General features: G+C 39.1%; 1 protein-coding gene and 1 pseudogene across 3 annotated transcripts; both read right to left on the bottom strand.

Moving 5' to 3' along the window:
* Positions 1-6,312: 6,312 nt before the first annotated feature.
* On the bottom strand, positions 6,313-14,815 carry Magec2 (MAGE family member C2). 2 transcript variants are annotated; one of them, NM_001446724.1, is made up of 4 exons: positions 14,761-14,815; positions 8,929-9,017; positions 8,163-8,234; positions 6,313-8,026 (listed from the first exon to the last, which is right to left on the bottom strand). In NM_001446724.1, exon 4 carries the CDS (start codon positions 8,013-8,015, stop codon positions 6,726-6,728), a length of 1,290 nt encoding a protein of 429 aa, NP_001433653.1. In that variant the 5' UTR covers positions 8,016-8,026; positions 8,163-8,234; positions 8,929-9,017; positions 14,761-14,815; the 3' UTR covers positions 6,313-6,725. The 2 variants fall into 2 exon arrangements, with proteins under 2 accessions (NP_001433653.1, NP_001020884.1); NM_001025713.2 differs by lacking the exon at positions 14,761-14,815 and adding an exon at positions 11,149-11,205.
* A 46,111-nt stretch (positions 14,816-60,926) lies between these two features.
* On the bottom strand, positions 60,927-120,278 carry LOC147998385 (uncharacterized; annotated as a pseudogene). Its single transcript, XR_015646809.1, has 5 exons — positions 120,192-120,278; positions 117,476-117,508; positions 63,479-63,538; positions 63,031-63,091; positions 60,927-62,952 (listed from the first exon to the last, which is right to left on the bottom strand). The product of XR_015646809.1 is annotated as an uncharacterized LOC147998385 (transcript).
* Positions 120,279-144,179: the final 23,901 nt, after the last annotated feature.

The following is a 144,179-nucleotide window of genomic DNA, read 5'->3' as shown; positions in this document are numbered from 1 at the left end:
AGGTTTGAACTTCTATTTGAGTCCTGGATTTCCTGTATGTTTTGGACCAGTAGCTTTTTCTGCTTTACATTATCTTTGACAGTTGAGTCAATAATTTCTATGGCTCCTGAGATTCCCTCTTCCATCTCTTGTATTCTGTTGGTGAAGCTTGTGTCTACAGCTCCTTGTCTCTTCTTTTGGTTTTCTATATCCAGGGTTGTTTCCATGTGTTCTTTCTTGATTGCTTCTATTTCCATTTTTAATTCCTTCAACTGTTTGATTGTGTTTTCCTGGAATTCTTTCAGGGATTTTTGTGTCTCCTCTCTATGGGCTTCTACTTGTTTATTTATGTTTTCATGGAATTCTTTCAGGGATTTTTGTGTCTCCTCTCTATGGGCTTCTACTTGTTTATTTATGTTTTCCTGGAATTCTTTCAGGCATTTTTGCGATTCCTCTCTGTAGGCTTCTACTTGTTCTCTAAGGGAGTTCTTCACGTCTTTCTTGAAGTCCTCCAGCATCATGATCAAACATAATTTTGAAACTAGATATTGCTTTTCTGGTGTGTTTGGATATTCCATGTTTGTTTTGATGGGAGAATTGGGCTCCGATGGTGCCATGTAGTCTTGGTTTCTGTTGCTTGGGTTCGTGCGCTTGCCTCTTGCCATCAGATTATCTCTAGTGTTACTTTGTTCTGCTATTTCTGACAGTGGCTAGACTGTCCTATAAGCCTGTGTGTCAGGAGTGCTGTAGACCTGTTTTCCTCTCTTTCAGTCAGTTATGGGGACAGAGTGTTCTGCTTTCGGGCGTGTAGTTTTTCCTCTCTACAGGTCTTCAGCTGTTCTTGTGGGCCTGTGTCTTGAGTTCACCAGGCAGCTTTCTTGCAGCAGAAAATTTGGTCTTACCTGTGGTCCCGAGGCTCAAGTTCGCTCGTGGGGTGCTGCCCAGGGGCTCTCTGCAGAGGCAGCAACCAGGAAGACCTGTGCCGCCCTTTCCGGGAGCTTCAGTGCACCAGGGTTCCAGATGGTCTTTGGCTTTATCCTCTGGCATCTGAGATGTGTGTGCAGAGAGCAGTCTCTTCTGGTTTCCCAGGCTTGTCTGCCTCTCTGAAAGTTTAGCTCTCCCTCCCACGGGGTTTGGGTGCAGAGTACTTTTTATCTGGTCTGTTTCCTTCAGGTTCCGGCGGTGTCTCAGGCAGGGGTCCTGTTGCTCCTGGGCCCTCGTGCACGGGAGCCCAGAGGCCTTATACAGTTTCCTCTTGGGCCAGGGATGTGGGCAGGGGTGAGCAGTGTTGGTGGTCTCTTCTGCTCTGCAGCCTCAGGAGTGCCCACCTGACCAGGCGGTTGGGTCTCTCTCTCACGGGGTCTGGGAGCAGAGAGCTGCTGTGGGCTGGGATCCGCGGGTGTGGGACTTCCGGTAAACACAGAATGTGCCCAGTCCTAGAGGAATTCTGCTTCTGTGTGTCCCAAGCTCACCAGTCAGCTTTCTTGCAGCAGAAAAGTTGGTCTTACCTGTGGTCCCAAGGCTCAAGTTCGCTCATGGGGTGCTGTCCACGGGCTCTCTGCAGCGGCAGCAACCAGGAAGACCTGTGCCGCTGCTGATTTCTTTTACACTGGTGACTTTCCTCCTCAAGCCCAGCATTGAATTTATATTTGAAATATTTTTGAAGTTATTTCTCATTTTGACTAGTGAACTTCATCTGCATTTTCAATTTTTTAAACTTTTTTATTGATTCTTTGTGTATTTTACATCATTTATATCAATCCTCCCCATCTCCCCATCCCTTCCTATCTGCCCTCCACCCTTGCCATCTCCTCTTTCAAAACTAAAAGAGACAAAAGAATAAAAAATGTTATGGAAACTGTAATATGACACAGTGTGTCCTTCAGTACACGCTTTCATCCATGCTTCATTAGTCTGGTTCAAGGTCTCTGGCTTCTGCTACAGTAACAATGCTAGACCCTCACTGGGACTCTTTTTTGACAGGCTGTTGTCCTGTGTTATGGCAATCCTATAGCTTTGGGTCTGCAGGACCAGCAGGCAGGTGTTGGGGAGGCCAAATCAAAGCACTGGGATTGGGCCTGGGTGGTAGCTGAGCTGGTTGTCCTGCCAACTATCCTGCACCCACACCACCAGGGCAAGCTCACCAGCACTGCCTCAGTTAGCTAAGTCAATGCTACAGCAACAAAGGGGCAGAACCGTCACCCCCACCCTCATGCTCTTGTGGCCATGTCACCCATACCCATACCAGTAGGGCCATTTCTATTTTGCTGACCCCGAGAGGTGCATGCCATGTTCTCCCAAGTGATGCAGTAGGCAAGGGACTGGGCCAGCTCCCTGGTTCTAATGAAGCCCTGGGTCAGCTCTCATGACTGCTGCTGTGGACAGAAGCCAGGGGAGTACGTGTTTGCATTTTACCCCTCTAGACTCAGTAGGCGAAGAGTGGTTTTTATTACTTTTGTTTTGTTTTGTTTCAGAAGGTTTTAGGTATTGCCTATGGTTTTTAACATGTGTTGCACTTTTTGATGCATGGAAAAACACAGGGTACATAAACTAAGAAGAACAATAAAGAATAAAAAAGGAAAAAGTTTACTGAATAAAATTAAATTTATTTCTTATTCTCCCAGATAATGCTAGTAAAAGCATAAAATGTAAAAATATTGGGGTGGGAGGAGGTATCTCTGAATTGTGTTGGGAAACTGAAAAGAAGCCATAGCAATTAAGTCTACCTAGGTGGAAAAGTCTGTCTTTGTAAGTCCATGATCTGGTACTGTACGTGTGTTGAATATGATTCAAAAGCTTCCAAGTTTTCAGACTCAAGAGCAGTGACTGGCTAGTAGGATGGTTGCAGGCTCAATGCCATCCAACTTCAGTGTCAGTCTCAGTGGAGGTCTACTTCCAAAAACCAAAAACAAACTTCCTTTTCCTAAACAAGCTACTTCTGCACAGAGTCTACTAGGCCATTTTACGAGCTTGCCAGTGTCTGTTCCCACAGTTGCCTTCCTGGGCTGTCTCTTAGCCTAGGGCTGTGGCAGATTAGATAGAGTCTTGCTAGCTGACTGTAGCTGCTACTCCTGGAGCTGAGGGTAGGTCAGTTCCCAAGGATGAGTCATCTCTCTCTCAAGATAGCATGCTGTCCCTTATCACAGTTACAGAGAGTAATATAATGGAATTTCTCTCTACTTCTGGCCAGCCTGTAGACTATTACTTTCTCACCGAATCCTGTACCTGCTTTTGAATCTTGTAAACACTATGGGTTGGGCTGGAAGATAGGAATGAGTGCAAGATCCTCAGGACTGCCTGGCTTATGACTTGGAGGAGTCTTTAATTGAGAAGCCAAGAATCTGGAGCTGTATTCTGTTTAGGTTCTGTTTTCATGAGTCATCACCGTCTTTCTACACAAGTTTCAGATATCCTGAAGAGGCTTTTCCTCTCTTTCTTTAGAATATATTCTGTTTGTTTGTTTGCTTGCTCTCATACCCTGACTCTTTCTACTTTACCAGGTCCAAGGGAGGCACTTTGTAGTCCATCACATTTCCAACTAAATCATGTAACTACTTTACATTAGTTTGTATGAGGTTAATACATTATTCTGTGAGGTGATAATCATTCTTAGAATAAATTTTCCTTACACTGGATCATCTGTTAATTATGATAGTGGCTAAAGTTTAATAGTATTTGTTGAGAACGTTTTTTTTTAATTTGAGGGAATAGTTGGTGGCAAGTACAATCTATTATCACTTCAACCCTCTGAATTTTCTCAAATTTTCCAGAACTGACTTTTTTTGTTATTTTTGTGTGCTTTTATAGTCATATACCTAGTTATAATCCTATGCTGTCTTTGGGTATTTTCTCCACATTTGTTTAATAGTCTTTAATCAGAAAAAAGGATGGATGAGTGAATGAATGCATGAAATTACAGAAAGCAGCATGTGCTAAATCAAAAAGGAAAGTCAGGGCTCTACCTGGGCCTTTGCTTCCAAGGCAGAAAATACTATCAATAGTCCATTCACCCAGCATTTCGATGAGCATCAAGAGCGTGGCATTGTTTTGCATGCTTCCTCCTCACACCTAAATGTTTTCTCAATATGGGGACATTTTTGAAAGTATGATCCATGGAACTTCCTGTCTTCAAAGCCACATATTTCTGTTACTATAACAAGGAGCTGTTCCAGATACACTTTTTCCCTCTAATGGAATATGCCTATACCATGTACCAATGCCCGGGATGATATCTGGTTTCAATACAGAACAACAGTGATAACCTTAGTATAATTATCTCTTAAGATGACAAAGCATTTTTCTTTTACTTTTTTCTTTTTAAAAAATATTTTTTATAGTCCAGACATTATCCCTCTCCCAGTCCACCATTTGATTATTCCACATCCCACACCTCTTCCCCCCACCCAATCTCCAAGAGGATGCACCCACCCCAACCCCCGCCCCACCAGACCTGCCCATTCCGTGGAGCCCCAAGTCTCTCAAGGGTTAGGTTCACCTTCTCTGACTGAGTCCAGACCCGGCAGTCCTCTGCTGTATATATATTGGGGGCCTCATAGAGCTGGTATATGCTGCCTGGTTGGTGGTTCAGTGTCTAAGAGATTCCTGGTACCAGGTTAGTTGAGACTGCTGGTCTTCCTATAAGCTTGCCCTCCTCCTCAGCTTCTCCCAGACAAAGCATAAAATTTAAAGGTGCTATGTTTAAGCAGTAGATGCCATAGAAATGCCATTCCCAGACATGTCTCCTCCAAACTTCCATCCTTATGCATTCCCATTTCATTTTTTCATCTTTAGGCTGAACAGTGAGCCATAGAGCCCAGGCCATACTAAACTCTAGATTCAGGCCTGAGTGACAACTATGAGTGAGCTTTGGATTGGTTTTCCATTTGGCCTTTAGGACTTCAGGGATTTTTCTCCCATAGATCCTCTATTGCCTCTAAGGTTGTGTCTACTTATCCACACTGACTCTATATTTTCTGAAAAGATTCATATTTCTCCTGTTTGTCAAGAAGCTTCTGTTGGTGTATTGGATTCTCAACTCACATGTACGAGAACCCCAGTGATTTTAATGTTACTGCCTAAATATAACCTATAGATGAAGATTAATTTTTGGTTCACTTCAATGATAAAATGCCATTAAGGGTTAGGAATTTCAAGACCAGTATAATTGACATTTGTTGACAGCTTCAGTTTACTTCCAAGAACACAGCTGGCTGTGAAATCTTCTAGTTATAAGGGCAAGATAACCCTAGTAGTAACATGAAAAAATATTTTATCCCTTTATGCTTTGAATATTAGGACATTGTCAACTGAGACATTTTGAAACAGCAAGAAATGTGTAAGAAACCAAAACCTGTTTCAGGCTGGGAGGTAGGAAACAATGTGTGCTATAGATCAATGTGTGTCCAATCCTGACATGTTCCAGGTTTGTGATCATTAATTCCAAAGAACCAGAAGACTCCATTTGCTCTCCCAGAAGCAGGTTTGAGGAAGGTGGCAGCACAGGGAGAATGTATTGACCATAGAACACCTGGTATCATGCTCAAATATTAGTTTGAATATCAATTTGAGCATAAGCCTGTCATCCTCTACCCTGAGTTTTGTTGTTGTCATTAACCAGAGTGTGTCAGGAAATGCAAGTCAATGAGGGAAAGAATAGGAAATCAGAAATATGCTTTTCAATTAAACTCATTTTCCCCTGATAGATAATCTGGGGAGTAAGTATGCTATGCTTATCTAATAAAATTAAAAAATCCCAGAGGAAGAAAGTAATCTATCTCTTTCTTCCCTTTTTCTGTCCATTTTGTGAGTATATACTTTTTATAGTAACTTCACAGCCATCAGATCCTTGATCTTATGGAACTCCCCAAGTTAGAGGAAAGAATGATGCACTGATAATTTGTACTGAGACTGAACGTATACATCTCTTTCTTCCTAGGAAATCCGTGGACCCAAATGTCCAACCCAAATGTATATAATATTTAGGTTTTTTTGTTGTTGTTCATTTGTTTTAATTTTTAAACCAAGCCTATGACTTTTAATACTATTTATGGCTTTAACTTATACCCCAAAATATTTAATTTCCCAAAGTTCCAAAATCATACCATTCTGCCTCTCAAATAGCTGCACATAACTTCTGATAACTAGACGCCCACCTCCTCAATTGTTCCTTCTTTTCACTTGCTCTTTCTGTCTTGACACATATTTAACCATGTTCCTTGTATGATAGCTATTCCCAGATTCTGTGATTCCTTCTGCAAGGAAATGCCTTACTTTTCTATGTACCCACCCCACCCCAATATTGTAATGGTTTTTAAACAGAAAAGATTTGATGAATGAATGAGTAAGTGAGCAGTCTTTATTAAGAATTATTTTCATATCCTATTTTCTTACGTAAGTCTGGAAAACAGATGCAAAGTACATTTTAATTTTACAGAATAGACTAAAACAATTAAAGCAATCAAAAGTTAACATTATATAATTTCCACCATTATTTTAAACAAACAGTAATAATTTTGTTATCAGTTTCAATCACAGATTTGAGAGGTAATACACTTTCCCTTGAGATGAGCAACATTTAACATTAAGCCAAAATGAAAATAGTTAAGAAAACCTCAATTAGTAGAGTGACACTGCTCTACTGACCCTGTTTGATTTTGACTTACTTAAAATTTTGACTGCTCTTTTCAAAATTAGAGTGAATCCATAGCAAAATGGGATTCCTCACACTGGGTAAGAGAAACCAGTGATCAGCGCTCTACAAACCACATATTTGGGCTTCTATTTGCAGAGTTATTTAAGGCCCAGGCCCTTTCTTCCTCATCTCTCAAAGCCTCTTCATACCAGACTGAGAAATCAGATGGGTCACACCCATTCATCTTTGCCAAGAATTCCAAAACTTTCATCTTGGTAGTTTCAGCATACGCTCTTGGACCCCACAGGAACTCAAAGCATGGAGGCTGGGTATTAGGCACCTCCCGATATTCCAGGTAATTTTGCTGCACTAGATGTGTGGTGAGGAACTCCCTAGGATCCCCACAAATGAAGTGCTCTTCTCCATCATACACTCCTACCAGTTTCAAGAACTCCCAAATTCTTTCTTCAGAAGCACAGTTCCCTTCTATGAATATTACACCCAGAATAACTATCAGGAAAGCATTTCTAGGCAGCCTATCAGTGTCACCCAGCACATCTTCATAGGTTAGGTTCAGTGAGTTGACAAAAACATAAGCACTGCTTAGGAGATCACTTTCCTTTATATCAATCCCAAAGGTCATCTCCAAGCATTTAGAAGCTTCAGTGAAAATGACAGGAAAATGGTTCTCATACTCTTTAGTGACAACCTCATGGATTTCACTTAATGTAATGGGTTCCTTCATTCTATACTTGTAAATGAAAAGGAACACCAAATCAGTAGCCTTTTCTTGTATTATAGTATCGAGCAAGGAGCCAGGGTCTTCTGGAGACGAGATGACACCTGAACTCTCTTCCTCGGAGTCAACTCCTTCATCTAAATTTCCCCCCAAAGTAGGTGAGGGAAAGAAGCTGTGAGCATTCTGAAAAATGCCCAGCATCCCGACAGCAAAGCCCTCATTCTCCACTAGGTTGCTCTGAAACAGAGAAAAGAGGGAAGAGGAGGAGGAAGAAGAAGAAGAAGAGGAGAAGGAGGAGCAGGAGGAGGAGGAGGAAGGAGATGGAGGTGAGAAAGTAGCTAAAGAGACATTAGAAGATGACAAAAAGATGGAAGTTAAGTCTTCTTCTCCAGTCTCATCTTCTTCCTCATTCACTTGGTCATCAGACTCTTCCTTTTCCTCTTCTTTCTCCTCTTCTTCCTCTTCTTCCTTCTCATTGTTATCGTCCTCATTTTCCTGTTCATTGGTATTTTCTTCCTCTTCCTGTTGGACCTCCTCGTCTCCCTCTCTCTCTTCTTCCTCAGGTGTGGGAACTACTGGGAACATCACCTCATCCGTTTCAGTTGGATTCTGGAGGTTTACACCTTCTTCCAGGCTGAGGCGTGGGTGCTTTCCGTAGCGAGACATTATTTTGCTTTCTGGAGCAGAAGACAAAAATATAAAAAAGACTGACAGTGATGAGATTCCACAGATGAGGGGAAGGAACAAAACAGCAGAGTGAGCACCCTCAAAGGCCAATATCTACTCTGAAATCTCAGACAAAAGGCAACTTACCGATTTTCTCCAGGTGATATGGAATAGCCTCAGAGTTCTCCAACCTTTCTATGTGGCTTGTACTTTAGGATCCTAAAGAAAAACATGATAAATGTTTTTAGGATTCAGCCAGATGGTTGAGTCTGGCTTCAGGAAGTGTACTAGACAATGTGGGACCAATTGCCGTGGAGTCCCTGTGTTCTACAGCATAATATAGTGTATTTTCAGGCGTGTACCACACTTAAGACTCTTATAGAGTGAAAGGCCCCCTCTGTGCTTGCACTTCAGGGAGTGATAGATTATACCCATCTGACAGACTGGCACCACATTTGCAAGACAAATCTAAATATTCCTGACACAATGAAGCAAACATACATAATTTCCAAAAATATCAGGTTAAACTGAAAGGTAGGAAGTGCCAGCCTAATTTCAGGGATCACAGCTATCCTAGGCTAATGGCGCTTTCATTGCTTTTTTAATTAATTAATTAATTTATTTATTCATAACCTTTAAATAAAGATCTCAGTCCCTCCTCCTCCTGGTCCCCTTCCTCACACAGTGTGTACCTTCCCCTATGCCCCTCTCCCTTTCTCCTCTTTATATGTTCATATTTCTTGCTCTGTTGCTCTTGGTCTGCTCCCTCAACAAATATAGGGCAAGAAGCACATTTAACCATGTACACAGTTCCTCCAAGTGATAAAAACAGGCCATAGTTGAGCTTAGCATGCCTTCTGCCCTTAAAAGGAGAATGGAGACTGTGTCCTCATTCCTGATTCAGAATTCTTACCTGATGAACTCCAGGCAGATTTTTCCCTCTGGTCATCTGCTATTCCTTTTTCCCAGACAGCTTTCTCTTCTGACGAAGATGTTTACTTTCTGAAAATACAGACAACAATGAGGAAGTTAAGATATGGATTAAGATTTACCCAAAGAACTACAAGTCTTCTCTACTATAATAGAATTGAAGTAAGGTATCCCAAATTCTCCAGACAGTTGCCCTTGGATGTCCCAGGTAATTTGGTACTGTTACATATCCTTGAGGTAATGAAACTCTTAAGAGGGTGCTTGACTACACTGTGTAAAGGAGGAATTCCAACGTTAGGAAATAAACATAAACATGCCCTCAGAGAGGACTGAGAACATTTGTTAGGATCATTTTCATCCCCCACAGATGTAACGGAACTGATTTATCCTTCTGTCTAGCTGCCTGTGGGCGCCCCAGACAGAGAGAGGGGTTTACTACTTCAATGATTCCTATTTGGGAAGACTTTTGGGAAGAGACTAGAATGTGATTAGCAGCAGAAGAGTGCCAAGTTCATATAGTATCAATGAAAGGACTCTATGTCAGAATTTTCTTAGTTCTCTAAAACTGGGGCAGTCTCTTAGATATTTTCCAAGGTAGAAAATCCTTCCCATATTTTTGAAATACAGTCATCTTCCAATAGAACAGATCTATCTTAGAATCTCAACATAAAATTATGTTTTAAAGGTGTTGCTGCTCCATGCCTGGTCTCAGTGTACTGGAAATGTTTCCTGAGAAAGAACCAACACTACTAATGTCTGAAGGGTAAAAGGAGAGTCTCACTCCTCCCAAAGGACACATCTCCTCTTCTTTTAGAGTCTTCATAAGTTTCCTTTGTTTTTTCCTTTAATGATCTATAATCAAGTATATTAGCAAACAAAGCTACTTCCCTACTATTTCTATGGGAGAAGGAAAACCTCTGACTTGTTCCTCAGAGTCGTGTACCCCAAGACAGGAACATATAATGCTTTGTGGCCAGTACTCTGTTGAAAATATCCAACTTTCTCACCCTCTCAGCACAGGAAAAGAGAAGTGTACTGTTGATCAGCCTGCTTGAAGTCACACAGTGACAGGTACTAAGGAAGATAGTGATAGACTCTTCATCGTTCCCCAGTCCTCTCAGTCCTCCCTAGAGACTGACCCTGATTTTCTTGATGCATGAATTAAAATGAAAAACCCATGTCAATATCCTATGTTGAGTTCTTACCTCTCTTATTCCCTGACCTTTTCTCCACGGTAGCAAAATGCTTTGTACTGAAACATGGCCTAAGGCCTACTTAAGAAATTGCCTAGATACGCAGCACTGAGGATCCATCCCAAATTCTATAAGGGAGAGAGTGGCAAAACTGCTCTCTTAAGGTCCTATTTTCCAAAGTTCACATTCTTACACATGAAAATTAAAGTCCCACTCTTGCACAAAAGCCTCACCCTCCTCAACTTACAAGACAAATAGTAGAAAAAGTAGAATCCTTGGAATGACTGAAGCTTCCCTGGAATGAATGCTGGTTGAGAAAGTGGGACAGCCTCACTCTACCTATGAGAAGGGAGGAGGCCCCAAATACTCACATTGCTACCTTCATGTTTCCTATAATTAGAACTGCTCCCCTGTACATCAGAGTACAGCCCCCTCCCCTAAATCCTCATCTCCAATGAACTCTGCATGAAAGGTAGAAACAAACAACATGAGCCAATTTGCCTTAGGTATTCCTAGAGCTCCTATGGACATGAGACTGCATGAGCCTTTCTGAGGGAAGAAAAGGCTCCCATTATACTTTAGCATCTTTCCACCCAAGGCTGGGACTATTCCTCTAATGAGCTGAGTTTAGCTCCTCACCCAAAAGCTTTCCAACAATAGAAGGATTCATATACCCCTATTATTTCTGCTGAAGAGCGAGGCTCCCAATTCCCCACCGGTGTCCCTCTAAGGCCCTCTCTTTTATATTCCCTGGGACTTGAACTTATGCCTGCCTGACCCAGTTCTGCCCACTGTCAATGCCTTAATGCTTTCACTATCCCATATGAAAGCTGGAAAGTACATAAAACTTACCCTTTCTGGATCGTATCTAAGATAAATACTGGACAGACCCCTATATGTATGAGTTCAATCCTCCGTCAGTTTATTTCACCCTCACAGCTCTGTCCTCAATATATTCTGAGGTTAGAACTTGTACTCTGATAATTCCAACGCTATCTCACAGGCCTTACCTCTCTTAGACTTCGGACAGAGAGCTCCAGGTAGCAGCCACCAAGCTGGAACAGACTGGAAGCCCCTGGGGCAAAAGTCTGAGCAAGCGAGTTTGGCCACACCTCTTTTTGTAGGGAAAGGTAAAGCCCCTGCTGTTCTTTGAAGCTCCTCCCATCCAAGGATGAGCCTGGTCCTGAACCAGTTTTAGGCTCTTCTCAAAAACCTCAAGTTCCATAATCCTGATACTGAAGCTGTGGAAACAATGTATAGACTTGCAACCTTGCCTAGACATTCCCAGAGCCACAATCTGGTCAAAGAGGACTAAAGCCTATTATTTCTATAAGGGTGGGAAAGCTCGCATCTGTCTTTCAAGGTCCTCCCATCCAGATTAGGGCTTTCCTGAGTTCTGCCTTGTCCCACAAGCCTCAGATCCCACAGATTCATGACATTGAGTTTATGGAAACAATGTTTAGAGCTGCAGCCTTGCCTAGCAATTCCCAGGGCACAACCTAGTTAAGGATCACAGTCATCTATTTGTGTAGTGGTTGGGGCATTTCCTTCCAGGACCCAAACCCTTAAGTCTAGGACTCTCCCAAAATGAATGGGGTTCACTAACCCCCCCAAAAAAAACCTCACCACCCTCAGCCTACCCATTCTGGATGCTTCCTGGTATAAATTCTGGGAAAGGCAAGGCCCAACCTGCTATATACATGGGGGAGTAGGAGATTTCCAAGGCTCCATAAGAATCCTCAATTCATTTTTTAGAAGATCTTTCCTCAATATTTCCCAGTGCTGGAACAGCTTCTTTTGCTGACCTGAAAGTGTCATCTTCCTTGGATTCCCCACATGGAATTCAGGGAAACAAATTCTTTCATCTAAAAGTTAATATTGAACCTCTAGACAAGGGAACTCCTTGAAGACCCAGGAAGAGAGGCCCTAATGTTTATGGGGACAGGGAAAGCTGTTAAGCCTCCACCATGTTTGCCCTAATGTTTACCAACTTGGAAATATACAATCCCAAAACCTCAATTACTACAGACTGTCAATATGGAATCCAAGAAATGACATATTTATCCAGCCTATACTTCACCAGTGATGAGTGCCAGAGTAGAGAGGGTTAGCTCCATTCTTTTTGAAGAGGGGATATCCCACAGTCCTGTCTTGGTGCCTTGATAATCCTCCCTCACTTGAATGTTTGTCTTATCTGGGACTCCTTTCCAGCAGTCCTACCTCCAACCTATCCCCAAATCCTCATCTTTTGTGGAATCTGGTTATGACACTCCTATAAAGATACATTTTGAATTAATAAGACCCTAAGGTAATCTATTAGACAACAGAATCAGGGATCCCACTATTTCTGTGGGGGGAGGGAGGAGAAGGCTTCACTCCAAACTCAGTAGTTTACCCAGAAAGATATGCATCATCATAAAGTGGAGCTCCCTCTACCAAAAAGCCCCACCTCTCCTTGTACTCTAGAAATGAAACATGGGGAAAATGTTTAGAACTATGATGTAGCCTACAGCCCTGGCCTTTAGGTAGTGTATGAGGCACATAAACAATCCACAGATTTGCATTCAGGCAAAGACATTATATTTTCTATAATGTCTGTGGATGAGAGGAATGTTCACAGTTCTCATTCAAGTTCTATCTCTTCAGGCTCAAATCCCTGCTGCCTCCTCCAAAGTCTCAATTCCCTTGGCCTTTCAGGACAGAAAACAGGAAATCATACATTGTTTCTCCTTCTTTCAGTCTGGAAGGGATGGCTTCCTGGGAGAGCAAGGACAGTACACTTCTATATCTGGGTGCAAAGAACACAGCAAATTCTCTCAAGCCTCCTTCAAGACCTTCCAGACAATGCTGGGAAGAAAAAGACTTAGGCAGGAATTAATTGCAGAAAGCAGCAGCAGGACCCTGTTGTGTGTCCTGAAGGAATGCACCTTTGCGATTGAACATTTTTGAAGTGGAGTTTGGGTGCTGTTGCTTTCTCAGGAAAATACAAGAACATTTCCTCACACATGTAAAGTAACATCTTTAGAATGCTCTGTCACTTATCTTATGGCTTTGACCCTGTCCCCATTTTCTAGATGCTTTTCTAGCACACTGGAAAGAAACTCCCTAAAGGGGAGACCCTATCAATCACCTTATCCCAGGAACAAGCCACATACCCAATGAATACTGATGACATTTTTTAAAACTTCCTTCCATTCACTCGGCAGTACAGTTCAGACCTATAGGGCAGCTACTCCATTCTCTCTTTGGAGTGTTGTCTTTGTTTACATTTGCTAAACAAACTTCTATCTAAATGGCCTACATTTATTTTGCCACTGAATTCATTCCTTCAAGAAGACAAGAACCAGGATCTATCTATAAAACCCACAAGATTTTCTCAGTCATTTTCCTTAACATCTTGAGTCCCAAACCCTCTCCAGAAAAGTTGCACTTCCGTCATCTCCAGACACGAAAATTTGGGAAATAAAACAGTGTGAATTGTGGTTAGGAATGGAGATTCCTTCAGAAACTTCCTCTGCTTGTGGGACCAAGACCCTTATCCTCCTATAGAGAAACCCCTCCACCATGGTTTGCTAGAACTCCACACTTGCTAACCCGTGCCCAGCCCCACATCTAAAGGCCTCAAGCCCTCCAGCCTCCAACACAGAACTATAAGAAGCATTGCATTTGATCTTTTCTGTCAAATACTGGATAACAAACCTGGAACTCTTCTCTTTCCCAAATAGATTCCCTTCTGTGAGAGGTCTCTTCATTCTGACCCTACTTCCTGTCATGCCCCAGGAATATTTGGGCAGGCAGTAAAAACAGTTTTCCTTCTTTGTTAAAAAGAAATACTGGCTGGGGAAATAGCTCAGCAATTCAGAGCACAGACTGCTCTTCTAGAAGACCGAAACTGGATTTGCAGCGCCCACAGGGCAATTCGCAACTGTCTGTAACTCCAGCCCTCAGGGATACAAATCCTTGTTTTGTCTTCCATGGCTATAAGATCCCATACACAGTCCATAGATATGCATGAAGGCCAAGCACCCCCACTCATTAAAATAAACCATAACAAACAAGCAAACAAACGAACAAACCAAATCAGAAGGCCTTTCCAGCCAGTAACCCTTCACCTTCTCTCCTTTCCTTGTCTTGCTGATTTTCAAAGCAACCTAAGCAGGAATAGACTGAGTTTGGACCTCACTAAATAAGAAACAGCCAAATCCCTCCATTAGCGATAGAAGGTGTGGGCCATATCTGCTCGATGTGCATGTTCCACTGTTTGTGTGAGAATTCATCATCCTTCTGATCAGAAGTAAAGTTGTCACTTCTAGGGTTGGGGATTTAGCTCAGTGGTAGAGCGCTTGCCTAGCAAGCGCAAGGACCTGGGTTCGGTCCCCAGCTCCGAAAGGGGAAAAAAAAAAGTTGTCACTCTATTCAGGGTGTAGATTTGGCTCGTTGAGATTCTAAGACAACTTCTAACCGAATTTAGGGAAACACATTGTCCGATGAATAACCTGACCCAAAGGCCCCCAGGCCAACTCCTTGAGAAGGCAGATCTTCTCACCGGGGATTCCTAAGTGAGAGAATAGGCTCTAGCTTTTCCCTCCCGGTCTCCACAGACCCCTCCAAGAAAACCTTACCTTAGATTTCAGGCATGGAGCACAGCGCAAAAATGGCTAAAGCCCGGGAACCGCCCGAACAGGCGGAACTGGTTTACCCCTATAAGTACTGCTGTGGTCCCTCCCAGCCCTCTCCTAAAGACCTCCCTCTCAATGGCTATCTAGACAGGGTAACCTCTGACCCAAATCAGGTTCAAAATAGCCTAACCTCTCTCACATTCCCCACAGAAAATGAGGCGGAGAAACGGCTTCATCTTAAGCCTAAACTAGACCCAATCTAGTTCAGCCACCGCCTAGAACGTCTCATTTTCCTTAAACTCCAGACATAGAACTGAGAAGCTGAGTTTACACCAAAAATTTGCCTGGAGAATTGTGGAGCGCTACTTTAGCAAATAGTACTGCAGTCAGTGAGGCAATGTCAGGCTCCTGATCCTTTCAGTCTCCTCACACTCCTCTGAGAACTAGAGTCTTATCTCCATGTAGAAAAGCTTCTCTTCCCTCACCCTCCCAAAATGAATGCCTGGAGACAATACCTCACTCTGTCTGTCTGGAGACTTTCTTAAAAAGAGAACTTGAGCCTCTCTGTAGCTTTGGAGGAGGTCAAAGCCCCCAATCTTTTTTTCAGAGTCCTCTCGGTCTCATAGAGTCCTCTTCTTGATAAATCCAAGGTTAATAAAATTCATCTCGCTGATGGCAAAGTATCATCCAAGTTCCCCCAGAATTGCTTCTTCTCCCCTAGGCTTCCTACATGGCACTCCTAATACTTAGAGGAGCTCAAAGGGGTTAACTCTCTAAGACAGAAGGATTAGTGGCCCTGATTCTCCAGGAAGGGGGCAGGGTGCTCAGTCCTCACACAATGTCCTTCCTTTAATATTTCACAAACCTAGGATAATTTTACTGCTGACCAGATCAGAGTCCAACGCTGTCACAAAGCCTCCCATCCCCTGGACTACAGACACTGAGCTCAGGGAAGATTACAATCCTTATCGGGTTTGGTGGCTCCAGTGATAACTGCACTGACCCAGGGACCTCGGTACTCTGTACACGGGTGTTGAAAGAGGCTTCTAGTCCAAATTTGTAGCATTCTGTGCATGACTGGCCAAGTCTAGATAACGCCTTCACAGGCTGTGAAGCCATAAAACTCAGAATTTCTGAAAGGAATTCAGTAAACAGTGTGGGTTTTGACCTGGAGCCTACTTGATGGCAGCCAGAGCACAGTGGGACTGTCATATCCTGTCTGAAAGGAGAATCTTTTCTCTTTTGTGTTGCTAGTCTAAGACTCCACCCATGACTGAGCTGAGTTTGACTTTATGAGATGAAAATCTCCCTAAAACTGCCATAATATAAGTCAGAATACAGCAAATCTACTAACTCTGTCTTCCACCTTCCAAAGAGGACTGTAGATAAATTACTAGGAATTGTGAATTTGCTAGGAATTGCTATGGATATGTGGAGTGAAAATGCTCAGTCCTTACTTAGAGTTTTCTCACTGCTCTCTGGGTCTGAGTTATTTCGACCCAGAAACCCCTCCCCATCCTGAGGAGAACAAGCTAAATGTGAGAAGATAGACTTTGATTCCTCTATTTCCAGGAGCTTGAGGACAGTGATGGTTTTTATATAAACGTCACAAGACTTAGGTCCCCGTTATTTTGTTTTGCTTTGTATTTCTTTTTCTCTTTTTCTTTTTCTCTCCTGTGAGTATTCTCTCCCCCAGACAAAGAATCTCTTTGATTTGAGGACTAGAATCTATATTCCTCCCTTAACGCCTTACATCTTTTGTATTGTCAGCATGTATTGTAAGGAAATATACTATAGAGCTTCCCAATATAGCTGTCTGGGTAAGTGAATCTGCGAGACCCATTCTGGAGTAGTGAAAAGCATATACTTCTGTGACAGGGCTCTCCTTCAAGGATGGAATGCTTCCTCCAGATGACCACAGCCTAAGCCCTTCCCCCAAGTCCTTACTTTCTTCAGCCATCCATGAATGAATCCAAAACCTACACCTACATACCACTCAACTTGCCCAGAGCCTACCAGAGATAATATTCTAGGATTATGGTCAAGCCTTGTCTCTAAGTACAGATGAGAGGGTAAGAACTCTTCCCTCAGGCTACTCCTGAGCTTACCACACATCAGGTCCTTATGCCTCCCATGATGAAGCCTTGGAAACCACTTACCAATCAACCAGACTGGAATATACCAGGGAGATGAGCAGGAAATGTAGGGACATATCTAAATACAAGGAAAGGAAAGGCTTTCAAATTTTCCTTGTTATCCTCACTGCGATCCCTCAAGGTATTTGCCAAGGTTGGCCATCAGCCACACATACCTGAAATCTAAGCCATAATTTAAAAATGCTTCCCTTCCCTTGAATTCTGATTTAGAATTCATAAAAACAGATATTTTAAAGCAGGAATAGACCAAGAGCCTCCAGGGGATAACTTTCTGAGCAAGTAAGACTGACCCCTTCCCTAAGCACTCCTGTGTAGGCAAAGGCTACTCCCACAGTGACCTCTGTCTTAGGTATAGGACTTTACCCCTGATGACTTGAGTCTATTCCCCTCACAAAACACACACACACACACACACACACAGAGAGAGAGAGAGAGAGAGAGAGAGAGAGAGAGAGAGAGAGAGAGAGAACAAACAAAACACCTCACCTCCTTCAGGCTACTTTTTCAGTCTGCTCCTAGGAAGAGACAGCTAGGGAAGATGGGAGTAGCACCTTCTTATATCTGTTCAGAGAAAGGTTTCCAATTATTAGCTAGTGTCCTCTCATTTTTCATTTAGAGCACATACACACACACTCACACATACACACACACACAAACAAAAACAAACACACACACACACACACACACACACACACACACACACACACACACACACATGCACCACTGCTGCCTTTTATATTTCCCAAAGCTATAAAATCTTCCCCCAGTGGCCTGAGGCCTCACACCTAAAAAGCCTCTTGATCCTCAGACATCCACAATGACACTGAAAAGCTAGAATGGTATTGAAGGTCACTTCCTACTCACTGTTTTAACAGTCTGGGACACTGGGCCTCTAGTGTTGCCAACTATTTCTATGGTTGAGTGATTCTCGTGGCTCCCCAGCACATTTTCACATTGAAAAGACAAAGAGTTCAGAACTTATTTACTGACTAGCATCTTCCCCAACTCAGGAAAAACCTCACCATTCTGATATCGACACAATAGCAGTAGGCATCCAGTAGGAGTCAAGACAGTCACTGACAGTTCTACCCACTCCCTAACCCTGTTTAATGGTCTAGGCATCCCTCTAGCATTGACTTCTTCCTCAGGATCCCCACAGCAGCCTCTCCCAGAACTGATGTCTCGCTTCACTCACAAAAACCACAGTATTATTATATTAGAACCTGGACACTTACACCAACAGAAAATGTCACTTAAGCTGCTCCATGCTGCCTTTCAAATGGTTGGATTGATTGCCCCGCATTACTGTGGTAGAATAAAAATCTCTTCCATTAGGCCACACCCCTTGACATTTCAAAGCCACAACCCTTGCCTTGAAACTAGGTCCTAGTCCCTTCACAAAACAAAACAAAACAAAACAAAACAAAACAAAATCCCCCACTTACCTGGAGAAGGACACAGAACTCAAGAAAAAGTGAAAACTATAAATGGTCCCAGGAGTGCCAGGCCAGAGCTTTGGAAAATGCCAAGCTCTAGCGCCCTCTATTTGTTGTGTAAAGGACTTTCTAGGATGACGCCCCAACCCTCATCCCCTATACTCACACAACTGAGCCCCCAGAAGGAGTTCTGGAACAGGTACTATCCAGGGGCGCTAATTTTCAAAGGTGTGACTGACAGGGTTCCAAGGCACCAGTATTCCCTCTATGTGAACAGAAATGGACTACTTGTTTCTGACCCTACTCTCTAGGCTAGGTCCAGGACTCCATCAGTTCATTTTGATCATATTATTTCTCCTCTGCCTACATCATCAAGATCACGCCCCCATCTCCCTAGCCACACACTTCATGCCTTGTCCCAGAAACAACAAATGAAGAAAAAAAGAAAAGAGAAAAGCAAACAACCAATAAGGCAAAAATTACACACACACACACACACACACACACACACACACTCACACACACACATACACACACACACTCACACACACATACACACACAACAGACACACTCACACACACACAGACACACACACACATACACACACACACACACACACACACACACACACACACACACACACACACCGCGAACATGGAGTCTATTTTGTGTTGGCCAGCTATTCCTGGTTTAGGGGACTACCCTGGAATATAGTTGATAAATCCAGTGACAACCAGTTGGCGAAAACAGATTTTTCCTTTCCCAGTATTTATTAGTTGCAAATGCATTCTTTGTTAGTGGTGGGAATTTGTGTTTATTTACCTGTCTTCTGACTGATGTGTTGTCTAGTTTGAACCTGTGCAGGTCTTCTGTATAAACTGCATGATTTTCTATTTGTGTCAACATGTTGTGTCTGAAAGATACTGTTTCCTTGGCAAACATCACTTTTAAAATTTTTCTCCTCCACTTCTGCACAGATCCCTGGGGCTTTGGTGCAAGAATTTGATAAAGACATTTCATTTAGGACTGAGTGCTCTAAAATGTCTCTCCACATTGTCCTGATATGTGTCTTAATAGTGGTATATCATGAGGAGTAATTTTATTGCTATGTTCCTTTAGGAGAACAATAGTAATTGTTTTTCCCTTAGGGCTGATGACCTATCTAGTCTCAGGTTCCTGGCCATTATAGCAGTATCAGGTATGGGTCCATTTTCACAGAGTCAGCATGAAATCCAAATTGTAAAACGTAATTGATTTCTTCTATAATGCTTGTGCCACTGTTGCACTAGCATAGATAGCTACAAGACAGGCAGGTCACTGTTATAAGTTGTAGTTTGGAGCTGAGTAATAATCGTGATGACTTTTTTCTTTCAGGAGCGTTTAAAGGATTCTCAATTACTGTGAATGATACTCAATCGGGGTATACTTCTAGTTAGGCAGTGGAGATATTTCTTCATTTTTATGCTATAATTATTGGTGTGTTTAGCAAGAGGGCCTTACACTCAAGTTGTAGTCAGTAATCAATAGCCTTGGAATTAGCCTTTGGCGTTTGGAGGAGCCCATAGGACAGGATTTCTTTGGCCAATGACTCAACAAAATGGAACCAATTGTCACTGGAGGTTTGAGTTAGTGATATGAAATCTTTTCTTGGGGGCACTGTATCTTCCATCAGTACATAAAATCTTCCTTGTTCATATATCATCTCAGAATTAACCACCTAGTATTTTATAACCAGTTTGGGTGTTGAGGTTCATTCTTGAGAAAGGTCTTTTCTCCCATTCTCAGCATTCCCTATTTGCCCATAGTTCTTTGTCTGAGGTTTGGACCCTTCAAGCATTTATCTTTCAATGTGCATGAGTGTCAGCCTTGCTTAGACTTGGGCAGCCTTGATGAGAATTCCAGAGTATAACCTCTCTACCATTTACAGGTAACACAAACTCACAGAAAACTTTCTCTTCCTTTCACTCTGATAATCTTTATGCCCTATTCTGCAATGACTCCTGTGCCATAGGGACAGGAATAGTTCTAGGTATATCTGATGAGACTGGAAAGCACACTATCTCTTGTTCGTTGCATTTTTATTGTTGTGGTTTTCTGTAAGTTTTCCGTAATGATCTGTGTTGCAATGAGACACTTCATTGACATGGGATGAGAAATATACTTATTTCAGAGTAGAAGCATAAATGTTTACAATGTAGTTAGGAATTAAGTGGATGTGGTAAACTGATAGATATAGGTTCTCTTCAATGATTTTTCTAGCCCCAGGTATTTGATGAGGTTTACAGAACTAGACAAAGTTCCACTCCAGCTGAGTGGGCTCTAAGTCTAATTACAGAATTGATAGTTACTCCAAAGGTACGTGTGCCATTATAGTATACTTTGTACACTTAGGTTTAGTGTGTCATGCTGATTATTGACATTGTGGTTCATAACTGGGCAGGACTATTGTTGGAATTTTTCCCTAGAAGCTTTCATGGTACTGTTCAGTGCATGAAAGATACACTTCAGAGAGGGGGTTTTCAGGTCAGATACAAATCAGATCTCGTCAGTCATCCTTCTGAAGTTCATGGTATCTCCAACAAAAAGGACTTAGAATCTACCTCTGTGATATAAACAAGGACACCGTCTCTCTGCACCCAAATCCCGTGGGAGGGAGAGCTAAACCTTCAGAGAGGCAGACATGCCTGGGAAACCAGAAGAGACTACACTCTGCCCACATTTCTGACTCCAGAGGAACACACCAAACGCCATCTGGGACTCTGGTGCACGGGGGCTCCCGGAAAGGGCGGTGCAGGTCCTCCTCCTTGCTGCCCTCGAGGAGAGCTCATAAGCAACACCCCACGATCAAACTTAAGCCTCCGGACCACAAGTAAGACCAACTTTTCTGCTACAAGCGACCTGACTGGTGGCCTCAGGACACACAGAGGCAAAATTCCTCTAGGACCAGACACTTATGGTTTTTAGCGGGATTCCCAACCTCGCAGATCCCTGCCCCCATGCTCACTGCTCCCAAACTCCGTGGGAGCGAGAGCTCACCACTGGGACAGGTGGGCACTCCTGAGACTGCAGAGCAGAGGAGACCACCAACACTGCCCACCCCTGCCCACATCCCTGGCCCAAGAGGAAACTGTATATGGCCTCTGGGTTCCCGTAGATAAGGGCACAGGAGCAGCAGGTCCCCTGCATCTGAGACATCACTGGAACCTGAAGGGACCGACCAGATAAACAGCTCTCAGCACCCAAATCCCGTGGGAGGGAGAGCTAAACCTTCAGAGAGGCAGACACGCCTGGGAAACCAGAAGAGACTACACTCTGCCCACATTTCTGACTCCAGAGGAAAACACCAAATGCCATCTGGGACCCTGGTGCACGGGGGCTGCCAGAAAGGGAGGCGCAGGTCCTCCTGGTTGATTCCCCCACAGAAAGCTCATAAGCAACACCCCTCGAGCAAACTTGAGCCTCGGGACCACAAGTAAGACCAACTCTTCTGCTCCAAGCGACCTGCCTGGTGAACTCAGGGCACAGGCCCACAGGAACAGCTGAAGACCTGTAGATAGTAAAACTACACGCCTGAAAGCAGAACACTCTGTTCCCATAACTGGCTGAAAGAAAACAGGAACACGGGTCTACAGCACTCCTGACACACAGGCTTATAGGACAGTCTAGCCACTGTCAGAAATAGCAGAACAAAGTAACACTAGAGATAATCTGATGACAAGAGGCAAGCGCAGGAACCCAAGCAACAGAAACCAAGACTACATGGCATCAGTGGAGCCCAATTCTCCCACCAAAACAAACACGGAATATCCAAACATACCAGAAAAGCAAGATCTAGATTCAAAATCATATTTGATCATGATGCTGGAGGACTTCAAGTAAGACATGAAGAACTCCCTTAGAGAAATGCAGGAAAACATAAATAAACAAGTAGAAGACTACTGAGAGGAATCACAAAAATCCCTGAAAGAATTCCAGGAAAACACAAACAGTTAAAGGAATTAAAAATGGAAATCGAAGCAATCAAGAAAGAACACATGGAAACAACCCTGGATATAGAAAACCAAAGGAAGAGACAAGGAGAAAGAACTGGAAGAGCTTGAAGGGCTCGAGACCCCTTATGAACAACAATGCCAAGCAACCAGAGCTTCCAGGGACTAAGCCACTACCTAAAGACTATACATGGACTGACCCTGGACTCTGACCTCATAGGTAGCAATGAATATCCTAGTAAGATCACCATTGGAAGGGGAAGCCCTTGGTCCTGCTAAGACTGAACCCCCAGTGAACGTGATTGTTTAGGGGAGGGCTGCAATGGGGGGAGGATGGGGAGGGGAACACCCATAAAGAAGGGGAGAGGGAAGGGTTAGGGAGATGTTGGCCCGGAAACCGGGAAAGGGAATAACACTTGAAATGTAAATAAGAAATACTCAAGTTAATAAAAAAAATAAACAAGGACACCAGGAATAATCAATAATACTTTAGGAGTATTTGAACAATCCTGGACAACAACTCAAAGGTAGGAATCTCACTCCTGGTATTGGGATTTTCATTAGATAATTTGTGGATCTCAGGGGAAGCATTGTCAGATAGGGTGGTAAATTTTTATCTAAACAATATTTAGGTATTTATATTTGTGTTTCTATATGTATACAGCGAGTTATATGCACTACATGTGCATGGAATTTATTTAGGTATATTGTATGGTGCCATATACATTTTCAGATATCCTTCTTTTGTAATTGTTTCAATGTCCCTTCCTAATTAAAGCCACCCGTTACCCCCTTTCCTGTCAAATCATTTACACCTTTTTATTCTCTCTTCTATTTAGTGCACCTCCTCTAGCTATGGCTCCCTTTTACTTTCCAGGTTATACAGTGACACTTGAAGATCTGGAGCTAAGAACAACAGATTGAAGAGAACATGTGATATTTATCTTCCTGGGTATGGGTTATTTCAATATGAACTTTATAGATTTCAGCCATTTACTTTAAATTTTCATGATTTTATTTTTCTTTACAGCTAAATAGTACCCCGTGCTATGCATTTTTTCATTAAGCATTCATCAATTGTAGAACATTAGTTTTTTCCTATTTATATGTTTTGAATAGACTGGCAAGTATCTGTGGAGCCAGTTGAGTCCTTTGTGCATATGCCTAGCAGTAGGGTTATATGATAACTCTTAAAATACACTGAGAATTCTCTTACATCCATTTTCATTGTACTAATTTTGTCCTCTAACCAGACATAAGATGCCTTTGTGAACTGAACCTCTGACACTGAAAACATGATCCATGGTTCCCTGACAGAACCAGGGGAGGGGGGGTTATAAAAATTATATTTTGGTTTTTTTAATGTATTTATTTTCATTCTTCAATCTGTTTTTATAGTCCAAACTTCATCCCCCTCCTGGTTTGCCCCCACACCATTGTTCCCCATCCCATACCTCCTCCCCCACCCAGTCTCCAAGAGGATGTCCCATCCCCCTACCTCTATCCCACCAGCTTGCCCCACTCCCTGGGGCCCCAAGTCTTTGTAGGGTTAGGTGCATCTTCTTTCACTGAGGCCAGACCTGGCAGTCCTCTGCTGTATATGTGTCATGGCCTCATATCAGCTGGTGTATGCTGCCTGGTTAGTGGCTCACTGTCTGAGAGATCTCTGTGGGTGAACAATTATATTTTTAAATGGAGCTCAGCCTGCCTGAACTTCCCAAGCTCAAAGCAAGATAGTAAGAGTTCTGGAGCTGTAACTGTTTCATGATATTTACTTGTAACCCCTGCCACCTCTCAGCAAACAAGTTAACTTTTTTTCTTGTGAACATGAATCCCTAAAGCTATGGCTTCCATCTCCCGTGATACACAATAGAAGTGAATAAACAAGAGTTTTGTCTACATGGCCAAAAGTTATGTACTGGTAGTTTGTTGTTGTTATTGGCGATGTTTGTTTATTTGCTTTGCTTGAATATCACCTTTAATCCTAGCTACACATGTGCCTTTTCAGTTTTGCTGCTTTGGTTTTTCATCAAAGCAATCAAAATTTAAAAAATAACTGAGTTCTTTAGCACCTGACCAATAACCACTCAAATGCTGCAACCTGGATCTAATGGAAGATAAAGTGGGAAAGAGATTCATTCTCATTGGCACAGGGGGAAATTTCCTGAACATAACACCTATGACTCAGTCTCTAAGACCAATAAGATAAATGGGACTTCTTAATACTGAAAAGCTTTTGAATGGCAAAGAACATAGTCAGTAGGACAAATCTGCAACCTACAGATTGGGAAAAATATTTACTACCCCTACATCAGATAAAGAGCTAACATCCAAAATATAAAGAAGCCAAGAACATAACCTCCAAAAACCAAATAACCCAATTAAAAAATAGGGAACAGGGTGTTTACCAGGAGTCCCAAACCCGCGGATCCCGGCCCACAGCAGCTCTCTGCACCCAAACCCCGTGGGAGAAAGACCTCACCGCCTGGTCAGGTGGGCACCCCTGAGGCTGCAGAGCAGAAGAGACCACCAACACTGCTGACCCCTGCCCACAACCCTGGCCCAAGAGGAAACTGTATACGGCCTCTGGGTTCCCATATAGGAGGGCCCAGGAGCAGCAGGACTGCTGCGTCTGAGTCACCCCCAGAACCTGAAGGGACCTACCTGACAAACAGTTCTCTGCACCCAAATCACGTGGGAGGGAGAGCTAAAGCTTCAGAGAGGCAGACACACCTGGGAAACCAGAAGAGACTGCACTCTGCACACATCTCTGACGCCAGAGGAAAACACCAAACACCATCTGGAACCCTGGTGCATGGAAGCTCCCTGAAAGGGTGGCGCAGATCTTCCTGGTTGCTACCACCATGGAGATCTCGTAAACAACACCACACAAGCAAATTTGAGCCTCAGGACCACAGGTAAGACAAACTTTTCTGCTGCAAGTGACCTGCCTGGTGAACTCCAGACACAGGCCCACAGGAACAGCTGAAGACCTGTAGATAGGAAAAACTACACACCCAAGAGCACAACACTCTGTTCCCAAACTGGCTGAAAGAAAACAGGAAAACAGGTCTATAGCACTCCTGACACACAGGCTTATAGGACAATCTAGCCATTGTCAGAAATAGCAGAACAAAGTAACACTAGAGATAATCTGATGGCGAGAGGCAAGCACAGGAACCCAAGCAACAGAAACCAAGACTACATGGCATCAGTGGAGCCCAATTTTCCCACCAAAACAAACACCGGAATATCCAAACACACCAGAAAAGCAAGATCTAGATTCAAAATCATATTTGATCATGATGCTGGAGGACTTCAAGAAAGACGTGAAGAAATCCCTTAGAGAAACACAGGAAAACACTAATAAACAAGTAGAAGACTACAGAGAGGAACACAAATATCCCTGAAAAAATTCCAGGAAAACATAAATAAACAAGTAGAAGCCCATAGAGAGGAGTCACAAAAATCCCTGAAAGAATTCCAGGAAAACACAACCAAACAGTTGAAGGAATTAAAAATGGAAATAGAAGCAATCAAGAAAGAACACATGGAAACAACCCTGAATATAGAAAACCAAAAGAAGAGACAAGAAGCTGTAGATACAAGCTTAACCAACAGAATACAAGAGATGGAAGAGAGAATCTCAGGAGCAGAAGATTCCATAGAAATCATTGACTCAACTGTCAAAGATAATGTAAAGCAGAAAAAGCTACTGGTCAAAAACATACAGGAAATCCAGGACTCAATGAGAAGATCAAACCTAAGGATAATAGGTATAGAAGAGAGGGAAGTCTCTCAGCTCAAAGGACCAGTAAAGATCTTCAACAAAATCATAGAAGAAAACTTCCCTAACCTAAAAAAAGAGATACCCATAGGCATACAAGAAGCCTATAGAACTCCAAATAGATTGGACCAGAAAAGAAACACCTCCCGTACCATAATAGTCAAAACACCAAACGCACAAAATAAAGAAAGAATATTAAAAGCAGTAAGGGAAAAAGGTTAAGTAACATATAAAGGCAGACCTATCAGAATCACACCAGACTTTTCTCCAGAAACTAGGAAAGCCAGAAGATCCTGGACAGATGTCATACAGACCCTAAGAGAACACAAATGCTAGCCCAGATTACTGTATCCTGCAAAACTCTCAATTAACATAGATGGAGAAACCAAGATATTCCATGACAAAACCAAATTTACACAATATCTTTCTACAAATCCAGCACTACAAAGGATAATACATGGTAAAGCCCAACATAAGGAGGCAAGCTATACCCTAGATGAAGCAAGAAATTAATCTTCTTGGCAACAAAACAAAGAGAATGAAAGCACACAAACATAACCTCATATCCAAATATGAATATAACAGGAAGTAATAATCACTATTCCTTAATATCTCTCAACATCAATGCCCTCAACTCCCCAATAAAAAGACATAGATTAACAAACTGGATATGCAACGAGGACCCTGCATTCTGCTGCCTACAGGAAACACACCTCAGAGACAAAGACAGACACTACCTCAGAGTGAAAGGCTGGAAAACAACTTTCCAAGCAAATGGTCGGAAGAAGCAAGCTGGAGTTGCCATTCTAATATCAGATAAAATCAAAGACCCAACAAAGAAAGAGAACTTCAGACCAATTTCCCTTATGAGAATCGACGCAAAAGTACTCAATAAAATCCTGGGAAACCGAATCCAACAGCACATCAAAACAATCATCCACCATGATCTAGTAGGCTTCATCCCAGGCATGCAGGGATGGTTTAATATACGGAAAACCATCAACATGATCCATTATATAAACAAACTGAAAGAACAAAACCACATGATCATTTCATTAGATGCTGAGAAAGCATTGGACAAAATTCAACACCCCTTCATGATAAAAGTCCTGGAAAGAATAGGAATTCAAGGCCCATACCTAAACATAGTAAAAGCCATATACAGCAAACCAGTTGCTAACATCAAACTAAATGGAGAGAAACTTGAAGCAATCCCACTAAAATCAGGGACTAGACAAGGCTGCCCACTCTCTCCCTACTTATTAAATATAGTTCTTGAAGTTCTAGCCAGAGCAATCAGACAACAAAAGGAAGTCAAGGGGATACAGATTGGAAAAGAAGAAGTCAAAATATCACTATTTGCTGATGATATGATAGTATATTTAAGTGATCCCAAAAGTTCCACCAGAGAACTACTTAAGCTGATAAACAACTTCAGCAAAGTGGCTGGGTATAAAATTAACTCAAATAAATCAGTAGCCTTCCTCTACACAAAAGAGAAAAAAGCCAAGAAAGAAATTTGGGAAACGACACCCTTCATAATAGACCCAAATAATATAAAGTACCTCGGTATGATTTTAACCAAGCAAGTAAAAGATCTGTACAAAAAGAACTTCAAGACTCTGAAGAAAGAAATTGAAGAAGACCTCAGAAGATGGAAAGATCTCCCATGCTCATGGATTGGCAGGATTAATATAGTAAAAATGGCCATTTTACCGAAAGCGATCTACAGATTCAATGCAATCCCCATCAAAATACCAATCCAATTCTTCAAAGAGTTAGACAGAACAATTTGCAAATTCATCTGGAATAACAAAAAACCCAGGATAGCTAAAACTATCCTCAACAATAAAAGGACTTCCGGCTGGGAATCACTATCCCTGAGCTCATGCAGTATTACAGAGAAATAGTGATAAAATCTGGATGATACTGGGACAGAGACAGGCAGATAGACCAGTGGAATAGAACTGAAGACCCAGAACTAAACCCACATAATTATTGTCACTTGATTTTTGACAAGGGAGCCAAAAACATCCAATGGAAAAAAGATAGCATTTTCAGCAAATGGTGCTGGTTCAACTGGAGGTCAACATGTAGAAGAATGCAGATCGATCCATGCTTAGCACCCTGTACAAAGCTTAAGTCCAAGTGGATACAGGACCTCCACATCAAACCAGATACACTCAAACTAATAGAGGAAAAACTAGAGCAGCATCTAGAACACATGGGCACTGGAAAAAATTTCCTGAACAAAACACCAATGGCTTATGCTCTAAGATCAAGGATCCACAAATGGGATCTCATAAAACTGCAAAGCTTCTGTAAGGCAAAGGACACTGTGGTTGGGACAAAACGGCAACCAACAGATTGGGAAAAGATCTTTACCAATCCTACAACAGATAGAGGCCTTATATCCAAAACATACAAAGAACTCAAGAAGTTAGACCGCAGGGAGACAAATAACCCTATTAAAAAATGGGGTTCAGTGCTAAACAAAGAATTCACAGCTGAGGAATGCCGAATGGCTGAGAAACACCTAAAGAAATGTTCAACATCTTTAGTCATAAGGGAAATGCAAATCAAAACAACCCTGAGCTTTCACCTCACACCAGTGAGAATGGCTAAGATCAAAAACTCAGGTGACAGCAGATGCTGGCGAGGATGTGGAGAAAGAGGAACACTCCTCCATTGTTGGTGGGATTGCAGACTGGTACAACCATTCTGGAAATCAGTCTGGAGGTTCCTCAGAAAATTGGACATTGAACTGCCTGAGGATACAACTATACCTCTCTTGGGCATATACCCAAAAGATGCCCCAACATATAAAAAAGACGCGTGCTCCACTATGTTCATCGCAGCCTTATTTATAATAGCCAGAAACTGGAAAGAACCCAGATGCCCTTCAACAGAGGAATGGATACAGAAAATGTGGTACATCTACACAATGGAATATTACTCAGCTATCAAAAACAATGACTATGAAATTCGTAGGCAAATGGTTGGAACTGGAAAATATCATCCTGAGTGAGGTAACCCAATCACAGAAAAACACACATGGTATGCACTCATTGATAAGTGGCTATTAGTCCAAATGCTTGAATTACTCTAGATGCCTTGAACAAATGAAACTCTAGACGGATGATCAAAATGTGAATGCTTCACTCCTTCTTTAAAAGGGGAACAAGAATACCCTTGGCAGGGAATAGAGAGGCAAAGATTAAAACAGACACAGAAGGAACACCCATTCAGAGCCTGCCCCACATGTGGCCCATACATATACAGCCATCCAATTAGACAAGATGGATGAAGCAATGAAGTGCAGGCAGACAGGAGCCAGATGTAGATCGCTCCTGAGAGACACAGCCAGAATACAGCAAACACAGAGGTGAATGCCAGCAGCAAACAACTGAACTGAAAATAGGACCCCCGTTGAAGGAATCAGAGAAAGAACTGGAAGAGCTTGAAGGGGCTCGAGACCCCATATGTACAACAATGCCAAGCAACCAGAGCTTCCAGGGACTAAGCCACTACCTAAAGACTATACATGGACTGACCCTGGACTCTGACCTCATAGGTAGCAATGAATATCCTAGTAAGATCACCAGTGGAAGGGGAAGCCCTGGGTCCTGCAAAGACTGAACCCCCAATGAACTAGATTGTTGGGGGGAGGGCAGCATTGGGGGGAGGGGGATGTTTGCCCGGAAACCGGGATAGGGAATAACACTAGAAATGTATATAAGAAATACTCAAGTTAATAAAAATAAATAAATAAATAAAAATAGGGAACAGAATTAAATAGAGAATTCACAACAGAAGGATAACTAATGACTGAGAAGCATTTAAAGAAATGTTCAACATCTGTAGTCATCAGAGAAATGAAAATCAAAATGATCTTGAAATTCAACCTCACACCAGTCAGAATGGCTAGGATCAAAAACTCAAGTGACAGGACACGCTGTCCAGGATGTGGAAAAAAAAAGAGGAACATTTCCCTATTGCTGGTGGGATTGCAAACTGACACAACCACTCCAGAAATCAATGTTGGTTCTTTAGAAAATTGGAAATAGATCTACCTGAAGATCCAGCTATAGCACTCTTGGGCATATACCCAAAAGATGTCCCACCATGCCACAAGGTCACATGCTCCACTATGTTCATAGCAGCCTTATTTGTAACAGCTAGAGGCTCGAAACAACTTAGATGTCCTCAACTGAAGAATGGATACAGAAAATGTGATTTATTTACACAATGGAATACTATTTGGCTATTAAGAATGAGGATATCATGAATTTTGCAGGCAAATGGATGGAACTAGAAAATAACATCCTGAGTGAGGTAACTCAGACCCAAAGGGACATGCATGGTATGTATTCACTGATAAGTGGATATTAGCCAAAATGTAAGAATGAATACCTAGGATACAACTGGCACACCATAAAAAGATTAACAAGCAGAAATAGCCAAGTGAAGAGGCTTCAATCACACTTAGAAGGGGACGGAAATAATCACACGGGAGGCGGAGAGAGGTAGGGACCTGGGTGGGAGAGGAGAGGACAGGAGAAAAGGGGAATAGGATCAGGTATGAGGGTAGGGGACAGGAGAGAAGCCCAGAGAGCTAAGAGAATGAATAGAAATAAGCAGCCTCATAGACTGGGAGGTGGTGGACCCTATAGAAAGTACCAGAGACCCGGGAGGTGAGACACTCTCATGAATCATTGGAAGTGACTTTAGCCAAATGCCCAACAGTGGAGAAAGGTAACTCGAAGATTGTACCTTCAGTAGATAGACAGGGCCTCAAGTGGAACGACCCACAGAGAAAATCCCTGACCCAGAATTGTTCCTGTCTAAAAGAATTACAGGGACAAAAATTGAGAAGAGACTGAAGGAAAGGCAGCCCAGTGACCCGTCCAACTTGGCATCCATCTCATGGGGGAGACACAAAGGTCAGACACTATTACTGATGCTATGATGTGACTCAGGACAGAAACTTGGCATGGCTGTCCTTGGAGAGGCCCTACCGGCATCTGAGTGAGACAGAGGAAGATACTTACACCCAACCATTGTTGGGTCAATGAAGTCAGGGACATTATGGTTGAATTAGGAGAATGATTAAAGAAGCTGAAAGAGAGAGCTAACAGTCTTAACTATCCCAGAACCCACGGAACTCCCAGAGACTTAGTCACCAACCAGGAGCATACAGGGTCTTGGTCCTAGGCTCTGGGCACAGATGTAGCTGAGGTCATCCTCAGTGGAAGAAGATGCACTTAATCTTCGAAAGACTTGAGGCCCCAAGGAAGGGGGGTTGTAGGGTTACTGTGGGGTCCCCTGTTTACCCCACCACAGGGCTCAGGCCGCTCGGGGAGGTAGGAAGCAGGAAGTTGACCACATTTAACCCACACCACGTGACTGGCGGGTGTCAGGCTGTGGGAAGTCACGGGACACTTGAGGGGGTGGGGAAGCGCAGTCTAAGGCACTGAACACAGCCTGAGCTGGCTTGGGATTCCCCAGGCCTGAAAGGAGGTCTTCTGGTTCTCAGGCTCTTGTGCATCTAGGTCCTGCTGGGAGCCATGGAAGAGCTGAGAATGGAGTGGAAGCTCTCAGGGCTGGATCTAGCCCGGGCCAGGAGGAAAGACAGGGGTGGTTGGGGGAGAGCTCTGACTGGTCCCATGGGGGATAGTCTTTGACTTTACAGTGTTGGGCTGTAGGCTTGATGGTGGAGGTGACTGGGAGTGCAGGATGGTTTCCTCAGGAGATTAGACTGTAGCTCTATAGGCAAAGGCCTTCTCTGTTGCTCCCCACTGCAGATTCCTGTAAAAAGAGACAATCTGTGGTTTTAAGGCATTTATTGTCATGGCAGAGAGTGGATGAGTAAAACTATACCTCACTTCTTAGGGTGGGCGTGAAATTAAATACTTTTTGCAGGGAGGAGTGTCTGGGAAGGAAAGATGATTAGCTAACCTTCCAGGCCTTTAGGTACCTCACTATAATGAGAGCTGTCTTGAGCCTATGTGACCACAGAACATGTTCTCTACCTCTGGAGGGACTTGAGGCATTGCCCTTACATGACTGATGGCCACAAATCTATGAATGTCTGTGGGCTAGTGATAGGCCTGGTTTCTTAGGAGTCAGGCAACACACATACCATCCATTTCAGGATTACTAGTGTTTCAAACATCCTCTACCAGGAAACAGGGTGCCTTTCATGGTCTTATAGGAAGTCTGGTTGGGGGGGACACTCTCTTGGAAGCAAGGGGGAGGAGGAATGAGATAAGGAACTGGGGAGTCACTGGGAGGCAATGATTTTCCAGTCACAAATAAATAAATAAACTTTTAAAAAGAGTTGTTTTAATTTTGCATATGCTATTACATTTAGGATTCTTGGATTATTAAGCTTTATCCTTTATCTTATGGGTTATAGAACTCAGTTGTGTTTTCTTTTGGTCATAGCTATTGCCACATGATTTTGAGCATCATTTACTGGGTTTTGAGTCTTCTATTGTAATGTTTTTTTTCAAAGAGTTTTTCATATTTTAGTTAGTTTTGCCCTTTTGATCCTTGTCAAACTACTACAAAATATGTTTGATCAAAAAATAGACTTCTTAACACTGAATCAAATGGAACTTCACTTGCCTTTAATCTAAGTACCTGGGAGGCAGAGCAAAAGGATAATGATATTGAGGCCAGTCTATGATATGAGCTTGGACTACAAAATGAAATTTGTTTCAAAGAAAAGGATAAAGAAAAATATAGTTTGTATACATTCACTTCTCTCCTCAGTTTTTTCATTTCTTATTGCATATTTTATTATTTACATTCAAATGTTATCCTCCCTCACAGTTTCCCCCACCACAAACCCCCTGTCACCTCCTCTCTCACCCTGCATCTATGAGAGTGCTTCCTCAACCTCTCACCAACTCCCACCTCAGTGCCCTAGCATTCCCCTAACCTGAATCATGGAGCCTCCACAGGACAAAAAGACCCCTCTCCCAGTGATACCAGATAAGACAATCCTGTGCTACATATGTAGCTGAAGCCATGGGTCCCTCCATGTGTACTCGTTAGTTGGTGGTTTAGTTCCTGGGAGCTGGGGAGTCTGGTTTGTTGACACTGTTGTTCTTCCTATGGGGTTGCAAACACCTTCAGCTCCTTCATTCCTTTCTCTGACTCTTCCATTAGGGTCACTGTACTCATTCCAATGGTTGACTGTGCGCATCTGCATCTGTATTGGTCCAGCTCTGGCATTAGGGGACAGCTATACCTGGATACTGTCAGTAAGAACTTCTTGGCATCAGCAATATTCTCTGGAATTGGTGTCAGCAGATGGGATGGATCCCTAGGTGGGGCAGTCTCTGGATGACCTCTCCTTCAGTTTCTGTTCTACTTCTTGTCATTGAATTTCCTCTTGACAGGAGAAGTTCTGGATAAATATTTTTTGATGTGCGTGGGTGGTCGCATGCCTCAAACAGGGGCCATGCCTATCCACTGGATATGATCTCTACAGGCTCTAGCTCCACTTTGTTGGATATTTTGGCTGATGTCGCCCCTGTTGGGTCCTGGAAACCTCTTGGGTTCCTAGCATCTGGGATTTTCTAGTGGCTACAACAAGTTCTCCCTCCAAAACTACTACATATCTACTTTCAAATTCCTGACCTTCTATACTTCTATGCCATCCCTTTCCATATCTGAACTGGCCAAATTTTCCCTCCCGCTCCTCGCTCCCTCACTCTACTTCCATCTCTCCCTCTATTTCCCAGAGATTATTTTCTCCTCCCTTCTGATTAGGACTATAGAATCCACACTTTGGTGTGCTCTTCTTTCTTCTTGGGTTTCATATGGTCTATGAATATTTCGAGCCTCTTTTTGGCTAATATTCACTTATCAGTGTGTTCTTCTGTGACTGTGTTACCTAATTCAGGATGATATTTTCAAGTTCCATCCACTTGCCTGCAAATTTAAAGAAGTCATTGTTCTTAATAGCTGAGCAGTACTCCATTGTGTAAATGTACCACATTTTCTGTACCATTCCTCTTTTGAGGGATACCTGGATTGATTCCAGCTTTGGGCTATTATAAATAAGGCTGATATGAACATAGTAGAGCATGTGTCCTTGCTATGTGCTGGAAAATCTTTGAGTATATGCTCAGGAGTGGTATAGCTTGGTTCGCAAGTATTACAATATCAAATTTTCTGAGGAGCCTCCAGACTGATTTCCAGAGTGGTTGTACCAGTCTGAAATCCCACCAACAATAGAGGAGTGTTCCTCTTTCTCCGCATCCTCAACAGCATCTGCTGTCACCTGAGTTTTTGATCTTAGCCATTCTGACTGGTGTGAGGTGGAATTTCAGGGTTGTTTTGATTTGCATTTCCATAATGACTAAGGATGTTGAATAACTTTGGAATAACTACTGGGAAGGCAATACTAGCAATAGTGCTTCTCAGACATTCGAGGTTCCTCAATTGAGAATTCTCTGTCTAGCTCTGTACCCCATTTTTAAAAGGGTTATTTGTTTCTCTGGAGTCAAACTTCTTGAGTTCTTTGTATATTTTGGATGTTAGTCCTCTATCACATGTAGGGTTGGTAAAGATCTTTTTTCAATCTGCATATTGTCTTCTTGTCTTATGGACAGTGTCCTTCACCTTACAGAAGCTTTTCAATTTTATGATCCCATTTCTCAATTCTTGATCTTAGAGAAAAAGCCATTGGTGTTCTGTTCTGTTCTGGAAATTTTCTCCTGTGTCCATGTGTTTGAAGTTCTTTCCTACTTTCTCTTCTATTAGGTTCATCATATCTGGTTTTATGTGGAGGTCCTTGATCAACTTGGACTTGAGCTCTGTATAAGGAGATAAGAATGTGTCATTTTGCATTCTTCTACATGGTGACTATCAGTTGAACTACCAGCATTTGTTGAAAATGCTATATTTTTTCCACTGGATGGTTTTGGCTCCTTTGTCAAAGAACAAGTGACCAAGAAGTGATTCTGGGTCTTCAATTCTATTCTACTCATCTACCCATCTCTTTACCAATACCATGTGAATTTTGTCATGATTGCTCTGTAGTATAGCTTGAGGTGAGGAATGGTGATTCCCACAATAGTTCTTTTATTATTGAGATTGTTTTTGATTTCCCAGTGCTTTTTGTTATTCCAGATAAATTTGAGAATTATTCTTTCTAGCTTTGTGAAAAATTGAGTTGGAATTTGATGAGATTGTATTGAATCTGTAGATTGCTTTTGATAAGATGTACATTTTTAATATGTTAATACTTCTCTCCATGAGGATGGGAGAGGTCTTCTGAGGTCTTCTTCAATTTCTTTCTTCAGAGATTTGAAGTTCTTGTCGTGCAGATCTTTCACTTGCTTGGTTAGCATTACACCAGGATATTTCATATTATTTGTGACTACCGTGAAGGGTGTTATTTCAGTAATTTCTTTCTCAGCCTGTTTATCCGTTAAGTAGAGAAAAGCTACTGATTTCTTTGAGGTAATTTTGTATCCAGCCACTTTGCTGAAGTTATTTATCAGCTGTAGAATTTCCGTAGTGGATTTTTGTGTCATTTATACATACTAAAATATCATCTGCAAATAGTGGTATCTTTACTTCCTCTTTTCTAATATGTATCCCTTTGACCTCCTTTTGTTCCCTAATTGCTCTGTCTAGAGCTTCAAGTACTGTATTGAAAAGACAGCAGGAGAATGGGCAGCCTTGTATTTCCCCTGTTTTTAGTGTGATTGCTTCATGTTTCTCTCTATTTATATGTTGGCTACTGGTTTGCTGTATATTGATTTTATTATGTTTAGTTATGGGCCTTGAATTCCTGATCTTTCCAAGACTTTTATTATCAAGGGGTGTTGAATTTTGTCAAATGCTTTCTCAGCATCTAATGAGTTGATCATGTGGTTTTTTCTTTGAATTTGTTTACATAGTGAATTACACTGAAGGATACTAACCCATCAATGCATCCCTGGGATGAAGTCTACTAGATCATGATGGATGATCATTTTAATGTGTTCTTGGATTCTATTTGCAAGAATTTTACTGAGTATTTTTGCATCAATATTCATGAGAGAAAATGGCTTGAATTTATATTTCTTTGTTGTGCCTTTTTGTAGTTTAGGTACCAGTGTAACTATGACTTCATAGAATGTATTGGGTAGTGTTTCTTCTGTTTCTATTTTAAGAAATAGTTTGAGAAGTATTAGCATTGGGTCTTCTTTGAAGGTTTGATAGAATTCTGCACTAAAGACATCTGGTCCTGTGGATTTCTTGGATGGGAGACTTTTAATGACTGTTGCTATTGCCATGGGGGTTATGGGTCAGCTTAGATGGTTTATCTAATACTGATTTAACTTTGTACATGTTATCTGTCTAGAAAATCACCAATTTCATCTAGATTTTTCAGTTTTTTTGAGTATAGGTTTATACTAGGATCTGCTATTTTTTTTAATTTCTTCAGTTTCTGTCATATGTCTCCATTTTCATTTATGATATTGTTAATTTGAATTCTGTCGCTGTGCCCTCTGGTTAGTGTGGCTAAGGATTTATCTATCTTGTTGATTTTCTCAAGGAACCAGCTCCTGGTTATACTGATTCTTTGTATAGTTCTTTCAGTTTCTATTTGGTTATTTCAGCCAGGAATTTGATTATTTCCTGCCTTCCCCTCCTTTGGGTGTATTTGCTTCTTTTTGTTCTAGACCTTTTAGGTATGCTGTCAAGCTGCTATTGTATGCTCTCTCCAATTTCTTTATGGAAACACTGTGTCCCATTACTTTGGGTATGTTGTGCCTTAATTCTCAATAAATTCTAAAAAGTCTTTAATTTCTTTATTTTTTTCTTGACTAAGTTATCATTGAGTGGATAGTTTTTCAGCTTCCATGTATGTGTGGGTTTTCTGTTGTTTTTGCTGTTGTTGAAGACCAGCGTTAGTTCATGCTGATCTCATAGGATGCATTGGATTACTTCAATCTTCTTTTATTGATTGAGGCTTGTTTTGTGTCTGATTACATGGTCAATTTTGGAGAAGGTATTGTGAGGTGCTGAAAAGAAGGTATATTCTTTGTTACAGGGTGAATTTTTCCATAGATATCTGTTAAGTCCATTTGGTTCATAGCTTCTGTTAGTTTCACTATGTCTTTGTTTGGTTTCTGTTTCCCTGATCTCTCCATTGCTGAGAGTGGGGTGTTGATATCTCCTACAATTATTGTGTGAGGTTCAATGTGTGCTTTGACCTTCAGTAATGTTTCTTTTACAAATATGGTTGACCTTGGATTTGAGGCATAGATGTTTGGAATTGAGAGTTGCTCTTGGTGGATTTTACCTTTGATGTGTATGGAGTCCTTCATCAACTTTTTTGATAACGTTTGGATGAAAGGCTGTTTTATCAGATAATAAAATTGCTATTTCAGATTGTTTATGGTACTATTTCCCTGGAAAAAAATTTCAGGCCTTTTACTTCGAGGAAGTGTTTGTCTTTGTCACTGAGGTGTGTTTCCTGCATGCTGCAAAATGCTGTGTCCTATTTATGTATCCAGCCTTTTAGTCTAGTTGTTTTTTTAATTGGGGAATTGAGTTCATTGATATTCAGAGATACTAAGAAGTAATGACTGTTGCTTCCTGTTATTTTTGTTGTTAGAGGTGGAATTATGCTTGTGTGGTTCTCTCTTTTGGGTTTTTTGTGAAAAGATTCGTTTCTTGCTTTCTCTTGGGAGTATTTTCCCTCCTTGTGTTGAAATTTTCCTTCTACTATTGTCTCTAGTGCTGGATTGGTAGAAAGATATTGTTCAAATTTGGTTGTGTCATGCAATATCATGGTTTCTCCTTCTATGGTAATTGAGAGTTGTGCTGGATATAGTACCATGGGTTGACATTTTTGTTCTCTTAGTGTATATATGCCCAAGATCTTCTGGCTTTTAGAGTGTCTGTTGAGAAGTCTAGTGTAATTCTGACGGGTCTCCCTTTATATGTTACTTGACCTTTGTCCCTTACCACTTTCAATATTCTTTCTTTGTTCTGTGCATTTGCTGCTTTAATTATTATGTGATAGAAGGAATTTCTTATCTGGTCCCATCTGTTTAGTGTTCTGTAGGCTTCTTGTATGTTTATGGGCATCTGTTTCTTTAGGTTAGGGAAGGTTTATTCTATAAGTTTGTTCAAACTAGCCATTTGAGTTGGGAATCTTCACCGTTTTTTTATACCTCTTATTCTTAGGTTCAGTCTTTTCACTCTGTCTTTGATTTCCTGGATGTTTTGAGTTAGGAGCTTTTTTGGATTTTACACTATCTTTGACTGTTGTGTCAATGTCTTCTAGGGTATCTTTCATGCCTGAGATTCCCTCTTCTATTTCTTGTATTGTTTCTTTAATCCTTGTGTCTATGACTCCTGATCTCTTCCCTAGATTTTCTATCTCCAGGGTTGTCTCCCTTTGTGGTTCCTTTAATGTTTCTGCTTCCATTTTTAGATACTGGATGGTTTTGTTCAATTCCTTTACCTTTTTGATTGTGTTGTCCTGTATTTCTTTAAGAACTTTACTTGTTTCTTTTTTGAGGGTTTCTACTTGTTTACCTGTGTTCTCCTGTATTTCTTTAAGCGAGTTATTTATATCTGTCTTAAATTCTTCTATCATATTCATAAGATGGGACTTTATATCTTAATCTTGCTTTACACAGATGTTAGGGTTTCCAAGATTTTGTGTGATGGGAACATAGGTGGGGAGTCAGAGCCCTGTGTTTGCTCCAGGAATAGGTGCAAGCCTGAAGGAACCTGTGCCTCAGGCTTGGTGGGGGTTCATGTTTCCTTGGTTCTTTTTGGGGTGCCAGTTACACTGGATGTTGGAGCAGAAGTTGTGGCCTCATCTGTGATCTTGGGTGTGTCAGAGCTCCAGTGATCCTGGGTGTGTCGAATCTTCTGGGAGTCAAGCTTCCTCTGTGATCCTCAGTGTGTCAGAGCACTTGGGAATCAAGCTTCCTCTGGGTGTTGTGGGAGTAGGTGCAGAGGCAGCTCCCAGGTCTTCCTTATGGGGTCTCTTTTTTTTGATTATTTATATTATTAAATATGGTGCCTGTGTTTAAACTGGAGGTAAAATATCAAAACTCTTCTTTGAAGTCAACTTTACAGTATAATGAGAGATTTCACATTGTGTTACAAGTTGTGTGTATATTACCACCTGGTGCTATATATTTTATTCCTCCACATTGCATCATATAACTTATTTAATCCCTTTGATTGGCATCTATTTATTCTTACCTTGTTCCCTTTCACCCCTCAAAACTATTCATCTTATTACTATATCAATATTTTATATGTGTTTCAGAACATCATACATTTGGAATAAAAATAATAAGCAAAATAATAAAGATTTCACCATTTGAAACTTCATCTTATAAAAGAAAACATGCAATATTTGTCTTTTGGGGTCTGAGTTAATTCAGTCAGGATAATTATGTCTATCTTCATCAATTTACCTGCAAATTTAATGATTCCATCTTTTAGCATCTTAATAATAATAGTATTCCACACTGTTCTTCCTTCCTCAGTTGATATACATTGATGCTTTTTCTAATTTCTAGCTATTATGACTAAATCAGCAATCAGCACAGATGAACAGGTAATAACATGAAGCTTCTTGGCGTATATGCCCAATAATGGTATACCTAGATATTGAGGTGGATATAATTTCAACCTTTGGAGGAACCTCCCTACTGGTTTCTATAAGGACTATTCCAATCTGCATTCCCATTAATAATGAATATATTTTCCATATTTTCACCAGCATAAGGCAAAGTATTCTATTGACTTTGGTCATTTTGATTTGGTAGATGTAATCTCTTCAGGTAGAACTATTTCCAATTTTCTGAGTAACCACCAGATTGAATTCCAGAGTGGTTGTACATGTTTGCAATCCTATGAGCAATGGAGGAGTGATCCACCTTCTCCACATTCTTGCCACCATAGGCTGTCCCTTGAGTTTTGACCTTAGCCATTTTGACTGGTGTAGAGTGGAATCTCAGGGTCTTTTTGATTTACATTTCCCTGATGATTACCAATGATGAACATTGAATGGCCAATTGCTTCTTGGCCATTCAAGATTTCTTTCTTGAGAATTCTGTTAACTCTGTATCCCATTTTAAAATTACATTACATTTTTTTTGGAGTCTAACCTCTTTAGTTATATATATATATATATATATATATATATATATATATTTATATACACACATATATATATATATATATATATATATATATATATATATTGAATATTAGCCCTTTGTCAGATGTAGGTTTGGTGAAAAAATTTCCCAGTCTGTATTTTGCTTTTTTGTCCTATTCAGAATGTCCTTTGGCTTACAAAGGATTTTCAGTTTCAAGAAATTCCATTTATCAATTGTTTAACTTAAAGTCTGAGCCATTGCTATTCTCCTTAAAATTTTTTCTCCTATGTTAGTGCTTCCAAGACTACTTCCCATTTTCTTTTCTTTTAGAGTCAGTGTATCTGTCTTATGTTGAAGTCCCTGAACCACTTGAACTTGATTTTTGTGCAGGGTGATAAATATGAAAAATTGCATTCTTCTACATGTAGACCTCCAGTTAGACTACCACCATTTATTAAAGATGTTTTCTATTTTTCACTGTATAGATTTTTGTTTGTCAAAAAGTCAAGTGTCCATAGATATGTGGGTTTATTTTTGGATCTTCACTTCTGTTCTATTGATCAACCTGTCTTTTTCTGTATCAATACCACAAGGAACCCAGATGTCTCCAACCAAAGAATGGATATGGAAAATGTGGTTCATTTATATAATGGAATACAATTCAGCTATTAAAACAAAGATCACATGAATTTTTTAGGCATAGGAACTAGAAAATATCATTTGGAGTGAGGTAAACCAGATTCAAGTAGACATGCATGGTATATATTCACTAATAAATAGATATTAGCCAAAAAGTACAAAATACCCATGATATAAAGCACAGACCCTAAGAAGGTAGACAAGAAGGAAGGCCCAGCAAGAATGCTTCAGTCCCACTTAGATGGGTTAGCAAAATAAGCATAGGATGTAGAAGTGAGCGATCTGGGCAGGAGAGGAGAGTGGGAGGGGGAAATGGGGTAGGATTAGATTTGGAGGAATACTGGAGAGAGACCCAAAGGGCCAGGAGAATGAATGGAAATATGCAGTTTCTGGGGTTGAGGTGTGAGGTAGGGGACCCTCTAGAAAGTCCTGGGATTGGGGAGGCCCCCAGGACTCAATGTAGGTTACCTTAGACAAAATGCCCAGCAGTGGGGAAATGGAACCTGAAGAGATCTCCACTAGTAGTCAGACAGGAAGCCATGGGGACACCAACTCACCTACAAAACATTTGACCTAGAATTGTTCCTGTCTAATGAAAATACAAGGAAAAAATGTAGCACAGATTGAAGGAATAGTCGACTAGTGACTGGACAAACCTGGGATCCAACCCATGGGTGACACCAATTCCTGACACTATTACTGATACAATTGTACTTGCAGACAGAAGCCTAGCATGGATGCCCGCTGTAAGTTTAATTTTTTCAAATCCTATTTTTAGTGGTAATTTTTAAGTGCTCTAACCTCTCTTGTAGGCTACCACCCACTGGAGGGAGTGGAAAACAAGTGATACAAGGAAGTGGACCTCTTTAGGAAGGTTCTTTGGAGCAATTCCCATCTGTGTTGTCTGGAAATCAGCAATTCATTTCACAGGTTAGCAAGCAGCAGCAGCTAACTCCAGTCACAAACACTTCACAGATATATCAGCAGTCCAGTTTGGTTGAGTCTGGTTAGCAATAGTGATGACATGGCCTAGCAGACACAGCCAGGCCTTGACCTCAGCTCCAGTAACTATAAGGGACCAGCAGGAATAACATGAGAACTTCTCAGCTGTGTCTCTTTCAGGGAATCAAAGATCACTGAAGACAGGAGACCCACAAGCATTGTACAGCTAGCTGTACCATCAAGCCAAGCTCAAGTTCACTCTGTGGAGTCCTATTTATACCCTCCAAACATCACATGTCCTCCATGTACCTTGCCTCAGCCCTGGTCTTGCCTCAGCACATGCATCTTAATCAGTCCGAGTCTACAGAGTCCTGACAAATGGAGCTCACAGTATAACACAGACCAATTCATGTGCGTCGTTAGCAAAGAATCCTTCATCATGTATCTGTTCACATGTTTGCTTTAGCAGAATATCCTCTCTCCAGTTCTGCTTAATCTAAACTTTCCTTTATGAATCTGACTTAGTCTTTCAATTGTATCCATTATAGGAAAACATTCCTTCACATGTTTGCCCAGGAAAACACTATCCAACACAACTCTTAAATTTCCACTTCAGTCCTCTGAGAGGCTCTACCAGCAGCTGACTGAGACAGATGCAGATATTCACAGCCAAGCATTGGAAGGAGGTTGGTAAGCCCTATGGAAGAGTTGGGAGAAATGTTGAAGGAATTGAAAGAGATTGCAACCTCACAGGAATACCAATATTAATGATGAACCTGGAATCCTGGGAGCTCCCAGAGAGTGAGCCACCAGCTAAAGAGCATACACATACTGGTCTGAGGCCGCTGCACATATGTAGCAGAGGGCTACCTTACCTGGTTTCAGTGGGAGATTATGTGCCTAATCTTGTAGAGACATGACAACCAAGGATTGAGTGGTACCTAGAGGGTCCATTCTTTCAGAGGAAGAAGGGAGGAGGAAGGGGAAGACCTCTGAAAAGGGATGATGGGGGGCAATATTTGAGATGTAAATAAATAACTATTTAAAAATGTAATCTCAATGTAGTTTCTATGTGCATTTGCCTGATGGCTAAGGATGTTGAAGATTTTTAGAGTGTTTGTTACCCATTGTGTTTCATCTTTTGAGTATTCACTCTTTTGTTCTATACATTTTTATTAGTTTGATTTTTTGATATTAAGATTTTTAGTTCTTTATAAGTAGTGTTTTGATTTTTTTTTTTGTTTTTACCATTTGTAGGCTGTCACTTTGCTCAAATGTTCGTTTCCTTGGTGGTAAGCTAAGCTATTTAGCTGCTGAGGTCAGTCTTAGTTAAGCTTCTATTGCTGTGAAGAGATAACAAAACAATGTATATTAGAAATATTTTATCAGTGAATACAGTTCCAGGGGGATAATCATAGCAGTGAGCATGGTAACAGTCAAGTAGGCATGATGCTAGGCCAGTAGTTGAAATCTAAGATCTTTATCCACAAGGAGACATGGAGAGCTAAGCGGAAATGGTGTGGCTTTTGAAGCTTCAAAGCCCTTGCCCAATGACACACCTAATTCAGCAAAACCATATCACCTAATCCTTCCAAACAGTTCTACCAGCTTGGAAACAAGTATTCAAGTAGATGAGCCTAGGACAACCATTGTCATTCAAACCACCACAAGATCCTATTGTTAATTGTTGGCCAGTGCTGTCAGCATCTTGTTCAGAAAGTCATTTCCTGTACCAATGATTTCAAGCCTATTTCCCATTTTCTCTTCTCCCAGATTCAGAGTTTCTGATCTTACATTGAGGCCCTTCATTCATTTGAGATTTATGTTTTGTGAAGCACTATAGGTATGGATCTATTTGGAGTCTTTTCCATGCAGAGATTCAGTTTGATAGCATCATTTCAACATGATGCCTTGTTGACAGTTTAAATTTTGGCTTCATTTGAAAACAAAAACAAAAATAACAAGGTGACTCTCACCGTGTGACATTATGTCTGGATCTTCAATTCAACTCCATTGATTAATATTCTTGTGTTAATGTTCTTTACTACGACATGAAATTGGAATGTTGGTAATCCAGACATTATTTTATTATTTTTCAGAATTGTTTTAGCTATTTTTGATTTTTGTACCTCTTTATGAAGATTAAGATTTTTTTGTTTAAAGAATTATGTTGAAATTTTGATGGGAATTACATGTAAATTGCTTTTGTTAGGATCTCTATTTTCACTGTATCAATCCTATTGATCCATGAGTGTGGATGATCTTTCTCTCTTCTGGCATCTTCAATTTTTTTCCAAGTTGTTATTACAGAAATCTTTCACTTGCTTCATTAGAATTATTAAAAAGTAATATTGAGGCTATTGGGAAAGGTACTGTTTTATAATATCTATTGCAAAATCCATTATTTGTTGCATGATTTCTTTCTCAGCCTACTTTCCATTTATATATAGGAAGGCTAGATTTTTCTATGTTAGTTTTGTATCTTGCTGTTTTGCCAAAAGTGTTTATCAACTGTCAAAGTTTTTGATGGAATATGAAAGAGAAAATCAAAGCATTTTTACTTGTAAAATATATCTTCCTTTCCTACTAGTATCCCCTTCAATTCTCTTATAGCTCTAGATAAAACTTCTAGTATTATAGTGAATAGGTAAGGAGAGAGTTGAAAGCTTTGCCTTGTTCCTGATTTTGGTGGAAATTCTTTGAGTGTCTCTCCAATTAGATTGATGTTCTTTGGTGGTTTGCTGTAAACTGTTTTTATTATATTGAACTATGTCTCCTGTAACCCTAAATTCGCTAGGACATTTATCATTAAGGGATGTTGAATCTTTTTCAAAAGCACTTTCTTTGGGTCTGTCATGGTATAATGTATTTTTGTCTTTTAGTCTGTTTATGTGGTGAATTGCATTTATTGATTGGCACATAATGAACTAATCCCATATACGTGGGAATGTGTCAAATTATTCATAGTCGACATGTTTTTAGTGTTCTTGAATCCAGTTTTCAACAATTTTATTGAGAATTTGTACATCTATGCTCATGATATTTTGGTTTATAATTTTATTTTTATTGTCACTATGTCAGTGAGTTAGCAGGTTGCAAGGATTGAGGAGTGAGAAGATGAGAAAAAATGTGAATGAAATATATTGTCTGAAAAAATATTTGACATAAAAAGAAAAATTTACAGGACTAAAAAGGAAGGAACCTTAGATGAAATTCCCAATAGTGGGGAGAGGGAACTTGTAGAGTCCACCTCCAGTAAAAATACAGGATATCTAGAGGAGAGAGGGTCATTGCCACCCAACAGTCAAAATTTGACCCAGAATTGTTCCTATCTAAAGGAAATGAAGGAACAAAAATGGAGAAGAGACTGAATAAAAGAAGGTCCAGTGACCAGCCTAACTTTGGATCCATCTCAAGGGGAGGCTCCAAGGCCTAACATTATTACTAATGCTATGATGTGCTTACAGACAGGTTCCTAGTATGGCTGTCCTCTAAGAGACCCAACAAGCAGCTGACCAATACAGAGGCAGATACTTACACCCAACCAATGGACTGAGTCGGGGATGCCTATGGTTGAATTAGGGAAAGGCTGAAAGAAACTGAGGAAGAGGGCAACCCCATTGGAAGACCAGCAGTTTCAAATAACATAGACCACTGAGATCTCTCAGATACTGAGCCACCAACCAGGCAGCATACATGAGCTGGTCTGAGGCCCTGACACATATATAGCAGAGGACTGGCTGTTGTGGCCTCAATGAAAGTAAGATGCACCTAACCCTGAAACACTTGAGGCCCCAGGGAGCAGGGAGGACTGGCAGTGGTGGGGGTGAGGGGATGGGGGCATTCTTTTGGAGACAGCAGGGGAAGAGGAATGGCATGTAAAACTGTGGGAGGGTGTACCTGAGGAGAGTAACAACCGGACTGTAAAAAAAAGTAATAGAGAAAAAGAAAAACTTAAAGGTTTTCTTTAGGATTTTCAAAATATATGCTAATCTACCATATCCTCATTATTAAGATTCTGCCACAAGATTTTAATTATACTTCAACAGAATAACCATAAGATCATTTCACCTGATTTTATCTTTGGCCCCTGAGTTATCTTACATAACAAAATCTATAAGAGTTCTTTATAACAAAGTACTAACTGTGCCAGCTTTGAAAAATCAAGTTCAGAGTCATCACTACAATAGAAAAGGATCAGCTCATAAGAAATATATAGTCTAACAAAAGAGTATATCATAGGCCTTCCTGAATCAACCACTTGGTGAATAGAGTTTGTCTTGTTTGTCTTCCTATAGTGTCAGCAGGGGAAATTGTCTCCAGGCATGGGATGGAAGATTCACTTTCTTCCTTAGTAAGGAAATATGGTACCCACCTACCAGCTTCTACCAAACACATAATGGGAGAAATATCCAATCATCCTTTTATTTTATAATTTTTCCGGTCACAATATAATTGTTACATATATGTTCATGTATGTACAATTATATTCCTAGGTATAAGCTGCTCACCAATATAATGTCATATGTGTATGTGTGTGCATGTGTGTGCATACCAATACTTCTTAGCAAAACCAAAAATTCAGAGCATTACATTCCTTCTTCAAGACCTGATTATAGTACAAGTAATAAAAATCCATGTCTTTCTACTTTTAAATTAATCTCTTCCTCCTTTGTCTATATACTTTTATGATAGTTCCATGTTGATTTTATCTACATTTCCCAAAAGCAATTAAAAATACTACAAGAAGAGCAAAAGAAAGCAAACAAAATTCTCCAGGGATATTATTGTTATATTTTTCCCCCTCAACTTCCAAAACCTCTGGCTGGTATACATTTTCCCATTGCATCTCCTAAATTTTTTTCATGACAAGAAAGCACTTAAAGTTGATAAGCATTTTCAGAAATGTGGCTGGATACAAAGTTATATAAAAATAGGTAGCCTTTCTATATATCAACAGCAAACCCACTGGGAAAGAAATCAGGAAAACCAACATATTTAACATTGCTTCCAAAAATACATTAGAATAAATCTAAACAAAAAAGCAAAAGAGCTACACTGAAAAAAATAAATCGAAAAAGATACTAAAATATGAAAAGTCCTTTCATGTACATGGACTGGAAGAATTAGTATCTCCATGGAGATAGAAAAAAAAACAATCTTAGAACTCATATGAAAGGATGGATAGCCAAATCAATTTAGAGCCAAAAGAGTTATGCTGCTAGTCTTGGCTTACCTAATATACACACCTATAATAAAAATGTCAGGTGAACTGAAGTGTTGAGTGAGCAGTTAAGAAAATTTGATGCTTTTGCCAAAAATTAAGATTCAGTTTCTACTCACAAGGTGGCTACATAATTCAGTTGTGGCATACTTGGCTATTTACCTGAAGGTCTTAAAGTCAACATGCTAGGAGCAAAGTTTATTGCAGCACTATCCACAACAGCTAAATCATGGAAGCAATGTGAGTGTTCAACAGTAAAGGAATGTACAAGAAAATGTGTGGTATATGTGCAAAATTGAGTATTTCACCTATAAAGAAAAAATGTCATTTTTCAAAAGATAAATTTTACTGCCATAGTTTAAGTTAAATATTAGATCATTTCCCTTACTTGTGACTCCTAGACTATGTATAGTCACAAAAATCATACATGCATATACTGAAATTGCCACAGCTTGCTTTCTACTAATATAATAAATATCATGACTAAAATAACATGAGGAAGAAAGAGATAATTTGGCTCATTGTCATCTGTATTCAAGAGAAACCAAGGCAGGGTCCTAAGGCAGAAACCACAGAGGAATGAATATGCTTACTAGCTTGGTCCCAGGCTTATGTTCACCTAGATTTTTTTATATAGACCTGACACACTTGCCTGGAGATGGTGCATTTTCACAAGGGGTTGAGCCTACCTTTATCAACTAGCAATCAAGAAAATACCCCCTATGGATGTGGCCATTGGCTGATATGATTGAGGCAATTTCTCAGTTGATATTTCCTCTCCCCTGGTGTGTCAGCTTGATAATGACAATTAGCCAACACAAAAGTACAAGTGGTAAGGTTGAGAGAAACAACGAGATTAATAGGAGGGTACAAAAAGGGAAGGTAGGTGGAACTGAGGCTGAGTAGTATGCTCAGTAAATATAATGTACAAATAAGACAGTTTTCAAATATCAATGACACAACAGAAAGTTTGTTAGTTTGTTTGCATGTTATAGCAGGATTTCTCAACTGCAATACAGAGGTTCTCTGAAAATTGGAATCTGTCTTTTTCAGAAACCGAATGTGTTTCCACCACATCCTTATTATGGGTTGTAAATAAAGGATTAATATTGATGACTTCTAAAAACCCTTATTATCGCATATATAAAAGTAACCAGTTAGAAAGTTTATTGTCAATGGATGACTGTAGGCCAATTGCATAACACAAACATAAGCAGAATTACAAATATTTTCCATGTAGCAAGTACTTTGACAAATCCCAAGTCAAATGAAGAGCTAGCACATTATAAACTAATTATCAAACTGGTAATAATAAAGTGAACATTGAACCCTGGTGACTGTTAGAATATAGATATAGAATATACTTATAACTTGGTAGATAATAAGATTCAAAGATTTGGAAAGATGTCTAGCAATATTTTTATTGATATAAACATATATTCCAACATTTAACAAATTCATTCTCAGAAATGTATCCCATTTAAAAAGAAAAGTTAAGAACTTAACAATATATGCTTCTATATGCAACCACCAAAACTAGATAAGATTGATGAAGCTAAAAAAGTGCATGCTGAAAGGGACCAGATGCAGATCTCTCCTGAGAGACACATCAAGAGCATGTCCAATACAGAGGTCAATGTTAGCAGCAAACTACTGAACTGAGAAGAGGACCTCCTTGGGGGGAATTAGAGGAAGTATTGAAAGAGTTGAAGGAGCTTGGAACCCCATAAAAACAACAGTGCAAACCAACCAGAGCTTCCAGGGACTAAACCACTACTGAAAAACTATACATGGACTGACCCATGATTCCAACTGCATTTGTAGCAGAGAATAGGCTTGTTGGAGCACCAGTGGAGGGGGAAGCCCTTGGTCCTGACAAAGTTGGACCCTCAGTGCAGGGGAATATGGGGGGGTAAGGGGGGTGGATGGGGGGAATACCGGTATGGGGGATGGGGATGGGGATGGGGAGTTATGGACAGGAAACTGGGAAAAGGAATAACATTTGAAATGTAAGTAAAGAAATGTATCTAATAAAAAATTAAAAAAAACAATTTGTATTCCTATTGTATGGGCTTAAAAAAACAAGCACTGTAAAACAATGGCAATTAGTCTCCTTGCATGTACATGAGAGTGTATGGAAAGAGAAAGGGAAGTGGAGAAATTTGGAGAAATGATATAATTATACAATAATCACAAAAAATTTGCACACACCACACACACAGACACACACAGACACACACACACACACACACACACACACACTCCGCTCCTTTGTTATTCCCTCCCAATAATCACCTTTGAGTCTCTAGAGCAGTGGTCCTCAACTTTCCTAATGATATGACCCTTTAATGCTGTTCCTCATGTTGTAGTGACCCCCAACCATAAAGTTATTTTTACTGCTACTTCATAACTATAATTTTGATGAGTGGTATTTTCAGAAGATATAATGTCCATGTAAGATGTAGATGACATTTTCTAGTTCCATCCATTTGCCTCCAAAACTTATGACGTCCTAGTTCTTAATAGCTGAGTAGTATTCCATTGTGTAAATGAACCACACTTCCTGTGTTCCTTCTTCCATTGTGGAATATCTAGGTTGTTGCCAGCTTCTCGATATCACAAATAAGGCTGCTAGGAACAAAGTGGAATGTGTGTCCCTGTGTCATGGGGGGGGCATATTTTGGGTATATGCCTAAAAGTGGTAAAGCTGGGTCTTCAGGTATTAATTAGAGTGGTTGTACCAGTTTGCAATTCCACCAGCAATGGAGGAGTGTTCCTCTTTCTCCACATCCTCACCCACATGTGCTGTCACCTGAGGTTTTGATCTTAGCCATTCTGACTGGTGTGAGGTGAAATCTCAGGGTCATTTTGATTTGCATTTCCCTGATCACTAAGGACGCTGAACATTGCTTTAAGTGCCTCTCGGCCGTTTGAGATTCTGGATGGAACTAGAAAACATTATCCTGAGTGAGGTAACTCACACCCAAAAGGACATGCATGGTACCTACTCACTAATAAGTAGATATTAGCCAATAAAGTGCAGAATAGACAAGATATAGTCCACAGAACTCAAGAAAGTTAACAAACTGAGTCCAAGTGAAGACTTGGGAAGCAGAGGGAAGAATCTGGGTGGGAGACGGATGGAGGAGGAAGGGGGAACATGATGAGGTATTGGGCAGCAAGGTAACAGGACTGAAGCCCTGAGGGCCAGCAGAGAGAATTGAAAAAGGCAACCTCAGGAAGTAGAAAGTAGGGTGGAGGGGCTGTATAGTGTACCAGAGACCTGGAAGGTGAAAGACTCTCACAACTCAAAGGGACGGGCATTAGATGAAATGCCCTGTAAAGTCCACCTCCAGTAGAAAGATAGGGCATCAAGTGGGGGGATGGGGTTACCATTCCACAATCACAAACTCTGATCCAGCATTGTTCCTGTCTAAAAGAACTGAAGGGACAAAAATGGAGAAGAGACTGAGGAAAAAGAAGTCCAGAGACAGGCCCAAATTGGAATCTAGCTCAAGGGGAGGCCCCGGGGCTGCACATTGTTACTGAGGCTGTAGCTTGCTTTCAGAAAGTATGTAGACAGGAGCCTAGCATGGCTAAACTCCAAGAGGCCCAAAAAATAGCTGAAAGAGTCAGATGCAAATCCTTATCAATGGTGTTCATTGTTCAAGAAGCTTCTGACTCCTCTGGAAGAATTTGAGCAGGAGTGTGACACATAGAAAGACCAGCAGTCTCAACTAACCTGAACCCCTGAGATCTCTTAGACACTGAGCCACCAACCAGGAAACACACACCAGTTGATATGAGGCCCCTAACACATATACAGCTGAGGACTGCTGTGTCTGGACTCAGTGAGAACAGATACACATACCCTTCAAGAGGCTTGAAGCCCCAGGGATTGGTGAGGCCTGGTGAGATCAGGGTTGGGGGAATGGGGACATCCTCTTGAAGATGAGGGAGGAGGTATTGGATAAGGAAGTCAGAGGGCAGACTGGGAAGGGGATAATTGCTGGACTGTAAATAAAACAAGAGATAAAGAAAGAAAAAACAAAGAAAGAAAAGAGAAAAGAAAGTAGAGAGGAAGAAAAGGAAGGAAGGAAAAGGGAAGAAAAGAAAGATAAGAAAGAGGGGGAAAAGAAGAAAAGAGAGAAGGAAAGAAAGAAAGAACAAATAAAACAAGTTGTAGATGAATTGTGATGCAAATATTTTTGGAGAAACGTGTTTGCCCATGAGGTTCCAACACACAAGTTGATAAACCCTGCTCTAGGTGATTTCATTTCTACTTCCATGATGCTTATCAAGTTGTCACCAGGGAAAGGTAACATCCACTGAGAAATTGCCTCAATCTTATTAGTCAATGAGCACATTTCCTTGATTACTGATTGATGGAGGTGGACTCAATCCACTCTGAGAGATATGATCTCTAGGAAAGTGGCTCACAGATCTGTATAAAAAGCCTAAGTGAGGAGCCTGGAGAATTGGCTCAGTGGTTTAAGAGCACTGGCTCTATTCCAGAGGTCCTGAGTTCATCCCAGCAACCACAATCATCAGTAATGGATCTGATGCCCACTTCTGGTGTGTTTAAAGACAGTTATAGTTTACTCATATAAATAAAGTAAGTCTTTTTTTTTCAAAAAGCCTAAGTGAAATATATACATACAGATAGATGACAGTCAGAGAGAGAGAGAGAGAGAGAGAGAGAGAGAGAGAGAGAGAGAGAGAGAGAGAGAGAGAGAGAGGATAGAGAAAGAGAGATGATAGAGAGATACAGACAGACAAAGAGATGGAGAAAACCAAACTTTAGTTACACTAAATGATAGAAAGAATTACCACAAGGATTACTATTTAAGAAACAACAAATTGTCAAACATGCAGACTTTATTTCAACTTTTGATAAATATTAAAAGACCCCATACTCCTTACCCATGTGAGAATACAGTGACTTTCCCCATATATATAATTTTGTATGTATGTGTGTACATACATGTTTTGGTTTGCTTCCTGTTGTTGTGATAAAGACCATAACCCAAAACAACTTGAGCTTGAAAGAGTTGTTTTAATTTTACATATGCTGATCACAGTCCATTAGGAAGAGAAATTGGGATAGAAACAATAGACAGAAACCTGATTGGATGCAGGAACTGAAGCAGAGGTCATGAACAAAAACGGTTTACAAGTTTATTCTTCGTGGTTTGCTCAGACCACTTTCTTATAAGACCCAGGACTACCTGCCCATGCCTGGCATTACACACGTTAGGTTGAAATCTTGAAGATCAATCATTTTTCTGGAACATATGCAACTTGGCTACTGGCCACATTCATGGAAGCATTTTATCAGTTGAAGTTTTCTTTTCTCAAATGACCCTAGTTTGTGACAAGTTGACAAAAACTAACCAATAAAATTGAAATGTGAAATGATCATATTTTTAATGATCTTGAGTGGCTTGCTTGTATTTGTATGTCATAGTGATACTCTCATACAGAAACATATTTGATTGTGTAAGTTACCAGGAAGAGAATGACTGAATTGTGGAGATTGGAAACCAACTAACAAAATAAAGAAGGTGATATGGCTGAACACAGAACAACTGAGTATAAACAAAGATAATAACAGTATATAAATTATAGTTTAAATTATTTTTCTTGGTTATTTTATGTGTTAACATTTCTAATGTTATCCCCATTCCTGGTTTCCCTTCCACAAAACCCCTATCCTGTCCTCTCCCCCCTGCTTCTGTGAGAAAGCTCCCTCGCCCACCCATAAACTCTCTCCTCACTGCCCTAGCATTCCCCTACATTGGGGCATCTAGTCTCCACAGGCCCAAGGGAGGGCTTCCCCTCCTATTGATGCCAGATAAGGCCATCCACAGCTACATAAGCAGTTAGAGCCATGGGTCCCTCAATGTGTACTCTTTGATTGATGGTTTAGTCCCTGGGAGTTCTTACGGGTCTGGGTGGTTGATATTGTCCTTCTTCCTTCGGAGTTGCAAACTCCCTCTGCTCCTCCAGTCCTTCCCCTAACTCCTCCATTGGAGTTCCCATGCTCAGTCAGATGGTTGGTTGTCAGCATCCACATCTGTATTGGTCAGGTTATGGTAGAGCCTCTCAGGGAACAGCCATAGCAGGCTCCTGTCAGCAAGGACTTCTTGGTTTCAGCAGTAGTGTCTGGGTTTGGTGTTTGCGGATGGGATGGATCCCCATGTGTGGCAGTCTCTGGATGGGCTTTCCTTCTGTCTCTGTTCCAATCTTTGTGTCTGTACTTCCCTTAGACAGAAAAAATTCTGTGTTAATATTTTTGAGATGGGTGGGTGGCCAAATTCCTTAAACCAAGGTATTGACTAACATCTAGATACGGTCTGTACATTTTCTCTCTCCCCTTTGTTGGGCATTTCAGCTAACCTCATCTCCGTTGGGTCCTGGGAGCTGCTTGTTTTCCTGGCATCTGGGACTTTCTAGTTGTAACTCTTCCCCCTGTTCCTCATACCCACTGCTACAAAGCTTTTTCCAATTTCCTGACTCTCTGTACTTCGCCCTTTGTCTCCTCCCACACCTGATCCTGCCCCAATTTTTCCAACCCTTGTTTCTCTCCCTCCCAAGTCCCTCCCCCTACCTCCCATGATTATTTTGTTCCCCCTTCTGACTAGAATGGAAATATCCACACTTTGGTCTTTCTTCTTCTTGAACTTCATATGGTCTGTCATTTGTATTGTGGGTATTCCGAGTATTTTGCCTAATATCCAATTATAAGTGAGTAAATATCATGTGTGTTCTTTTGTGACTGGCTTACCTCACTTGGGATATTTTCTAGTGCCATACATTTGCCAGTGAATTTCATGAAGTCATTTCAATAGCTGTGTAGTACTCCATTGTGTAGATGTACCACATTTTCCATATCCATTTCTCTGTTGAGGAACATCTAGGTTGTTTCCAGCTTCTAACTATTATAAATAAGGCTGCTGTGAGCATAGTGTAGCATGTGTCCTTGATATATGTTGGAGCATCTTTTGGGTATATGCCCAGTTGCAGATTGTGGTTGTGCAAGCCAGTAGGATTTGCTAAAGGAAGCAGAGGCAAGAAGATCATGAGTTAGAGGCCAGCCTGGGCTCTCTCTATTTTCTTTATGGAGGCAGTAAGAGCTATGAGTTTTCTCTTAGCACTGCTTACATTGTATCTCATAGGTTTGGGTATGTTGTGCCTTAATTTTCATTAAATTCTAAAAAGTCTATAATTTTTAACTTTAGTTCTTTCCTGACCATGTTATCATTGAATAAAGATTTCAGTTTCCACGAGTGTGTGGGATTTCTGTTGTTTGAGTTGTTATTCAGTGGTGATCTGATAGGATGCATGGGATTATTTCAATATTTTATTGCTTGAGGCTTGTTTTGTGCTTGATTATATGGTCAATTCTGGAAAAGGTAACATGAGGTGCTTAGAAGAAGGTATATTCTTACATTTTAGGACGAAATTTCTATAGATATCTGTTAAATCCTTTTGGTTCATAACTTCTGTTAGTTTTACAGTGTCTCTGCTTAGTTTCTGTTTCCATAATCAGTCCTTTGGTGAGAGTAGGGTGTTAAAGTCTCCCACTATTATTGTGTGAGGTTCAATATGTGATTTGAGTTTTAGTAATGTTTCTTTTACAAATATGGGTACCCTTGCATTTGGAGCATAAATGCCCAGGATTGACAGTTCATCTAATATAGATTTTTCCTTTGATGCCTATGACCCTTTCTTCACAAAATATAAAATATTATCTGGAATAAAGGTAATTTCTAAAACTGTCATCATATAATGAGGCCACCCACAGAAAATGTGTCCTCATTGCCATTAGAAATGAAACAAAATATACTTTCATTTAACTTTTATTTATAATTCTATTTACACTGCAGCAAGCAATTGGTCTCTGAAGTGGTATAACCTAAGTTTCTTTCCCCATTGTATATTTTTTATTTACATTTCAAATGTTATCCCCTTTCCTGGTTTCCCATCCATAAACCCCCTATTCTATGCCCCCTTCTCGTTCTTCATGAGGCTGTTCCTCTCCTCAACCACCCACCCCTTCCTGCCTCACCTGACATTCCCCTACATTAGGGGATCCAGCCTTGGCAGGATCAAGGGCTTCTCCTTCTATTTGTGCCCAACAATGCCATACTCTGCTACATATGTAGCTGAGGTCATGGGTCTGTATATGTGTCCTCTTTGGATGGTGTTTTAGTCCCTGGGAGCTTTGGTTGGTTGGTATTACTGTTCTTATCGGGTCTCAAGCCCCTTTGGCTCTTTCAATCCTTTCTCTAACTTCTCCAATGGGAACTCCTTTCTCAGATCGATGGTTTGTTGCTAGCCTATACCTCTGTATTTGTCATGCTCTGCCAGAGCCTCTCAGGAGACAGATATATCAGCTTCCTGCCAGCAAGCACTTCTTGATATCAGCAGTATTGTCTGTACCCTTAGGTTTTTAACCTGAGATAAGCTTGAGTCTGCTTTTGCTGCTTAAAATTGGTCATTGTTCAGCAATAGTCTTTATTTCCATTGTTAATGTTTTTACTTTTAATGAACTGTGCAGACTAATACTTTAACCCCAAGGTTAAAATAGTTTATGGTGCAAAGTATAACTACCTCTCCAAATATGTAGTTAATTCAACACTTAGAATCAATTGATTTATATTAAAAGTGCTCTCAAGATATTAACCAATGTGTATGACTACAGTACTCAATCATTTATTTTTGAAATGTATATGTTTAAAATACCCTTTTAAGATGTGTATTATAAAAATGAGTACAACATTTATTGAGTCAGCAACATATTAATATGAAAGCCATAAATACTGAAATAGTATAAGTATCTGTCTCAGCTGCTTGTTGGACTTCTTGGACAACTGTCACAGGTTGTGGGGCATCTTCTTGAAGACAGAGTGGAGGAGGAATGGGATGAGGAACTCTGGGAAGGCAGAATAGGAGGGGTCAATGACTGGACTGTAAAAAATAAAAGTAATTTTAAAAAGTTAGCTGCATTGGAACAAGAACTTGAAGATGAGTATAGGCTGGAGAAGAGGGATCCATGTAGAGAACAGCAAGCACAAAACTTAAATAGAAAGAGTTTGATATATTCAAAGCCTTATAGGAAGTGTCGGTGTCTATAGCAGGAAGGAGGAGATGAGAGACTAATATTCAGGGCCTAATTTGTAAAAGACAAGCAAAGGCTCTCAGAGTAGACACAGACCAGACTGTATGCCACAGATGAAGGAAAGTTGCCAGAATGCCAGATCTCTCTTCTGTTCATCTAATTCTGAATTGCAAGTGTCTACTGAACACTTTCACTAAACAGTCCTCTAATGTCACTATTTCCATGTCCCATGCAAATCTTACAATATGCCTTTTCTCCTCTCTACTCCTAATTCAAATCACAACAATACATCTTCCACTGATCTTAAGCTAAGAAGAATATATTTGTGCTTGTTCGGTCTTTGTAAACTTGCACAAACTAGGGCCATCTATGACGAATGAGCTTCAGTTGCGAACATATCCCCATGGGATTGGACTGAGACATGTCTATGGGGTATTCTTAACAAATAATTATAAGAAAGGGCCTTGGCTACTGTGGGCTGTGCTTGGTAGTCTTAGGTAAATAAAAATGCAAACTGATAAATCATTGGGAACAAATCAGGAAGCATTCCTTCTTGACCTGTGCTGCAATACCTGATTCCAGGTTTGTTCTTCAAGTCCTTGACTCAGATTCCCAAAATAATAGACTGAGATATAGACATGTAAGCAAAGTAAACCCTGTCATGCCCAAGTGGCCTTTGGACAAGGACAAGTAATAGGAAACAAGCTAGAACAATATCCTATCTCACCAGCAACCTTCAGAACTCAGAATGAATCTGCACTCCTCTACTATTTCATAAAACCTTTCTAAAGTTTTCAGGAACCTTTCCTCCAATTTGCTATTTCACATATTACCTAAATTAAATGTCTCATGATTTAGCTCTATTTTTATTATTTACTATATTCATTATATAATTTGTCCAGCAAGTATTTGATAGAGAAACAAGTAAACAAATGTATAAATCATTAAATCAAAACATGGATAATCATATTCAGGGGATTGAAATGCAAAATATGTACTTTGCTATCTACACGGAAGGAATCTAATATACTCAATTGTTCAAATAACTTCAGATTTCCCATGGGAAAACACTATGTCTAACCTTAACATAGATATCTTGTCTTTCAATTCAAAAATCATTTTCAATATGATAGTGTTCTCAACAGCATGATGAATCATGCTTCAATTTTGAATCTATCAGTCCTCATTTGTTTCACATGGTTGTGTGCCATCCTTATGTTCTTGCAAAACTCTGCATCCTGGAACTAAGTCGTACCCAAATAGAATCTGGTGTAAATGGAGGACTATACTTACCAGCAACATGGTACCATCTCCTTAAGGTTCCAATACATTAAAATCCAAAGGAAACACCCAAGTTTGGCATACTCACATGAATCTTTTATGCTTTAGAAATGTCTATCACTTCCTTTATCTGCAATGTCATCCTGATACTATGTCCCAAGAAACTCCAACTTCCAATCAACACTACTTGGTTTCATATTCCTTCATTGCTCCTTCCATCTCTGTCGGCTTCAAATGAAGTCATCTAATAGTCAGCCTAGTACTAAAATTAATCCAGACTATAGATGAATTCCACCAGTGTAGTAAAGGAATAAAACAGACTACCCTGTGAATGAATGATGGTCTAGGCCTGGGACACAGGACAAGGTCCCCTGGAGTACCAGAGTTGTCAAAAGAAATGACTAAGCTAGATGGATACAGGAGATGTGGCTGTGTCCTTGTGTGCATTATTAGACCCAATTAGACCAAATATGACTGACTGAAAGTGACTACACTGTATTCCCAATGCCTATCCACAAATATCTCATTTACCACTACTTGTCCTAACCAATATTCTCCCTTTTTAAAAACATTTGAATATTTTCCAACACTATTGAATTATGTGTTCAGGGCTGAACAGCAGCTACCATTCATACCTCTCAATGGCATTTTTATTTAGTTTTTTTCATAGTTTCAGTAAGCTTACTTTCCTTTGGTTATACTTCCCAAATAATAATGTCCTGGCAGAACAAGTCCCCAAGCTTCTTATCATTCTTTTCAAATCCTTGATTTTCCCAATAAAGTTTAAAATGTTCTATCAGTGTTTCAGTATCTAAAGTCATGTCCACAGGAGTTTTCTTTAGTCTGGATATCACTACCTTAGTCTAGCTCTCCATAGAGGAGGTTATTGATCTTTCCCTTAAGACAATAAGAAAATTATTTTAAAGGCAGAGTGCTTCAATACTAAGAAACTAGCAGGATTGGTGTCTTGTGTGAGGTGTGCTCTGCTTCAAACCCCTGAATTCTAGGGAGGATGAATTGTGTTTGTTTCAATAGCATTAAGAATGAAGCAAAGAAGTGCAGGCTGACAGGAACCGGATGTAGATCTCTCCTGAGAGACACAGCCAGAATACAGCAAATACATAGTCGAATGCCATCATTAAACCACTGAACTGAGAACAGGACCCCCATTGAAGGAATCAGAGAAAGGACTGAAAGAGCTTGAAGGGGCTTGAGACCCCTTGTGAACAACAATGCCAAGCAACCAGAGCTTCCAGGGACTAAGACACTACCCAAAGACTATACATGGACTGACCCTGGGCTCCAACCTCATAGGTAGCAATGAATAGCCTAGTAAGAGCACCACTGGAAGGGGAAGTCCTGGGTCCTGCTAAGACTGAACCCCCAGTGAACTAGACTGTTGGGGGGAGGGTGGTAATGGGGGGAGGATGGGGGGGAACCCATATAGAAGGGGAGCGGGAGGGGTTAGGGGGATGTTGGCCCAGACTGGGAAGGGGAATAACAATCGAAATGTAAATAAGAAATACTCAAGTTAATAAGGATGGGGAAAAAAAGAATGATAGAAAGAGAAAAAAACTCCCTCAAATATCATGCATTTTATAGAAGTACTAAACTAGTCATGACAAAAGGCCCCTCACAACACAACATAACATAATCACTTTCTTTAAGCTTCCCTGTCAGATTTTGAAGGGAACACATATAATCAAACCAAAGCAAAGAGAATCCAAATGAATGAAAGCACTGTTTGGGAACTTTTACAAGGCATTGGGAACCTCTATGTCAATAGATGAACAAAGAACTCTGGAACAAATAATGTCACTAGAAGAGAGGCATACTATTCAGGGGAGGATGCTATATTGATCTGAGGAAGACATCACATTTCTGCTTTGGGAAGTAGTAAACAATGGTAAATAACAGAGGAAGTTGCTGCGATTCAAGAAAAGCCAGCAATGACATTGCAAGACAGTAAAGGTAATTCTCACAATGTGTTTTATTTTCATCTCTCATTCCTTCCAGTATTGCACGCTCTCTCTCTCTCTCCCTCCATCCCTCCCTCCATCCCTCCCTCCCTCCTCCTCTTCCTCCTCCTCCTCCTCCTCCTTCTTCTTCTTCTTCTCTCTCTCTTCTCTCTCTTTCTTTCTCTCTCTCTCTCTCTCTCTCTCTCTCTCTCTCTCTCTCTCTCTCTTCTTCTTCTATTTCAGGCTTAGCAGAACTGGAACAATGTATAGTCTAGATAAACTCTTGTTGAGGACTGGCATGTACCAGCTCCAGCTATGTGAATTTGGCAGTAACTCTCAAGCCCTAGCATTCCTAGATTGCACCTCTCAAAGTCATATTTGAGAGAGGTGGCAGCACAGTGAAAATTCATTGACTGTGAATAAACACCTTGTACACCGCTCGACCATATTGATTGTTTAGGGAATGGTAGTGCATATATTAATTAGACCCTGGACCCTGCCATCATCTCTCTTTGATTTTGTTGTTGTTGTCTATAACATCTTAGAAAAGATGAAGTTTAACATGGTAAAGAATATCAAACAACCAAAAATTTGGCATCCCAAATAAAAGGCATGATACTTTTCCGCTTACATGATATTTTGTTTCATAGTTGAGGCTGAGCTTCTAGGCTGAAATAGCTTGGGATTCTTAGAATTTAGTCAAAGACCAATGTCTTCCTCTATTATAGTTGTACATTTTCTGGATATACTATTAAATTAAATACACTACCACAAAATCTTTGACCCATATTAGATTTGGACAAAATAGAAATCAAGATGACATAGTAATAGCATTGGTTCTGTCTTTTCCGGACCAGGAGAAGGAATGGCAGGCTGATGATATCTGGCAGCAACCTAGGAAATCTCACTCCTTGGAAAATTCTTTCAGTGTTCCAAATACATTGTTTACTGCATTTACTGAGTCCATTTGGATACCAGAGCACCTTCCACACAGGGGGCAGATGGAGATTCTTCTCTTTTAACCCAAATACCATGAGAACTGTTCAGAGCAATTTTCATTTAAGAGATTTCTATCTCTTACACAACTTGTTATGTGTAATTTCCTTGAAAAACTTTCCATGACAATATAACCTTCATTCCAAAGGAGTTAGAATTTCTCAAGTCCCCAACCAAATTATACTGACACAAGGCTTTTGCTCCTGAACGGAAACTATTTTTTTCCTTGTTTTCATTTTTATGTTCTTCAAGAAATTTCACATTGTTCTTGATACAACATCTCTCCCTAGATTTATTATTCTTGGAGAAGGAGTATGTCTATCTTATCTATGCTTCCTATGCCAATGAAATTGTATCTTCTAAAAATAGATTATTCATCTATCTAATATTTGTTAAATGAATGAGTCTGTCAGCATAAACTTTGCTAAGATTTACTGGTATGTTACTGGTTTTGTTTTTTAGTAAGCCACACAAGTGTTGAAACATAGCATTTATTTTTACAGAAGAGAGGGTTACATCAATTTAAAAATAAAACATCACATTATTTCTTTTCTGTATTTTCTAAAAACATAATAAATAGCAATAAATTTGTGATTACGGTATTTTATAAACTTAGATCATAAAGCTGGCATTTTTTAGTACAAGGAATAAGGTTTGGTAATCTCTCCCAAATAAAAATCTAGTAACCTCTCAAACAGCATATATGACAGTGCTGTGGTCCACTCTTTTCTACTCAAGCTAATTCTGACCTTCCATCACTTAGAATTTTTTTGCTCTTTTCAAACTCAGAGTTAACACATTCAAAAACAAATCCATTACTCTGGGTACATCTGAAGGCTCATGCTCTGTTATCATTGTGAGTGGGCTTCTATTTGGAGAAATGCTTCTGGCATAGACCCTCTCTTCCTCATCTCTTAAAGCCTCTTCATACAAAAATAAGAAAAAAGTGGGCCATGCTCATTGATCCTTGCCAAAAATTCCAGAACTTTCATCTTGGTTGTTTCAGCATGGGCCCTTGGACCCCATAAAATCTCAAAGTGTGGAGGATGACTGTTAGGAAACAGTTGAAATGTCAAATAATCTTCTTGTACCAAATCTCTGGTCAAAAATGCTCTGGGCTTACCATAGATGGGGTGATCCTCCCCATCATATACTCTCATCATATTCAGAAATTCCAGATACTTTCTTCAGAAGCACAGTTCCATTCTATGAATATAAAGCCAAGAATATCTATGAGGAGGCCATTTCTAGGCATTCTCTGCTCTCCACTCAGCTTTTCTTCTTAGGTGACGTTTAATGAACAAGTGTATAGCACTTGCTTATAGTATAGTCTTCCTTTATATCAATGTCAAAAAGCATGTGCAGGCACTTAGAAACATACATAAAGATCATGTGAAATTGTTTCTTGTATTCTTTGCTGACAATCTCTAACATTTCTACTTTTGTGATTGGTTTCTTCACTTGATATTTGAAGATCATAGCATACACCAAGTCAGTCATCTTTTCTTTTAGTAGGCTACTCAAAAAAGGTGGTATGTCTTTTGAAGACTGGATAACACCCAGAATCTCTTCTTCTTGCCTGTGGTTGATATCATCATCTAAATTTTTCTGAAATGTGGAAGAGCAGAAGTAATTCTGAGTTTTCTGAGGAGTCAGTGTTCCTGAAGCACGCCTCTCTTCCTCAATGTCCTGAAATAGAGGAGAGATAGAATTGGGTGGAAAAGGAGTGGGGAAGAGGAGTTAAAGTTGGTAAGGAGACATTTAAATAAGGAAAAGGTATGGATGATGTGTTATTTTTCTCATACTCTCTAGTTTCTTCCTCGTTCTCCTCTTCATCTTCCCCTTCTTGATCTTCTTCATACTCTTCCCACTCTTCCATTTCCTCCTCCTCCATTTCATTCTCTTTTTCTTCCTCATTACCTTCTTTTTCCTCCTCCTCATCTTCTCCCTCTTTTTCTTCTCCCTTTTCTTCTCCTCCTTTTTTCTCCTCTTCCTTCGTATCCTTCTCCTTCTCTTCCTCCTTTTTCTCCTCCTCCTTCTCCTCCTTCTTTTCCTCCTCCTTCTCGTCCTCCTCCTTCTTTTCCTCTTTCTCCTTCACTTCCTCCTCCTCTTTCTCTTGCTCTTCCTTCTCTTCCTCCTCCTCCTTCTTTTCCTCATCCCTCTCTTCTTCCTCCTCCTTCTTTTCCTCCTCCTCTTTCTTGTCCTCCTTCTCCTCTTCCTCCTTCTCCTTCTTTTCCTCCTTCTCCTTCTCTTCCACCTCCTCCTTCTCTTCCTTCTCCTCCTTCTCTTCACTCTCCTCTTTCTCTTCTTCCTCCTCCTCCTCCTCTCCCTCCCCCTCCTCCTCTTCTTCTGGTATGGGTACCAATACAAACATCAAGTCCTCTATTTCATCTGTATCCTGGAAATCACCCTCAAGTTGGAGATGCATACACCTTTGCTGGTGATGCATGATGACTCTTACAGGATGCAGTGGGTAAAATATGAACAGTTGTGTAGGTGATGAGCTTTTACAGGCCTGTGGAAGAAATATATAGTAAATGATCTCAGCTTAAATTTTCAAGCTTTGTAGTTCTGAAATGAAAAGCCAACTTACAGATCTTCTTGGTTGGAGAAATCCCAGAGCTTCAATGGTCAGCTTTTCTAGTTGTCCTTCCCTATAAGAACTGGTATGAAACATGGTAGAAAAAAGTACTCAAACAGACAATTAGCAAAACTGCAGGTCCCAAGACCCTCAATGGGATATGCCAGATTGCATGTCCTGGGGTCTCTTCTATCCTGGTAGGTTTTTTACTTTGGTGCCTATTCAACATTTATACCTCACCTTGATTCCCCACATGTCCATAGCATCTTCAGCTCTCCAATTTGAGAGCATGTAATTGGCATCAGTACATTAACCACATTTTCTGATGCTCAATAAGAACAATTGAGAAGCAGCTTGAGTAGAGGAATGACAGAAGAGAGCCAGGCCCCTCAGAACTAACAGGTAAAACCTGGCTCTGAGATCACTGTACTCTGTTTATATAGTGCTTGTTCATATTCACCTGTCCTCTAGCATGATCTTGTGTGATGAGGCCAAATTCTGTGGAAAATATACAACATTCCTAAAATAAAGGAGATGAAGAGGTGATAGAGCCCCATCTTTAGCCACATCCATTCAGGGACATTCTTGATAATAGGAAATGTTGGCATAACTTTGTAAGAAATGCAGTTCTTCTCAATGTATGGTACCCTCATTCCTCACATATATACCTGGCAGACCTGATACTCCTCTTTCTGTTGCTCTCAAACTGTAAGTTTTTAAAACCTCACAACTCAGCTTTTATAAGTTGCTTGGGCTATTGTTTTTCCTCACAGCAAAATAACAGTGTCTAAGACACATTAAAATATAAAAACTGTACTGTGTTCTAAATTAAAGTTAAAAAGGAAATACAGAGACATAAAGAATGCATAGCCTGTCTTTGACTCTACCACTGAGTTATAATAATATATATAAAATATTCAAAGGCTTACAAACTCCCCTAACTGTGCACCCTGTCCTTCCTCATATCCTTTTCTTGATATGTCTCCAAACTATGAATCCTCTGTAGCAAATACCAATCCATCAAACTCCCTAAAGCCTCACAAACCTATAACTCCTAACATGTACCTCTAAGAAAGAGAGCTTTGCTTATATGAACGGTAATTCATGGGGCATTTACAGCTATGTGTCAAAGGTGCATCCTGTTGAGACTCTCAGCAGTGCCTACATAAATTTATTTTTGAAGAAGTCTCTGCTCAAAACCTTTTATATACTCAGCATGCAGAAGCAAAAAGGCCCATAGTTATCATTCTAAAGTATATGTTATAGTAAAAAGACACATCAGCTAGACAATTTTTAGTGTTGTGATAATATGAAAATCAAGAAGTAGAATATAGTGACAGAATTGGGCAAAGATGTCAAGGCAAGTCTTTCTGAGTTGACACTGTGGAAGAAATTTGAGAGCAACGGAGAAAAGACCATTGTGGAATGTGAAGTGGTCCAGGCAGAGAACAACATGCATAATGCCTTGAGATAGGAAGACCCAGATATATTCAAGGGACTGTAGGAAGTGTGTGCATTTGTGCGTGTGTGCGTGTGTGTGCGTGTGTGTGTGCGTGTGTGTGTGTGTGTGTGTGTGTGTGAGAGAGAGAGAGAGAGAGAGAGAGAGAGAGAGAGAGAGAGAGGCAAGGAATGGGTACCAAGGAGTTCAAATTGTATTCTGAAGATGAGAAGAAATTATTCAGATTTCAGGGAAGGGAAATTAACTTGGAGACATTTATATTATATATGTTGTAGAGGCTAACATGGGACTAAGAATCCCTAATAATGGATTCCATTCATATTTTTTTCAAGAGACAATCTTATCATGAATATATTTGGGTCTCAAATCTGTTTTGAGAATTCCAAAGGAAATTATAAGTATCTCATACTTAGTAAGGGCAAAAGCTTGTTCTATTCATTTTACTCATTGATTGCACTAGAGCAGTCATCCCTAATTGTTACAGGATATCTGTAAAGTTACATGAAATTTGTATGTAACTTCTAGGTTCATCTCTTTCAGTAGTGAGCTCTAAATCAGAATATAGATTTAAAGTAATTACTTAACTCCTGCCTGTTGTTATAGGCCTAAAATGTCAACCAATCAGGAGATGGACCCAGGAGGATTATGAAATCATACCTACACTAGAGAATGTGTTTAAGGCCACCTTCAGCATCCAAGTGAGATCCTGTTTCAAAATAAATATACTAAAGGAAATGGAAGTATATCTTACCATTTAACTAGCATGGGCAATGGGTTCAATCTAGTAAAACCAAAAATAATAAAGTTGATTGCCTTAATTTATTAAAATCCATAATGATGAATATACATCCTCTTTCTTAAATGTTCTGGGGAAACACTGCTTAATTAGACTGTAAATGTTACTGTTGGCTTATTTTCCTCGTGTAAAGGAATAATGTTGAGCTATACTCTTCAAATTCCAAGTGCTTTGCAATTTCACAATATGTACCAAGAAAGGAGAAGAAGGAGAAGTAAAGGGATGCAAAGGTGGAAGACAGAAATTTGTGGGAAGAGCTTTAGGATCCCAGCCCTTCAATAGATAGATTAGAATTCTAATGGTAAACTAAGTTCAAAAACAGATTTCTTTAGTGCCCCCTCAGCAATTGTGCCACTGCTTGTAAATGAGCAAACCTACTTATAAAGCCTAATCTTTAAAATAAATTCCAAGCTATGAAAGCCTAAGCTTTTTAGAGCTATGCTCATTCTATAGAGTTCATCATTTTTTCAAGGGTTTTTAATCTGGGAGACTTTGGCTGATTTAAACATATATCCAAGTTATTGGGTGTATTAGCATTATCATCTTTGCATTATGTTAAAAGTTTTCACACAATACTTAGTTAATTTATCATAGCCCGTGATATAGGAGCTACCATCATTTTGTCCATTTGAAATTTTCTAATAATAATTTTAAAAGTTGTAAGCATGATTTATTGGATAAATTCTTTGCTAAAGAGGCAGGTATTCTGAGAAGAGAGTCTTCTGAAGTTTTTCAATGGATTTCTGACTCCAAATTTTCAAGAGTATAAGTCATGTCTATTGAAGATATTCTATAGTCAGTGTCTTTATGTTTGTATTCTGATATTTTCACTCTGGCATAGAACTAACATAAATTATAACATAAATTTATTTTAATATTGCATCTATATTGATGGTATTCATTTGATCTTTAATCAATGTATGAAAAAGTAAGCCATCCTTTCATAAAATACACTAAAATTTCTAGTCTGTTAAGAAAATATTTGAAATATTAGTGGGAACACATAAATATTACAGAAAAAATATGAATTATGAGAGACTAAAATTGCATCAAGTTTCTTTAAGTAATTCAAATTATTCAAAATACTTCCCAATTACTAGTAGCACACTTCGTATATTTTGGGGATTACTATGTTCCTTTTAATTTCTTGAGAACAAGAACAATGAATAAATAAAGTAGATATACCTTACAATATGCTCCCAAGTTTCAAGTCTCAGAAAAATCTAAGCTAAAGGCATACTACGCTAATGGCAACTCTCTAGAGTAGCATGTTCAGTAATGTTCAGTACCTTTATTGGCACAGATGGTATCCCAGGAATTTGACAACAGTCAATTGATATTCCAGTATCTGTCTATTTTTTCATGTTGTAAACAGGACAGTTGAGAAAAGGATAAGAGTTAAGTCTTCTCTTCCTCACAGATGGGGTTGAGAGGATAAACTAAAGCCCAGGCACTTTCCAGTTTGTCTACTGATTCCGTACATGGTTCATAAAATTAAGATTGGACTTACAAGTAACAGTTTCATTCATGTTTGTTGTGTTTTACATTTGTGTGACATTAAAAACTTAATCTCCTTGAAAATTTCAGAATCTCCAAAAAATTTCAGAATACTTTCCTATGAGAAATTTTCAAGCTTTCATCAAACAAAATCTGCTGTTTATTTAAAGCCATTTCACATGTATTGGTGATATTAACCCTAATTACAGCACATTGCACATATACTTAGTCTGGAAAAGGCTATTAAATGGCCAGAATGATTAATCTAATTTCATTAGTCATAGATCTTAGTTAGATGCATCCATCCCTCCCCCCACCAAAGAATACATTCCTTTCTCCCATTGGAGACATTTTTCTCATGTTTTACTGCATACGCTTTAGTTAGTCATTATAGTTAATTTCCTATTTTCTTTGTAAGTTATATTATGATTACAAAATTAATTAATCAATTTATAAATATATATTCATATTTGATCATCAGGATATTCTAGATACACAGTCTCAAGTGATAAGCATTTAAATATCCCACAAGCATTAAAAAATAATTTCATTAATTTGGGTTGTACACTCCACTTCTTAAATTCATTGTCCTTTATTCTTTAATTACTGTTATATACATACATAAGTATACATAAATTAATAATAAATACAAAAAAAGAAAAATAAAAGTCATTTAGTTTTGGTTATATGCATATGTGTTTAGCACTGCATACTTAAGATTGGATAAGCTATCAGAAGAAGACTTTCTTTCAGCAGTTAATTGCTCACAACCTTTCACTGGGAATTTTAGATTTTCCAATCTCTTGTTGGTATGTCTAATGGTATCAGTGGGAATTGTTTTATATGTTATATAGCCATGAGATATCATAAGTGTAACTGCCCTACCATATCTATAAGGAACAATCTTACTGCAGAAGTTCTTATTCTCTGGCTCTTATAATAGTCGCCACTACTCCCAATTCCCCAGAGTAGGGACTATCTTATAGTTGTATCAATTGGATCTGATCATTGGATAGCCAGTTGTTCCTTGTATTTTTACCGGTTGCAGGTATCTGTAATGGTCTCTGCTAGAGATAAGCTTTTTTGATAAGGGTTGAGAACTCTACTTATCTGTTGGCATATGGACAGATATTTAATACCACTTAGAAATTTTACTGATCTGGGAAGATGGCAGCAGTAGGATCTCTTCTAGAGTCAGCAAGCTTCAACTTCCACATTTACAAATGAAATAAAGAATGCATGTCTTACAAAGGACAAAAATGCACAGAAACATACGGAACTGACTAAGAAAAGGAAAATAAAAACGATCTTAAAGTCATAGAAGCTTCACTCTATTGTGGTGGATTTAATGGTCGTGTTACAATCATATCTATCTTGTCACCTAGCAAAACTGTGAAAGAACTCACAAACATTAGATTTGTTTCCTAAAAAAAATTTGGATCGGGGAGCTGGACCCTAAGAAGTGCTAAGACTGAACCCCCAGTGAACTAGATTGTTGGGGGGAGGGCGGCAATGGGGGGAGGATGGGGAGGGGAACACCCATAAGGAAGGGGAGGGGGAGGGATTAGGGGGATGTTTGCCCGGAAACCGGGAAAGGGAATAACACTCGAAATGTATATAAGAAATACTCAAGTTAATTAAAAAAAAAAAAAAAAGAAAGAAAGAAGTGCAGACACTCCTGAGAACTCAGAGGAGACTACACTCTACCCACATTCCCGAACCAAGAGCAAATCGCCTAGTGCCATCTGTGCCCCCTTTGGGTTTCTGCCTGTGCCAAGAGCTGAAAGCCAGTCCTCAGGAGCGCCCTTCACACCTGAGAGCAGAGGTAAGACCAACTTTTCTGCTCCACACGACCTGCCTGGTGGATTCAGGACATACAAAAGCAAAAGTCCTCTGGGACAGAGTACTTTCAGTTTCTGGCTGTGCTCAGAACTGAACTGACCTGATCCAACAGCTCATTATCAGAGCCCATCTCTCACACCAAAGCAAATACTGGATATCCAAACGCACAGGAAAAGCAAGATTTAGACATGAGATCACAGCTCTCTGCACCCAAATCCTGTGAGGAAGAGAGCTGAACAACCAGAAGTTTGGACAATCCTGAGACCGCAGGACAGTCCACGACTTCTGCCCACCTCACCTATATCCCTGGCTCAAGAGGAAACTGCCTACTGATTAAGGATACAGGGATATAGTAGCAGTCAGCAGAAGTAACCTGCTGGGTCCAGCCTGCACCCTGAACTGAACTGAACCAGTCACACAGCTCCCTGTACCTAAATCCCATGGGGGGTGGGGGGGAGAGCTGGACCCTCAGAAGTGCTGACACTCCTAAGAACTCAGAGGAGACCACTCTCTGCCCACACTTCCGACCCATGAGGAAATCACCTAATGCCACTACTAAGAGTAGTCACAAGCAGGACTCTTCCCATTTCTGCCTGTGCCTGGAGCTGAAAGCCAGTCTCTTTGAATGCTTACACACATGAGAGGAGAGCTCCCCTTCCCAGATCCATCTGAAAGAAAACATGTCTACAGGAGTGTTGACACACAGGCCTACAGGAGGGTCAAGCCACTGTCAGAGACAGCAAGACAAGCTTGACCAAAGACAACCTAATGGCAAGAGGCAAGCACAGGACATAAACAACAGAAACCAAGACTACTTGGCATCATCAGAGCCCATCTCTCACACCAAAGCAAATACTGCATATCCAAAACGCACAGGAAAAGCAAGATTTAGATATGAGATCACATTTTATCATGATGTTGGAGGACTTTAAGAAGGACATAAAAAGGGGTTGGGGATTTAGCTCAGTGGTAGAGTGCTTGTCTAGCAAGCGCAAGGCCCTGGGTTTGGTCCCCAGCTCCAGAAAAAAAAAAAGAAGGACATAAAAAACTCCCTTAGAGAAATACAGGACAACACAAGTAAACAAGTAGAAGCCCTTAAAGAGGAAACACAAAAATCCCTTAAAGAATTACAGGAAAACACAACCAAACAGGTGAAGGAATTGAACAAAACCGTCTAGGATTTAAAAATGGAAATAGAAACAATAAAGAAAGAGCAAAGGAAGACAAACCTAAAGATAGAACACATAAGGAAGAGACCAGGAGTCACAAATGCAAGCACCACAAACATAATACAAGAGATAGAAGAGAGAATCTCAGGGGCAAAAGATACCATAGAAAACATCAACATAAACATCAAAGATTATATAAAATGCAAAAAGCCCCTAGCCTAAAATATCCAGGAAATCCAGAGAACAGTGAAAATATCAAACCTGAGGATAATAGGTAAAAAAGAGAGTGAAGACTCGCGATTTAAAGGACCAGTAAATATCTTCAACAAAATTATAGAAGAAAACTTCCCTAACCTAAAGAAAGAAATGCCCATAAACATACAAGAGGCCAACAGAACTCCATATAGATTGGAGGAGAAAAGAAATCCCTTCTATCACATAGTAGTCAAAACACCAAATGCACAAAACAAAGAAAGAATTTTAAAAGCAGTAAGGGGAAAAGACCAAGTAACATATAAAGGTAGACCTATCAGAATTACACCACACTTCCTACCAGAGACTACAAAAGCCAGAAGATCCTCGGCAGATGTTATGCAGACCCTAAGAAAACACAAATGGCAGCCCAGACTACTATATCCAGTAAAACTCTCAATATAGATGGAGGAACTAAGATATTTCATGACAAAACCAAATTTACATAATATATTTTTACAAATCAAGCCCTACAAAGGATAATAGATGGAAAATTCCAGCACAAAGAGGGAAACTACAAACTAGAAAAAGCAAGAAAGTAATATCCTTGCAACACAGCCAAAAGAAGAGAAGCACACAAACATAATTCCACCTCTAACAACAAAAATAACAGGAAGCAGCAACTATTCCTTAATATCTCAACATCAATAGACTCAATTCCCCCATAAAATGAAATACATTAAGAGACTGGATATAAAAAGAGGACCCAGCATTTTGTTGCATGCAGGAAACACACCGCAGAGAAAAAGAAAGACACTACCTCAGAGAAAATGGCTAGAAAACAACTTTCCAAGCAAATGGCATGAAGAAATAAGCTGGAGTAGCAATTCTAATAGCAAATAAAATTGACTTTCAACAAACCGTCATCAAAAAAGATAAGGGAGGACATTTCATGTTTATGAAAGGAAAAATCCACTAAAATGAACTCTCAATCTTAAATATCTATTTTCCAAATAAGAGGGCACATACATTCAAAAAAGAAACCTTACTAAAGCTCAAATCACACACTGCCCCTCACACAATAATAGTAGGGGATTTCAACAACCCATTCTCATCAATGGACAGATCACGGAAACAGAAATTAAACAGAGACATAGACAGACTAAGAAAAGTCATGAACAAAATTGATTTAACATATATTTATAGACCATTTCATCATAAAACAAAAGGATATACCTTCTTCTCAACACCTCATAGTACCTTATCCGAAAGTGACCATATAATCAGTCAAAAACAGGCCTCAACAGATACAGGAAGATAGAAGTCATCCCATGTAGCCTATCAGATCACCACAGGCTAAAGCTGGTCTTCAATAAGAACAAAAATGACAGAAAGTCCACATATATGTGGAAGTTGAAAAACACTCTACTCAATGATAATTTGGTCAAGGAAGAAATAAAGAAAGAAATTAAAGACTTCTTAGAATTTAATGAAAATGAAGGCACAATACACCCAAACTTATGGGACACAATGAAAGCAGTGCTAAGAGGAAAACACATAGCTCTGAGTGCCTCCAAAAAGAAACTGGAGAGAGCATATATCAGCAGCTTGACAGCACACCTAAAAGCTCTAGAACAAGAAGAAGCAAATACACCAAAGAGGAATAGAAAGCAGGAAATAATCAAATTCAAGTCTGAAATCAACCAAGTAGAAACAAAAAGGACTATACAAAGAATCAACCAAACCAGGAGCTGGTTCTTTGAGAAAATCAACAAGATAGATGAACCATTATCCAGACTAACCAGAGGGCACAGAGAGTTTTCCAAATTAATAAAATCATAAATGAAAAGGGAGACATAAAAACAGAATCTGAGGAAATTCAAAAAAAAAACAACAGATCCTACTATAATAGCCTATATTCAACCATACTTGAAAATCTGGATGAAATGAACAATTTATTTAACAATACCGGTTTCTCTTTCTTCCAGATCTACCCCCTTTCACCTCCCCTCAGAAAAGAGCAGGCCTTCCAGGGACATGAAGCAAATAAGGCACAACAAGCTACAAGAAGATCAAGCACATATTCTAGCATTCAGGCTGGATAAGGGAACTCGGTAGGAGGAAGAGGTCCCAAAAGAAGGCAAAAGAATCAGAGACAGCCCCCACACCACTGTTAGGAATCCCACAAAAACACAAAACTTCCAAACCATAATGTATATGCCAAAGACCTAGGTCAGACCCATAAGGGCTCTCTGATCTCTGTGAGGCCCAGTGAGTTAGTTCTGTGGGACATGTCCTTGTGGCATCTTTGATCCCCCTGGTTCCTCCAATCTTTTCTCTGAAGAAATCGCTGATCTTCTCCTAATATTTGACTGTGGGATTCTGCATTTATTCCCATCAGTTTTTGGGTAAAATCTCTCTAAGTCTAGTTGATGACAATTAAGCTAGGCACTGATCCAAGCACAATCTGGACACATGATGAACTGTAGGTTGGAGGTTTTCTGCCTGAGTTGGTGTCCCAATTAGTCCACGTGAGGCCTTGACTGGTTACCAAAGATGGCCTGTTCAGGCCATGTGTCCCCCATTAGTAGGAATCTTCACTAATATTACCTTGTAGGTGCTGTGCAATTTACATTGTACTAGGTTTCTACCTTTATCCCAAATGTTCCCCAATTCCAATTCTCTCCTGCCACAGAAAATCAGCAAATAAAGAGTAAAAATAAAACATTATAAAATGATGACTTCTAGAACTACCCTGTTAACAAATCTAGACATAATATCACATGAAAACAAAAATATAAAACAAAGTTCTACATTAAAATATAGATATTACTCAAAAATACTAATATAATAATATTATAATAATAATATAAATAACTAGAAACAAGTGTTTCTACTTCTATTTCAACAATTTAGGGTTGCTATTGTTCTGTAATAGTTAATCTTTGTCATCAAATTGATTCACTCTCAGATCCATTAAAAGATACATAATTTGTTTGTGATGGTATTTCCTGGAAGAATTAACTGAAAGGGAGAAGATGCTACCATAGAGTGAGCAGCACCTTGCAGTAGTCCAGGTATAGATAAGTCTGGGGCAATGTAGTGCTTCTTCTTGCCTGCCTGCCTTCACTCTCTACTTGTGAGTTCATCTACTCTGTTGTTGCATTTGCTTCTGACATCCTAGAGGTCTTAGCACCAGCTTGGTATTTCCAAGGCATACAGCATAAGGAACTGTAGAGATGCCTGGTTTTCATACTCCTCAGTGTACAGACAATGTTGGACAAACCACCACAAAATAATGTTAGCCAATTTAATAAATCCCCTTCTACACAAGTATTGTTCCTGAAGCAAGCAGCAAAATACCTATTTTAAACAAATTACTGTAACACATAAAAGCAGAGTAGTAAACTGTGAAATATAAATATGTGGAATATAAATATGAAATATATACATATACATATATTTTCAACATAAATATATACATATACATACATATATTCAACATCCTTTCATTGTGACAAATGCTACTGATGAAAAGGAATTTCCTTTACTTACAAAGGATGCATGTAAAACAAATTTCTATAGCTAACATTATGCTCTGTGGTAAAAGACTGCAATCTGTCTCCCTAGTATCAAAAGCAAAGACCATTTCTACTCAAAATAATGCTAAAATTTTAGCCAGTGTAATTAGTGGAAAAAGGATTAAGAAAATGCATTTGTATTGAAAGAAAACTATCATTATTTACACAGTGCATGATAACATCATATATAAAATATATAAAACATTCTAAAGAATATATACAAATTATAATTCATTGCATTATAGAAAAGATTTTACAAAAGATCAAAGATATAAACTTAATACACAAAACTCTGCTGTATTTCCATATGCTAGCAAAAATTCAAATCAAAGGTTACCCCCAAATAAAATACAAAAGCAGTTCAATTTAAAATGACAAGCTAAAGTACTGCCCTTATGTAACACCCAAAGTAAATGTGTCCCTCTGATCTTGAGATAAAACTTCCCAGACCACAAAACAAAATGAGCCTTTAATCTTCATGACTGCCTCAGTTAGTTCTTTGTACTGATATGAACATATACAATGTGGGACTATTGCAGTATTGAAGGTCTTAAGAGAATTTAGGTTAATTCACTGAATATTTATCAAGTATTTTCCTTTCAGGAACCCAAACAAAGGTCTAAAATGTGTTCTTCTTAGAGGCAGAAGAGCCATAGAGAATCATAGATCAGCATAATGATTTTCACATACTTAACAACTCACGTGCGGCTAGTCCTAATGAGTCAGTTTTCCTCTTGGGCCACTGAGTTTAGATTCCTAATGAAGCATGACAGGCAGCCATTGTACATCAATGAATCAATGAATATTTTATCAGTTGGAAATGGTACAGAAAGTGATTAGAAACTATTCATTAAAACAGCAATGAAAAACCAGCAAAGATTTAAAAATACTTAACAGCTATCTATGGATTAAAATGTTTAAATCTAAATTTGAAATGGAATAACTCCTAATAATCATCAAATAATAGTTTAAAATCAGCCTTTCCTATTGTGTACTAAGTAAATTGTTTTCTATGTATCTCAGGGTGTGGTATATCTAGGATTATGCTTGAAACATATTTTCAAAATATAGTCTCAGACATTGTCATAGATTTCTTACAATGATCACATTTCATTGTTATAAATCCCTGTAATATGTGTGTTACCATATATGTTTTACTGAGAAGGAAACTGAAATTTTAGAAAAGATTTAAATCATGCAGTTAGTTAAGAGCAGAGATAGTACTTGATCATGAATAAAATTAGCATCTCCAGGCCTCGACAAAGACCAAGAATAAGGAAGGCGTCCAAGAATCACTGGAGGTTACCTTAGTTGTGACAATTTCTGGAACCTGAAGATGCTACCTTCTGTAGCCAGGCAGGCACCCCAGTAGAGCAAACAGAGACACCAACCCACCCACAAAACTTTTGACCCAAAATTTGTCCTGTCTACAAGAAATGCAGGGACAATGATGGAGCAGAGACTGAAGGAAATGTTCAAGCAATGACTGGCCCAAATTGAAACCCACTCCATGGGCAAGCTTCAATTCCTGACATTAATAATGATACTGTTATGCTTCCAGACAGGAGCACATTGTCCTCTGAGAGCCTCAACTGAGCAGCTGACTCAAAGAGATACAGATACTCACAGCTGAACAGCCAAAAGAGTTTGGAGACCCTTAAGGAAGAAGACGGGGAGAATTACAGGCCCTGAAGGGGATAGGAAACCAACAGGAAGACCAAAATAGCCAACTAACCTGGACCCTTGGGGCTGTCAGAGACTGAACCACGAACCAAAGAACACACACAGGCTGGATCTAGGCCTATCTGCACATAAACAGCAGATGTGCAGCTTGGTCTTCATGTGGGCCCCAAACAAGTAGAATGAGGTTTATCCCAAAAGTTGTTGCCTGTATGTGGAATATGTTTTAGCTGGGCTACTTTGCCTGGCCTTAGTGGGAGAGGATGTGCCTAGCCTCACAGAGACATGAAGAGCCAAAGTAGGGGGTATTCTCAGGAACGATAGCCTCTCAAGCGATAAGGAGGGGAGGAGGAGAAGGGATAACTAAGAGGGGGACAGTGAGTGGTATGCTAAGTGAATAAGTGAAAAAATTAAACCGATTTTTACTTATTTATTTATATCTCAAGTCCTTCTCCCTTATGGTTCCCCTCAATGAGACCTTCCCTTCATGCTCCTCCCCTCTCCTCTGAGAAGGTGCCCCCCCCCTTGTGTTTCACCAGCACTACCACCACTCAGGTACATCAAATCTTTGCCACATTAGAAGTATCCTCTCTCACTGAGGCAAGACAAGGCAGTCCTGTTGAGAAATAGATACCACAGTCAGGCTGCAGCTTTAGGGAGAGCCTCAGCTCCAGTAGTAAGGAGGACCATGTAGAGATTAAGCTGCACATCTCCATATGTGAAAAGGGACTCATTCTAGTTCATGTGTGTTTTTTGGTTGGTTGCTCAGTGTCTGAGATTCCAAAGGTACAGGTTATTTGACTCTGTTGGTCACCCTGTGGGGTTCCCAGTCCCTTCTGGGCCCTCAGTCCTTCTAACTTTTTCATAAGAATCCTGACCTCTGTCCAATATTTGGCTGTAGGTATCTGTGTATCTTTCAATCAGCTGCTGGATAGAGCCCCTTGGAGGACAGTTATGCTAAACTTCTGCCTATAAGCATAACAGAATATTATTAATAATGTCAGGGATTGATGCTTGCCCATAGGATAGGTTTTAAGTTGAGTCAGTCATTTGTTGGGCACTCCTTCAGTTTCTTCTCAATGTTTGTCCCTGCATTTCTTGTAGACAGGACAATTTTGGGTTGAAGGTGATGTGGATGGGTTAATGTCCTTTATCCCTCCACTGGGGGTCCTGCATGGCTATAGGAGGTGGCCTCTTCAGATTCCATGTTCCCTTTGCTGGGCATCTCAGTTATGGTCACCGGCATCGACTTCTGGGAGCCTCCCCAATCTCAGGTCTCTCGGACTTCCTAAAGATTCCTCCCACTTCTAGCAGCTACAGATTTCCATTTATTCTCTTGGTCCTCTGAGTCTCTCTCTTGTTTCTCCCAACACCTGTCCCCAAATCTAGTCTCTCTCCTCTCTCTGAGGCACTTTCCTTCCTCCCTTTGTCTGCTATGATTATTTTGTTCCGTCTTCTAGTGTAATTCAACATTCTCAGTTCTTTCTTCTTGTTTAATTACTTCGGGGCTATGGGGTGTATCATGGGTACCCTGTACTTTACTATCCACTTATCAGATAAGTGAGTAGATACCATGCATATTCTTTCAGTTTGGGTTACCTCACTCAGGATGATATTCTCAAGACCCATCTATTTGCCTGAAAATTTGATGACGTACTTGTTTTTAATAGCTGTGTATTGATTTTTGACAAAGGAGCCAAAACCATCCAATGGAAAAAAGATAGCATTTTCAGCAAATGGTGCTGGTTCAACTGGAGGTCAGCATGTAGAAGAATGCAGATCGATCCATGCTTATCACCCTGTACAAAGCTTAAGTCCAAGTGGATCAAGGACCTCCCCATCAAACCAGACACACTCAAACTAATAGAAGAAAAACTAGGGAAGCATCTGGAACACATGGGCACAGGAAAAAATTTCCTGAACAAAACACCAATGGCTTATGCTCTAAGATCAAGAATCGACAATGGGATCTCATAAAACTGCAACATTCTGTAAGGCAAAGGACTCTGTGGTTAGGACAAAACGGCAACCAACAGATTGGGAAAAGATCTTTACCAATCCTACAACAGATAGAGGCCTTATATCCAAAATATACAAAGAACTCAAGAAGTTAGACCGCAGGGAGACAAATAACCCTATTAAAAATGGGGTTCAGAGCTAAACAAAGAATTCACAGCTGAGGAATGCCAAATGGCCGAGAAACACCTAAAGAAATGTTCAACATCTTTAGCCATAAGGGAAATGCAAATCAAAACAACCCTGAGATTTCACCTCACACCAGTGAGAATGGCTAAGATCAAAAACTCAGGGGACAGCAGATGCTGGCGAGGATGTGGAGAAAGAGGAACACTCCTCCATTGTTGGTGGGATTGCAGACTGGTACAACCATTCTAGAAATCAGTCTGGAGGTTCCTCAGAAAATTGGACATTGAACTGCCTGAGGATCCAGCTATACCACTCTTGGGCATATACCCAAAAGATGCCCCAACATATAAAAAAGACACGTGCTCCACTATGTTCATCGCAGCCTTATTTATAATAGCGAGAAGCTGGAAAGAACCCAGATGCCCTTCAACAGAGGAATGGATACAGAAAATATGGTACATCTACACAATGGAATATTACTCAGCTATCAAAAACAATGACTTTATGAAATTCGTAGGCAAATGGTTGGAACTGGAAAATATCATCCTGAGTGAGGTAACCCAATCACAGAGAAACACACATGGTATGCACTCATTGATAAGTGACTATTAGCCCAAATGCTTGAATTACCCTAGATGCATAGAACACATGAAACTCAAGACGGATGATCAAAATGTGAATGCTTCACTCCTTCTTTAAAAGGGGAACAAGAATACCCTTGGCAGGGAAGAGAGAGGCTAAGATTAAAACAGAGACTGAAGGAACACCCATTCAGAGCCTGCCCCACATGTGGCCCATACATATACAGCCACCCAATTAGACAAGATGGATAAAGCAAAGAAGTGCAGGCAGACAGGAACCGCATGTAGATCTCTCCTGAGAGACACAGCAAGAATACAACAAATACAGAGGCGAATGCCAGCAGCAAACCACTGAACTGAGAACACGACCCCCGTTGAAGGAATCAGAGAAAGAACTGGAAGAGCTTGAAGGGGCTCGGGACCCCATATGAACAACAATGCCAAGCAACCAGAGCTTCCAGGGACTAAGCCACTACCTAAAGACTATACATGGACTGACCCTGGATTCTGACCTCATAGGTAGCATTGAATATCCTAGTAAGATCATCAGTCTAAGGGGAAGCCCTGGGTCCTGCTAAGACTGAACGTGATTGTTGGGGGGAGGGCGGCAATGAGGGGAGGATGGGGAGGGGAACACCCATAAAGAAGGGGATAGGGAGGGATTAGGAGAATGTTGGCCCGTAAACCGGGAAAGGGAATAACACTCGAAATGTAAATAAGAAATACTCAAGTTAAAAAATAAAATAAAATAAAATAAAATAAAATAAAATAAAGAGCTGTGTATTATTCCGTTGTGTAAATGAACCACATTTTCTGATTCCATTCTTCAGTTGAGGAACATCCGGGTTGTTTCCAGTTTCTGGCTATTACAAATAAATCTACTAAAAAGATAGGGGAGCACGTGTCCTTGTTATATGATGGAGCATCTTTTAGGTGTATGCCCAGGAGTGGTATTGTTGGGTAGAACTATTTACGATTTACTGAAAAACCACCAGATTGATTTCCAGAGTAGCTGTACAAGTTTGCAGTCCCACCAGGTATTAAGAAGTGTTTGCCCATCTCCACATCCTCACCAGCACATGGTGTTAATTGAGTTTTTTATCTTACCATTCTGATTGATACAATGTGGAATCCAGGATTGTTTTTGATTTATATTTCCTTGATGACTAAGGATGCTGAACATTTCTTTAAGTGATTCTAGCCATTTAAATTTTCTCTCTCGAGAATTCTGTTTACCTCTGTGCCCCAATTTTTTAATTATTTGGTTTGCTAGAGTCTAATATCTGGAAGCATCATCATCCCTGACATCAAGCTGTACTACAAAGCAATGGTGATAAAAGCTGAATAATGTTGGTATAGAGACAGACAGGTTGGTCAATGGAATCAAATTGAAGATCCAGAAATAAACCCTTATACTTTGGACACATGATTTTTGACAAACAAAAACATAACAGTGAAAAAAAAGAAAACATCTTCAACAAATGTTGCTGGTCTAATTGGTGGTCTGAATGTGTAAGAATGTAATGGACCAATATTTTCCATTCTGCACAAAACTTAAGATCAAATGATTCAAGGACTTCAACATAAGACCAGATACCCTAAGTCTAATAAAAAAGACATGGGGAAAGAGCATTGAACACATGGGCACAGAGAAAAATTTCCTGAATAGAACACAAATTGCTCAGCCTCTAAGATTAACAAAAGACAAATGGGAACTCATAAAATTGAAAGCTTCTGTAGGGCAAAGGACAATGTCAATAGCACAAAAGAGCAATCAACAGATTCAGAAAATATCTTGACGAATCCACATCTGATAGAGGGCTAATGTCCAAAATACATAAAGAACTAAAAAACACTTTTAATTATACAATTGTATAATCTAGAGCTTTAATGTCATTACAAAACTTGCACACAACAGCAAAAATCAGTAGTTCTGAAATAGGAACACTGTGACACACCATGTGACAATCTTAGTACATCAAGAAATTTTTAATTATTTTTAATGAGTAGCTGCATGCATACATGTATGTATACAATATTTACATTTGGTGTTCAAGGTGCCTGGCTGAAAGACATGGGCATTGATTGGATCTCATGAAACTAGAGGTTATAGATAGTTGTGCATTGTAACTTGGGTGCTTAAAACTGAACCAGGCTCTTCTATAAAAGTAGTAAGTGCTCATCATCACTGATCTGTCTCTCTAAACCATATCATTATCTGAATATAAGTTATGTGATATATATTTATATAAGTATATATATATTATATATTCACTTTGATACATTTTTACCTCAAGATTTGGTTCAATCAATATATAAATGCTTATATTTGAAATGTAAAGGGAGCTCAAATGATATTTGAAAACTTTCATTCAGCAAAACTGGAAGTTTAATATAAGTAAATACAATTTCATGCATAATTTATTATATATTTTGAAGATTTATGAAGAATTTTAATTTTGGGGGCTTTAAAACATAAAACTGTATTATCAAAATAAATGCATTTCTATAAAATCAAACTGTGTATTCAAATTTTATATTCCAATGAAAATAATTTCTTCAGTTTCAATTCTATTTAATCTTCTACTTGTGCCTAATCATATAAGTTTATTTGCAAAATATGCTTGGTATTCAGTGCAAAAATTGGGATGATTATTTTAAAGATTTTATACATGTCACTAATTTTCATTATTCATAGCTTAATTTAAATAAATATGAAAAGTAATATAAACTCCTTCTTTATGCTACTAAAATTGCTTTTGCAGCTGAATTTCCAGTGAAAATATTAATGAAAATATATAACAGCAGAAAAATACATATTCTACTATCCTGAATAATATTGCTACCATACAAATTGCCAACTAATTTTGATAAATGAAATAACATTTGGGTAATGAAAATAATCCATTATTCAGTAGTACTGCATCTCCAATCTTTCCTCAAAAGTTAGAAATTAAAGAAACTATATAGAATGGTAATTAATAAAAAAATTAAAAATAAGATATTATGGTATATTGGGTGAAACACTCTCTCTTTCTCTCTCTCTCTCTCTCTCTCTCTCTCTCTCTCTCTCTCTCTCTTAGAGTAATAGTGATAAAACTGTATGGTATTAGTACAGAAACAGGCAGGTAGATCAATGGAATAGAATTGAAGAGTCAGAGATGAACCCACACACCACCATTTTAGAAATTTTGATGGAATCTAAGAGTGTAAATAAAGATTTTTTTCATTTCTAGATGCGCCAGTGACCTAAGGCTTGAACTAGAAAAATCTCACTTTCATGTGAATAAATGTACAAGGTGTGATGGCTTGAAAGAAGAATCTAGATGCAGTATATTTAACAGGAATAAATAATCAGAAGCCATGAATAAAAGGGAGCACAGTTTTTGTTCAAAAAATGACAACAATGCAAACACATGTTGTAAAATTCCATCATGAGTGCCTAACTCATTGGAATAGCACTGTTGAAATGTATTCTGCCTTGGTGTGTGTGTGTGTGTGTGTGTGTGTGTGTGTGTGTGTGTGTGTGTGTGTGGTTTGGAGAGATCTTGTACAAGGAAAACAAATTACTGCCAGTTGGGAACAGAGACTTATTGTATATGTGTATTACAAATGTTAGGTGGAGTTTAGAAGGTTGATTGGTAGTAAGAGGAAGTGGAAGACCCTTTTCTTGCAGTGTTTCTATTCTTGTATGAACAGGAAAAAAATCTAATGTCCTAATCTTGTAGTAATGGCAACCGTGAAAACATGGTAACATCTGTGAGTCTATCCTCATACTTCAGACATTGTTTAGGAGATCACAAAAATCTTTTCTAAGAAAATGTGATGGGTTTTGAGACCTGAAAGACCACAAAGAGTACATAGAACTTGATAAGTAGATGGTCTTTGGTAATCTTGCAAAATATACCTGTAGATGAGTCGTGAAGATGGAAGTTATAGAGCATTAGGCAAAAAAAAAAAAAAAAAAAAAAAAAAAAGACACGAATAGGCAGCTCCATCCTGAAAGTTTTACTATAAGAAAGAAGAAATGAAAAAGAAAATGCGTGAAGGATAGAAAATGATTATCCTATTTTCTCTAAAATTCATCTTTAAGAGACTATTATTTATTTTCTTAAAATTTTAATTTATTATTTTTATTTCATTAGTACTGCATGTGTGTCCATATGAGGGTGTCAGATTAGAGACTGTAGATACTGTGTATTTAACCTAGGTTCTCTCAAAGAACAGTCAGTGCTCTTAACCCAAAGCTATCTTTTCAGCCTTGTGTTAAACATTTTAATATTGAATACATTTATAAATTATGGTTAATTTTCCACTAGAAAGGCAGATGTTAATAAAGGAAAAAGAACAAAATTGTAAGGGTTGTTTCCTAGTCCCTAGAATATAATTCATCTAATCCTTGAGAAATTAATACATAGTATACATGTACATATATAAAATATAATATATGTACATGTATACTATATAATATATGCACATATATAATATATAAATGTTTGGGTTTTATTCATCTTCCAACCCCCCCTGTTGTCTTCCCAACTTCAAATCCTTGATTTCTTCACACACCTTTCACTATTTGTGTTTGTTTTGTTTTGTTCTTTTGGCTCTAATTAATGTGGAAAGGTTCCTATCATGTTTCTACTCTTTGGCTCTCCTTTCAGGAGGATTTGTGCTTACATATTTTACTGAATGGCAGCCAGGTCCAAATTGTTAAGGTTAAAAATATTGACTATACCAGTTCAATGTGGTAGTATGTTACCTGAGCATGGTAACATATGTCAATAATCCTAGTATTGGGGAGCTAGAGGTAGAAAGGGTAGAAGCATTGGCTTCATAAACATGCTGAGGTCTGCCTACAGTACCTGACATTATTTCAAATATTTCTCTACAAGATTTGTTGATGGCAGAAACTCTCTCTAATTTGAAAATATAAAAAAATACTTCTATAAAAAATCTTCTTAAAGATGACATCATGATGCCAAGTTTAATAAATGTCCTTAAGAACACCTGGAAAATATTGCTATCTACACTGTATTTCAAGTAACATGTAATGGTATGTGTGCATATTTTTAGTATCATACTCTTTGGAAAGAAGAAATTTAAAATTCTATGACAAATATAACTTTCTTCTGGAATCACTGCTTATGGTGATTGACGTATGACAAACTATTTTCTTGAAAACCTAAACAAGGTTTTATAACCTGAGTATTACTCCCTAATTTATCATTTGTTGGATCACACACTGAAAACTGTTTTTTAACTATTAATTTTCTCAGAGGTTAAAGATCATTTTTCTGTAGTGGTTTATACTGCTAAAAAGTGAGTACATTTAAAACTAGGTATATCTTTTCTATTAAACATCAATGAGATTTTAGCTAAATATATATCAGTGTTCCAATTTTTATATTGTCATTTACAAGCTAGGAAATATGCAATGCAATGCAAGTGCCTCATTCTAATCAGGTGAACTCATGCATGAAATTTTGAGAAACTGAAATCATTTTTTAGTGTTATAACGGCTTACTTTTTCTTTTTTCTTTTAGTTCCATTTATTAATATATTTACATATTCACTTTACATACCCATCACAGCCCCCTCCCTCCTCTCCTCCCACTTCCACCCTTACAATTCCCTCCCTTGAGGACTGTCTCCCCTTCTCTAAAGAGAAGGGAAATACCCTTGGGTACTGCCCCACCCTGGGACATCCAGTTGCAATAAAACTAAGTGCACTAGTTGCTGCCCTCACAGAGAGCTCAAACACAGACCCCAGGAGCAACTTGAGCCCCTGGACCAGAGGTAAGACCAACTTTCCTGCTCAAAGTGACCTGCCTGGTGGACTCAGGACACACGCCTACAGGAACAGCTGAAGACCAGTAGACAGGAATGACTACACACCCGAAAGCAGAACACTCTGTTCCCATAACTGGCTGAAAGAAAACAGGAAAACAGGTCTACAGCACTCCTGACACACAGGCCTATAGAACAGTCTAGCCAGTGTCAGAAATAGCAGAACAAGGTAACACCAGACACAACCTGATGGCGAGAGGCAAGCGCAGGAACCCAAGCAACAGAAACCAAGACTACATGGCATCATCGGAGGAGCCAAAACTATCCAATGGAAAAAAGATAGCATTTTCAGCAAACGGTGTTGGTTCAACTGGAGGTCAACATGTAGAAGAATGCAGATCGATCCATGCTTATCACCCTGTACAAAGCTTAAGTCCAAGTGGATTAAGGACCTCCACATCAAACCAGATACACTCAAACTAATAGAAGAAAAAAAAAAAAAAACTAGGGCAGCATCTCGAACACATGGGCACTGGAAAAAAATTTCCTGAACAAAACACCAATGGCTTATGCTCTAAGATCAAGAATTGACAAATGGAATCTCATAAAACTGCAAAGCTTCTATAAGGCAAAGGACACTGTGGTTAGGACAAAACGGCAACCAACAGATTGGGAAAAGATCTTTACCAATCCTACAACAGATAGAGGCCTTATTTCCAATTATACAAAGAATTCAAGAAGTTAGACCGCAGGGAGACAAATAACCCTATTAAAAATGGGGTTCAGAGCTAAACAAAGAATTCACAGCTGAGGAATGCCGAATGGCTGAGAAACACCTTAAGAAATGTTCAACATCTTTAGTCATAAGGGAAATGCAAATCAAAACAACCCTGAGATTTCACCTCACACCAGTGAGAATGGCTAAGATAAAAGACGCAGGTGACAGCAGATGCTGGCGAGTATGTGGAGAGAGAGGAACACTCCTCCATTGCTGGTGGGATTGCAGACTGGTAAAACCATTCTGGAAATTAGTCTGGAGGTTCCTCAGAAAATTGGACATTGAACTGCCTGAGGATCCAGCTATACCTCTCTTGGGCATATACCCAAACAATGCCCCAACATGTAACTAAGACTCATGCTCCATTATGTTCATAGCAGCCTTATTTTTAATAGCCAGAAGCTGGAAAGAACCCAGATGCCCTTCAACAGAGGAATGGATACAGAAAATGTGGTACATCTACACAATGGAATACTACTCAGCTATCAAAAACAACGAGTTTATGAAATTCATAGGCAAATGGATGGAACTGGAAAATATCATTCTGAGTGAGGTAACCCAGTCACAGAAAAACACACATGGTATGCACTCATTGATAAGTGGCTATTAGCCCAAATGCTCGAATTACCCTAGATGCACAGAACACATGAACCTCAAGAAGGATGACAAAAATGGGAATGCTTTACTCCTTTAAAAAGGGAACTAGAATACCCTTGGGAGGGAATAGGGAGGCAAAGTATAGAACAGAAGCAGAAGGAACACCCATTCAGAGCCTGCCCCACATGTGGCCCATACATATACAGCCACCAAACTAGATAAGATGTTTGAAGGAAAGAAGTGCAGGCCGACAGGAACCGGATGTAGATCTCTCCTGAGAGACACAGCCAGAATACAGCAAATACTTAGGCAAATGCTCTCATTAAACCACTGAACTGAGAACGGATCCCTGTTGAAGGAATCAGAGAAAGGACTGAAAGAGCTTGAAGGGGTTTGAAACCCCATATGAACAACAATGCCAACCAACCAGAGCTTCCACTACCCAAAGACTATACATGGACTGACCCTGGGCTCCAACCTCCTAGGTAGCAATGAATAGCCTAGCAAGAGCACCAGTGGAAGGGGAAGCCCTTGCTCCTGCCAAGACTGAACCCCCAGTGAACGTTCTTGTTGGGGGGAGGGTGGTAATGGGGAGAGGATCGGGAGGGGAACACCCATAGAGAAGGGGAGGGGAAGGGGTTATGGGGATGTTGGCTGGAAACCTGGAAAGGGAATAACAATCAAATGTAAATAAGAAATACTCAAGTTAATAAAGATTAAAAAAAAAAAAGACTAAGTGCATTATTTCCCACTGAGGCCCAACCAGTCAGTCCAGTTAGAGAAGGGGATCCAATGACAAGAAATAAAATATTACATGATTTGTGTTTGTACCAGGATAATTATTTGGGGTGCAACATTGTATGTTGTCTTATGAAATGTTTCAATCATCCTCGTTTCAACAGGATTGCTAAGAACATCCCCTGCTACCTGTCCTTATAAAAATCAGTAATGTAACCAAATACTACTAAATTTTCTCTAGATGGCAAAATATTTCATAGTTAAGAACAGTTAGTTTAAAAATCAGGCATTGTTTTTCTGGGGGAGAAGATTATAAAGATATTGAGAAGTTAATATAATCTCAGATATACTAAACATATTAGGTAAACCATTTATAATAATGCAGAAAATACACAGAAGATAGAATGAAAAAAAAACTTTTTTTCCTTAGATAGTAGGTATGTGTAAGCAGTCCCACAGACAGAAAAGAAACATGAGTATTACCTCATAATTAGTGGAAAGATTCATTAAATTCTCTTCAAATTAGAAATGTTTTGTAGAAGGAATATCTGTTATGTCACTGTACGAAGCATGTTAATGTAAATGTCCCTATAGTCATTAGAAGAATCAAATGAATTCTCTACCAGTATCAATACCAATCAGGAATAAAGTCAGCCATCTATGTATCATTCAATCATTTGTAGGCAGCTAGTCATCAGAGTCAAGAGAGCTCAGGAAGGGGAAGATTAATGTAGCAGCCAATTACTCTCAAAATGATTAACCTATTACTAATTGTCAAAGGCCAGTGAGTATACATGGTCTTGGAAGATGAATAATAAATTCCAGGTGCACAGCACCCACTACTTATTATGCATTCTATCCTGTAGAAATTTAATTAGCCCCAGAACACAGCGGTTTAGGGAGGGCTGCTTTAAAGAAGAAAACAGAACTGTGGTGATTCAGTGCAAACCATGCAACCTACGAGAGTACTTAGAATCACTTTGTTTTCTGTCAGCTATTCCTGCCAGATACTGACTGTGTATACCTTGTGACTAGCGGTTTCCCCTCTGGATTTGCTAGATGTATGAGAGAAAAAGAAACCTGCAGTTCTGAAGTCACCAACTGTTCTATGAATGCAACTTGTGTGGAGCTATGGAAATAAATGTTTCTAAAGTTGTCTGTTACCAGTTTCAGTAAACAAGGCTGGATAAACCAGAGTCAGCATTTGAACTTTGTGCTAATACACTTAAACTGTTTGCCCAGATACAACGGAATTCAAGTGTTAAATCTCTGTAAATTACAAGCCTAGGTCTCTAGTGCTTTTCAAATGCAATAACATTTGGCCTTTGAAGTTTGTTTAGCAAACAGTGGCTGCTTCAGAGTTAGGAGCATGCTGAAGTCTGTGTACATTGTATAATATTCAACTCGGGAAACCAGAATATGCTTCTATTCCTTTTCTTAGTGCTGCTCTAGTGTTTCTGTTCTAGGTTCCTCTAACACTTTAAATATAATATATCATGGAATTTGATATCAAAAACTACTATTGTTTTTATGTCCACTTGGCTGTGGAAGCTGTAAGGGCAGAAGTTCTCTTTGCTTTGATGCTTTGCATAGAGTTCCCTACCTAGTAGGCACTGCTTAAGCAATGGTTTAACTGGGAATCAATTACTCTTTCATGTCTCCATCTTGTACTTACCAAGCTATACTTCAGTTCACATGCTCAGAGGAACAACAAATGTCTAAGGCATAAAAAGCCAATTCAGAAATATCTACTACATCTCTGTGGCTTAAAACAAAGTTTGTTTTTGTTTGAAAATAGTTCTTATTAATGATTTTTCTGGCATTCTTTGCCTGTCAGCATTGTGTCTCTCAACTACAATAAAGGTGATACTTGTAGCAATACTCCTCTCTCTCTCTCTCTCTCTCTCTCTCTCTCTCTCTCTCTCTCTCTCTCCATTTTTGCATCTTCTGAGGCACACTGATATCCCACCACCACTCCACCCAATTTTATGTTACTGAAAACTACCTTAGGTATTTAAAGCATTTTCACCCTGGAATCTGGCTGCTTCCAGAAGTTTTTAGCAAAAACAGTGAGGCATGGTCATGGGCTTTGCAGTTCTCATGTTCTGCCTTTTCCTTAGGCTCAGAAGTTTATTTCTAATCTTGAGAACAGAGACGCTTTGCAGTTATATGTAAAGTTATATGTAATGGTTCCTCTCAAAGTTTTAAAACAAGTTCTAGTTATACTACATATGAGGGAAGAGAACTGCTACTAAATCTTACTTTGGGCTATGAAATCCCTTCAGAGAGACGTATGCATACTAGGCATAGAAAGTCTTGGCTTAGTGAACAAAAAGCAGGATAGATATAGATCTGTTCAAAGTTTTAAGCAATACACAGAGATTTATGTCGCCATCTCTTGTTCAACAGCAAAGTCCTCATTTATTTACTAAATCAGTAGTTCAATGCAGGAGGTTACATAAGAACACATTCTGCAATCTGGAGATATTTATGGTTTTACAACTGGTATGCTACATGATGCTATTGGCATCTACTAGATGGAGTGTGAGAATGCTCTTAAAATTACACAGGACAGTCACTCTCCCTAGAAAAGAATGTCTAGGTAAATGTTCAGACTTCAGAGTACACCACTCAAATGTTCATTCTCTCATTCCATATGCGGATCCCAAGGCTAGAAGTCGGATCATCAGGCTTAGCAGTGAGTGATTTCACTGTCTTAGCCATCTTGTCAGCCATTATTAGTCTGTTTTAATAATAATAGCAATTAATTATAAAATTAGCTCCATTTTACATAATTAAAAATACTTTGTGTCAGAAAAATTAGAAATTGATCAATATTGAAACATTAAAACTCAGTAGAAATTTCCTACTTGTCTATATTTTAAAGGAAGTCTTTTTTGTACATCTTTTACCCTCAGTCATTGTATTTATTTACTAAAGTATTGGTTGGTTAATTGAGATCTGGGTCTCACTCTGTTGCCCAGGCTGGCTTGAAACTCACCACATAGTCCATACATGCCTTGAATTTGTGATCCTCCTGCCTCACCCTTCAGCTAGTTTATAGGCGTGAGCCAGCACGTCAAACTTTCAAGCATTTTCTTTTGCAGAATATTTTCTTTCATCTAATGGACTGTCAGGAATGAAAGTTTAGTATGAGGGTTGGTAGAGCGCTTGCCTAGGAAGCGCAAGGCCCTGGGTTCGGTCCCCAGCTCCGAAAAAAAAAAAAAGTAGTCTCTGCTCCCAGACCCAGTGAGAGAGAGACCCAACCGCCTGGTCAGGTGGGCAATCCTGAGGCTGCAGAGCGGAAGAGACCACCAACACTGCTCACCCCTGCCCACATCCCTGGCCCAAGAGTAAACTGTATAAGGCCTCTGGGCTCCCGTGGGGGAGGGCCCAGGAGCTGCAGGACACCTGCCTGAGACACCTCCGGAACCTGAAAGAAACAGACCGGATAAACAGTTCTCTGCACCCAAATCCCGTGGGAGGGAGAGCTAAACCTTCAGAGAGGCAGACAAGCCTGGGAAACCAGAAGAGGCTGCTCCCTGCACACACATCTCGGACGCCAGAGGAAAAAGCCAAAGACCATCTGGAACCCTGGTTCACTGAAGCTCCCGGAAGGGGCGGCACAGGTCTTCCTGGTTGCTGCCGCTGCAGAGAGCCCCTGGGCAGCACCCCACGAGCTAACTTGAGCCTCCGGACCACAGGTAAGACCAAATTTTCTGCTGCAAGAAAGCTGCCTGGTGAACTCAAGACACAGGCACACAGGAACAGCTGAAGACCTGTAGAGAGGAAAAACTACACGCCCGAAAGCAGAACACTCTGTCCCCATAACTGACTGAAAGAGAGGAAAACAGGTCTACAGCACTCCTGACACACAGGCTTATAGGACAGTCTAGCCACTGTCAGAAATAGCAGAACAAAGTAACACTAGAGATAATCTGATGGCGAGAGGCAAGCGCAGGAACCCAAGCAACAGAAACCAAGACTACATGCCATCATCGGAGCCCAATTCTCCCACCAAAACAAACATGGAATATCCAAACACACCAGAAAAGCAAGATCTAGTTTCAAAATCATATTTGATCATGATGCTGGAGGACTTCAAGAAAGACATGAACACACTTAGGGAAACACAGGAAAACATTAATAAACAAGTAGAAGCCTACAGAGAGGAATCGCAAAAATCCCTGAAAGAATTCCAGGAAAACACAATCAAACAGTTGAAGGAATTAAAAATGGAAATAGAAGCAATCAAGAAAGAACACATGGAAACAACCCTGGATATAGAAAACCAAAAGAAGAGACAAGGAGCTGTATATACAAGCTTCACCAACAGAATACAAGAGATGGAAGAGAGAATCTCAGGAGCAGAAGATTCCATAGAAATCATTGACTCAACTGTCAAAGATAATGTAAAGCAGAAAAAGCTACTGGTCCAAAACATACAGGAAATCCAGGACTCAATGAGAAGATCAAACCTAAGGATAATAGGTATAGAAGAGAGTGAAGACTCCCAGCTCAAAGGACCAGTAAATATCTTCAACAAAATCATAGAAGAAAACTTCCCTAACATAAAAAAAGAGATACCCATAGACATACAAGAAGCCTACAGAACTCCAAATAGATTGGACCAGAAAAGAAACACCTCCCGTCACATAATTGTCAAAACACCAAACGCACAAAATAAAGAAAGAATATTAAAAGCAGTAAGGGAAAAAGGTCAAGTAACATATAAAGGGAGACCTATCAGAATCACACCAGACTTCTCGCCAGAAACTATGAAGGCCAGAAGATCCTGGACTGATGTCATACAGACCCTAAGAGAACACAAATGCCAGCCCAGGTTACTGTATCCAGCAAAACTCTCAATTAACATTGATGGAGAAACCAAGATATTCCATGACAAAACCAAATTTACACAATATCTTTCTACAAATCCAGCACTACAAAGGATAATAAATGGTAAAGCCCAACATAAGGAGGCAAGCTATACCCTAGAAGAAGCAAGAAATTAATCGTCTTGGCAACAAAACAAAGAGAATGAAAGCACACAAACATAACCTCACATCCAAATATGAATATAAAGGGAAACAATAATCACTATTCCTTAATATCTCTCAATATCAATGGCCTCAACTCCCCAATAAAAAGACATAGATTAACAAACTGGATACGCAACGAGGATCCTGCATTCTGCTGCCTACAGGAAACACACCTCAGAGACAAAGACAGACACTACCTCAGAGTGAAAGGCTGGAAAACAACTTGCCAAGCAAATGGTCAGAAGAAGCAAGCTGGAGTAGCCATTCTAATATCAAATAAAATCAATTTCCAACTAAAAGTCATCAAAAAAGATAAGGAAGGACACTTCATATTCATCAAAGGAAAAATCCACCAAGATGAACTCTCAATCCTAAATATCTATGCCCCAAATACAAGGGCACCTACATATGTAAAAGAAACCTTACTAAAGCTCAAAAAACACATTGCACCTCACACAATAATAGTGGGAGATTTCAACACCCCACTCTCATCAATGGACAGATCATGGAAACAGAAATTAAACAGTGATGTCGACAGACTAAGAGAAGTCATGAGCCAAATGGACTTAACGGATATTTATAGAACATTCTATCCTAAAGCAAAAGGATATACCTTCTTCTCAGCTCCTCATGGTACTTTCTCCAAAATTGACCATATAATTGGTCAAAAAACGGGCCTCAACAGGTACAGAAAGATAGAAATAATCCCATGCGTGCTATCGGACCACCACGGCCTAAAACTGGTCTTCAATAACAATAAGGGAAGAATGCCCACATATACGTGGAAATTGAACAATGCTCTACTCAATGATAACCTGGTCAAGGAAGAAATAAAGAAAGAAATTAAAAACTTTTTAGAATTTAATGAAAATGAAGATACAACATACTCAATCTTATGGGACACAATGAAAGGTGTGCTAAGAGGAAAACTCATAGCGCTGAGTGCCTGCAGAAAGAAACAGGAAAGAGCATATGTCAGCAGCTTGACAGCACACCTAAAAGCTCTAGAACAAAAAGAAGCAAATACACCCAGGAGGAGTAGAAGGCAGGAAATAATCAAACTCAGAGCTGAAATCAACCAAGTAGAAACAAAAAGGACCATAGAAAGAATCAACAGAACCAAAAGTTGGTTCTTTGAGAAAATCAACAAGATAGATAAACCCTTAGCCAGACTAACGAGAGGACACAGAGAGTGCGTCCAAATTAACATAATCAGAAATGAAAAGGGAGACATAACTACAGATTCAGAGGAAATTCAAAAAATCATCAGATCTTACTATAAAAACCTATATTCAACAAAACTTGAAAATCTTCAGGAAATGGACAATTTCCTAGACAAATACCAGGTATCGAAGTTAAATCAGGAACAGATAAACCAGTTAAACAACCCCATAACTCCTAAGGAAATAGAAGCAGTCATTAAAGGTCTCCCAACCAAAAAGAGCCCAGGTCCAGACGGGTTTAGTGCAGAATTCTATCAAACCTTCATAGAAGACCTCATACCAATATTATCCAAACTATTCCACAAAATTGAAACAGATGGAGCCCTACCGAATTCCTTCTACGAAGCCACAATTACTCTTATACCTAAACCACACAAAGACACAACAAAGAAAGAGAACTTCAGACCAATTTCCCTTATGAATATCGACGCAAAAATACTCAATAAAATTCTGGCAAACCGAATTCAAGAGCACATCAAAACAATCATCCACCATGATCAAGTAGGCTTCATCCCAGGCATGCAGGGATGGTTTAATATACGGAAAACCATCAACGTGATCCATTATATAAACAAACTGAAAGTACAGAACCACATGATCATTTCATTAGATGCTGAGAAAGCATTTGACAAAATTCAACACCCCTTCATGATAAAAGTCCTGGAAAGAATAGGAATTCAAGGCCCATACCTAAACATAGTAAAAGCCATATACAGCAAACCAGTTGCTAACATTAAACTAAATGGAGAGAAACTTGAAGCAATCCCACTAAAATCAGGGACTAGACAAGGCTGCCCACTCTCTCCCTACTTATTCAATATAGTTCTTGAAGTTCTAGCCAGAGCAATCAGACAACAAAAGGAGATCAAAGGGATACAGATCGGAAAAGAAGAGGTCAAAATATCACTATTTGCAGATGACATGATAGTATATTTAAGTGATCCCAAAAGTTCCACCAGAGAACTACTAAAGCTGATAAACAACTTCAGCAAAGTGGCTGGGTATAAAATTAACTCAAATAAATCACTTGCCTTCCTCTATACAAAAGAGAAACAAGCCGAGGAAGAAATTAGGGAAACGACACCCTTCATAATAGACCCAAATAATATAAAGTACCTCGGTGTGACTTTAACCAAGCAAGTAAAAGATCTGTACAATAAGAACTTCAAGACACTGAGGAAAGAAATTGAAGAAGACTTCAGAAGATGGAAAGATCTCCCATGCTCATGGATTGGCAGGATTAATATAGTAAAAATAGCCATTTTACCAAAAGCAATCTACAGATTCAAAGCAATCCCCATCAAAATACCAATCCAATTCTTCAAGAGTTAGACAGAACAATTTGCAAATTCATCTGGAATAACAAAAAACCCAGGATAGCTAAAGCTATCCTCAACAATAAAAGGACTTCAGGGGGAATCACTATCCCTGAACTCAAGCAGTATTACAGAGCAATAGTGATAAAAACTGCATGGTATTGGTACAGAGACAGACGGATAGACCAATGGAATAGAATTGAAGACCCAGAAATGAACCCACACACCTATGGTCACTTGATTTTTGACAAAGGAGCCAAAACCATCCAATGGAAAAAAGATAGCATTTTCAGCAAATGGTGCTGGTTCAACTGGAGGGCAACATGTAGAAGAATGCAGATCGATCCATGCTTATCACCCTGTACAAAGCTTAAGTCCAAGTGGATCAAGGACCTCCACATCAAACCAGACACACTCAAACTAATAGAAGAAAAACTAGGAAAACATCTGGAACACATGGGCACTGGAAAAAATTTCCTGAACAAAACACCAATGGCTTATGCTCTAAGATCAAGAATCGACAAATGGGATCTCATAAAACTGCAAAGCTTCTGTAAGGCAAAGGACACTGTTGTTAGGACAAAACGGCAACCAACAGATTGGGAAAAGATCTTTACCAATCCTACAACAGATAGAGGCCTTATATCCAAAATATACAAAGAACTCAAGAAGTTAGACCGCAGGGAAACAAATAACCCTATTAAAAAATGGGGTTCAGAGCTAAACAAAGAATTCACAGCTGAGGAATGCCGAATGGCTGAGAAACACCTAAAGAAATGTTCAACATCTTTAGTCATAAGGGAAATGCAAATCAAAACAACCCTGAGATTTCACCTCACACCAGTGCGATTGGCTAAGATCAAAAACTCAGGTGACAGCAGATGCTGGCGAGGATGTGGAGAAAGAGGAACACTCCTCCATTGTTGGTGGGATTGCAGACTGGTAAAACCATTCTGGAAATCAGTCTGGAGGTTCCTCAGAAAATTGGACATTGAACTGCCTGAGGATCCAGCTATACCTCTCTTGGGCATATACCCAAAAGATGCCTCAACATATAAAAGAGACACGTGCTCCACTATGTTCATCGCAGCCTTATTTATAATAGCCAGAAAATGGAAAGAACCCAGATGCCCTTCAACAGAGGAATGGATACAGAAAATGTGGTACATCTACACAATGTAATATTACTCAGCTATCAAAAACAACAAGTTTATGAAATTCGTAGGCAAATGGTTGGAACTGGAAAATATCATCCTGAGTGAGCTAACCCAATCACAGAAAGACATACATGGTATGCACTCATTGATAAGTGGCTATTAGCCCAAATGCTTGAATTACCCTAGATCCCTAGAACAAACGAAACTCAAGACGGATGATCAAAATGTGAATGCTTCACTCCTTCTTTAAATGAGGAAAAAGAATACCCTTGGCAGGGAAGGGAGAGGCAAAGATTAAAACAGAGACTGAAGGAACACCCATTCAGAGCCTGCCCCACATGTGGCCCATACATATACAGCCACCCAATTAGACAAGATGGATGAAGCAAAGAAGTGCAGACCGACAGGAGCCGGATGTAGATCGCTCCTGAGAGACACAGCCAGAATACAGCAAATACAGAGGCGAATGCCAGCAGCAAACCACTGAACTGAGAATAGGTCCCCTATTGAAGGAATCAGAGAAAGAACTGGAAGAGCTTGAAGGGGCTCGAGACCCCAAAAGTACAATGCCAAGCAACCAGAGCTTCCAGGGACTAAGCCACTACCTAAAGACTATACATGGACTGACCCTGGACTCTGACCCCATAGGTAGCAATGAATATCCTAGTAAGAGCACCAGTGGAAGGGGAAGCCCTGGGTCCTGCTAAGACTGAACCCCCAGTGAACTAGTCTATGGGGGGAGGGCGGCAATGAGGGGAGGGTTGGGAGGGGAACACCCATAAGGAAGGGGAGGGGGGAGGGGGATGTTTGCCCGGAAACCGGGAAAGGGAATAACACTCGAAATGTATATAAGAAATACTCAAGTTAATAAAAAAAAAAGTAAAAAAATCTTCATTATGATGACTAGGTTTGGAGACATTCATGGAAAAGAAGTGAATATAATGTGGGCTTTTAGGACTGCTCACACTGTGATTAAAATTAAATGGAATAATTTATCAATGCTTAAATTTGAAAAATTAATCTCACTCAATATATCTCTAGCAGTCTGACCCAGCCATCACATAAGCTTACAATACTACTTAGATCTACTTACATATCTCTCAAATTTGGCCCAAAGTGAAAGTAGTTCTGAACATCATTACCTGTTCTTCATAACTATTTCAGCCTCGATCTCGTAATGCATAGTAGCAAGAAACTTTGATTGAGCAAACCTGAAATTATGCACACTGGACTATGGAGTCCAGAAAAGTCCGTTGATGCAAACTAGCATCACTTCTTGATAAAGATTCTGTAAAGTCTAGTCATATGGGAGACATATTTCTACATAAGATGGGCAATTGTCAAGTCCACAGCCAATGTCATTCTAAATGGAGAGAAACTCAAGACATTTTCACTAAAATCAGGAAGAAGTATGCCTACTCTCTCCATTCCTGTTCAGTACAGTACCTGACATTTCTTTATAGAATAGGATATTATTAGGCAAGTAACACAGAAGCATGAACCCCGTGAAAAAATCTTCACTAGCTATTCTTTTAACACAGGGTTCTTTGATAGAACATATGTATATGACAAAACTCCAAAACTTGTCTAATTTGCTTTTTGCCTGTATAATATGTTTTCCAGTTTTATGTTTTTATGAAGCAGTGTGGGTGTGTGTGTGTGTTTATTATTGTATTTTTATTCTTTTTTGTTATTCTTGATGTTCTTTTTTTCTGTTTTTGGAAGAGACAGAGAAAATGAAAGGGCATAAACATGGATAGGAAGGAAGGTGGGGAGGATCTGGAATCATTTGGGGGAGAAAATACATTATCAAAATAATTCATATAAATAATTTATTTTCAATATAAAGACACAACACACTCACCTATATAACAGCTAAATTAGAAAATTTAAAATTCAAAAATGAAACATAAAACTAAACAGAGAGTCCTCAAAAGATGAAAGAAATAGGGTTGAGAAGCATTTTTTTAAAAAAAAATTAATATCAAAAACCACATCCAAAAAAATATCAAACAAACAGACAGACAAATGACAACAAATGCTGGGCTTGAAGTATGGAAATGGAAAACCTTATTCATTTTCCACTGCATATTATCAGCCCTGCCAATATGACCAATTGTACAAGACTCAAAGCAATATCAACTCTGTGATGATTGCCTATCTAGCTAATTAACAGATTAAACTCGTTCTTTCTTTGACTAAGTACAATGTCAGAAAAAAAATGAAGTAGTAAATGTAGGGAATTGAAGAGGACAACCGCACACAGTCATACATGGAATCTCCAAAAAAAAAAAAAAAAAAAAAAAAAAAAAAAAAAAAAGGATACACTAAGGATGTAGAAAGCAGCTAAAAATATTAGGTAAGTGACAGTAAAAATATTAATTTTAGTCGAAGAGAGAGAGAGAGAGAAACAACTTTGGGAAACAGAACATCAGGAGAAAAATTCAGTGCTCATTCCAGAGACTCTGCTGCTATTGGGATTGCTTTTCAGAAAATAGGCACTGTACACTCTAATAGATCTTTTAAGTTTTTGTATGTGTTCTAATAATCACAGGTCCATTCCGCAGGAATCAGCCATCTTGATTTTTTTTTTTATTAACTTGAGTATTTCTTTTTTTTTTTTTTTTTTTTTTTTTTTTTATTAACTTGAGTATTTCTTATATACATTTCGAGTGTTATTCCCTTTCCCGGTTTCCGGGCAAACATCCCCCTCCCCCCTCCCCTTCCTTATGGGTGTTCCCCATGTATAGTCTTTAGGTAGTGGCTTAGTCCCTGGAAGCTCTGGTTGCTTGGCATTGTACTTTTGGGGTCTCGAGCCCCTTCAAGCTCTTCCAGTTCTTTCTCTGATTCCTTCAATAGGGGACCTATTCTCAGTTCAGTGGTTTGCTGCTGGCATTCGCCTCTGTATTTGCTGTATTCTGGCTGTGTCTCTCAGGAGCGATCTACATCCGGCTCCTGTCGGTCTGCACTTCTTTGCTTCATCCATCTTGTCTAATTGGGTGGCTGTATATGTATGGGCCACATGTGGGGCAGGCTCTGAATGGGTGTTCCTTCAGTCTCTGTTTTAATCTTTGCCTCTCCCTTCCCTGCCAAGGGTATTCTTTTTCCTCATTTAAAGAAGGAGTGAAGCATTCACATTTTGATCATCCGTCTTGAGTTTCGTTTGTTCTAGGGATCTAGGGTAATTCAAGCATTTGGGCTAATAGCCACTTATCAATGAGTGCATACCATGTATGTCTTTCTGTGATTGGGTTAGCTCACTCAGGATGATATTTTCCAGTTCCAACCATTTGCCTACGAATTTCATAAACTTGTTGTTTTTGATAGCTGAGTAATATTACATTGTGTAGATGTACCACATTTTCTGTATCCATTCCTCTGTTGAAGGGCATCTGGGTTCTTTCCATTTTCTGGCTATTATAAATAAGGCTGCGATGAACATAGTGGAGCACGTGTCTCTTTTATATGTTGAGGCATCTTTTGGGTATATGCCCAAGAGAGGTATAGCTGGATCCTCAGGCAGTTCAATGTCCAATTTTCTGAGGAACCTCCAGACTGATTTCCAGAATGGTTTTACCAGTCTGCAATCCCACCAACAATGGAGGAGTGTTCCTCTTTCTCCACATCCTCGCCAGCATCTGCTGTCACCTGAGTTTTTGATCTTAGCCAATCGCACTGGTGTGAGGTGAAATCTCAGGGTTGTTTTGATTTGCATTTCCCTTATGACTAAAGATGTTGAACATTTCTTTAGGTGTTTCTCAGCCATTCGGCATTCCTCAGCTGTGAATTCTTTGTTTAGCTCTGAACCCCATTTTTTAATAGGGTTATTTGTTTCCCTGCGGTCTAACTTCTTGAGTTCTTTGTATATTTTGGAAATAAGGCCTCTATCTGTTGTAGGATTGGTAAAGATCTTTTCCCAATCTGTTGGTTGCCGTTTTGTCCTAACCACAGTGTCCTTTGCCTTACAGAAGCTTTGCAGTTTTATGAGATCCCATTTGTCGATTCTTGATCTTAGAGCATAAGCCATTGGTGTTTTGTTCAGGAAATTTTTTCCAGTGCCCATGTGTTCCAGATGCTTCCCTAGTTTTTCTTCTATTAGTTTGAGTGTGTCTGGTTTGATGTGGAGGTCCTTGATCCACTTGGACTTAAGCTTTGTACAGGGTGATAAGGATGGATCGATCTGCATTCTTCTACATGTTGCCCTCCAGTTGAACCAGCACCATTTGCTGAAAATACTATCTTTTTTCCATTGGGTGGTTTTGGCTCCTTTGTCAAAAATCAAGTGACCATAGGTGTGTGGGTTCATTTCTGGGTCTTCAATTCTATTCCATTGGTCTATCTGTCTGTCTCTGTACCAATACCATGCAGTTTTTATCACTATTGCTCTGTAATACTGCTTGAGTTCAGGGATAGTGATTCCCCCTGAAGTCCTTTTATTGTTGAGGATAGCTTTAGCTATCCTGGGTTTTTTGTTATTCCAGATGAATTTGCAAATTGTTCTGTCTAACTCTTTGAAGAATTGGATTGGTATTTTGATGGGGATTGCATTGAATCTGTAGATTGCTTTTGGTAAAATGGCCATTTTTACCATATTAATCCTGCCAATCCATGAGCATGGGAGATCTTTCCATCTTCTGAGGTCTTCTTCAATTTCTTTCCTCAGTGTCTTGAAGTTCTTATTGTACAGATCTTTTACTTGTTTGGTTAAAGTCACACCGAGGTACTTTATATTATTTGGGTCTATTATGAAGGGTGTCGTTTCCCTAATTTCTTTCTCGGCTTGTTTCTCTTTTGTATAGAGGAAGGCAACTGATTTATTTGAGTTAATTTTATACCCAGCCACTTTGCTGAAGTTGTTTATCAGCTTTAGTAGTTCTCTGGTGGAACTTTTGGGATCACTTAAATATACTATCATGTCATCTGCAAATAGTGATATTTTGACCTCTTCTTTTCCGATCTGTATCCCTTTGATCTCCTTTTGTTGTCTGATTGCTCTGGCTAGAACTTCAAGAACTATATTGAATAAGTAGGGAGAGAGTGGGCAGCCTTGTCTAGTCCCTGATTTTAGTGGGATTGCTTCAAGTTTCTCTCCATTTAGTTTAATGTTAGCAACTGGTTTGCTGTATATGGCATTTACTATGTTTAGGTATGGGCCTTGAATTCCTATTCTTTCCAGGACTTTTATCATGAAGGGGTGTTGAATTTTGTCAAATGCTTTCTCAGCATCTAATGAAATGATCATGTGGTTCTGTTCTTTCAGTTTGTTTATATAATGGATCACGTTGATGGTTTTCCGTATATTAAACCATCCCTGCATGCCTGGGATGAAGCCTACTTGATCATGGTGGATGATTGTTTTGATGTGCTCTTGAATTCGGTTTGCCAGAATTTTATTGAGTATTTTTGCGTCGATATTCATAAGGGAAATTGGTCTGAAGTTCTCTTTCTTTGTTGTGTCTTTGTGTGGTTTAGGTATAAGAGTAATTGTGGCTTCGTAGAAGGAATTCGGTAGGGCTCCATCTGTTTCAATTTTGTGGAATAGTTTGGATAATATTGGTATGAGATCTTCTATGAAGGTTTGATAGAATTCTGCACTAAACCCGTCTGGACCTGGGCTCTTTTTGGTTGGGAGACCTTTAATGACTGCTTCTATTTCCTTAGGAGTTATGGGGTTGTTTAACTGGTTTATCTGTTCCTGATTTAACTTCGATACCTGGTATCTGTCTAGGAAATTGTCCATTTCCTGAAGATTTTCAAATTTTGTTGAATATAGGTTTTTATAGTAAGATCTGATGATTTTTTGAATTTCCTCCGAATCTGTCGTTATGTCTCCCTTTTCATTTCTGATTTTGTTAATTTGGACACACTCTCTGTGTCCTCTCGTTAGTCTGGCTAAGGGTTTATCTATCTTGTTGATTTTCTCAAAGAACCAACTTTTGGTTCTGTTGATTCTTTCTATGGTCCTTTTTGTTTCTACTTGGTTGATTTCAGCTCTGAGTTTGATTATTTCCTGCCTTCTACTCCTCCTGGGTGTATTTGCTTCTTTTTGTTCTAGAGCTTTTAGGTGTGCTGTAAAGCTGCTGACATATGCTCTTTCCTGTTTCTTTCTGCAGGCACTCAGCGCTATGAGTTTTCCTCTTAGCACAGCTTTCATTGTGTCCCATAAGTTTGAGTATGTTGTATCTTCATTTTCATTAAATTCTAAAAAGTTTTTAATTTCTTTCTTTATTTCTTCCTTGACCAGGTTATCATTGAGTAGAGCATTGTTCAATTTCCACGTATATGTGGGCATTCTTCCCTTATTGTTATTGAAGACCAGTTTTAGGCCGTGGTGGTCCGATAGCACGCATGGCATTATTTCTATCTTTCTGTACCTGTTGAGGCCCGTTTTTTGACCAATTATATGGTCAATTTTGGAGAAAGTACCATGAGGAGCTGAGAAGAAGGTATATCCTTTTGCTTTAGGATAGAATGTTCTATAAATATCCGTTAAGTCCATTTGGCTCATGACTTCTCTTAGTCTGTCTACATCACTGTTTAATTTCTGTTTCCATGATCTGTCCATTGATGAGAGTGGGGTGTTGAAATCTCCCACTATTATTGTGTGAGGTGCAATGTGTGTTTTGAGCTTTAGTAAGGTTTCTTTTACATATGTAGGTGCCCTTGTATTTGGGGCATAGATATTTAGGATTGAGAGTTCATCTTGGTTGATTTTTCCTTTGATGAATATGAAGTGTCCTTCCTTATCTTTTTTGATGACTTTTAGTTGGAAATTGATTTTATTTGATATTAGAATGGCTACTCCAGCTTGCTTCTTCTGACCATTTGCTTGGAAAGTTGTTTTCCAGCCTTTCACTCTGAGGTAGTGTCTGTCTTTGTCTCTGAGGTGTGTTTCCTGTAGGCAGCAGAATGCAGGGTCCTCGTTGCGTATCCAGTTTGTTAATCTATGTCTTTTTATTGGGGAGTTGAGGCCATTGATATTGAGAGATATTAAGGAATAGTGATTATTGCTTCCCGTTATATTCATATTTGATGTGAGGTTATGTTTGTGTGCTTTCATTCTCTTTGTTTTGTTGCCAAGACGATTAGTTTCTTGCTTCTTCTAGGGTATAGCTTGCCTCCTTATGTTGGGCTTTACCATTTATTATCCTTTGTAGTGCTGGATTTGTAGAAAGATATTGTGTAAATTTGGTTTTGTCATGGAATATCTTGGTTTCTCCATCAATGTTAATTGAGAGTTTTGCTGGATACAGTAATCTGGGCTGGCATTTGTGTTCTCTTAGGGTCTGTATAACATCAGTCCAGGATCTTCTGGCCTTCATAGTTTCTGGCGAGAAGTCTGGTGTGATTCTGATAGGTCTCCCTTTATATGTTACTTGACCTTTTTCCCTTACTGCTTTTAATATTCTTTCTTTATTTTGTGCGTTTGGTGTTTTGACAATTATGTGACGGGAGGTGTTTCTTTTCTGGTCCAATCTATTTGGAGTTCTGTAGGCTTCCTGTATGTCTATGGGTATCTCTTTTTTTAGGTTAGGGAAGTTTTCTTCTATGATTTTGTTGAAGATATTTACTGGTCCTTTGAGCTGGGAGTCTTCACTCTCTTCTATACCTATTATCCTTAGGTTTGATCTTCTCATTGAGTCCTGGATTTCCTGTATGTTTTGGACCAGTAGCTTTTTCCGCTTTACATTATCTTTGACAGTTGAGTCAATGATTTCTATGGAATCTTCTGCTCCTGAGATTCTCTCTTCCATCTCTTGTATTCTGTTGGTGAAGCTTGTATCTACAGCTCCTTGTCTCTTCTTTTGGTTTTCTATATCCAGGGTTGTTTCCATGTGTTCTTTCTTGATTGCTTCTATTTCCATTTTTAATTCCTTCAACTGTTTGATTGTGTTTTCCTGGAATTCTTTCAGGGATTTTTGCGATTCCTCTCTGTAGGCTTTTACTTGTTTATTAATGTTTTCCTGTGCTTCCCTAAGTGTGTTCAGGTCTTTCCTGAAGTCCTCCAGCATCATGATCAAATATGATTTTGAAACTAGATCTTGCTTTTCTGGTGTGTTTGGATATTCCATGTTTGTTTTGGTGGGAGAATTGGGCTCCGATGATTGCATGTAGTCTTGGTTTCTGTTGCTTGGGTTCCTGCGCTTGCCTCTCGCCATCAGATTATCTCTAGTGTTACTTTGTTCTGCTATTTCTGACAGTGGCTAGACTGTCCTATAAGCCTGTGTGTCAGGAGTGCTGTATACCTGTTTTCTTCTCTTTCAGTCAGTTATGGGGACAGAGTGTTCTGCTTTCGGGCGTGTAGTTTTTCCTCTCTACAGGTCTTCAGCTGTTCCTGTGGGCCTGTGTCTTGAGTTCACCAGGCAGCTTTCTTGCAGCAGAAAATTTGGTCTTACCTGTGGTCCCGAGGCTCAGGTTTGCTCGTGGGGTGCTGTCCAGGGGCTCTCTGCAGCGGCGGCAACCAGGAAGACCTGTGCCGCCCCTTCCGGGAGCTTCAGTGCACCAGGGTTCCAGATGGTCTTTGGCTTTTTCCTCTGGCGTCCGAGATGTGTGTGCAGGGAGCAGTCTCTTCTGGTTTCCCAGGCCTGTCTGCCTCTCTGAAGGTTTAGCTCTCCCTCCCACGGGATTTGGGTGCAGAGAACTGTTTATCCGGTCTGTTTCCTTCAGGGTCTGGCGGTGTCTCCGGCAGGGGTCCTGCCGCTCCTGGGCCCTCCCCCACGGGAGCCCAGAGGCCTTATACAGTTTCCTCTTGGGCCAGGGATGTGGGCAGGGGTGAGCAGTGTTGGTGGTCTCTTCCGCTCTGCAGCCTCAGGAGTGCCCACCTGACCAGGCGGTTGGGTCTCTCTCTCACCGGGTCTGGGAGCAGAGAGCTGCTGCGGGCCAGGATCCGCGGGTGTGGGACTTCCGGTAAACACAGAACGTGCCCGGTTCTAGAGAAATTCTGCTTCCGTGTGTCCCAAGCTCACCAGGCAGCTTTCTTGCAGCAGAAAATTTGGTCTTACCTGTGGTCCCGAGGCTCAAGTTCGCTCGTGGGGTGCTGCCCAGGGGCTCTCTGCAGCGGCAGCAACCAGGAAGACCTGTGCCGCCCCTTCCGGGAGCTTCAGTGCACCAGGGTTCCAGATGGTCTTTGGCTTTTTCCTCTGGCGTCCGAGATGTGTGTGCAGGGAGCAGTCTCTTCTGGTTTCCCAGGCCTGTCTGCCTCTCTGAAGGTTTAGCTCTCCCTCCCACGGGATTTGGTGCAGAGAACTGTTTATCCGGTCTGTTTCCTTCAGGGTCCGCCGGTGTCTGTGGCAGGGGTCCTGCCGCTCCTGGGCCCTCCCCCACGGGAGCCCAGAGGCCTTATACAGTTTCCTCTTGGGCCAGGGATGTGGGCAGGGGTGAGCAGTGTTGGTGGTCTCTTCCGCTCTGCAGCCTCAGGAGTGCCCACCTGACCAGGCGGTTGGGTCTCTCTCTCACCGGGTCTGGGAACTTGAGTATTTCTTATATACATTTCGAGTGTTATTCCCTTTCCCGGTTTCCGGGCAAACATCCCCCTCCCCCCTCCCCTTCCTTATGGGTGTCCCCTCCCCATCTTCCCCCCTTGTCGCCCTCCCCCCAACAATCTAGTTCACTGGGGGTTCAGTCTTAGCAGGACCCAGGGCTTCCCTTCCACTGGTGCTCTTACTAGGATATTCATTGCTACCTATGAGGTCAGAGTCCAGGGTCAGTCCATGTATAGTCTTTAGGTAGTGGCTTAGGCCCTGGAAGCTCTGGTTGCTTGGCATTGTTGTACATATGGGGTCTCGAGCCCCTTCAAGCTCTTCCAGTTCTTTCTCTGATTCCTTCAACGGGGGTCCTATTCTCAGTTCAGTGGTTTGCTGCTGGCATTCGCCTCTGTGTTTGCTGTATTCTGGCTGTGTCTCTCAGGAGCGATCTACATCCGGCTCCTGTCAGCCTGCACTTCTTTGCTTCATCCATCTTGTCTAATTGGATGGCAGTATATGTGTGGGCCACATGTGGGGCAGGCTCTGAATGGGTGTTCCTTCTGTGTCTGTTCTATACTTTGCCTCCCTATTCCCTCCCAAGGGTATTCTTGTTCCCCTTTTAAAGAAGGAGTGAAGCATTCACATTTTGATCATCCGTCTTGAGCTTCATTTGTTCTAGGCATCTAGGGTAATTCAAGCATTTGGGTTAATAGCCACTTATCAATGAGTGCATACCATGTGTGTTTTTCTGTGATTGGGTTACCTCACTCAGGATGATATTTTCCAGTTCCGACCATTTGCCTATGAATTTCATAAAGTCATTGTTTTTGATAGCTGAATAATATTCCATTGTGTAGATGTACCACATTTTCTGTATCCATTCCTCTGTTGAAGGGCATCTGGGTTCTTTCCAGCTTCTGGCTATTACAAATAAGGCTGCCATGAACATAGTGGAGCACGTGACTTTTTTATATGTTGGGGCATCTTTTGGGTATATGCCCAAGAGAGAGGTATAGCTGGATGCTCAGGCAGTTCAATGTCCAATTTTCTGAAACAACTCTGAGATTTCACCTCACACCAGTGAGAATGGCTAAGATCAAAAACTCAGGTGACAGCAGATGCTGGCGAGGATGCGGAGAAAGAGGAACAGCCATCTTGATTTTTAAGACAGGATCTCTTACTGGCCTGGGGCTTGTCAAGTAGACTAGGTTAGCTCCCTGGTACATTCCACCATGCCCTGGTTGTTCATGTGTGTTCTGATGATCAAACTAAGGGTTTGTACTTGTATATCAAGGGCTATACAAAGGTATCTCCCAAATTCATCCCAGTAATACATCATCCCTCTGCCTCACAGAAATAGTCATTTCTCTTAAGAAAGGGGGGCACAGGGATGATACATAATTTCGAGACATTGTCATTCACCAGGGTGAGAACCAGACTGCTTTGCCATCCTAGAACCAACTTACTATGTTAAATTGGACTACTTCTTCCATCCCTCCTGAAATCGTGCAAAAGAGCGTAAGCCATCCTCTCTGTAGTTTTTGTCTCAGTGTGACAGAAACTTGTTCTTAGGCTTTGCATTCCCAAGAATAGCTATGTACCCTAAGAGGAAACCGTGACTTGCCACTTTTGAGCTCTCAGAAGTGCATGCATGATCAGAGTCCTTTGGCTACAGAGTCTCACCCAAGTAAAATCCTGTATTCATTCTTTGATTTATGGTTATTTGCGATTGAAAAGAAAGCATTCATTTTTTTCTTAAGAGTACATAAATATTGATTTGGGTAGAATAATAATTTATTAACACTCAAACACATATTGACACAAACATGCAAAGAAATTTCATGTTTTTCCAGAGGATACCCCTCTAGTTTCCAGAAATATATGCTTATCAGTTGCTAAAACAAATTATGTACTGAAACTTAAATAATGATTGTTCCAATGGCTCGATTGCTCTCTACAGGGCTATAAGCTGAAAACTCTGAAGTGCTTTCCTCTGAAGATCACTGGAACAATAAGTAAGGGGTAAAAAATTCTGACAACCTGTCTTTTACAGATAGTAATAGACTTTGACTTTTATTTCCTTTAAAGGAAGTATTCTGGAATTTTATGGGTAATGAATGCAGGTGTTTATCTCTGTATGAAATTACTCCATCCAACAAGAGCTCAAGGGTATCATACATTAACATGCATTGCTCATGCAGAAAAAAAGAAAATTATCATACAAATTTCTAAAACAAAATGGGCAACCATAAAGGAAATACATGAAAAATATGTAAATCCTAGAATACATTTCAAAGAAAATATAAAGCTGAGTTGCACCTATACAGCTTGAGCCAGGAGGAACATGAGTTCAAGGCCAGTCTGCCAAGAGAGTGAGACTTTCCCTATTTAAAGGCCAAGATAAAGTATTTGAATACAGTTCCTTTTATTTATTTGACTTGAGGCCTTTACTTTCTGAATAAAACACACACACACACACACACACACACACACACACACACACACATAAAGTAGGATGCATTGCCTTACAAATTATAATATATTTATAAAGGGGTAAGAAAAATTCACTTGAATCTTGAGGAATCTATGCTGTATATTCATTGTGCTTCTGTGACTGAGAAAAGTATTAAGGAGTGTATGCGGATTTTAACAATTCATCTAGATTTATGGCTTTGCTACAATAAGGCTTCTCACAAGGCTTCCATCACAATTATTATGAAGTTAAAAATCCAAGCAGAAAGAACACTGGGCTAAACAAAGTTACATGCGTTATACCCAAAGCCTACTTCGAGAAGTATGCTAATGTTTTCTGAGCTATGTTACTGAATATAGTCACAAGAACTAATTTTGAAGAGAAAGCAGCTATATTGTTAAGCATCATGTACTTTATTCTTTTTCATTAAATTATTTTATTTATTTATATTCCAAATGTTGTTCCGTTTCCCAGTACTCCCTCCCAGAATTCTTCACCCTATCACCCTCCCTTTGCCTCTCAGAGGGACCCCCCTCACTCACCCATCTACTCCCACTCCACTTTGTTTTACATAGATTTATTACTTCCCAGTTTTCCAGATAAGGCTCTGATTATATGTAAAATCCTGCTATATAACTATAGAGATTTGGGATGCTGTCAAAAAATGAACTATCTCACCAGATATCCAGGTACCCTTGATAGCTGTGAATACATGTTAACATTTTAGTATGGCAACAATTTTCATATTAAATTAAATCTAAGTGCTTCATATGTCCACATTCTTGTCAGTCTTATCAGACTCATAGTGAGTAATGTCTTGATGTTCCTTTTCTCCACATACCTTAATCTACAAGCTCTGTGCATATGAAACATCTACTGCCTTCTTTTTGCAGCTCTAGTATTCAGCATATGTCCTAACACATTGTTGAAATCCAAAAAGATGGCTTAATGAAGGAATGAAAACAGTACATGAACTGTCAAATTGATGTTCAAAGACAAAGTTATGTAGACCTTGAGCATTGGGTTTTGTTAAAAAAGATGATTTGGCAAATTCTTGCCAGTTCTCTGTTTACCAAAGAACTGAAATTTCTTAATTTATAAATCATCAAGTGACACCGCTGTTTGCCCTGTCACTAAGTCTGAATATTTGTCATCCTCTAGACTTTTCCCTTAAAGGCCAGAGTAAGAAACTTACCAAGATACATACATTTTATATTCCCTTCAGTAGCAAGCTTCTGTAGTATATATTGTCCACTAAACCTTCATTATACATGAAAAGAATGAGTAAAATGTTGTCCTTAGCTTTCAAATTAGCATTATAAAAATGATATTGCCTCAATGTTATGCATTGTTCTGTTTCTTTTATTACCAATATTAGATCTGGCAGGAATTTCTAATGTTATACCAAAGAATAGATTTCAAGGAAAATATTTAGTACATTTTATACTATTCACATATGCCCCCTCAAAAATATATTTTCAGAGTCAGGGGAATATATAATATGTAGTTTTATCCCTTGTTACAGGTAAAACAAAAGATTATATACAATTAATTGATAAATATTTGTTGACTAGTTTGTTTTGTATGTTACTTAGTAGTTTTCTGAGGCTAAGGGCCACTACGTCATAGCTTATGTAACTCGACATTTCAGAATATCAAAGCTTCATATACGCTTAATTTTTCTCTATGATTTTGTTATTTATCTGGTTTTAGTATTTATTTTGCCACTTAAGTTCCCTAATGTTAAGTACTTTTTAATATTTTATTTCTTTTACTTGGTGTTTTAGGGGATTTTACTTTTCTCTTGTACCAAAAGTGTTGTATTTTTATGAAAACATGCTGATTTCTGGTCTCCCAGAGAATTTATTGATAGTCCTGCTTTCATATTGCAGAAATTTCTTACCTGTCCCTATTGTAAATTTCCTGAATTTCAGTGTATGAAATTCTACTCAGTATATGAGGAGGAGGTTTATTTATATCATATTTATTACTTCACAATTATTGATTGAGCACATCCCTTGCCAATTAGGGATGTTTGGCTAACTATATAAACACATAATTTAAACAGCACATAGTGACCACTAACTACCTGGTGGCTTTGAAGCATCATCATCATCACTGCCATCATTACAAATAGTCAGAAAACAGAAAAAAGGGATTAAAGATTTACCCCAGTGGTAAAATTGCATAGCATGCATAAGGACAAGGGTTGTATTCTTGGCATCTCAATGAGAAAGAAATGGAAGAAGGATGCATAGAAAATTACATATAAACTATCATGATATATACATATATTTTTATGTACACAATTACATGTGATATCATATATATAAATACATCACAACATACACATGTAATAACATGCTTACATACATACATACATACATAAATACAGGGAAGAGAAGAGGAGGCTGAAAAGAAGCAGAAGAAAGGAAGAGAACAAATTAAAATTTCTGTTTAGAGAAGCATCTGTTTTCGTGGACAGTTATAGCTATATTATCACTGCAGGCAATATCCAGATGATATTGTTATATTTAAAAATACAAAGTATTGGGATCTGAATGGACCTGGTCAAACAGCTCCCTGCACCCAAATCCTGTGGGATGGAGATCTAGAACTTCAGAGCGGCAGACACGTCTGGGAAACCAGAGATTACTCTCTGCCCACATTTCTGACTCTAGAGGAAAACACCTAGCACCATCAGAAACCCCTGCACACAGGGACCCAGAAGCAGGGGCAGACCCTTCTGGTTGCTGCCCTCACAGAGAGCTGAAACACACCAAACAGTGACTTCAAGCACAAGACCAGAGGTAAGACCTACTTTTCTGCTCCAAGCGACCTGCCAGGTAGACTCAGGACACACGCCCACAGGAACAGCTGAGAGCCAGGAGACAGGAACAACTACATACCTGAAAGCAGAACACTCTGTCCCCATAACTGGCTGAAAGAAAACAGGTCTACAGCACTCCTGACACACAGGCATATAGGATGGTCAAGCCACTGTCAGAAATAGCAGAAAAAGGTAACACCAGAGACAAATTGATGGCAAGAGGCAAGCACACGAACACAAGCAACAGAAACCAAGACTACATGGCGTCATCAGAGCCCAATTCTCCCAGCAAAGCAAACACTGAATATCCAAACAGAGCAGAAAAGCAAGATCTAGATTTAAAATCACATTTGATCATGATGATGGAGGACTTTAAGAAAGACATAGAGAACTCCCTTAGACAAATGCAGAAAAACCAAGTAAACAAGTAGAGGAACTTAGACAGGAAACACAAAAGTCCCTGAAAGAATTAGAGGAAAACAGAATCAAACAGGTGAAGGAAATAAAAATGGAATAGAAACAATAAAGAAAAACAAAGGAAGACAACCCTGAATTTAGAAAAACAAAGGAAGGAACAAGGAGCAATAGATACAAGCATCACCAACAGAATACAAGAGATAAATGAGAGAATCTAAGAGCAGAAGATTCCATAGAAATCATTGCCAAAACTGTCAAAGATAATGGAAAATGGAAAATGCTACTGGTCCAAAACATACAGGAAATCCAGGACACAATGAGAAGATCAAACCTAATAGGTATAGAAGAAGAGTGAAGACTCACAGATCAAAAGACTAATAAATATCTTCAACAAAATTATAGAGGAAAACTTCCCCAACCTAAAGAAAGAGATGCCCATAAACATACAAGAAACCTACAGAACTCCAAATAGATTGGACCAGAAAAGAAACTCCTCCCATCACATAATAGTCAAAACACCAAATGAACAAAACAAAGAAAGAATATTATACGCAGTAAGGGAAAAAGGTCAAGTAACATATAAAGGCAGACCTATTAGAATTACACCAGACTTCTCACCAGAGACTATGAAAGCTAGAAGATTCTCGACAGATGTCACACAGACACCAAGAAAACACAAATGCCAGCCCGTTACTGTAACCAGCAAAACTCTCAATAAACATAGATTTAAAAGCCAAGGTATTTCATGACAAAACCAAATTTACACAATATCTTTCTACAAATCGAGCCCTACGAAGGATAATAAATGGTAAAGCCCAACACAAGGAGGCAAGCTACACCCTAGAAAAACAAAGAAACTAACCGTTTTTGCAACAAAACAAAGACAAGCACAGGAACATAATCTCACCTCCAAATACAAAGACATCAGGAAGCAACAATCACTATTCCTTAATGTCTCTCAACATCAATGGACTTAATTCCCCAATAAAAAGACACAGATTAACAAACTGGATACGCAATGAGGACCCAACATTTTGCTGCCTACAAGAGACACCTCAGAGACAAAGACAGAAACTACGTCAGAGTGAAAAGCTGGAAAACAATTTTCCAAACAAATGCTCTGAAGAAGCAAGCTGGAATACCATTCTAATATCAAATAAAATCAATTTTCAACAAATAGTCATCAAAAAAGATAAGGAAGGACACTTCATATTCATCAAAGGAAAAATCCACCAAGATGAACTCTCAATCTTAAATATCTATGCCCCAAATACAAGGGCACCTACATACATAAAAGAAACAGTTTAAAAACCCCATAACTGCGAAAGCTCAAAGCACACATTGCACCTCACACATTAATAGTAGAAGATTTCAACACCTTATTCACATCAATGGACAGATCATGGAAACAAAAATTAAACAGAGACATAGACAGACTAACAGAAGTTATGAAACAAATGGACTTAATAGATATTTATAGAACATTCTATCCTAAAACAAAAGAGTATACCTTCTTCTAACCACCATATGGTACTTTCTGAAAAGTTGATCATATAATCAGGCACAAAACAGGTCTCAAGAGATACAGAAAGATAGAAATAATCCCATGCATCGTGTCAGAAAACCACGTGCTAAAGCTGGTCTTCAATAACAATAAGGAAAGAATGCCCACATATACATGGAAGTTGAACAATGCTCTACTCAATGATAACCTGGTCAAGGAAAAAATAAAGAAAGAAATTAAAGACTTCTTAGAATTTAATGAAAATGATGGTACAACATACCCAAACTTATGGGACACAATGAAAGCTGTGCTAAGAGGAAAACTCATAGCGCTAAGTGTCTGCAGAAAGAAACAGAAGAGAGAGTATATCAACAGCTTGACAGCACACCTAAAAGCTCTAGAACAAAAAGAAGCAAATACATCCAGAAGGAGTAGAAGGCAGTAAATAATCAAACTCAGAGTGGAAATCAAACAAGTATAAACAAAAGGAACATACAAAGAATCAACAGAACCAAAAGCTGGTTATTTGAGAAAATCAACAAGATAGATAAACTCATAGCCAGACTAACCAGAGGACACAGAGAGTGTGTCCAAATTAACAAAATCAGAAATGAAAAGGGAGACATAACAACAGAATCAGGGGAAATTAAAATTGATCATCATGTCCTACTACAAAAGCCTTTATTCAACAAAACTTGAAAATCTGGAGGAAATGAACAGTTTCCTAGACAGATACCAGGTACCCAAGCTAAATCAGGAACAGATAAACCATTTAAACAACCGCATAAGGCCTAAAGAAATAGAAGCAGTCATTAAAAGTCTGCCAACAAAAAAGAGTTCAGGTCCAGATGGGTTTAGTGCAGAATTCTATCAAACCTTCATAGAAGACCTCATACCAATATTATCCAAACTATTCCACAAAATTGAAACAGATGGATCACTACCGAATACCTTCTACGAAGCCACAATTACTCTTATACCTAAACCACACAAAGACACAACAAAGAAAGAGAACTTCAGACCAATTTCCCTTATGAATATCGACGCAAAAATACTCAATAAAATTCTGGCAAACCGAATCCAAGAGCATATCAAAACAATCATCCACCATGACCAAGTAGGCTTCATCCCAGGCATGCAGGGATGGTTTAATATATGGAAAACCATCAACGTGATCCACTATATAAACAAACTGAAAGATAAAAACCACATGATCATTTCATTAGATGCTGAGAAAGCATTTGACAAAATTCTACACCCCTTCATGATAAGAGTCTGGGAAAGAACAGGAATTCAAGGCCCATACCTATACATAGTAAAAGCCATGTACAGAAAACCAGTACCTAACATTAAACTAAGTAGAGAGAAACTTGAAGCAATTTCACTAAAATCAGGGACTAGACAAGGCTGCCCACTCTCTCCCTACTTATTCAATATAGTTCTTGAAGTTCTAGCCAGAGCAATCAGACAACAAAAGAAGGTCAAGGGGATACAGATCGGAAAAGAAGAAGTCAAAATATCACTATTTGCCGATGATATGATAGTATATTTAAGTTATCCCAAAAGTTCCACCAGAGAACTACTAAAGCTGATAAACAACTTCAGCAAAGTGGCTGGGTATAAAATTAACTCAAATAAATCAGTAGCCTTCCTCTACACAAAAGAGAAACAAGCTAAGAAAGAAATTAGGGAAATGACACCCTTCATAATAGTCCCCCAAAAAAAGACCTCAGTGTGACTTTAACCAAGCAAGTGAAAGATGAGTATGATAAGAACCTCAAAGCACTGAAGAAAGAAATTGAAAAAGATCTCAGAAGATGGAAAGATGTTCCATGCTCATGGATTGGCAGGATTAATATAGTAAAAATGGACATTTTGCCAAAAGTGATCTACAGATTCAATGCAATCCCCATCAAAATTCCAATCCAATTCTTCACAGAGTTAGACAAAGCAATTTTCAAATTCATCTGGAATAACAAAAAACCCAGTATAGCTAAAACTATCCTCAACAATAAAAGGACTTCCGGGTGGGAATCACTATCCCTGAGCTCATGCAGTATTACAGAGAAATAGTGATAAAATCTGGATGATATTGGGACAGAGACAGGCAGATAGACCAGTGGAATAGAACTGAAGACCCAGAACTGAACCCACATAATTATTGTCACTTGATTTTTGACAAAGGAGCCAAAAACATCCAATGGAAAAAAGATAGCATTTTCAGCAAATGGTACTGGTTTAACTGTAAGTCTGCAAGTAGAAGAATGCAGACAGATCCATGCTTATCACCCTGTACAAAGCTTAAGTCCAAGTGGATCAAGGACCTCCGCATACAAACCAGATACACTCAATACAAACTAATAGAAGAAAAAGTGGGGAAGAATCTCAAACACATGAGCACTGGAGAAAATTTCCTGAACAAAACACCAATGGTTTATCCTCTAAGATCAAGAATAGACAAATGGGATCTCATAAAACTACAAAGTTTCTGTAAGGCAATGGACACTGTTGTTAGGTCAAAATGGCAACTAACAGATTGGGAAAAGGTTGTTAGCAGTCCTACAACTGATAGAGGGCTTATGTCCAAAATATACAAAGAACTCAAGAAGTTAGACTGCAGGGCAAAAAATAACCCTATTAAAAATGGGGTTCAGAGCTAAACAAAGAATTCACAGCTGAGGAATATCGAATGGATGAGAAATACCTAAACAAATGTTAAATGTCTTTAGTCATAAGGGAAATGTATATCAAAACAACCCTGAGATTCCACCTCACACCAGTCAGAATTGCTAAGATCAAAAACTCAGGTGACAGCAGATACTGGCAAGTATGTGGAGAAAGAGGAACACTCCTCCATTGTTGGTGGGATTGCCGACTGGTACAACCATTCTGGAAATCAATCTGTAGATTCCCCAGAAAACTGGAAATTGCACTACCTGAGGACACAGCTATACCTCTCTTGGGCATATAACCAAATGATGCTCCAACATAAAACAAAGACACAGGTTCCACTATGTTCATAGCAGCCTTATTTATAATAACCAAAAGCTGGAAAGAACCAAGATGCCCTTCAACAGAGGAATGGATACAGAGAATGTGGTACATCTACACAATGGAGTACTACCCAGCTATCAAAAAATGCCTTTATGAAATTCATAGGCAAACGGATGGAACTGGAAAACATCATCCTGAGTGAGGTAACCCTTACAGAAAAACACACATGGTAAGCACTCATTGATAAGTGGATATCAGCCCAAATTCTCGAATTACCCTAGATGCACAGAACACATGAAACTCAAGAAGGATGCCTAAAATGCGAATGCTTCACTCCTTCTTTAAAAGGGGAACAAGAATACCTTTATGAGGGAATAGGGAGGCAAAGTTTAGAACAAAGGCTGAATGAACGCCCATTCAGAGTCTGCCCGACATGTGGCCCATGCATATACAGCCACCAAACTAGATAAGATGGATGAAGCAAAGAAGTGCAGGCTGACAGGAACCGCATGTAGATCTCTCCTGAGAGACACAGACAGAATATGGCAAATACATAGGTGAATGCCAGTAGCAAACCACTGAACTGAGAACGGGACCCCTGTTGAAGGAATCAGAGAAAGGACTGAAAGAGCTGAAGGGGCTTGAGACCCCATATGAACAACAATGCCAACCAACCAGAGCTTCCAGGGACTAAGCCACTACCCACAGACTATACATGGACTGACCCTGGGTTCCAACTGCATAGGTAGCAATGAAGAGTCCTGTAAGGGCACCAGTGGAAGGGGAAGCCTTTGGTCCTGCCAAGGCTCCACCCCCAGTGAACGTGATTGTTTGGGGGAGGGTGGTAATGGGGGGAGGATGGGGAAGGGGAAACCCATATAGAAGGGGAGGGTTAGGGGTTAGGGGGATGTTGTCCTTGAAACCGGGAAAGGGAATAACATTTGAAATGTAAATAAGAAATACTCAATTTAATAAAGATGAAAAAATATTTCCATGTATTTAACTTAAATAGTATCATCTTAGAAGAATCCATATTTCAGTACTAGGAGCAACTGTTGAGCTATAAGCCATTATATACAATAACTGTACCATTGTAAGTAGTATCAAAAGCTATCTTTACTCATACTCAATGGATACTTTAAGTATCCATTAAATCCCCAGACACTATAAATTTATCTTTATTCTTCCTGGCTTTATATTACCAGCATAAGATATTCATAGCATTATTCAAGTTCATTCACTCCCATTTGTTTCCATATATTTTACAAATTATGGCATTAGAAATGTATCATTGCAATTGTTTCTTCATGATGGCACATACTTGTCAGTATATTTTCACTATAATATTACTGCTCTTCAGGTAGTTAGCAAAAACATAGGATACATGAAAATGCCACATAGAAACCTACTACATTTTTAAATTAAAAATATTTCAAAAATGAATAAAAAATAAAATAGACTGCTTGGAACAGAGTTTCTCCCCAGGTGTACATAGTATTGCCTTTCAGAAGTCATAGGCTTATAAACAATAACCTGAGAACCAAGTTCAGGACACCTACCCCTGAACTACAAGGTCTCTGGAGTCTCCAGAAGAATGCAGGCCATTATATTAGTCTTTGCTTTTTCCACTGAAACTAATTATCAAGACCCTATTTTGCTGAAGACATTGTGGACTTGGTTTACAGAACGTATAGAAGTCAAAACAGAACTGAGCCAGAAACTCCCTCCCTGCTCTATAGGGTTCATAGTGCTGGAAAGTTCTATGCAGGCACTGGAGGATTAAACTCAGTAGCAGTCTCACCACCCTGTAGATCATGTGGGTTACAATATTAAAACAACTAGTGAGATATAGCCACTGGTTCAAAAGTGACGCAATAACATGGGGGATTGCCAAGTATTTTGTAATCATTTTTCAAGCCCATTCAACAGGAGAAAATATGCACCTTATACTATGGATCTGGTCAAAAGCCTGTGGCTGGGGAAGGCATAAACCCATGTGGATAACATGCAACTGTTGATTCTTTAAACGGACATGTTAAATTGTCTTCTAAATATTTATGGTTATATCTACAGGATAATATGGCTCAGAGCCCAGGGTATAGAAGCTCATTTACAGGGAGAGATATCATCCTTTATCTGAATCATTATCCTCCTTGTAAGGCATGGGGAACATTGTCAGTGGTTGAGCAAAACAGTATTGGATTCCTGCATAAGATTGGACCCTCAACGTATCATCATGGACAAAGCCAGTGCATCTGAGACCACACCCTTTCCTAAGAGTGAATGATTGTTACGAGTTCCTAGAGAAGTAGGTCATTTACTCTAACAGGGAACTAGAGAGGAAGAAGCTCAGAGGGAAAATATGGGTATATCTGAATCTAACAAGTGCAGATATACTCACAATAGATTATGAATATGAATAAAATCAAAAATAAAGGAATACCACAAAGAGACCTATTAAAAGTAAAAAATTAATATAAAACCAAATAAGCTGATTTTGTCATAGTCCGTAAGGACACTGACTTTTTCTTTTGCATGTGTGCTTGTGTGTGTGTGTGTGTGTGTGTGTGTGTGTGTGTGTGTGTGAGGGAGAGAGAGAGAGAGAGAGAGAGAGAGAGAGAGAGAGAGAGAGGGAGAAAGAGAGACAGACAGACAGAGAGGGGAAGACAGACAGACAGACTGACTGCATAGAAGTGGATTTGAAGAAGAGAGACAAAGAAAGTATGGGGAGAGGAAAAAGGAGAGGGAGAGACAGAACTGGGGATGGTGTGCAAGATTCTGCAAATGCTGGAAAATTACACTATTCCTGAGCTCTCTTCAGCCATGATTTCATATTTTATTTTGAGACATCTTGCTAAGTTGTCCAACTTTGCTATGACCTCATCTTGATGCCCATCTCAACCAAGCTATAGTTTTATGGTTGTCCTGCCTCAGTTTCCTAAGAAGCTGAAATTACAAGATTTAACCGCCAGGTAAAGTAGACTTTTACTTTTGCTTATATTATGAGGATGTGTAATAAAAGAGCTGAAACAATCTTAAACGATCTGGAGAACACACACAATGTAAAGATTTATTTCTGAATGTTATTTCAGAATTGTGTGAGAGTGAGTGAATGATCACACACTTATCGCACACTTGTCTAAGCAAAACACGTGGGCAACGGCAGAGCATTAAAATGACAGCGTAATTTCTTACCCAGTGAGTTTTCAAGTTACTCCTTATAGATATCTGAAAAAGAAATAGCAATAGGAAAATTTAGGTTGGAAAAGTGTAAGGAAGAGAAGGCTGGGGTGGGTTAGAAACTGAGAGAGGGAGAGAGAGGGGGTGGATTTACAAAGGGGCAAGAGAAAGGGGAGTAGATTACCAAGTGAGTAAATTTGAATTCCATATTCACTAATTTCTCAATCCCTATTTCTATCTATATTCTGTTGATTAATCCACCAAATAGTAAATTTCCATCTTATTTGCAGGATGATATAAGTGTTACAGTAATGAGAGTTCTTTAAAAATAAAATCAATAATAATCAATAGTATATAATGAAGAACATGGAAAACTCATGAGAGACTTATATGTCTCTGAAGGTAAAAATAAGCTGTAATTAATATAAGTTGTAAGAATCAATAGTGGGTTTGAAATATGGCATTTAAGCTAAACCTTAATGGACTGGATTTATAATTGAGATATTGAAAGTAAGTAGGGACTATGTCTAAGTGGAGAGCATCATGAAATCATTGGTACAGAAACATATAAAGAAGAGACTGTACTCATCAAAGATAATGATTAAACATATATAATGGAGACTGGAAAGTTAGCTTAGTGATTAAGAGTACTTGTTTCTCTTGTAGACAACCTATGCTCAGGTCTCAGTAGCTACAGATTACCTCAAAACTGTCCATTACTCCAGTTTGGGGGACTATCCTGATATCTTAGGCACTAAGTGTACACATACCCATTTACATATTTACATGCAAACCAAATATTCAGAAACACAAAATAAATAAATACAAAACTTTAGAAAACTTTATAATAGAGCTTGACATGGTTTCTAACCCTCTTAATTCCAGTACATGGAACATTGAGGTTACAAAATGAGGCCTGTTTCACATGAAGTTAAGGCTGGTAAATCACTTTGGGAAAATTTCAGGAGTTTTCAAACCCTAAAACCTTTTACTTTTATTGAAAATTTGAAGGTAGTTATAGTCTCTACTCATTGGAGAGGATCTGGATTGACAAAAACAGATTGAATTGATAAGTTAGTTTTCTATTGTTATACAGCAAATCAATAAAAAATTGTTAGCTTAAAGCAACACACATGTATAACCTCAGAGTTTCTCTCAGCCAGGAGTCCAAAGATGACTTGTGTGAGTTCTATGATCAAAGTTTCACTAAGGTGGCATGTTCCTTTCAAATTTATTCATATTAGGAAGGAATTTATGGTTTCAGAAATCAGATCTGCCTTTTCTTGGTAGCTGGCAAACAACACCACTCTCAGATCCTAGAAGATAATTAATTTCTTTGCCTCTAGGTTTAAATGTACAGTATAAATTTTATTTGTGTTTACTTCACTGGTTGATTCTACGATTTCTTCCTTTTATGACCTGCAGATAGAGATTTAATTCCCACCTGGTTATGACAAGCCTCACAGGGCTTTCCCTTATCTCAGTGACCTGACTAGATATTAAATTTTTTGTAAATGCATTTAGATCAATAAAGTTAATTAGTTACTATAATGGAAAATTCACAAGTGACACATCGGGTAGATTCCCCCCTCCCCTTGTCATTTACAGGAAATGGAGTTAAAATACTTAGAATAATCCACAACTTTTATTACATCTAAAAGTATTACCATAAATTGACCGAAGTTCATGTATATGCTAAGGACCAGAAATCTTGGAAGAATTTGAAAGTTCTGCCTGCTGTCGTACTCAGGACATTCATTTACATACACTCTGTTTTGTCTGGTTAAATTGACCAGTGTAGTTTATACACACATGGACGCTAAAAATATTCCCATGTCCGTGGACACTAAAAGTATTCATTATAATACAATTATTTCTGAAAGATAGTTCTACCAATAATAATATGTATGTCATTATTCAAATTATAGTGTCTATCAGGATTAAATTAGGTATAAACTATATTTTGAACACCTAGTATGAAGTTCTTCACAAATTTTTCAGCCTTTTCAAATTAATCACACTGTGTTAAACAACATCACTTTTGGAAGACTGAAAACACAATATACATGATACAGAATAGACCAAGATTTGTTTTGGCTTCAGAATCAAATATTGTATAACACAAAGACAGCTAAATCATATGAGTTCATTTTAAGCTTGTCAGACTTGAAAAAAGGTTACTGTCCTCAATAATAAGTATAGACCAGTATCATAAAGTGGGTGCAGTATCATAAAGTATCTGCAGTATCATAAAGTATCTGCAGTATCATAAAGTATCTGCAGTATCATAAAGTGGGTGCAGTATCATAAAGTATCTGCAGTATCATAAAGTGGGTGCTTCCACAAAAGAAATAGCTACAGGCACTTACAAATTTCTTCCCTCCAAAGCAACGCATAATCACTTTCCATTCTACATATTTATGGTTATCATTTGTATGCATATTTTTGTTCTAAATGATGTCCATTTCTTACTAAATCAGTTGTTTTGTAATATTTATTTTCTTTTGAGTGATAAACTATGTCAGAAAGAATATCTAAAGAGGTATGCAAGATGTCTATGCATATAAAAAATGAGTGGTAGATATGTCCCTCAGGAAGTACATACATTCTTCTTTGAAGACACTTTCTAGTCATCGCTCATTCCTGATGTGTTGGTGAATGGCTGATTGAAAGTCTGCAATTCATTTGTAACACTGACTATATATAGTAATTACCACCAAACTTCACTTACCTTGTGAGCATCAAAAATATTCACAACTGTCAGTCTTTATTTATTTTTTTTTTTTGCTATAGAACTTGGAATGTCGGTGTATCTCCTTTCCTAGAATACTGAAGACCGATCGCAAACTCAATCCCTATTTAAGCTGACCTGACCCTTATGTTTCACATTAATTTTCCGAAGTCATTTTCTTTTATTTCAATGAGTTTGGTCATCAGCAAGACGTCCTTGGGGCATCTGCCCCCTCTAACCTGATCACGGTTTAATACATCAGTAACTGCATGAACTCAGGCAAACTAATCGGTGACAAGAATGGCCTGAGGAAATAATGATTTTTTTTCCCTTGAGATTTGAAGATCTAAGAAACATCATGATCCTGAGTAGGTGATTTTGATCAGGGGTGCATCAATTGGCCATAAAATACTGCCTGTGAGAAGGCGCCCACTTGTCTGAGATCACTCATCTTCTCTATAACTTACCCCTAGGTCACACTTCAGGCAAGAAGGCCCTTTAGAGACGGAATCTCCACCATAATCTGATCGAGTACATTATAATAAATGTATTATTCTACAACCATACACAAAAAAATTGCTACAGTATCCTCAGTCAGGCAAACTGACATCTGTAATCAATTAGAAAAGTGGCAGTAAATTTCAAACGTTTTACATGTGGACAATATTTACAGACCATCAAATAACTTTTAATATCAGTTTGGAAATTGTGGGTAATTATGCTGATATATATCCGCACCTTGATAATAACATACTAAAAATGTGAAGTGGTTGTTTAACCTATTCTAATGCCACATTGAACAGGAAACAGTATTTGTTCAGCTTTATTTCTTTTTAATGCCTATAAATGTTTCTGAGAACATTGATACTGAGGCACTGCATTCAGTGGTAAAAAGACACTGTTTTGTATTTTTGTAACTTTTTTTCCATTTTTGTATTAATGTGACCATACACCACATTGTATATAAACCTTTCTCCTCCCCCTCTCTCTCTCTCTCTCTCTCTCTCTCACACACACACACACACACACACACACACACACACACACACACACACACATAAATAAAAGCCACTAAATTTGGGTTTAAAATAATTCTCTATGTTTACGGTATTTTGAATATTCATTACACAGAAACAAGTCTTTGGATAAATCACTGAATTTGAGCCTTATATAAATATCTGTCTTGACTCTTTGTCGGAAGACAAGACTGAAAAAAACATGTATATGAAAATTGCCTATAAGCATTTACAAGCTTCAAAGATGTATCATTGCTAACAGACATATCAAATCTGTTTTTCTTAATTCAAAGAGGCAATTGGCTATGATTCAATGGCTAATGGAAATGAATGTGCTGTATTTAACTACCTTAGAATTAAGGAATCAGAGCCAACTGGGAACCACAGGCATACAAATTACATAGGAAAAAGTTAAAGGAATGTATTTGACACAGTTAATCATCATTTTCTTGAAGTTATAAAAGATATGACTAAATAAAAATGTCTTGATTTTTTGCTCTGATTTTAAGGTTATGTTAGAACAATGATTTTCTCATTCCCTTCATGTTATTACATGAATGAAATATTTAAATTAATTCTTAAGAGTAGGTGTTGCCTCAGGAAATGGCACATGTTAATGATAACTGGTCCTTCAGGTCACTTCACATGTTCGATAAAAATCTCTGAAAATATTCACTTCTTAAAGTCGTTATAAAAATTCTACACACACTTCCACTTCTTGAATTTTTCAACATTAAACTGGCATAACAAACTACTGATTAGAGAGGGAGAAAGATCATAATGTTTGGAAAGTAAGGAAGTGAAGAAAATCTGGGATGAATTGGAGGAGGGGAAATCACGGTCAAAATAAATTATATAAAAACAATTTTAAAAAGCTAGAAGTATATATTGATTAATGGAAAGCATAAACCCATTGGTATTATGTCTAAGTTAATTAAATTTTGGCTTATATATTATTATGTATAATTGAATCTGAAATTTTATCCATTGAATTTTTGAAATTTTTAGACATATTTTAAGGAAAACCAAATCTTACCTATTTTGCAAACTGCTGATTTGTTAGGTATTTAATTCAATCTCTACTGCTCATTCTACATTTTGCAATTCTATTTGTTATAAACCACAAATCTGACACTGAAAATTCAGGATCTTTTCACAAAATTCAAATGAGGGTCTTAATGCTCTCCTGATTTAATTATACAACATAAGCAGTAGACAAGAAGAAATTTACAATGAAAATGACAATAAACATGCTGAACCAAGTCCTGTATGAATAAGTTATCTAGAAGTGTTTATGAATTATGAATCTTTATTTAAAACACTGTGATTATATATTGTAAGTAGAAACATTTCAAGTGTATGCTTAATGATTTCTCTAAAATAAATACTACGTTAAATATTAATACCTTTTACTTAATATTATTTCCATATTTGACCTATTCTCATTCTGTGTTTTTTGAATACTGTAGAATTTATATTTTCCTGAATGTGCTTTATAAGAAAAAATATCCATGGGATGGTTCTCAAGTTGGGACAGTCATTGGTTGTCTGTTCTATCAGTCTCTGTTCCATCTATATCCCTGCACATGTTAGTGGCAACACAAAATTTTGGTTGAAAGTTTGTGGGTAAATTGATGTCACCTCCCTCCACTTGAAGTCCTGCCCAGCTACAGGAGGGGGCCACCTTAGTCTCTATATCCCACTTGAGACCCGTCGTATGTGAGACAGCCATCCCCTTGCATACAGGAACCTAGCATAGCTGTCCGCTGAGTTACTTCATCCATCACCAAAAGGAGGCAGATGCAGAGACCTATACCAAACATTAGACAGAACCTAGGCAGTCTTGTGGAAGAGTTGGGAATGCAAGTGAGCAAGTTGGAGGGGTCAAGGACACAACAAGAAGACCCACAGAGTCAACTATCTTGGGAACATGGGGGACCGTAGATCCTGGGTCACCAGCCAGGGAGCATGCAGGAGCTAGACCTAGAACCCTTACACATTTGTAGCAATGCGCATGTGTTCTTTGTGTGGGTTCCCTAACAAGTTGAGTGGGGGCTGTGCTGTCTGACTTGTTCCCTGCCATTTGATCCCCTTCCTCTACCTGGACTGCCTGATAAATCACTTAACTTTAGCCTTATATGAATATCTGTCTTGACTCTTTGTCAGATAATGTCCCAGGGAGAGGTGGTACCACAGGGGGGTCTCTGAGGAGAAGGGAAGGGGGTAATCGTAGATTTTTAAGGGTGGGACTAGGAAAAGAGAAGGAAGGTATTTGTGATTGGGATGTAAAATGAATTTTAAAAGAAAAACATAGATAAATAGATTTAGGTCTTTACACGGTTTCAGAATTTACTCAATATCAATTCACAAAGTATAACAGTTCAATGACAGCCCTTTCCTTAATAACTCTGAGACAAACAAAACTTATTTAAATTTTGCTTACCTAGATTAACTTTCTGAACACACATTGTGTGTGTGTGTGTGTGTGTGTCGAGCTCATGCGCCATAGAAGCCATGGAAGAAGAGTTCCCGAGAAGCAGAGAAGTTGATAGAAATGAAAATATGGGAGGTGAGATAACCTACTAGTTAGGAGTCTCTTGAGAGGAATTCTTTTCCTGTTGGTCCTCAGCTTGCCTAGTGGATAGTAAGAGGATATGTGAGTAGGGCCCATCATCATTGAAACACAAGGGATCTACATCTTTATGGAGCTTAAGTGAGAGGACTATATCTTACTTGGCTCTGTTTGTCAAAATAATTCTCAGGCCTAGTTTATCTGACAAGATTTTATTACAAACGTGTGACTCAAAATGTCAGTTCATCCCAATAAATTTATACAGTGGCATTCTCTTCATTCCCAGGAATTAGTCATTTATTACTCTGAGCTTCATTGATGGTGCCAGATAGATAGTGTCATCCATATGTCTACTCAGGTTTGAGTCATCTTCCACCCACAAAGCAGAATCAGAAGCTTCTTGCAATATGGAAGCTGTGAGAGCAAGCCCAGTCTGAAATACCACTGCTTTTTTGTTTTGTTTTGTTTTGTTGTTTATAGTAACTGAAGGCAGAGTGATCTAACCTTATATCATCTACTAATTGTTGTTTGCCTTTCCCTATTTAACCTGACCTATGCCAAAAACATTTGTCTGATTTGCATCAGAAAAATCTCAACAGTACCACAGGCATTGTCTCTGAGAGGCATGGTGTCATCTTAACTTCTAATCTGATGCTAAAACATATTGAGAATCAAGATGAATACAGTCTCGAGCATATTTATACATTTCAGATTTTCTTTGGTGGTCTTTCAGTGTTCTAAGCTATAAAATATAAACTTTGAGTTATAACAGAAAAATAAGCCATGAAATATGGCAACAATATTTTTCAAGGATCTAAATACTACTTCAAGTGATAGCAAATTTCTTCATTGCGGGAAATATATTAACAATATATAAATAATATCATTTATGTAAATGAGAAATTTGTTATGTTATGTAAGATTAATTTACAGAAATAAAACAGTCATAAGTATTATGTAAATTATAAATGCATACATTTATGTTCATGTGTGTATATATACTCCCCTATTTTATATGCAGTTTCCCTTAGAACTTCCTGGAAATAAATACTGATACTGAGAGAGTAGCCATTCTATACATCAAAAGATGGGTATAAAGTATAGTGCTGCACAGGTAACCAAATCAAGACGAGAACTATCTGAGCAAATAGATCATGGAAGGAAAAGAATAAAGTTAGCCACTCTTGAGGAATGTCCTATAAAATTCAAGAACTACAAAGAGGCATTTGCTCAACCATGTGGAGAAAGAACAAAGCCTATAAGCAAGGGAAAAGGAAAGATATATGTTAACAAATCCTCACAGTATTGGTGTCTGGTACTCCCTTAAGCCCAGTTGGATTCCTGCTTTTGAGTCTCATGAAATTCCTCACTTTCCTTGTATTTCCCTATCTTCTTACTACTGTTTCCCTCGTATGCCTTTTGCTTGAAAGCCCATGATTAAAAATACACAATTTGTCCACAGAGCATTATTTACTATAGATGAAAATGAATAATGGATTTTTTAAAAATAAGTTTAATGTTAGTTGATGAGCAGATATGAGACATGGTGGACTAATGGTGCTTGGCTGCATACCTATGTCTAGGGCTATCCGGTATGAAATGCCTTGGACTTAGCCTCATGTGAGCTTAGATAACAAGACAAAACTCAGTTTGGGGAATCAAATTATTTTGAATTCAAAGTCTACTTATGAGTTAGAACAAAATAGACTGAGGTCTTGAAGGAAAGAAAAGGAGATGACTCGGTGGTTAAGAGCACTGACTGCTCTTCCAGAGGTCCTGAGTTCAAATCCCAGCAACTACATGGTGGCTCACAACCATCTGTAATGTGATCCAATGCCCTCTTCTGGTGTGTCTGAAGACAGCTACAGTGTACTTATATATAATAAATAAATAAATCTTTAAAAAAAAGTGAATATGTGGTTAAGGTATATGGTCAATAGGACAACACAAGTAGATCCACTACAAGGAGCAGAATCTTCAGTGTCAGTATAGGAATAGTAGACAAACTTTAGGAATGAAACAGAAGAGGAATGATGAGCTAGGAATCTACAAACAGCAATACTCAGACCAGAAGAGGCAAATAGGTTTCCACTGAAATAGACAAATACAATGATTGAGGAGAGTCATTAGGTTAATAAAGGTCTCGCTAACAATGCCAGCTGTGTCTGTTTAACAGCCATATAATACTGCATTAGCCTTGACTGGTCTGCATTGCAGAGGGAAAATTAGTTAGATATGACCTTTATTTTTCTTCACCAGTTACACTTTGCAGACTGTCTCCTTGTCCAGAATACATCTGGATAAAAACATTGAACAGAAGAATAAATGTGACCCTTCAATATCTGTCTCGAAAAAGAAAAGGTAAAGATTCATCGATTCATCATCGATTGTACAGGACACACACAGCAGTAAAATGAACCAGGTACTTTTGAATGTTTTCAAGAGAGAGGCCTCTAAAGGTTCATTTGCTCTCCAGTCATTCTCTTTAGGCATGAACACTTCTGACATATCTGTGAGAGGGAGATTCAGAGGGAAAAACATCAATCATGAGAAACAAACTATGTGTGTTTTGGATTTCCAAACACTTTTCAAATGTATGTGCTTTAGTTTTCATAAACACTTAAACATGAACAAATCTCTCTGCCTCCTTAAAGTGCAGTTAACTGAAGTTTACTCATATTCAATGGATTTAAAATTGAAAAGACTTAATTTCCTTTCATTTCTAAAACCAGTCAAGAACCAAATGTTCTGCAGTTGTTTTATAGGTAACTAATTAACATGAGGTTTCTCTTCTCCATTGCAGCTTTTAAATGAATATAAAGCAAAGATAATAATCTACAGTAACAGCAAGGCTTGTAACAAAAACAAAAAAAAATGGTTCTATGAACACACATAGAAACATCCTGGAGATACAAAAATGAAGGATCTATCTTTACTAATTTTCTGTATCAGCATACTTATTTTAATGAAAATCAGGGCTTCTTGTAGAGATAATGCATTTTTTTTTCAATTGGGGAATTTTAAGACTACATAGAAATGACAATGCTATGTTGCTTACTGGTTTAAAGTAATGATTAAAGAACCAATTCCCAATTGTGTGTCTGTATCACCTCTATAAGGTGAAACATGCCAGACGAAGAATAATTGAAAAGGAAAACAGGCCAAAGTGGCGGAAAAATCTGTTTTGAAAATAGAAAAAAGATCTAAACAATGACAAGGGTTGCACTAGGTGGAGCAGTACATTATAGAGGAGATTTCGGGGTGATTTTAAGAATACCCAACCCTAACCCTCTCTCACAGTCACCCACTCCTTCTTCCTTCTCATCTTTTCGAATATTTTTTCCTTTAAAAACAAAGTAAGCAACAAAGATTGTTAGCCCAAAGAAGAAGCGATATTTTTTTTAGTAATAATGCAGATAATTTAGCCAAGGAAACATCTCAGTGGGAAAGGAATTGTCTTGCAAGCATAAGAACCTGAGTTCAGATCTCTGACATCTATATTAAAGGATAGCAGTGGCCACATGCTAGCACAATCACTTATGGGGAAGCAAAGACAGGAGCATCTCTGGACCTCTTTGGCCAAATAGTATAGCTAATCTGTGAGTTCCAGGTTCAGGGAGAGTGCCTATCTGACAAATAAAGTGTGGACAAATGATTGGGGAAGATTCAAAATGTCAACTTCCAACCTATTGACTTCATACTCTCATGCAAAGGAATACACATTTGGATGCATACATAAATCACAAATGCTCAGCTATTTCATGTGCACTTGAATGTTGTAGGGGATATGCTCTTTAATTACACATGTGGAAGTCAGGGAAAAGTTTGCAGAGGTTTGTTTTCTCCATCTCCTATAGAAATTCTAAGAACTAATTCAGGTACTCAGATTTAATGGCATTGTTTTTGAACTCAAGGCCATTTTGCTGGTTTTACAACTTAAAACACCAATTTGATAAATCAGGAATAATATGAAGGACAGGCATACTACCAAGACCAATTCATTCATATGTCCAGTATCATCTTAGAGAATAAACTTTATGAAGTAGAAATGATGGCAAACATGCAAAGACAAGCTTCCAGGGATTCTGGGACACAAAGATCTAGATAACGATACTAGTAACTAAATGTAGGGAAGTAAACTATATAGATGCCTGTAATAACAGGAGGAGAAACATATAAACTAAATCTGGGTGATAGGAAAATATGTCTAGGTATACATATTGAACAGAAATATTTGAAAATTATAAATGTAGTTATAATTTGTAAAGACACAGGAGAAAAAAGAACTTCTAAGGAAAATGGAAAGCTAAGTAAAGACTTTGAAGATAAAAACTAAAACAAGTATTAAGTGCAATTACAGAGATGACATGCTTAACATAATGTTCAATAAGGGGATATAGTTATATTAATCATATTTACTATAACCTACTCTCACCCCTCTCTCTTGCTCAAACTGAAAAATCTGCAATCAGCTGACATACAAGGTCTACATTCTCAGAAGCACTGTATCTTCACACTTGTTCAGGTGTATCATAAAAGTAAGAAATTTCTAATAAGATCTCTAAATGTATAGAAATTAGTATAGATGTTGATATTATTATATCAACAATCAGTCCTATATGCACTAACAAAACCTGGGAGTAAATATATTAGACTAAATATATATGCAGATGATCTTTACTGTAAAACTACTAAAATACCTTCAGGTTTGTTTCACGTTTTCAACTAACAACAAAGTACATATATTATTTTATCCTAAAAAGTAATTGTGGCATACAGCAACACAGATACTTTAAAAACAATCATATTAAATAAAAGATACTCAGCATAAAATTTATGTATTAGGAGATACCAGTTGTATGACATTTCAGAAAGGTCAAACTCATAAAAATTCAGACTAAATATAGACCAATTGCTGTCTGCCAAAAACTTGGTGTAGGAAGAAAGGATTAACTACAAAGGGACATGAAGGAACTTTTTGATACAATGAAAATGTTCTAAAAGTGTACTGTACATGTCTTACAGCTCATAAAATTTAATATTCCAAGTGGGTGAAATTTACTGGATATAAATTATGACTCAGTAAAACCACCTGAAAGTGAACATTGTTTTCCTTTGTGTTAGTTGCCCCAATGCAGCATGAACATCAGCATAACTCCAAAGGTGTTTCTTAATTAATTGTTTCTTCAAGTCTATTGAACTATTTTAGAACTTTCCAAGAACCAACCAAACATAAAGACAACAGAATAAACATTGGCTTAGAGAAAAGGCATCAATAACTCCATGTCAATGTCTTTAAATTTATACACTAGCTTTAGTTTCTTTCTCATGTTTGCTTTGGTTAGTGCCTAGCCAGTGTCTTCTAAACACATCAACAATTCAATTTTCTTCTCTTGTTTGTGGTGTGACAATTTTTCTTTTTTATTTATTATTTTTTTACTTTTTAAAATTGGAAATATATTTTTTCTCATATAGTATATCCTGATTTGTTTCCACGGTCTCTATGCTTCCCATCCTCTTTGCTTCTCTTTCCTTACTGCCTCTCACTACAAAACAAACAAGGTTCTAAGAGATAATAATAAAATATAACAAAATATAATAAGAGAAAACATGCCTTTAAACTCTTGGTTATCTCTCCAATACCTAGTCTTTGCATCTTTAAGGGACAGCAAGGGAGAGAGAATGAAGCTATGCTAGAATGCTGCAAGAATAATGGAGAATGTACTTGGAGTGAGACAGGACAGTGGGATCAGGTATGTTCATGGAGGTTATAACCACAAATTTGACATGAATTGCCATTGGGATGGTTTTTGTCAGAGAAGGGAGAGGATCTGATTTCCAGGTTATCAGAATGACTTTGATTATTGTATTGGGTAGAAAAATGTGAGGATAAGAATGTGACCAATAAGAAGGGACTCTCTTTGTTTCATCCTTTTTATGATTTACCTATTTTTATTTTTTGTGTATGTGTGTTTTGTGTGCATTGACTTTGTTTTGTATGTCTGCACCACACGCATGCTACAACTGGAGTTAGAGATAGTTCTTAGCCTCCATGTGGGTGCTATGAACTGAACTGGGGTCTTTTTCAAGAACAGCAAGTGTTCCTAACTGCTGAGCCATTTCTATAACCCCTGCTTTATTTTAAAATAAAACCAACCTTTCATTTACATTTTATATGACTGCTAGCCACATTGCATGTCCTGAGCTCCTCTGTGAAAGGTTGTAGTATTAAATTAATATATATCATTCAAAGATATGCTAAGATTTCTTTAAGTAGCTTCATTGGTGCTCAACATTCTACATGTTAGCACAAACACTAAAGAGTGATATAAGAAGCTTACTATTAGACTTGTAATAGTGCCAAATTAGGAATACTCTACTAAAGGGAGGTGAAAACTTGTGTCTACCAACTTTTGCAGTTCTTGTTACTACTATAACAGCAACAAATATATCCAAAGCCTTCTCTCTTTTGCAAGGAATTTTGTGTTAGTTGTGTGACAACTTGTAAGTTATTGGGTTTCTCACCATCTGGAAAAAATGGTTGTTTAATATTACACTGGAAGGCATGCAAAGAATAATAGCTTTAAAAAATCCACAGAAAATTTAATGGTCAATATATAGTTTCACAATATATATCAACAATATATAGTTACACATAAGGGATAATTGTTCATGTTTCTCACATAACATACATTTATATTTATTTATTTATTTATTTATTTATTTATTTATTTATTTATTTATTTATTTATAGTCCAGTGTTTATCCCCCTCTTATTCTGCCCTCTGGCTGTTCCTAATCCCAAACTTCCTCCCACCATCACTTCTCCCCTCCCCTCACATCCACCTTGTCTCCAAAAGAATGTCTCCACCCACAACCCCACCTACAACCCCAACCCACCAAACTTTCCCACTCCATGGGGCCTCAAGTCTCTTGAGGATTAGGTTCTCTAACTGAACCCAGACCCTGGGAGTCCTGTGCTGTATATGTGTTGGGGGCCTCATATCACCTGGTATGTGCTGCATGGTTGGTGGTTCAGTGTCTGAAAGATCTCCGGGATCCAGGTTAGTTGAGACTGCTGGTCTTCCCATGGGGCTGCCCTCCTCCTTAGCCTCTTCCAGCTCGTCCCTAATTTAACTACAGGGGTCAGCAGCTTGGGTCCATTGGTTGAATGTAAGTATCTGCATCTGATTCTTTTAGCTGCTTGTTCGGCCTCATCGAGGGCAGTCATTCTAGGCTCCTACTTGTAAGCACAGCATAGCATCAGTAATAGTTTCAGGCAGTAGGGCCTCCCCATGAGCTAGATCTCAGTTTGGGCCTTTCACTGGACCTCCTTTACCTCAGGCTCTGCTCTATTTTGGGTCCTGCAGTTTTTCAGACCTGAACAATTCTGCATCAGAGTTTTGACTGTGGAATAGCAACCACATCCCTCCACTTTCTACTTGGGATGAACTCTCCAAATTCCCTCCCCCAACTGTAAAGCATTTCCTCTAAGGACTCTCCCTTTGTGTCCTGAGAGTCTCTTACTTCCCAGGTCTCTGGTACATTTTAAAGGGTCCCCCCACCTCCTACCTCCCAAAGTTGCCTATTTCCATTCTTTCTGCTATCCCTCGGAGCTTCAGTCCTCACCCGACCCCCAAAACCTGAACTCCTGTGACTTTTTAATTTAGAAAAAAAGAATAATGATCATGATATTAGGAACTAAATTAAATCTCAACACAGTGCTAGTGTTAGTTATGGAGTTTGCATTTTACAATTAATTTTCAAAATAGAAGTCAGTGCATTTATTTTTGTTTAGCTTTTTATTTTTCCATTTGTTTATTTACTCACTTTACATCCTTATCTCAGCTTCTGCTCTCCCTCCAGTTCTCCATCACACAGAACCTCCCCCTACTTTACCCCTTTACCTCTGAGAAGGGAGATGATCCCCCTGAACCAACTGACCCTGGTCACTGTGGCATTAGGCACATCCTCTCCCACTAAGGCCATAGAAGGAACACCAGTGAGGGGAACAGGATCCACAGGCAGCTAACAGAGTCAGGGTGAGCTCCCACTCTGGTTGTTGGGGGATCCACATGAAGACCAAGCCGAACATTTCTTAGATATGTTCAAAGTGTCTAGGTCCAGTCCTTGTGTGGTCTTTGGTTGATGGTTCAGTATCTGTGCACTACCAAGGGTACCAGTTAGTTGACTCTGTTGGTCTTCTTGTGGAATCCCTTTCCCCTCCACATTTCTCCATCCTTCCCCTAAGTCTTCCATACGGCTTCCCAAGAGCTGTCTAATGTTTGGTTGTGGGTCTCAGTTTCTTTGTTGGTCAGCAGCTGATTGGTGCCTCTAAGAAGACAGTTATGTCTTCAGAAGACAGCTCCTGCCTGTGAATCCAGACTGACAGATGCAAATATAGCCTAAGGCTCCAAGGTAGTTGAAGGAGGAAAGCAGGCCAGCAATGTGTCACTATTGATCCTCTGAAGACAGCTCAGCACTGCCCTTCACAAATTGCCAGGGGTTGCTGCTGCATTAGTTGCTGTCTGTTTCACAGAGAACACCTGTGTATCCAAGTCAGCAGTGACAAATATAGCTGTGAAGAGTGTCTTCACATGTTGTATCATCGTGACAAGGCTTTGACCAACAGTGAGGCATCAAAGTCTCACAGTGTGCACATGAATCTACTACCCATGCAGACACAGTGGTGGTTGTTTCCTCCATCCACAAATAGACCTCCATGGAAACATGGCTGACTGGCACATCAAAGTTGAGTTCCAGTGGAGAAACACAGTCACAGAAGTAAGCCCCAAGAGCATCCTGACACAAGGCATCCCATGACTGGGACCCACAGTCATCAATGTCCAACTCAGAGTTCACACCAGAATGCATTTGAGGACATACATATTTATTTGTCTCAATGACAATTTTCATGTTTAGGAATTTGGTTCTGAAGTCTACATATGGATCTTGTTTTGTTTTTTTAATCATTTAACTGAATGTACATGCCTGACTGAGAATATAATTGAGGATAACAAAGCCAGAAACTTAAAAAAAATTCACACTGAATGCATCTATTTGTATTCCCCTGCACACAATTCACTGAACTACATGGGAAAATGTCAAGGATAAATATTCTTCAAATGTTTCCATTAAATAGATAAACATTGTAACTATGCAGTCTTTGATTTTTACCTATATTTCTGAACGTGTCTTTTAAAGTAAACTAACATTAAATTTTTGGTTACAAGAGCTTCCAGGGACTAAGCCACTACCTAAAGACTATACATGGACTGACCCTGGACTCTGACCTCATAGGTAGCAATGAATATCCTAGTAAGAGCACCAGTGGAAGGGGAAGCCCTGGGTCCTGCTAAGACTGAACCCCCAGTGAACTAGACTGTTGGGGGGAGGGGGACAATGGGGGGAGGGTGGGGAGGGGAACACCGATAAGAAAGGGGAGGGGGGAGGGGGATGTTTGCCCGGAAACTGGGAAAGGGAATAACACTCGAAATGTATATAAGAAATACTCAAGTTAATAAAAGAAAAAAAATTTTTGGTTACAAATCTGAAATACCTGCATGCTATTTAGCTACCTACTATTAATAAAAGAATAAAGCACATGTGTTATACTTCTATAAAGGATACTGAAGCCCAGTCTCAACTTTCAGATGAGTCTTTAACATATGTGGGGAATATTTTAAATGATGTGGAATATGTTTTCTTCTTTATCTCTCAAACTGATATGTAACTGAAACATGATCAGGAGTAAAATAAACCAATTCAAAAGGCAAGAATTCCATCTGTACAACTATGAAATGAAGCTTCAAAATCTTCAAAAAAATGGCTGTATAACAGCATTTGTACCAGGTCAGATAAGATGTAGGACACATGGGCAAGACTACAAGAACTGGCAGTTCCAACAGAGAAAGGCACACAGTTCCCAGATACAAAAGCATTCTCATTTTAAAAGAATGAAAATGAGGCCACCTGACTGAGAATCATTGTCCACTGGAGACAAAAAAATACTTATAAAGTATTTTTTCTGGAAATATACACCACAAGTTGGCATTTTAAACGCTTTAATTTTTCAGTGCCTGAAATTCTCATTTGTTCCCAGGCTAATTCATTTAAAGAATTTTCAGCAATTAGGCTCTGTCTCTCCTAGAGTTTCAGTACAGAATAGAGAAAGTCTTTATTGAGGGTTGCAAAATGATATATCTCTTCAAATGACAAATAATACTTGAGGTATGACAGATTAGAATTTTAAAAAAATTGTTTGTATTTTCAAGACAATTTAACACTGACTTCTGTAACTGTTCCTATGAGCAGTGTCTGGAAGGTGTCATTTTCACTACACCTGTGGAACATGAGTAGGATAGAGATAACAGAAGCCATAAAACTTAGGGTGAGGGCGCACAGCAGACCAGAGTTTCAATCCACTAGTGAACTCAAGATCGTTTCTTTTCCCCCATGTTCTATAAAACCATTTTGAGTTCACAGATATTTGACATAGATTTGAGACCATATTACATACTCAGGGATTTTGTTTTCCTTAATATTTTCTTTATATGCATATTCTTCTTTAGGCTACTAGACTCCCACTTAAACAGATCTCTGGAGTGAAACTGTGTTGTCACAAGCATACAATAAACAAGCACATTAGCAAACCCGAAGTATTTGTGCCTTGAGAGAATATCATTACAATTCTTCCTCCATTACTATACTACAAAAAAATTAATAAAAAAGTGGTCTGATATCTCAGAAGCTTGAGAAGTCAATAATCTTTGTGATTCTGAAAGAAAATCCACTTCTGTGTTTTAACTTGCAAATTATTTATTTAGGAGATGATAGAATTAGACTATTGGCAAAATTAGTAATTTAAAATTTTTGAGATACCATCCAAGTGAATCAATGACCTCCACATAAAACCAGATACACTCAAGTTAATAGAAGAAAAAATGAGGAAAAGCCTTGAAAATATGGGCACTGGGGAAATATTCATGACCAGAACACCTATGACTTATGCTTTAAGATCAAGAATCGATAAATGGTACTTCATAAAATTACAAAGCTTCTTTAAAGCAAAGAACACTGTAATTAAGACAAAACAGCAACCAACAGATTAAGAAAAGATCCTTACCAATCCTACATCCAATCCAGGGCAAGTATATAATATATACAAAGAACCCAAGAAGGTAGACTCCAGAGAATCAAATAACCCTATGAAAAATGGAGCACAGAGCTAAACAAAGAATTCTCTGCTGAGGAATATCAAATGGCCAAGAAGCACCTAAAGAAATGTTCAACATCCTTAGTCATCAGGGAAATGCAAATCAAATCAACCCTGAGATTCTACCTTACACCAGTCAGAATGGCTAAGATAAAAAACTCAGGTGACAACAGGTGCTGGCAAAGATGTGGAGAAAGAGGAACACTCCTCCATTGTTGATGGGATTGTAAGCTGGCACAACCACTCTGGAAATCAGTCTGGAGGTTCCTCAGAAAATTGGACATTGAACTATCTGAGGACCCAGCTATACTACTCCCAGGCATATACCAAAAAGATGCTCCAACATATAACAAAGACACATGCTCCACTATGTTCATAGCAGGCTTATTTATAGTATCCAGAAGCTGTTAAGAATCCAGATGTCCCTCAACAAGGAATGGATATGGAAAATGTGGTACATCTACACAATAGAGTACTATTCAGCTACTAAAAAAAATGACTTCATGAAATTCTTAATCAAATGGATGGAACTAGAAAGTATCATCCTGAGTGAGGTAACCCAATCACAAAAAAAAAAACCACACGTGGTATACACTCACTGATAAGTGGACATTAGCCCAAAAGCTTAGAATACCCAAGATACAATCTACAGACCACTTGGAGCTCAAGAAGAAGTATGACCAAAGTGCAGATGCTTCAGTCCTTCTTGAAAGGGGGGACAAAAATATTCATAGGAGAAAATAAGGAGACAAAGTTTGGAGCATAGACTGAAGGAAAGGCCATCCAGAGATTGTCCCAACTGGGGATCCAGCTCATATACATACAGCCACCAAACCCAGACAATATTGCTGGTGCCAATAAGTGCATGCTGACAAGAGCCTGATGTAGTTGTCTCCTGAGAGTCTCTACCAGAGCATGACAAATACAGAGGGGGATGCTCACAGCCAACCATTCAACTGAGAATGGCATCCCCATTGGAAGAGTTAGAGTAAGGATTGAAGAGCTTTGCAACTCCATAGGAAGAAGAGCAATAGCAACCAACCAGAGCTCCCAGGGACTAAACCACCACCCAAAGAGTACACATGGACAGACGCATGGCTCCAGCTGCATCTGCAGCAGAGGATGATCTTGTAGGGCACCAATGGGAGAAGCATTTGGTCCTGCCAAGGCTGGAACCCCAGTGTTGGGGAATGTCATGGCAGGGAGCCATGAAGTTGTGTGTGGATGTGTTATGGGAGCACCCTTACAGAAGAAGGGGGAGGGGATGTGTGGGGGGTTTTTAATGGGAAACCAAGAAAGGGGATGGCATTTGAAATGTAAATTTAAATATTTAATAAAATTCATTGACAAAAAATATCTTGGGATATATGAAATCACTTTTAAAAAAAATAAGTCTCTGTATTCTGTCCCTCCACACAAATCCAGTAAGAATGGACTATTCTGCCAGATCCTCTATCATAATTATAGAACATCTAAAATAGGTGTTCTCAGACTACACTCTAATAAACACTATACATAAAAAATAATTCCTTGTTCCAAACTTCCACAGTTATATAAGGGACTGTCAAGAAATAAGAACACTTAAGACAAAGAAAATTATGTGAATTTACTATGCTCTGTCAAAAATAGCAGAGGAGAAGCAACATTATATAATGTGCATTTATAGCACTTATCAGGAAAATGAAATTCCAATGCCAAGAATTTACAGAACAGTATCCTGGTAAATTTAATAGGTTTTATAGCTGTGAAAAGCCAAATATATGCTTGTTGACTTAGAGTGTCACAGAATTGACCTCTGTCACAATACTCCCTTGAATAAAAGCTCCTTATTTGACTATGAAAGTATGGTGCACATGCACAGCCCACACACTCAGTTATTTGATTTGGTTTCCCGGAAGGAATTGATTGCTTCTACCCTTCCCAAATCTTTTGTAATTAGAGGTATAGGCTTAGTACATTTATGGATAGTGTTAATTCTACTTACCATAACCCAAAGGAAAAGAAGCAACTGAACTCATCTGAGATTTTAGATTCAATACCTCCAAATGTCTGGGTGATAATAGTGATGTGACCAATGACCATCCCTGTGGAAAATATTCCATTAATCTATTAAAAAGATCAAGGTAAAAAATTATGGTTTACATTTCTGAATGAAGGAGGACTTACATTATGTTGCACATTGTTACCTTGAATTTGAGTAAAACAAACTGCATCTCATTAACATATAAACATCTGTTGTTATTCTTTCCTGAGATAATTTTTCTACTTTTCAAAGTGTTTTTCTCAGTTAATCATCACATCTTCGAACAAGAAATTTTGGGCCTAACTAAGGTTCAGAGATTCTTTGCCCAAAGGTTACTCTTCCAAGAAGTAGCACAAAACTTTGCAGGTCTCAGTTTATTTTTGTGGAGACCACCCATATTTTGAAGAGTTGCTGCTATAAGTTAGAGTTTTAAGATGACACTCTAGTTATTTACTTCTCCAGAGTCTGAGCTCATCAAGGAAAGCATTCATTTTGCTTTCTTTGTTGTATTTTCAATTTGTCTCTAGCAATCTAGATAGTTGTTATTGTATGTACTTAGAAAATAACCATTTTTTTAAGCAAATGAAGGAAATCCAGGAAGTACAGTGAATATGTGAGGGACAGCACAAGAGAATCCAGGCAGCCAATGTTAAACATTCCCCAGGATTTGCTGTTGTATTACTACCAGTGGTGGTGGCTGGTGGTATGGTTTGATTAATTTTCTTTTTTACTCACTCATTCACCTGGGATAAAAATTCCATTCCAAGTCAAAACTTCATCATGAGATGAAGTCAGCATGCCCTCAGCGAAAGCATGAGGCAGAGTTGCCTTTCCCTCAGGACTGAGTGCTGAGAATGAGCTGTGATGCCAAACAAAAATATGAGACTATTCTCAAAAGTTATCTGAACAAGTCTAAAGTGATGTAACACTCCTTTGAGTGTTCTTCAAACTCACTCCAGAGTGACAGTTCAGCTGTATGGAGGTATTATGGTGCATATTGTGAAGCCTGCAGAGAAAATTCCTACAATCGCCTTGCTTCTGGAGAGGGTAAAAGTTAATTCAGCTGGGACCCATTTTACTGCCACACAGGTAAACATTTAGCAGCATGGCTCCGGCAAAGCTCTTAACTAGACTACTCATTATTCCCAAACTGAGAAAAGAACTATTTTGATGCCCAGGGGTGTTTTTATATTTGCTAAAGAATAAAATATTCAAGTAATGTTTTTATATATTGAAGTGTAATCTCACCCTGAACGATGCATTTAGTTGTCTTTGCCAAGTAATAGATACAAAATATAAAGAAGCAAAGCCAAGAGAGAAAATAACCCTACCCCTAAAGCATTTTCTCCTTATAGGATTTTCATGTAATAGAGAAAAACTTGGATAGCAATGGATAGCTCCTTTCCTTTTGATTTCCTTCCCTTTTTTCATGCCTTCCTTTCATTCTCTCTTCGCTTCTCTTTTAAATAGAACTAGAAGAGAGAATAGAGAGAATGAAAGGGACACACACACACACACACACACACACACACACACACACACACACACAAAGAGTTTAAGAAAGATAAAACCACAACAAAATGTTTGGAGACAGTAGCTTACAATTTACCATTGGAACTGTCAGGCTTAAAAATATTAGAACGTGAAATGTCAACCATCTAATATTTGAAATTAATTTGTGAGCACATATTCTAGAAGCTATGTAGAAGAATACCCTGTAAGTGTTCATGATGTGAATGGTGTTTGTCATGTGCATGTGGCAACCTTTTCCATAATCTTGCTATTTTGCAAAAAGAGTTAAAGCAGTGATCACATACAATTTATTGATGTTCTAATTTAGAAGGTATAAATGCAACACAGATTCATCAAACAAACTGAACTAGGTTCATTTATTTTTATGCTATTTTACTCTAAATTGTGAATTCATTTTTCTCATTGACCAGAAAATATAGCAAATAAATATATATTTAACTCAGTTGTGAACCTAACACATTGGTAGAGACTAAAAAAATTATTCCCTGAAGTTAGTCATTAGTAGAAAATAGCTTTAGAATAAATTCAACATAACTTCAATTTCATGAGTATTATATTAAATATTTATGACTATTTTGATCTAAAATACTGGATGAAAACTAGAAAATATTTTATCAGAAGCCCTAGTGACAAGGACCAGCCTAATGATACAGAGTATGATATTAAAGGAATTCAAATAAGCCTCCATTTCTTGCTATAATATATATCAAAATGCTAATTGCTGTCTTCATATTCAACTGTTGACTGTCGGGTTTACATGCATACATTTATCCATTATTGATAACAATGTTCTCTTTATAAAATAAACTATATTTAACTGAGTAATAAGTAATAGTATTTGAAGTTTTTATAAATCAATGGGTCATTACATTAGTACTACCAATCTGAAAAATAAAACACAAAGAAACTACAGTTACAATTCATAGTTAACTAACAATTACCTGAAACTGTATTAAGAACAGGATGCAAACCCACACATATGTAGCAAATGTGTAGCTTGGTTTTTATGTGTGTCCTGAACAACTGGAAAAGGGGCTATCCCAAAAGCTGGTGCCTGCATGTGGGATCAGTTCTTTTAGCAGTGCTACCTTGTCTGGCCTCAAAGAGAGAAGATGTGTTTAGCCTAGGAGAGACATGAAGTGCCAGCATAGGGTGATACCCAGGGTCCTCTACTCACTTCGAGAAGGAGAGAGGGGATGGGGAAGGATTACAGGGGAGAAGTGACTAGGTGGAGGGCAGTGAGAACAATTTAAAGTGAGTAGATAAAAAACATGATTAAATTTAAAAAGAACAGGGAGGAAAATGATAGGACTCAATGAATCCACAATAAAAAGTTTAATATATATCATTTACATGTGTAAAATAGCTGAATATTAGATAAGTAACTTTTCCACTTTGGGTTTAAGCAAAATTAAATTAAACTAATTACCAAATAGGTGAGTATGTGATCAGATCGGTCATTTGAATGATTATTCTCTATTATTTATTTTTCCTCAAATATGTAAACAAATTTGAGATATAGTAACAAAAACAATAATAATAGCAGTAACAATAAAAGAAAGAAAAACCCCTACATGCTACTGGTACCATGACTTAAGAAGTTTCACATTATTAGGTTTCCATATGACTCCACAAATGGCCCTTGGCATTAGTTGTCCCTCCATGTATTCCCTCCCTTTCCCTTGTGTTCCTTTCCACTTCCTATTTAATTCTCCTGCTCCAGTCTCCCTCTGTCTGTCTAAGACTATATATTCTATTTTCCCTTCCTTGGGAAATTTTTCCTCTACCTTAGTCCCTCATTCTATACCCAACCTCTATGGTTATATGGATTGTATAATGGCTATTGAAGGCTCAAAAGCTAATACCCACATATAAGAAAATAGTAAATCTATATGAAGTTGCCAAATAACACAGAGCAGTGCCACAAATAGTCATGTTCAACATCATATTAAACCTCTAGTACCAGAAATGAGTTACATCTAGTTGAGCCATTGTCCATAGAGGCACTATAGAAACCCCAATATCTCATGCTATTTCCAAGGCTAGTTGTTGTTCTTTCCAAACTTGTATAGGAAGGTCCTATTGCTGAAGGCAACACTTGCATATCTGACTGAACATGACGTTAAGTTAGTACCTAACTAGACCCTTCAGCCCTACTGACTAATGCCTATATAACTGAATAATATTCTGCACACTGCCAGGGGACAAAGGCAACCAACCTAGCTACAAATCCTGAATCAACAATGGGATCTCCCTGGATGATACCTCGATAGTGGCACACACATTGTGGGTGTGAGAATAACCAACCAATATCTAATTGGATATAAAGTCCATTCCCTAGGATGGAACCCATGAAGAACACTGCTCAGGTGATAAGTAGCTAAGGTTATAAAGGTCAAATACCTAGGGCAAAACCAAATATTACTGTTCTGCTAAAGGTGCATAGTAATAAAATGTCTCCTAGTCATACACTGCTATACACCTAGATCACTGTCTGGCTCAATTTTATCAGATAGGTTTCTTCTTGCAATAGATGGGAATTACTATAGACATCCTCTACAGGGCCATATGCTGAGAGTGTGAAATTTCAGGATACATAGTCCTAAATGGTATGTCTTCATAACACCCCTCCCTTCTGGGCTCAGGGAACTTTGCTGAAAAGGATCCAGAAAGATAGTACACAGCAGACAGGAGGTATGACACCAGGGAAAAGGTATCTTTCAGACACAACAGATCTGATGAACATATTAACTTCAGGACTATACAGATTCAAACCAGATGGGGTCCCAGCACTGAGCATGGGAAGTGGATATGTGCTTCTATCCATACAGGCTATCTCCAATCAACATCTGTTTGGAAAGGAAAAAAAGACAGTTTTCTTCAATGGAGTCTCACCAGGTATTTTAACAACACTTGAAGGTAGGCCTTTTGCCCAGCAGTCTTTTTTGTCTTACTGTAAGACAAAAAACAAAAACAAAAACAATAAAACACAAAACCTCTAATTTCATGATTTTATTGCTTTCAACTTTTGTGTGTGCCTATGTGATTCTTGAGTGCTCTCTCTCTCTCTCTCTCTCTCTCTCTCTCTCTCTCTCTCTCTCTCTCTCTCTCTCTCTTTGCTGTTGTTGTCTGTTTCCTAAAGAGAGAAAGAAATGCCATGCAGTTGGAAAAATGAGGAGGATCTCGGAGATATTTGTGCAGGAAAAACCATGATCTGAAAATACATTAGGAAAAAAATTATTTTGAGGGAAAGTGGTAATATAGGTTTGTATGTTTTGTTTTATTTAATTTGTTGAAAATAAATTCTTCTCTCAGACAATACATACCGACCAGTTTCCCCTTCCTCCATGCCTCCCAGCTCCTCCTCTGACCTCCCTTGTTCCCAAGATACACCCCTTACCCCACATTCATTTCCTCTTCAGAAAAGAACAGGCCTCCAAAAGACAACAACCAAACAAGACAAAACAGGATACAATAAGACAAGGTAAACGTCCTCATATGAGACAGGACAAGGCAAACAACAGTAGGAAAATAGTCACAAGAGAAGCCAAAAGAGTCAGAGATACATACACTCCCATTGGTAGCAGTCCCTCGGAAACACCAAGCTAGCAGCTATAACATCTACACAGAGAACCTGGCAGACTTATACAAGCCTCATACTTAACACTTCAGTCTCTGAACCCAGGTGAGCCTAGCTTAGTTGATTCAATGGGACATATTCTCCTGGTGTCCCCCATCCACTCAAACTCCTACAATCTCCTTCCCTCTCTTTCACTGGGTTCCAAGAGCTCTGAGAGGAGTAACCCTATGGAGACTTCCAGTTCAGACTTTCTGCATAAGCTGTGGGTACCCTTCTATTTGCTGCCAGAAGAAGTCTCTCTGACAACAACCAGACATGGCACCAATCTATCAGTATATGAGAATATCATTAGGAAGCTTTTTGTGTTTTGTGGGGGGGGAGGGGTGGCAGAGAGTGAGGGGGTGGGGGGAGCGGGTAGTCATGCTTGGCTTTACCTAAGGTCTCTGGGCTTCTCCAGGCTCCAGTTTCAGAATCAACCAATGTGAGACATCGTCTCCCCCTTCAGGCCAGGCTGTCAAGTTAGGTCAGACATTTGTTGGCTCTTCCCACAAGTTCTGTACTTCCTTTGTTCCTGTTCATTTTGCAAGCAGGACATATTGATAGTGGACAGACAGTTTTGTGTGTCAGGTGGTGTCCAGGTTTCTCATTCAGTAGTCTGTAGAGCACCTTCTGGAGCCAGAGACTAGAATATATGGGTGAATGCTCCACACAGACACAAATTCGTCCTCTCTATATGTTCAATGAACTGTGGGGATGTTGTTTTCAACTATGGGGTCCCACTGTCACTTGGCAAGTAATCCTATCCTAACATCAGCCTAGGTTGATAGGGATCTCCATAGGACCCCCTCAGTCAATAATGGAACTGAATACAACCCAGTCTCACCACTGGAACCCTTGTCTGGCTACAAAAGACAGCCTGTTCTGACTCCATATTCTTCATTACTAAGAATACGCACTAGGGTCATCCTCATAGATTCCAGGAAATTTCCACTGCACTAGTTTCCACACCATTGCCCAAATCTCCCCCAATTCCAGCTGTCTTTCCCCATAGTTTCTCCCTCCATACCCCCTTTACTGCTTCCATCCTCACGTACCGTATTTCCACCTGCAAAAGCTAATCAATTTTCTCTTCCCAGCAGGTCCATGAATCTTCCCCAGAGTGCTGTCCTCAGGAGCCCTCCTCATTACTTAGCCTCTCTGGGTCTGTGGATTGTAGTTTGGTTATCAATGACTTAACAGCTAATGTCCACATATAAAAGAATACATACTGAGTATGTCTTTTTGGGTCTGGGTTACCTCATCAGGATGATGTTTTCCCTAGTTCCATCTATTTACCTGCAAACTTCATGATGTCATTTTTTTAACAGCTGATTAATACCCAATGTACTGCATTTTCTTTAACCATTCTTTGATTGAAGAACATCTATCTAGGTTGTTTCCAGTTTCTGGCTATTATGAATCAAGCTGCAATGAATTCAATAAGCATGGTTGAGCAAGTGTCCTTGTGGTAGGATGGATTGTTGTGTGTGTGTGTGTGTGTGTGTGTGTGTGTGTGTGTGAGAGAGAGAGAGAGAGAGAGAGAGAGAGGGAGAGAGAGATACAGCTATAGACAAATACATTTTGAGATATTTCATAAATGCACATAAATAAATATATATATATATATATGAATGCTGGTTTTTTTGCTCTTATCTTTACTGCTAACAATGATAATCACTGAAGGAAAAATGGAAACTAAATTTTAAAAAAGATCACCTGGGCATGGTGGTCCTCATTTTAATTCCAGCATTCAAGATACAGAGGGAGGTAGATCTTGTGAATTCTAAGCCAGACTAATTTGCATAGTGATTTCTCAACAGTCGTGGTTAATTTAATTAATCATTTTAATAGTAAGAAATAATAAGATTTCACCATGTCATCCTTTTACATATTTGTCAATTAGATAAATTAAAACTATATATCAATGATCTAAGTTTTATTTCATTCAAACATATTTTAATTATTCAAATATATTTGCTGTTGCTGGGTTTGGACTATGTTTATTCCCAG

This window comes from Rattus norvegicus, chromosome X (assembly GCF_021556685.1).
Source record: "Rattus norvegicus strain SHRSP/BbbUtx chromosome X, alternate assembly SHRSP_T2T, whole genome shotgun sequence".
NCBI classification, from domain to species: domain Eukaryota; kingdom Metazoa; phylum Chordata; class Mammalia; order Rodentia; family Muridae; genus Rattus; species Rattus norvegicus.
The sequence above is the reverse complement of the archived record's forward strand: the minus strand, read 5'-3'. Positions and strand labels throughout refer to the sequence as shown.

Coding starts and splice junctions, on each gene's coding strand:
- Magec2 (NM_001446724.1), bottom strand. CDS start 8,015: ATGTCTCGCTACGGAAAGCACCCACGCCTCAGCCTGGAAGAAGGTGTA.